This window comes from Macrosteles quadrilineatus, unplaced genomic scaffold, assembly GCF_028750875.1.
Source record: "Macrosteles quadrilineatus isolate MER2022 unplaced genomic scaffold, UCM_ALF_1.0 Scaffold_1__1_contigs__length_201487025, whole genome shotgun sequence".
Classification (NCBI taxonomy): Eukaryota; Metazoa; Arthropoda; class Insecta; order Hemiptera; family Cicadellidae; genus Macrosteles; species Macrosteles quadrilineatus.
Window position 1 is genome coordinate 186,263,908 of NW_026542594.1, and position 144,179 is coordinate 186,408,086.

At 35.1% G+C, this 144,179-nt stretch overlaps 2 protein-coding genes across 6 annotated transcripts; one reads left to right on the plus strand and one right to left on the minus strand.

Moving 5' to 3' along the window:
• Nucleotides 1-11,926: 11,926 nt before the first annotated feature.
• On the plus strand, nt 11,927-69,007 carry LOC128983336 (pituitary homeobox homolog Ptx1). 3 transcript variants are annotated; one of them, XM_054402589.1, is made up of 6 exons: nt 11,927-12,182; nt 31,983-32,087; nt 37,113-37,351; nt 61,322-61,510; nt 63,425-63,696; nt 68,575-69,007. In XM_054402589.1, the coding sequence occupies exons 1-6, from the start codon at nt 11,945-11,947 to the stop codon at nt 68,726-68,728; spliced, it is 1,197 nt and encodes a 398-aa protein (XP_054258564.1). In that variant the 5' UTR covers nt 11,927-11,944; the 3' UTR covers nt 68,729-69,007. The 3 variants fall into 3 exon arrangements, with proteins under 3 accessions (XP_054258564.1, XP_054258565.1, XP_054258566.1); XM_054402590.1 differs by having other exon boundaries at nt 11,927-12,179; XM_054402591.1 differs by having other exon boundaries at nt 63,425-63,726; nt 68,575-68,633.
• A 30,373-nt stretch (nt 69,008-99,380) lies between these two features.
• LOC128991772 (progestin and adipoQ receptor family member 3) lies at nt 99,381-137,408 on the minus strand. 3 transcript variants are annotated; one of them, XM_054414956.1, is made up of 7 exons: nt 137,171-137,408; nt 112,742-112,923; nt 111,366-111,522; nt 110,793-110,945; nt 109,552-109,740; nt 108,615-108,705; nt 99,381-101,124 (listed from the first exon to the last, which is right to left on the minus strand). In XM_054414956.1, the coding sequence occupies exons 1-7, from the start codon at nt 137,267-137,269 to the stop codon at nt 100,985-100,987; spliced, it is 1,011 nt and encodes a 336-aa protein (XP_054270931.1). In that variant the 5' UTR covers nt 137,270-137,408; the 3' UTR covers nt 99,381-100,984. The 3 variants fall into 3 exon arrangements, with proteins under 3 accessions (XP_054270931.1, XP_054270938.1, XP_054270944.1); XM_054414963.1 differs by lacking the exon at nt 137,171-137,408 and adding an exon at nt 132,825-132,914; XM_054414969.1 differs by lacking the exon at nt 137,171-137,408 and adding an exon at nt 117,302-117,477.
• Nucleotides 137,409-144,179: the final 6,771 nt, after the last annotated feature.

Genomic DNA, 144,179 nt, shown 5'->3' on the forward strand with positions numbered 1-144,179 from the left:
TTATGTACAGTATGATAATAATAATAAGAAAAATAATTTATATAGCTATAAAGTTAGTTAATAAGGAACAGTTTATAATTAAGTTACAGTTAGTTTATAAAAGGACCATGGAAACGGGGGTTTATGGGTAAACTTAGTTTTTCCTATTTTAGACCATAAAATATAAAATGTTGCAATTTATTTCCAAACCATTTTGTAGCACTTAAAAAAGAAATAATTTAGTATATTGAAGCTCTGTTGTATGCATAAAGTTTACAGAGAAAATAAAAAAATGTTAATTTGTAATGCCCATGTTATTCTTATGGAGAAAATTAAAACTGAAGTAGTTTACTTGTTTATATGTTTATAAAATTTTGCAAATTTATTTACTCCATCATATGCTAATAAAGTTTGGTCAAAAACACTTTTTACCTTCGCCGTAGCAGGAAACCAAAGCACTCGTTGAATCTAATGTTATTTAAATTGGGAATAAATATGTCTTATTGATGGATATATTTGAGTAAAAATGTAATCAGACAAGTTTAAATTCGCTAAGTCTACAGGTTTGCTGCGGCGGGGGTATTTTTTTGTATTGATGTCCCTAGATACCAAAACACTACTCATTCCAACTGTAGGCCTATATTTAATTTATTCTATTGTATATTTAATATTTATATTTTTATACTTAATCAAATCAGTGTTATTTATAATTTTTGTAAATATGTAGCAAAGTTTCGTTCCTTTTGAATCCGGTTAGTATGTGTACGTTAACCATTTTCTCTTATGGATTCACTAGTTCCTTTAGCTATGCTACGAAGGGGGATGAAGAAGCAGAAGTGTATAAAGGGCTATTGTAGGAAACATTTGCCAATTTACTATTGTAAATTTTAATACGACAGATTTATATTCTGTCATCATCAATACTTGCTTTTAAATACTTCCGAAACTGTGGACGTACACATGGCGAAGATCGAGGGGATTTCAAGGACTTGAATATACCTTGTACTGTGCTTGCACGCGAATGGGTTTCATGATTCTCTACCATTGAGTAAATGTCAGCCCTATATGTATACTCAGTAGTTTGTGAGTAAAACCGAAACTAAAAATGAACTAACATTCGTTTTATAATATGTGAAGAAAATTAATTAAAAACTGTGTTAATATCCGGCGGTTGAATGCGTTGATGTGCGCTTATACTATTTTATTTTATTTTATTTAAAACTAATTATTACAGCAAAATTTTATTTTTTTAAATCACTAATTTATCTCTAGTCTTAGTTATAACCGAATAATAAATTGGGCACACTGTCAACCCGCCCATCCGTATTCATTCAAGATGGAAGGATTTGTGATTTAATATAAAGAAGAGTGAAATAAATAAAAATGTTCATTTAAATTTAATAATTAGTATTTTTGGAACTTCAAAATTGAAATTTAAAATGTCAATAATAAATTAAAAGATATGTAACTAAGGGAGATGAAGGTAAATCATGTATGTCAAAGTTTTATTCGAAGATTTGGTCAGGTTTTCTCATATCAGCCTACACAAGATTTAAAATTAATCTAAACCAAAATGGTGGTATCCACTACTTACCAGATTTAAAAGTCATAACTTAAACGTTTCTATTAAGGCCATAAAAGTTGAATTTTGTTTCTAAAAGCGTTGGATGATGTGTAACTATTATATGCAACATATGTAAAGATTAAAATGTTTCTATTTTGTGTCCTCTTCCCGTTGCAAAGCACGGGTACAACAGCTAGTAGTAAATAAAAGCAATTTTTTATGTTTATGCGCTGTCTATGTTTTTCATTACCGAACATAAAGGTGTATCCTCATCACTACTATGATTAAATTTGCGAATACAATTAAGAACAATAAGGATTGATTTATACAATCTTTTAAAATAATTTATAACATTTTCGTGAACTCAATGTATGTATAAGGTTTATTATTTTACACAGTGATTCATATATATTCTTTATCCTAATGAGATTGCCACGCCGGAAATAAATTATACAAAGCCTCCAAAATGAATTAAAATAATATAAAACAAGGTTACATCAACACGGGTTCCGCCACCCTATGTATTGCTGGACGAGTACCTAGATTGCCTATACTCGCTCGCACGGCGCTCTCCAGAACAGTGGAGTATAAATATTCTATGAGTTCCAGATTTATGAAAATTTCACATTTTTGTCTTCTAGATAAAAACGTGTGTGATATTTGTATATAGAGCTGTTGACAATTTGTTTCCAAGGAGAAAATATTTTAATTAGTTTTTAGCATTGCGTGCTATTATTAAAGCTATATTTTCTCTTCTAGTTTTTATACTATAACTATGCTCAGATACTTAGTTAAATCAAAACCGGCTTTCTTTTTAAAATCCTATTTTTTTATTTTATGGAGGTTTTTATGGGAAATTAACATAATTTACAATAACTTTTGAACCAGAATTTTTACAGAAATGGGAGTCGTACAATTTTGTTCAGAATTTAAAGGGCTACAACATACTAAATTTTTATCAAAATCGTTAGGGCCATTTTTGAGAAAATCATATTTATCCGTTATTTTACGGGGTTTTATGGGAAATCCCCATTAAAAACAAAATTTTTAAAATTTTTTCAAAATCTCTCAAAATTTTTACCAACGTGATATACTTAGTTAAATCAAAACCGGCTTTATTTCTAAAATTCAATTTTTTTTATTTAATGGAGGTTTTTATCCCAAAATAACATAATTTACAATAACTTTTGAACCAGAATTTTTACAGAAATGGGAGTCATACCATTTTGTTCAGAATTTAAAGCGCCACAACATACTAAATTTTTATCAAAATCGTTAGGGCCATTTTCGAGAAAATCCGATATGATGGTAGCAGGACTATTTTACTTTTACTTTTAATTTACTGTCTAAATATAAACTTAAAAGTAAAATAGTCCTGCTACCATTTTAACGTTTTCGTAATAGTTTTTCATTATTTTTATTTTAAACTTGAAATGAGCCACTGACTGGGTGTTCTGTTCTAAAATAAACACTGTTTATAAACAAAAAAACTTAAAACAGCAAAAAATCTTTTAGACCATAGCATCTTTTATTATTCAATGACCTGTAGTCAGTGAATATTTAGAAAGAGCATATATCCTTGGTGTTTTATAAAATACAAAGAGTATATTTTAATTTGCTCAATGTTTCCTTAGCTGAATTTCAATGTTGGACAACTTCTAACAACTTCTTTTCAAAACAAATAAATTACATCATTAGCAATATATAATTAAATGTTAAAACCCAAGCCGCAATCCAATTTAGGGTTTATTTTTTGATTGTTTATTGTTAGTTGGCCACTGTATGATAATTTCATAATGGTTGGTTCCATTGATCCATAATTTATTGTAGTATTTATTGGTGTTTCGTTGTTCATGTAATGTTATATTTTTGCGCTATTTTGCTAAAACTATTCACAGTTTACTGATTTTATTACTAAAATTATATATTCATATTTTCACAGTTATACTCCCGAACTACAGTAAAAGCCTAGATAATTGTAACTGAAAAATTATAAATCAGTTAAAAACAAGTTTCTATTGGAAAAATAATACAAAATCCATTGTTGATTTGGGGGAAAAGCGTTCATTTGATGTCTAAGTAGAACAAATTTGACGAAAATAATTTGTAAAATAAGGTTGGAAGTGAAAATGGGATACGGTGCTGTAGGCCAGGCGACCAGGGCAATCCCAGCTCTATATGTTAAGTCCCTGGATTTGGACAGGGCAAGAAAATAAAACTGGGCCACGAGACGCTCCCTTTTAGTGACAGTGTCGGTGTAATACTATACTCCGTTATACACTTCGTAGTGTATACTACAATGTATACTTTATACACTATTCTAAACTAAAACCGTGTATAATTCATTGTGAACTATCAGTAGTACATTCCAATGCAAAATAATTGAATATTTCTTTAAACATTTCTTCTAAATGGTTTACATCTTTAATGTATGTTTACGGTGAGTTTGGTGTATTTACACCACTTTCAAGTATATGCTATGATGACTGTATTTTCATTTGTTTACGTTCCCACAATAACTAATCGTTACAGGTTTCTTGATATAACTTCTTTGTTAATGTACACAGCATACATTTTGTTTTAAGTGTATTATATGCTGGACGGTGTGTAGTTTTTGTATGCAATTTAAAATTATTATTTTAGCAATAGGCTAAGGTTTTGGTTATCATAAACGTTATATTTTTACTAGCAAAATAATAGCATCAAATACTGTAAACACATCACTACACCACTTTACCAAGCTAAATTTGCACCATAGGTAAATTGGTGAATGTAAATACTGTACAATATATTTGACCTCATTTTTAGGATTATATGAAATACATGGATAAATTATCAAACTTATTTCATACTCGACATTTTTCATAGCGCCAAAATCGTCATACAAAATAGGAAAACATAACGTCATAACAAAATATCTTATTTAGAAAATCTCATTCTGAAAATTGATTTACTCTGAAAGGTTATTCAAATGAAGAATATTCATTGCAAGGAAACCAACTACAAAACATGTTGTTTCCTGCAAGTCCATGCTTGGGAAAGAGCTCATAAACGTAAAAATGTCTCTTTTGCAACCATTTATTATTTCTATAACCATTCTCATCACCCTTCAGTCAAGTAATACATACACATCTTGAGCTAAACCTTAGTCTACTACACGGCTATGGTGAAATAGAATAACCGGTGCAAAAATTAAATTAGGTTTGTCGCACTCCGACCGAACTCTACAACTATATGTAGGCCTACTGTATTTGCTTTCCTTTGCGCAGTTATTTTGTTCTCTCTACCTACTTGTAAATGTGTACAAAATGTAAATCTTTCGAACACAGATCAAGATAAAATAAGGTTAACAAGCTTGAAGATCTTTGCGGACCAGAGTAATGTATACGTCATTTATAATTAAAATCATTAGATAGTAAACTAAACAATTACGTTAGCTTAAACAGCAATATATACACACAGGATAGAAAATACGTCTTCTAATAGTTATTGACAACGCAAAAGCCTCAAACAAATTACCATTGGTTCCATCCAACTTTCCACCATTATTGCCGCAATTCAATGGATTCACCCGGAAAGAAATTTAGTAGAAAACTTGTTCCGCAGATACACTGGCCAAATTTACAGTCGGTGAGAGATTTTACCGAGTTTAAAATCGTTCTTGAAAGGATGAGGCGGGATAAATAAGTGCAGTTGATACGGCAATAAAATAGAAGTAACATGCAGAACGGGCGCGAGTGCCTTCCACTGTGGGAGTGGTTATAGATTGGTGGGGGGAGGGCGGGGTACAGGCCTGCGCTCTAGCGGCATCCACCGTAACGCGACACAAAGCTCTAACCATCACTCCTAGCCCGAGGTCAATTTGTCCAAAGCCTTCGCGGAAAAGTGTTTCTTTTTTTATATATTATAATATCCACACCGGGTGGTCTACGGCGCGGACACACCTCCGCGACGGTTCCGACCTCGATCTCCCGGATTTTCCAAGTGCTCAGAAGCTCTGGTCGCGGTAAGTACTTGGAAACGTCTTAACACCAGTGATTTCATACTTAAGCCGCCCGGCTTAGCCTGGATTTTTTGGAGGGATTTTTCCAAAGCCCGCCTAAGCTGCCCGCTATCTCTATATTTATTATCCTTCTGAACTTTCCGCTCCTCACTTTCGAATAATTCTCGCCATGAGTCATTTTCGCTTTGACAACTCGGATTTCTGACTTGTAACTTCGTTTGCCAACACAGTTTATATCCTGACTCGACTTTTATTGGATGTGGCTTACTGTTATGTTTCAAGACGCTTTAGGGGATTTTAGACGGATTTTGTGGGTTTTAACAAAAGTGTTGATGATTTGTAATTGGTTTTAGAGACTTTGAGTTGTTAAAGTATTTTTGAATTTCAAATATTTCGTTAAAGAATGGATGAATTTAGGAAAAAATATAAAATATCGCAAAATTTTTAGGGCCCTACCTCCAAAGAACTTGTACTTTGTTTATACACTTGACATTAACTATAAGAGATTTTTATATAAATTATAACTTGACTATTTAATCGGTTTACTCGTAGGCCTAATATAAAGGTTTATTTAAAAATATTCTGTTTAAAAATACACCAAATGTACCAACACTGAACAATATAAATACCTTATTCTTCTATGTATTAAGTGTATCGTTATTCTTAAATTATACAACGTTATACATTCATAAATGTATACGAAACTGAATTAAAATAAAATTATTGGTTGCTCAAAGACCTCGTGTAAACATAATTTTATAAATGACTCGTAGATACATAGGTTTATATTTTATATTTTACTCCCTCTTTTATAGATAAACTATTAAACAAATAATTATTAATTCAATAATATTTTCTTAGAAAGCTTCCGAATATAACCCGTTATAATAACCGAATATAACCCGATATTAGTAATAAATATCTAAGAGTAGGCTTTTCTGCGAGAAGGTATTCGTTAGTTTACTCGTTTACAATATAACTCGTATAAAATATTAGCAACTAAATAAATTTTACAAACATAGATTGCAGTGTTAAATGTGAAAAATATGTTATGTAGCCCACGACGAGGTTTGGAAATCTACAAAATATTAACAAAAATCCTTTTAATGCGCATTATTAATTAAAGTGAACTCCAAAATATTAACTTAGTTTATTAAACTGTTGTATGTGGAAAGATATCATATGGATGTTTTTAGATGTATAAAAATATTATAAAGATGTTATATTTTTTATTTATTGTACAATTTATGCGTTACGGTTGTTTACGCATTTATAAGAACGGTTTAGTATAATTTAACTGAGTTTTTAGTCGTATTTTCTAATTATTTAGATTTTAAAGTAATAAAAAAACAGTTTTTATAAGAATCAACTAATATTCAGTAGGTCAAAGTAAAAATGTACCAACGGCAACATTCTGTATTTTCTCTTAGATTTCTAAGATTTATTTCAAACTAGTTTTGATATTTAGGGTAGGCCTATGTTTGATTAATATGTGTGGGGATTGGGTAAAAAAGTGTAGGTATAGATAATTCAATCCCCAATTAATTAGGTTATTTATTAAACAATGTAAAAGTTTTGGTCGTCAAACAAGTATTGGGAGATAAAAAAAACATTAATTTTATTTAAATTTAACTTGTACTACAGTGTGTCAAAATATTAGTAGGTAGTGTAATATAATGATATATATGACTATGGTGTTTTTAAATTTAGTAACACATTTATAACTTAATCATTTACGCAAAACAAAGGCTTTTAAATTTAATTACTAATATAAAATACAAGCGTAAAAAATAAACAATATATACAATTAGCGTTTTTTTACCATTGGAATTCTAAATAGTAATCTGGATATTATTATTTAATTATAGAAATTGTTCATAAATAGATAATAATATTTTGTGAAAACAAGTTATTGAAATAAGAAGGGATTAAACGTAATTATAGATTTTAATTTATAATATCATGCGGGAAATTAGAGAGAACCTTTAAGAAGCTATGGAGGTAACTGCTCCTCGAGTACTGAAACAGCATCGGGCCAGAACTACCATCTTGTGGTATACCATAAACGTAACATGCAAAAAGCGCACCTGAATTGAAAATCTCATTGATTATCATTATGGACCAGCTGAATAAAATTTTAAGGTTTGTTTCTGTTTGGGATAGAAAGCATATTGGAGTTTACTGTATATTTATTGTTTCCCGACTTTTAAAACTATTTTAGCGTGATGTATTATATATTGATGTACTATGGTTTTTAATCTGGTATCGTGACCGTAAAGTAAAGGCGCACACTGTAAATTAATTACAAAGTAAGAAATATAACATTAATTCGACATCATATTATTCAAAAGTTACTGTGAAACACGCATTAGAACTAAATTAAGATTTTACAAATTTATAAGAATTCCAGACTTTAAAAAAATGTCATTGATTTGCAAATATTCGCGATGGAATACAACAGAAAAGCATACAAAATAAAAGTGAATGTTAGTCATAGTGTACAATATAGAGAGTTGGTTTGTGTCTTGTACGGCGACGGCGGCGGTTCAATGCAAACAAACATAGATAACATCTGTTGTTATATTGTAGACAACGAACTAGCTGGCGTTCTACTGCATTGTGTACAACGGGATTCGAAACAATAATGTTGTGATAAAGTAACAACTTGCCGATCAAAATGTGCCACAACGGGTTCGGATAGAAACGTTCTAATGAAGTAACAGCTTACAGATCCAAACGTGTTACGCTGCGATTGTAACAGTAATGTTGTGATAAAGTAGCAACTTGCCGATCAAAATGTGCCACAACGGGTTCGGATGGAAACGTTCTAATGAAGTAACAGCTTACAGATCCAAACGTGTTACGCTGCGATTGTAACAGTAATGTTGTGATAAAGTAGCAACTTGCCGATCAAAATATGCCACAACGGGTTCGGATAGAAACGTTCTAATGAAGTAACCGCTTACAGATCCAAACGTGCTACGCTGCGATTGTAACAATAATGTTGTGATAAAGTAACAACTTGCCGATCAAAATATGCCACAACGGGTTCGGATAGAAACGTTCTAATGAAGTAACAGCTTACAGATCCAAATGTGCTACGCTGCGATTGTAGCAATAATGTTGTGATAATGTAACAAGTTGCCGATCTAAACATGCTACTATGGGACCCGAAACAAAAATGTTGTGATAAAGTAACAACTTGCCGATCAAAATATGCCACAACGGGTTCGGATAGAAACGTTCTAAGAAGTAACAGATTACCGATCCAAACGTGCTACATCGCGTTCGAAATCGCGTTAGAACTAGACTAATTTTGTGATAAAGTAACAACTTGTCAAACTAAAAATGCTACTATGGGACTCGAAACAAAAATGTTGTGATAAAGTAACAACTTGCCGATCAAAATATGCCACAACGGGTTCGGATGGTAACGTTTTCACAAAGTAACAGCTTATATGTCTAATATGTTACACCACAATTTTCAATTACGTTGTGATAAATTAACACATTTATTGTTATAAAGTTTGTATAACATCTTGTTATACAAGCGATTCGTATAACAATAATAATGTAAAATAGTTACAACGCATACATAGAAACATACAAGGTAGTCCGTTTAGGTTATGTTTAAGTAAATCTAATTTAACATTTAAATAATATTTTAAATAATACACGTTAAACACTTTTTTGCTTTAGTTTTAGCCAGGCTATTTTGCTTGTTCTGTATTATTTAATTGAAAACCTACAAAACAAAGCCTGCATTGTGATGTTCAATCAGTTTTAAAGAACGATAGTTTATTCATAGTCATAGTTTATTTTAGTACACTCTAAGAAAAATAACCAAACACAGGATGTTGTATTATTGTTCCAAATAAATTCATATTCACACTGAATTAAAAAATATACCCCTTCGCAGCAAACCTGCAGACTATGCAAATTTCCATTTACCTGGGTGGATTTCTACTAAAATATTCTTTGGTTAAATTGTTAAATTTAACATTAATTTTAATGTCTTCTTAGGTTTTCTGCTACAGGAAAGGTAATGTGTTTTTATTGAATCGTTGTAAGCTTAGTACGAAATAAACAAAAATTGCCATATTAGATTGAAATATTAATCAAGCAAACTACAAAAGTTTATGCATCCTCCATAAGAACACAGAAAACATACTACTATATATGAATAACATGAACATTTTAAATATGAATTTTTCTGAATTATCTTCGTAACCTGAACATACAACAACGCTTCAATATATTTATTTTTAAGCTCTACAAATTGGTTTGAAAAGAAATTGTGTTATTTCGTGTTTCTAGAGTCAAAAAATGGAAAAACACAATCTTTACCCCATAAAACTCCCAATAAACTCCCGTTCCCATAGTCCGATAATGCTGGTTCGAGAACTTGTTCTAATAAACTTAGGTTTACACAATTGTACCAAATTTAATCGAAATCGGGTCATTCATTTTTGGTAAAACAAAGGGCAAATTTTTACCGTCAAATTTACTTTTTCGAATAATTATGACTTTTACAATACTGTTGGCTAGTATTTTCTAGCAAAATATGGGGACAAGGGGGGATATCTTAAGAGAAAATTTGTTGAATTTACATCAATCCATCATATAAATAACTGTTGAGTTCAGACAAATATTCGCTAAATATTAATTATATAACTATTTTAGGTTGCGAGAATATTTGCAAATATTTTCACCACTTTAATTACGATATATTTATACAACTGATACACAGCAGTGATTAATGAACCCATTTTATTATTAACTAAGCTTAAATTCTATTTAATGAACTATCAATAAAGTATCGGTACATTGGTGTTAATTTGTAACAAGTTAGTTGGTTCTTACATACAATCGTGGTAAATAATAAAACCAAAGTTGAGTAAAATCGGTCCACTATTTTTGGTGTGTTAAGTTTGTTTTGCCTTTCAGTAACCCCTTGAAAAATATGCCACTGTAATATTACGGTGAATTAAAATAAGCTACTTGATAGTATTTTAGATATTTGATCCTATTTTTGAAAAAAGTAACGTAGTTTGTATTAAATACTATGTGTTATTTTATCGACAGCCTTATCTGTGATATAATAGTTACAGATATATACCCGATATTTTATAATTATGTGCTATCCTATTTTTGGAATCATCTTATAAACGAGTTCAAATTATATAATGGCGAGTTTTACTGAATAAGACAAAATTGAGAAAACATTGAGGATCATGTTGTCGAAGAGTAGGCTATTTTTTTAATAACAAACCCTCCATACTTCATACAGATACATTTCGTTCATACTAGCGGTTAAACAATGGTGCAATACCCTATTCGTGTATTTTCTGTTCGCCTTCATAACAGCTGTTGATGTAAAAATAAAATAGTACATTTCATTAATAGGAGCGAACAGGGCTCTTTTTAGTACACAGTCCGCCGAGTTTGGAAATATGATTAAGTACAAAAAAAGACACATTAGCACCGTTTGATGAACAACCATTTTCATCATACTGTGAAAATAATAACCTTCTACTCGTTACAAAATTAGACCACATGATTTAAGGTTATACAAAGTAGTCATCAATGACATTTCTGCCGTGTACAAACATGACATACCGTGTGATTAGCCGCATTTTCATGTGTGTTTCAAATTGTAAACAACATTTATACTGTGTCATAAACATAAACAAATTTTGAGGTTAGCAAACAGCATTTTCTGTTCCCTATTTGAAGTTACCCGAAAACGATGATTTTGCAGACGATTTATGGAACTAAAAACGTTTGTTATCCGGACAGAATTATGAAAAGAGAATTTTCATAATTTAATTTTTATTTGGTTATGTTTTTTCTGTAATTGGTTGGCTGTGTCAGACTCGTTTGTTAAATGCACAACAATTACAACTATACAAGTAAACATAGTAACAATTTGGGCACATGATACAAGTAAAATGTACATCAAATATCATGTTAAACACCTCATCCTCTATTTACTGTGATGCGGAACTTTACGTAGGATCAGCTGGTCAACATGTCTATCGATACCATCATCTAGCTAAACTGTCTAGGTACGTAATGCCCTTCTTTTGTAGTTATATGGCCCGAGTAAAAATATTCTTCGCCAAACTTATAATCCTTTTTACCACTTGGAGTAATTTTTCTGATGTCTTTGGTTAAAATGTTGGGACAATTATTGAGTGGTTTATTCCTACGTCTCTTCCAAACAGCGGATATTCCAATTTCCAGTGGAATTGTGCGATTTCTAATTTGCATAAGAAGTTTTTGCATTTAATTTCGTAGCATCCCCTTTTTCACCGAATTCCTAAAAACTTTTGTAATTTTCAAAACCAACCCTTTTGCAGGTCGCGTTATGAGTCAGTGACTTCTACAGCCGCAACATGATGGAGAGACTAGAGCCCATGTCAGACCCTGGTCTGTGTCTGCAAGACCTCGTGTCTGGTGTCGCCACTTCCTCCTCCTCCAACCACGACCTGCACCATCACAGCGGCCTCCATCACGAGAGCTCCATGCTGGGCCATCATCACCACGTTCACCATCACGAGCCCCACCATCCCGTGGCCGTCTCGTGTCCACCGACCGTGCTGCACCACGAACCACTGGAGAAACTGAAACGTGGTGAGTTGACTCCGAGCAGAAGCTTTATTGTTTACACGATAAACCACACGATTTGTCGTAAAATAATTATTTTCCTACAGTCACCCGACAAAGTTGGCTTCCTTGTACTGTTTATAGTACAGAAAGCTGCTAATTGCTGCATTTATACTTTGCCGTACGGTTTATACTTTGTCGTACGGTTTATACTTTGCCGCACATCAGGATTCCAACGAAACAACACAAAACAGCGTGGTTCTATTATGCACGTAATCAGTGTACGCTTGGAAATAGGTTGGCAACACTTAAAGATAATAATACTATGAGCAGCTGATTGACTATTATATTATATATACTATATTATATATATATTATATTATATATATATTATATTATATATTATAGTTATTGACTATTATAACTACGATTTAACCTGTCATTTCGTGTTTATAGTTTCGTTATTTCTGAACTTTCTGGACTTTTCTTTTAAACGTTTTTAAGACATTCCTACGATCTTAATAAACAAGAAAATACCTTTAAAGCATTTTTTCAGGCGCGGAAACCACTTCAAATTATAAAAACATACGGAACTATATTATCAAAACGCGGAGCACATTTCTTGCCGAGGAAAAATAGCGGAGTGATACGGACCGCGGGTACTACTTTCTCTAGGGCACCATTTGTGTTGCCAGCTGAACCTAAAAACGTGTTGTATAGTGTTTGAAAGACTGATTATTTATATGCTTTATAGTGACTGTAGGAAAAATATAATGTGTAACACGAGTGAAAAAGGCCTTTGCTGCACACGAGAGCAAGGTTTACGCACGAGCCGCAGGCAAGTGCGGAATGTTTCTCGAGTGCAGCAAAGTGTATTTTTGGTGTTGGGTTTGTGCTTTGACTATTCCAATAGTGTTGCACAACTGACTATTCCAATAGTCAATTTTTTATGTTTGAAGGGGTTATGGTAGATGTTTTCCTTAATTGTCGGTAAACAAACGTTTAAAGACCTTTAGAGATCTGGAATCTGACCCGTCTTCAAGTGGAAATAAGCTAACTTTAACTTACCTCGAGATTAGAGCACTAACCGATCAGTACTGAGGAATACGATAGCTGAAACAAGCAGTAATATTTAGAGTGGTCAAATTCTTAAAAAAATCAAATAATATTACAAATTGGAAAACAAAACAAAGACGCGAATCCGGCACTATCCACTAACCATAGATCACAGCCATAGTCAGATCGTTTGATAGCTATTTTGTTTGACGACGCTGTCAGGACTTATGTGTAACATAAACAGTGTATTGTGTTTTCATTCCATTCCCACCTGAAGAAGGAGGTCATATTACAGATCCAGACAAATCATAATTTTCTGTTGTACTGGGATTTTTTTATATGCTTTTGAAGCATCATTTGATAACCGGTTCTCTAAGCCGAAGACAAAAATACATCGTCAGACACAGATCAGAACATGGAACTTTTAATAATTTGGGCAAAACATGTTCCTAACCAGATTCACCGTACTGTGTAAAATGGCATTTAAAACATATACAAATTTGTGTATTATCTGAATTCTTTTAGTTTTGTATCCGTTTACACATAACTTAAGATCAAATAATTGAAATAGCAATACTATTAAACTACTTAAAGTTTTTGGTGAGCCACGATAGTTTTGTTTTCGGAAGCTGGTATTTCCCTATTTTTCAATTCCGTAATCTATTTTATATGTGGTATTGTCAAATAAAATGACGTAACCCCTCAGGAAAAATGCTATTTTTGTAAGTTCTTAGCTAAGTTATGAATCAGTTTACCTAATATAACTTTCATTTCTAGGATCGTGATATTCCATTGCTAAATTATGCGACGAAGGTGGGTACTTATCATACCACCTGAGGTGTAGAAAATGTTCTATAGCAAAGAAGCAATTATATCACGTCATCACTGCGAAAAGTTGACAAAACATTCGTTGTTCAAAACAAAAGCCGCGTCAAAATAACGAGAAAAGTAATGAATAATCTGTATACAAATAAAGCAATTTCAAATCTGACTTAATAGACAAAAATATTACAAATATACAAAAGATGTGTCTCTAATTACTCTAGTATTACAATGAAAACAATGCAAACCCTCAAAACAAAGAGAACGTTTACAGGATCGGTTTCCCTCCAATTCCGCTCCCCCAACACAACTCTCCCTCCAAATCGTTCCCATCAGAGCGTGATGGAGCAAACAAAAATTAGCTTGAGCAAATGGCATCGCATCGAGAACTGTTCAAATTGAATAACAAAACATCGAATCTCGATTAATTGAAATCGATTTGTCTTTCGAATCGGCGAGAACCGCGGTCACAGCCAATTTGACGACTGGGAGATTTAACCACTTGCTTTTCACTTTGCCCCGGATTTCTGGACGTTTATTCAATTTTTATTTCAGCGCCGTTAAGAAATTTGAGAACGATTTGTTTCACTTTGTTTTGTGATTGGTTATTCGTTGAATATCCAGTTTGTTTCTATATTTTATCAAATGTTTCCATTCCACCAGCTTTGTTATGAGATTTAGGAACTATTTTTTTAAACTTTGTCTGGTGGATCTGCAGTTTGTTTGTATAATGTAATTTGCATACCAGACGTTTCGGTACGATTGGTTTCACTTTATTGCCTTTTTGGCTGTTTTATCGATGGAATTGCAGTTTTAGTTCTATCATTAAGACATCCCATCTATATGGATCAGCTGTCGCCAATTTTTTACTAAAAGAGAATGTAGTTGTGTGAGCCAGTCACAGATTGTGCTAGTGTCTAAAACTCTATTTTGTACCTTATTTTTCGTTACTGACATAGTTGCTGGGTCACAACAGTTGCTATAGCTCATAATAAGTCATTCCATCAGTTTGACTTGGTAAAAACCATAATGTAATCGGCAGAAATCAGTAATTTAGATCAGCGCAATCTGTAGGTGGCTCACATCAACTAAGACAAATTTTATTAAAAACCTGGCTACAACTTTAACATGGGGATGGAATGTCTAGTTGTTGTATTGTATTGTATTGTATTAATAGTCAAAGGTTCTATCTTCCATAGTTTCCCTTCTATGATACTTATATAGAATATTTTCCCTTTATTTGTTTATTTTATCCCTTTATTTATTTGAGTTGTTTGATTTTGGTTTTATCATTGTAAACGTGCTACGGCACAACTATTCATAGTGAATCACAAAGTAATAGAAGAAAATGAAAATAATACAAAATTGAAGTTAGGAATTCAATCCTAGAAATAATTTTAGTGATTCCGTCTGATTTTTCTTTGGCGAATTTTATTCTGCTACCATAAATAAGGTCTTCCACAATGGTAAATTGACTACCGCCAGTCCGAAGTAGGCATAAATCAATAGTATACAGTACTTATATAGTATACTTATACTGTACTGTAAAATGACTAAATCCGCTGACTCTTGTACGGTTCATTATATAGTTTTATGTTGGTATTCTTGTTGATGACACGATCCATGTACATTTTGTACAAAATGAATGAAGGATGATTAGTTATGGTTGAATAGTAGATATAATAGTTTATTGTACAATTTCAACAATATTCCCCGGTTCTCTGAATTATGTCGTCTTAAAAGAAACAAAAATAATACATTTTAAACAATCACATTCTGGTTTCTCAATGTGTTCGGTTCCTTTACGAATCCGAAATGAAAATGGAACATTTCAAAGACATAATCTATCGTCTCCTTACGTTAGTGAATAAACGCTCCTCTTTCTGAACAAATAGTTTGTTGGCCTACTAAAATATTTGTAAATGTGTCATTATGTTTATCTTAAAATATTAAGCTTTGAGTACAGTATTTACTAGTATGTGTAAAATCTATTGTTATTAGCATCCTATTTCATACCAATGTGTTTTATTTCAGTTACGAGATTAGATGACCTAAATTTTCTAAAACCTAAAAACAGCAAACAAATGCCCATCCTGATACGTTCTATTGTATTTTTAAATTCAACACAAGTTTATTCTTAAGTTTTAATTTTCCTCAAACAACGTTACGGTCTCGGCATAAATGTTGGATTCATGAATCACCTTTATATTTTAGAATCAACAATGATCTATTTCTTACCAAATTCTCAATAAACATTGTTAAGCATCTATCGTTTTCGAGATTTACACATTTTCCATAACATCCCATGAAATGTCATTAGGCTCAATTAACAAGTGTAACACTTCATGACTCCTCGATCTTCAAAATCTACACCGCAAAAACAATTTCTCTTTACTCTTGGAATTTACAGTTTCCTTGGTGGAATTCAGAATCGAAAGTTTGAAGATAACACTTCGCTGACCACTTTACCGCGATTTTGTTGATGTCCAGTTTACAAACAGACTCCCCCGTTCTGGACTCTCGACCGCGCCCTGCGGCCTACACCCTCCAAGCGCACTTCGGATACCCTTCAAGTCCACCGCCACTTGACTTCCGCCCCAGTGGTCAAACAACGATCACTTGTAGCATCACTTGTGGAACGGAAGTGCTTCCATGTAGAGTTGTGTTATGATCACTTTACACACTGGATACCGATCTCGATACTTTCCGCTTCTTATTGCTACTTAACGATCTTATGATGTGATACAGGTGTAATTTATGTATAAAGTTATATCGCTAAAACTCCTTTGTAAGAAATATGAGGCTGAAACCCTTTTGAACCCCTTCTTTCGTGGTCAAGAAACGGGTTGGCGAAATTCCAACACATCCACCCCAAAAATTATCAAAATGTGCTTAAATTTTGTTTATCACTCCAAAAAACCAAGCCTAGTCAAATGTGTACGTAATTATGTGAGGTCTGAAGTAGAAACAGAACTCAAATGTGAGAAAAGAGGAATAGAGAGGAATAGGCTACATGATGTGAGTGAAACAAATAGAGGCTGCATGATAAGAAATAAAAAAAGAAGCTACATGATCTGAGGAAAACAGAGAAAGACGAAACACGGCATGGGGAAAATGTTGTGTGGTAGATCTGACTAAACTGTATATTCTACACATAACAAGTAGGCTACATGGCAAAAGAGAAATTGGGAAAGACGGGAAGGCTACATGAGATGAGATGATCAGAGAGAATCAGGCCTACAATACTTGAAACTGAGAGAGACTTAAACATTTGAGAGTCACAGAATGTTGTTTCATGACATGAGAGAGGCTGTATAGCACGAGAGGAACAGAGAGGCTACATGACATGTCTCGAGTCAGCTGATGTACTAGACGCGGCTGGTCCACATTGTTACATTAGTTAGGCTTAGTCTGACATCCACTTGGACCCACTAATGTAATCATTTCTGTCACCCTCCCCTTCTCTCCGCGCTGGAAATAAAATTACAAATTACTCACAGGCCGATTTGTTAAACAAACTGTTAAATGGCGTCCGTCGCGTCTGGGAAGAAGCCAACGCGTTCCCGACTTCACTTTATTGACTAAAGATTCGCTTGGTGGCCTCTGACCACCTGGACTGTTTGAGTGGCAAAGAAAAGAGCAAAAAAAAGTAACAATAACATGTTTACTTTATGGATTTACTATTTTTTTATATTACTGTATCTGTCAACACAAACGATTTCTGTAGCTAAATTTATAACTGAGACAAAATATTATTTGTTAAATTCAAAACCAATATTACCATTTGACCTACGTCGGTGGTTTTTGTATAATGCAAGAAGACTTGTAATTTAGTTTTTTAACAACCGAAGCATGTTTTGATAGTGTTTTCAGGTCTTCGTTTACCTACGAGTTTAACACTTAAGAAGAAAAATAGTTTGTAAATGTATATAGTTTTACTGTCAGCAAAAATATACGAGTGGTAAACAAGTGCCTACAGAACTGAATTTTTATAAATTATTATCAATTATTTTTAAGATGGGGACGCCACTATGTGCGTATTTTAACCCATATATGAATGAAGGATGAGTGTAGGATGAGTGGCGCGATCTTGTAGTCTTGTTAGTGACTAAGGCCAACATGTTCCTTAGACACAGCTGTTAATTAATAGCCCATACAGCTAAGACAACTAAGGGACCTACAGTTTATTGTGGAATCCGAACCACATTTTTTCCTCGTAATTAACGAATTGGTCTAATTATTAGGATAGTACTGCGGATAGTCGTAGTACTCACTAGTGCGGAAGTTAATCCACACCAGGGAGCATCGCATCCACAGTGCATCCCTATAAATATCCACAATTCGTGACCTCCTAGTAGCTGGATTACAGGACGACGCCACCCGTCCCAGTGAAACATAGTAAACACTGTTTTCGTTTCGTTCGTGATCCACAAGAATGAAAAATCGATAAAGCAGTTTAGTCCGCGGTTTCATACATATACCTTAAACCCACTTAAGTCGTATCGTCATTCCAATCAAGCAATCAGGCAAAGTTAAGCGCTTCCTTTCACCTCGCAGGATCATCATTGTCCTAACGACTCGGATCGTCCAGGGAAGATTCTGATCGAACCAAAACACAATTTGCCAGAGCTGCTCTAAACTGACGTCCAGGCGAAATTACACTTGACAGGGACATATGCAGCAATGAGCATTGAAATATGAGATGAAGATAAAGTGACAAAACAATTAGGGGATGCAAACACCCTGGAGGCGATTACACCCCTTGTGTAATCCCTTTTAGATTAGGCTAACTTCACACAGGGTCAGTCACATTAGGGTAGTTTGTCGGGGGGAGCGCCTGCCCCAAACTCGCAAACATTTTGATTGCCTTTGTTATTGTCCCTGATAGGGAATTTGTTCGGTTGCTGCACACTCGGCGTTTTATTCGAGTTTAATTCCTTAACCAAGCTTGGAAAGCCTTGGTTTTCTTGTAGATTATCACTACTTTTAATCAAATACCCTTACCGCAGCACACCTGCAGACTTAGGAGAATGTGTATTTATGTTGGGTTTCAACTACAATTCGTTCTTAAACATGTGAGATTTATTCTAAGTAAATCAAATCAGAAATCAGAAAATCTATATTGTTTCATATTTATTTACAAGCTCATACACAGAGTAACTTAAGAATAACTTAGATTAGCTAACTCACACACTTATTTAACTATGAAACAATTCATCCCTAGGTCAAAGACCTGTTTGGGATGTTCTATTACGTGTATACACATATAAAAACAGCTCAAAATATAAATAAGCGTTTAGGTTTGCTGCTACAGGAAATGAGAAAGGTGTTTTTATGTATAAGATAAATAAATCTGCCAAATTCGATCAAAATATTATCAGACAAGCAATCTGCAAAGTTTTTTTTTTCCACCAGAAGAATGAGTGAGAAGTTTGTACCGTTTTCTTTTGGAATTTTCTCCGTAACCTTTAATCGTGCAGCAAATCTTCAAAGTACTAAATTATTTGTTGTTTTTTTCATGATGGTTATATGAAAATTGGGCATTTTTATGGTTGAAGGTAAACATAAAAAACTCATTTTTTAGAAATGTTTAAAACCCAAAACACTTGTTCTTATGACCAAGTTTACGTCTTATGTCACCAATGGTAATAGCTGCTTCCCTATTAGGTAAATTTGCTAAAACAGCAGAACTTATCAAATTTTCCACCCAAAATAATTATTTTTCGTATTTTGTTTGATCGATAACTTGTTTATACACAGTTCATTCAGCTAAACATTACCGTGGCAACGTATGGACCGAAATCGTAGCCTTAATGCCTAGAACTGCATTGCGCAAATGCTGTCTGGCGTCAATGGTAATTTCGACGCAGAATTAGACCTCGCTCTGTACATGGTCATTTTGGGTTGCACATTAGGACCGCATCACAAAATCAAACCTCCAATTTCATCGTGTATTTAGAACTCCAAATGTACCTCCTTAATTGTGTCGAAATTCAACAATAAAATTGTTTTTATTTCAGCACCGTTGAAATTTATTTGTTTCACTATATTTGTTTTGTGATTGTGTTTACTTGTTCAATATTTAGTTTTAAAATATTTATTTTATTTTTACTATAGTTTTATTAGGAAATTTAAGTACTGGACAAGATTTAACTCGAGTAACGTAAAATAAATTAAGATTCCATGGTTGTTATACTGATGTTAAAATGGACCCCTGGTTGTTGTTAATTAAACATGTATATGACAGGGAATGTGATGTGATGAGATGGGATTGCATGCAATGTTCACACATTTCTAAAGAAAGTGAAATAGCTGCTAAGATTTTTTGCGTATTTTCGTTCGGTCTGCTGTATCGCAAAACAAATAACAGCAATTTTGCATATTGGTTATAATAACGCTATGTAAAGGTTGTATGCAATCTTTTTCAGCATTTTTTCTAAAGTAGTCAATTCTTAAAAGTAGGCTAGCCTATATAGAAATAGAACCCGAGTAGGTCTACTCGAGCAGCAGCGGAAGACGCGTGCGGTTTGTGTAACATACCATAAACTCGTCCAGGTAATCTCCAACCGTTAGTCTACAAACACACACACACACGCACACCAAAACACGACTGTCGTGCCACAGTTCCCAACTCTAATCCACGGACGGGCCAAACAGTTTGAGTAAATCCCAAACACTAACTTCGACATCGATTAGAATCGAAAATTGTCTCTAATATGGCGACGATACGGCTGTAGTACGACGGTTATATAAATAGGCCTTCCATTTATCTGGCAAAACCGTTGTACACTAAAAAAAGAGTGATTAACAAAGTTTACTATATACTACTTACTACTTACTATATGAATTTAACCTCCTATTGAAAAGTCCGAAACGTATTCGTGGTTCATGTACTGTTATGTTTGAATTCGAGTGACGATTAAATATTTACCTTTTATTTCGTGGTATATTTAACAGTGCAGGCTTTACTTTGGTAATACAGTAACACCAGAAAACAAGCTACACTCTATAAATAAAGCTTGATGTTTAATCTAGTATATGAAGTGAGTAAAATTACCTATAGCCCCTACATAAAAAACAATTCATAAACAAAAATACTTTTTAAAAATGCCACGTTTTTAAACGTACTAAAAAGTAGAAAATAATCTATAAATATGTGGAGAGAATAAATACTTGTAAGATTTTAAACGAAAAACGTGGGGCGCATGCTAATTTACAATTATCTTCACCTATTGAACTATTATTATCTATTGCATGAGCCCCACGTTAAAAAAAAAAAAAAAATTAAACTACGATGTATAAATGCATATTTGTATAAATCAATAATGTTTACACTTTATTTTGTTATACATATCCTGTATACATTTTACAACCTGCATAAAAATCCAGTACATATTTTAACCCATCACAAAAATCCCTGCCAAAAAATGTCAGATAATACTGTATTTTATAAACAAAGTTAAAGAACAACGCCGTCTTGGTGGAACTGCCCATAAATAAGGGGGAGGGTCGAAAAAACATCAATGCGGGATTAGGGCTGTCCGAGGCCGTAATTACGCTATCTTAAGGGAGCAATTTGAGAGTAACCACATGGGGTTCAAAGGGTAATTTGTTTTTGGGGGCTTAGAGGGCCCATATGCGTCGGCGCGCACCATCCCCTACAACAATCATTGTACGTTTTTATCTACTGCGTTGACTATGTTTTGTTTACTAGGATTATCAATTGTTTATCGCTATTATCGAACACTTTGGGTGCAATTCATTTGTGGTTTTATTCCGCTTGTATTTGGTTTAGAGATTTTAAGCTAGTGTTTTCCACTGTTGTAATCAAAACATTATACAGGACAGATTATTTTATACTAGGAAAATCTAGATGCTACCTGAATTCTTTCTGAATACTATTAAGTTTGGTTTTGATGTACATGTCGCAATGATTTGCGGTGATTCAATCAATATGAATAGCGTAAACTATTATAAATCAAATTAAAATAAATATAATTACAAATCTACTACAATTTTGTTAAATAATATACGTATTTTTTCATCCCAAACAAAACTAAAATAAAGAAAAAATTCTTGGTTTGTTGGGATAAGCCATCTTTCATGCCTCTTGGTTTAAGGCTTCATGCAATCAATAGTCAGAAGAAGAGCCATACTCTCTAAAAATATCGTGCATCATTAATAATCATGTACAATTTTTAATTTATTTAATTATTTCATTTCATTTCATTTCATTTCATATAACTTTATTCATTAAAGTACAATATATAGATACAGGAATGGCGTCAAGAGTAATTTAATAAAACTAACTAACTAACTAAAATACTCATCATTATCATGCATGGCATAACAACATACCATCAATATTAATAGCTTTTCAGATCAAATAAATTAAAACAAGCAGTGCAATATGAAAGTTTATACATGAAAATATCAAAATTAAAAATATAGATAAAATTATTTTAAAAACAAAAGTTTCAATTGATATGAAACAGAGCAATTAACAACTTATAGAACTAAAACTCTTCAAAGGAGTACATAGCCTTGTTGATAAGAAACTTTTTCAATTTTGATTTAAATTTATTTTTGGAAGTTTCTAATTTGATTTCTTTAGGAAGTTTATTATAAAATTTGGAACCGGCATATTTAGGTGTCTTCGTAAAAAGTTGCAGAGTATGTGAGCTTGTGGCCAGGTTTTCTCGATTTCTAGTGAAGTAATTGTGACAGTCTCCAATAAGTTGTAATTCATTAAATCTGTCTTTTACTGATAATACTGTTTCATAGACATACATTCCATAAACAGTCATAATATTCTCAGTTTTAAAATATTCTTTGACTGAAGTTCTGCGTTTTAAATTGCACAAAATTCTAATAGCTTTCTTTTGCTTTTTTAGAATTGATTTAAATTTAAATTTTTTGCTCTCTGAAACGACAAGAAGCGCAAGTATATCGTAACTTTTGGAAGTATTGTAAATAAAAAATATCTAAATATTATAGACATCCCAAGAACAAAACAACCTGCGCAGAAACGAAAAGATCACGTGGTTCGCGCAGGTAGGTGTGGCGTACCATTCAAACCTGCGCGGCTCGAAACGGCCCAGGGTTCTTTTGTTTCTGGTATTACTATAATAGGCAAACGTTTTTCTTTAAAACCATTTTTCTCAGTTTGTATCTGAGAAAATCTACGCATATTGTTAAAAAGATATTTTCCTGTAGATGTGCAGAATTCCTTTATAAACTAAAATAAGCTAAAAAATAAGCACAAAAAATGAATTTAAAATTTTAAATAAATTACATGTCCCTTATGGGTTGCCATGCTGGTAACAAAATAACGACGAAATATAAACTGAAAAATCAAAACAAATGGAAGAAATTACTGTTAAATGTTTTATTTACAGTGTGGGGTGAAAATTGAGAACTCTATACATTACATGTTTTTGGTCGATTTTTCGACCACTGGACGACCTCTATAGTTTTCATTATTATATGGGCGTAGCACCATAACACAATCCTTGACTTTAGCCCGAAGGAGCAGGTCCCATCGGTCATGCGAGGCACACATCGGCCCCTCTTTACAGGAGAAGCACTCCCGTGGTCCCTTATGTGCACCGGTTAACAATGTAGGAACACACAGTTGAAGCCGAGTTGAAGGCTTCAACTCGAACAATGAAGGGAAAGCCGAAGAGGACCAAGCTAAAGATAAGAAGAAAGCTTGGCCTCGTGGACAGTTGGGAGCATGAAGAGAAGGATCTCCCAACCCCTTAGTCGCCTCTTACAACAAGCCGGGAAAGGCTGCGGTCCTATTCTAACCCGGGAAACCACAGGGGAGACTCTGTGCATGGAGACTGGGACGGTGGCGTCGTCCTGTAATCCAGCTACTAGGAGGTCACGAATTGTGAATATTTATAGGGATGCACTGTGGATGCGATGCTCCCTGGTGTGGATTAACGTCCGCACTAGTGAGTACTACGACTATCCGCAGTACTATCCTGATAACTAGACCAATTCGTTAATTACAAGGGAAAAATGTGGTTCGGATTCCACTATAAACTGTAGGTCCTTTAGTTGCCATTAGCTGTATACATTAACAGCTGTGTCTAAGGAACATGTCGGCCTTAGTCACTAACAAGACTACAAGATCGCGCCACTCACCCTACACTCATCCTTCACTCATGGGTTAAAATACGCACATAGAGGCGTCCCCATCTTAAATAATTGATAATGTGGGAGGAAGGAAATAATGGAATATAAGCTTAAAGTGGTTGCAGTGCTCGTTTATGAGTCGGTTCGATCATAAGAAAAGATTTTTCATTATCCAAAACTTGGTCCCGGATGTACTAAATCATTTGTCATTTTAGCAATAAAAGAATAAATTATCTTCACTGAATAAGTAGCTGTAATTGTAAAGCTAGATGAATCATACTTCGTCATAGAATCATTCATCTTTAACTACAAATTATGACGCTGCCTTTATAAAAACAAAAATTTTAAATCCGAAAACTTTCGAAACATGTTTCAAACTTCCCTCCTGCTTTTCCTGCGGTAAAATCGAAGAGCGGGCTGGCTTCCCTTTACATTTTGGATTATAAATAGCCTAAAACTTGTCACAGACACGGGAAACGTCACTATATACAACGTCCGGTCTTCAATCAAAGTGAGGTTCCAGAGGACGACCCTTGTGACTGTTAGGGCGGTCCTCGTCCACCACACACACCTGTTACTAGCTGGAGATTGTCGGAAGTGGTGACCACAGCCACAGCCTCCCCACTGAGGGGGTCAAGCGACAAACTTGAGTCAATAAAATTAATCGTTTGGTATTTCTGTACATAGGGATCTGGCTTGTAACATATCTAATCAAAATTGTCTTGCAATTTCTGGAATTACGTAAATTTGTTATTGGATGGCTAGGTATCTTACAATAATGCTAAATTTAGTGGTTTGGGATTTATTAAATGTAGCTTGCTAAAATAAAGGTTTCGGCGAATTGAATTTAGCTCAAAATAAAGATAGAATTATCATATTATATAGTGTACATATTATTACACAAATATTACACTCATGGTGACAGGATTAATTAAGTATCATCATACAGTACCGATTCACATGAAGATTCATCTTCACACAAAGTATGACCTGTTCATACTATTGAATGTGTAACCCATTCCTGGTAACATCTACTGACGTGTGTCTTTTATTGAACACAGTTTTGTTTTAAGATCAATTATTAGGACAGACCCATACAAGTAAAGTCCAAAGTCATATAAACAATTTAAATTCTCATAAAATAATAAAAAAATTAAAAAATATATAAAAATATAAAATATCAAAGTGATTACGGATTGAATTTCAATGTTTCAATATAAACCAACGAACAAAAACACCATTACTACCTAAAAACCTTCCACAACTGTTGCAACTTGATGCACTCGAACTTCGCATATTATCATAGATTAAAGAATAGACATAAAGGTCTACTCTTTCACCTATGATATTATGTAATGCATACTGTGTAATCATCTGTTATTGGAATACAAAATATAAGGGATTTTTGCAGCAAACATCCCTTAGGAATCAAGTACGGTACATTGAAAATATAGTTAGAGGTCAAATTTACTTAGTATGTTTTATCTATGGTACTATAATTTCTTCAAACGTTTTTTTTATTTCAACTTTTATTGTTATTACGATTACATAACAATTTCAAGTCGGTGGGCCACGTAATTCTGTTGTCCCCCAACAAATGTATAGACCTATCTCCACTATGACACTTTGAGAGGTCCCCAACCCCCAAAGCTGTCATTTTCGACCCTATGAGTCAGTCCCCCATCGGCGTTACTCGCGCTTCGCTTACCTCTTATTAATAACTGTTTTTTCGTAACCCGTCATTCACCCCAGCAACATGTGTACTCATTTCCACAGCCCATTCCACACACTAGATTACCTTCCACCGTTCATCATCTGTGAATATTCACTGATAAACTGTGGCCAGACGATTCATTAATCATATTCAATGTTTCGGAACTCAAATTAATATTGATGGTGTTGGGGTTGGCAGGGGGTGTAGGTGATAGCTAATAAAATACAGTAGCCTAAATGAATGTTTTAAAGTAATGTAATATGTATTATGTATGTGATTAAATAAAAATATGAATATAATATGATTGTATACAAATTTAACTAAATAAGTCACGGACACGAAATAGATAGTTGTAAAAATAAGAAACCCTAATTAATTTTAAAATATTATAAAATATAAACAACTAGCTGTAACCCGCGGGCTTTGCCCCGTTTAACTTCTTAATTTTTAAGATGATCTCGTTCGCATGGCTCAATCACGTCCTGGTTGAAGTTCGTTCGCTACGCTCACTCACCTTTAGGTTGGAGCTCGTTCGCTACGCTCACTCACCTTTAGGTTGGAGCTCGTTCGCTGCGCTCACTTGCCTTCAGGTTAGCTCGTTCGCTACGCTCACTTGCCTTCAGGTTAGCTCGTTCGCTACGCTCACTCACCTTTTGGTTTTCAAATTAGCTGTTGTCATAAATGTAAAAGAAATAATAGTGCTGCACCCTGTTGGTAATCCTTGTAACTTTAATGCTATTGAACATCATAGAAAAGAACCAACTTGTTTAATTGAAACAGCTGTTAAGATTCATTAATTCCATTTCTCATAAGGTTAACATGGGAAACTCCAGAGCCACTGGGGCGGAGCCTATTGGACGGATCACGAAATTGATGGTGTATAAACCTATTCCATGAAATTCTACACGTATGTACCAAGTTTCGTGGCAATCGGTTCAGCGGTGTCTGAGTTTATCACTGCCAAACAAACAAATATATATAACCCAAAGGTGAGTGAGCGTAGCGAACGAACTTCAACCAGGACGTGATTGAGCGATGCGAACGAGATCATCTTGAAAATTAAACGTAACGGTACTTTCTTTCCATCGGTCTGTCTTAGGGGAAACCTATAACTTAGGCGATACGAAGTTCGCCGGGTCAGCTAGTATATATATACAAACATCCTCTTTTATACTTATAGATATATACAAACTTCCTCTTTTATACTTATAGATATATACAAACTTCCTCTTTTATACTTATAGATTTAATTTTTTTTACCCCTATACACAATAAAAAATCTATATCTATAAAAGAGGAACTATGTGTGTATGTATGTATGTATATACAGTATATATGTATGTACCTTGAGGACTCCGAAACCGCTCAACAGATTGTAGTGAAACTTTCAGGGATTATTTATCATTATTCAAGGATGGTTTTTTGAAGTTTTTGTGTAGATCCGTCAAAAGAGCTCCGCCCCAGAGGGTTTAAGTGGGCCAATGTCAGACTTTTTGAACTACAATGTTTACAAATAAATATAACTAAATAAAATATTTTGTCTTCTTTCGTTTAAATTAACAACTCTTGTATAATATTTAGATTCAAATACCGTTGATTTTTTAACATGGTATTTTTAATCCTAATAACCAATAGCATGGACCTACAACTATCCACCTATAGATTTCATTATTGACTTTGAATAAGGAATCTAATCTTAATAGAGAATCTGAAGCTTATTCATATTGGTGACGTTTGAGTGAGCTAGATTATTTTGATGACATTTACGATTTGCATTTTACTCTTTGATTATAATGTCACAGTGCTAAAATTATTTAAAACAAGGAAAACAGGGTAAATAACAATAAATAACATACGCTCTTTGCATACACCGTACTCTGAACTCATCTTAAAATAGTCTCCATCCGTAAGGCAGTCTAATTATATGCTATTGAAGAAAATGACGAAAACTCACTCATGATCAGTATATGTCATCAGACATAAACACACCTAAAAACCATCTACAGATCTAAACTTACATTTTAGAATAGTTGTTTAGCCTCCGGATTACTGTATTAGTACTTAAAATGGTTTACAATACCTGCATATAGTAAATCTTTGTTGGTGATTTAGGCAACTAGTTTCGGCTCTTGTTTTGAACCATCTTCAGGCCTCAAGATGTCAAGTGATCACTTCATTCGAAGGTCGTTAACAGAGTTCAATAAATAAAACATATACAAAACACGATACACGGAACGGACACACATTACAAAAAACACGAAAAACACGAAGGGACATTGACAATCGATCGTGACCGGGCTGAGGTAAAGTCTAGACCTAGAACTCTGTTAACGACCTTCGAATGAAGTGATCACTTGACACCTTGAGGCCTGAAGATGGTTCAAAACAAGAACTGAAACTAGTTGCCTAAATCAGCAACAAAGGATTACTATATGCAGGTATTGTAAACCATTTTAAGTACTAAACTTACAGATGAATATGTTTATTAGTACTGTATGTTAACATTCACCTACACCTCTATCGGACAGTTAAGTTATTCGGGGGCTGGAATCTCCTAGGCACATTCCCCATGTGATATACAGTGTGTGTAGACTGAGATAGCGGACGGTACCCGTGTACGTAGACAATATTATACCAAGATACGAGCGGTCGCAAGGCGATGTTGATGTTGATATTTGCAATAGATAACCGTTCTAAACATCCAGCCACGCGCCGCTCGCTGCAGTGTTTCGCAACATAAACTATGACCGTGTCCTTAAAAATAAGAAGAAAATAGAAACTTTTAAAAAATTTGCTTTGGTAAATGTAAAATTAAATTCACCCGATTTTGTTCGTCAAACAGCAGCGAAAACGGCCGTTTTCATTGAATGTTCTGGGGCTAAAGTTGTAATTTAATACCTAGCGTTTGAAAATAATCGGGAGCCGAGCAAGGCCCCACTAGAAAAATCGGCTTTACATTATTCCCTTTTAGTCTGACTTTGATGAAGAAAATCATCCGAGCGATAATATTATGATTTCGTTATTCAGATTAATTTGTGTTTACCATCGTGTTACACTATATATTTTACTACAAGAAGACCAATTAATAATTCAAATGATGAAGGTGTGGATTTTAGTGGAGGATGTTTTCTAACACAGAGAAAGTCCTACGTTTTAGGTGCTTATAAATTTGAGCGAATGTCAGTCGCTCTAAGAAGGTCTAGTCAAGTTTGCGATATTTTCTTTGATTGAATCAGCCTTTCATCAGAATAAATAAATACAAAAATTCGATTTAATTTGTTAGCCTTTGCGAACGACCGATCAATTCATAATCATATGGGTAAAAAGCATTGTTGTTGGCGGAACCGAACCCTTGCCACCGAATTAAATAACCGGAACCGAACCATTGGGTCAGAATGCTCCCACTACAACAACAGCCTAAATCTCAATAAGCTTACAAATTGTATGTGTAACAGTGCTTAGCTAGTGGGCCAATAATATATTATAATATATATTCTAAGAATATTGAAGAAGCCTTTTGTTTTGGACGGTTCCCCAACAAAAAACACCAAAACAGCAAACAAGAGATGGCTTTACGAAAGGGATTATTATAACGTAGATTCCGAGCAAATGCTTACTTCAATACATATTATACAATATGGAATGCTGTATAGATTCTCTATCAACCAAGTAAATTGATACATGATAATCGAGCAAGTTTACCGTTTTATCTTTAGTTTGAATCCGTGTTTCACCAATGGCCATAATGATATCATAAACCATATCACTCTCATATGCGATATCACTTGCAACGTCAATGCTGAATCACATCAATGTTGACTTTTGATGTTGTAAGTAGACTCTCATCATAGTGAAATATGAAACTTGTTTTGATGTCTGTTTATGCTCGAGTGCGATTATTCCAACTACATTTTTCTCATTGTGGGGTTTGTTTGAAACTTAAAGTGCGTGATTTAGTTTTTGACAATAAATACAAGAGTATGCTACAAAATACAGTAAAGATAAATCGTTTCGTTTGGTAAAATCGTTTAAACTGCGAATTAACTAGGATAAGTTGCTTAAACAACTAAAATATTTAGACGTTCCTTGCTCAAGGAATAAATTAAAAACTTCAGTTGTAGGTTAAAATACATTGTAACCGAAACAACAAGAAAATACCAAACACAATGAGCTCACAACAAATAATTTAGTTATTTTCGCAAACTGGGGTCACTATATTTTGTTATGATAAGAAACTAGTTAATCTACAATCGAACATAGTTGAAAGATAAACCGTAGACCTTCTTAATATGAATAACATACTAACATACACAAACCTAACTAAAAATAACGAAATAACCGATAAATTGATTCATATTCTGAGAGGTCAATTTACAACCAAAGTCTCAGTACTCTAGCAAGTAATATTATCGTTCAAATTAGTTAAAGATCACCAAAAGTTTAGGAAAGTGCGTATACCTTGAACAACATCCCAACCGTGAATGCCACTCCCCACAAATAACCCCGAAATAAAAACAAGCATACTGAAATCGTCCAACTGGATTCAAATTTACGACCGATGATTTGTTCGACGACACGCTCTATTAGTGTGGGAAGTGTTAAAGATGTTCAGGCCATTAAGACATGTAAAAACTGTCGGACGACATAAATCTGGGGACTTCCTGGGGAGCGTGGTGTCAGGTGTGGGGTAGCTACCCCTCTACACGGGACAGGGGTAGCTACTCCCACACTGATGTATTGGCTGTCAATATGTCCGTGATCACCTTCTGTCACTCTGTTAATACAGGCTCAGATTGGTGATTATGATATGGCCAGACCTCCCCTAGGTCTAAGACTTAAGACACTGTCTTGAATTGAAAGATGTCGAATTGGGAATACTTTGATGTGTGCTTTGATCGTGTGAAAATGGTATCGGACTTTGGGGATTAACATGATGAGTTGAGCTACTATTTGGGCGTGTGCTCCCGCTATCTCCGCGTTCCGCCACCTCCGAACCCAAATCTGTCCCGCCACCTCCGAATTCTTGAGTGACTCTTATAATACCGTCACTGCCTGCGTTGGTAGCTGTCATTGCATCCACGGCTGAGAAGCCCTGTGGATGGGAGATTCAATGACAATTTAACCCATGGGTTAGGTTAGGTTGGGTTAGGTTAGGTTAGATTAGGTTAGGTTAGGTTAGGTTAGGTTAGGTAAGAACGGAAAGTCTTAACGCAGGTATTAACCGAGGATTATAGGGGTCACTCTGAAATTCGGAGGTGGCGGGACACGGAGGTGGCGGGACGCGGAGATAGCGGGAGGTAACCGAGCTACTATTTGGGTTTCTGAGAGATTACAAGCTCGCCTAGTAAGCAATGTCGCAGGTTCGATCATAAGAAAAGTCAGGAGCTTTTTGGTGCTTCGAAACTGGACCCAACCTTGAGGTGTTTCAATCAATGATCCTGAATATATAAATTGATTCCAGCCTTTGAAGATATTGATTAAGCTCCTTGACTTATCTCACTTCTACAGCCTACTCCTAACTCATATTTGGCTTAACGCCAACATTTCCAACGTTGATATCCCGTCTTAAATTTACAAAGTGCATGTATCTTGTACATCCACAACCATGCTAAATGCCACTCCCCACGAATAACCCCCAAAATAAAAAACAGGAGTATGAACTACTGAAATCGTCGTATAATTATAAATAATCGCACTGAAATTTGTATGGTTAAGTTGTAAAGATGAAAGCTCTCTGAGTAGCAGAACCTTGAACAAATAAAAGTCATTTTGAGAACCTGCTGAAAACTACCCTACCTAATTAAAAAAAAAAAAAAAAAAACTATAAAACTAAGAAATTCTCGGAAATCCTTTACAAAATTTTAACTGTCACTACAAATACTTTACCACAAAATAATAATCGTTTGTTCCATTTCTCTTAAAACCTATAGAGAAACAACAAATTGATGGACTATAAACATATTTTTTTATGCTGAAGATTCACTCACAAAACTATTTCTTTGAAAAGACAAACAACACACTCGCTGTGCCGAGACATTTCTGTATGTGGCCCTGTAAAATTTGCATTGCAAGTTTGGATTTTTGACTTGCAGTGTGGGCGGAGACGGGGGACTTCAGGGACAACTCGCACCACATGACCATGGATCATTCCCAGCTCAGCTTCAGCAGTGCCCGAAGTCGCAACAGGGACAGAAAGGGTACGTGGAACAACCAATGCTAAAAACATAGAATTACGATCCTGGTATGAAAGGGGTCTTGATGGGCATTCCAAAAAGATTCGCGTCCTTAAGGTTTTTCCCTTTGAGTGATGTTTAACTCCCTTAGTTATAAGATCTGCGTCAACAATCGACCCTCCAAACTCAATAGTTTACGCCAGAATCTTCTACTGGAAGTTTCGTATATTGAAGGTTTATTCCCTGATGTTGAGTGATGTTTTACTCCCTTGGTAACTAGGGCCGCACCCCAATCAACCCTTTAAACTTAGTATATGCCATAATCTTCTACTGGAAGCATTGACTTTTTAAGGATTCATAGTCAATGCTGGAAGTTTCGTACACTGAACGTTTATTCCCTGATGTTGAGTGATGTTTTACTCCCTTGGTTACTAGGGCCGCACCCCAATCAACCCTTTAAACTTAGTATAGGCCATAATCTTCTACTGGAAGTTTCGTACACTGAAGGTTTACTATACCTGCAGCATTGGTTTTACTTGTGGTGATTTCTTTGTGATCGGCAAGGTAATTCGGACGAAACATCAAGGTTTTGTTCTTCACTCGATCACATAGCATGTCACGAGAGTTTTGATATGTTTCTAGTCGTTAGTGTCTCGAACTTCGGTATGAGAGTGACGATTTCGAACCCCCATACAATATAAATTTTTGGATACACGAATTTAAAGGGGCTTACACCATTTTTCTATGAAAGCGTTTGTCTTGTTTAATTGGCGTTTCAACTAGATAGACAAATCATTGCTAAAAAAAATTCAGCTAGATACTTGTATTTTCATTCAAGTCTCGCCCAGGATTTAACAGGTAAGTATTCAAAATTTCGCTAGAGCAGCTCTACACTCGGCAGCTAGTGGTCCAGAGCTCACTCGTTCTGTTATGCTAGTTTTGGGATTGTATTTGCCCCACAAACACAGAGTCGTAAATATGTCCCACCAGACAGGAAAGATTAGATACTCCGCCATAAACTGCTGCCTTATCTGACTCCTGCCGAACCGGCAAAAACTGACGATCTGCAGCTCTTCTGAACCTCCTGTCTTCTCAAATTCAAAAGAACTTAATAAGATGGTTCTTCTAAAACATTAAAGGGTAATTAAAAAACAACGTACTGTGAAATCGGTAAACCGTCGTTTAACGTTGTCAAAAAACTGACCGTAGTCTTTTAAAAATATATAACCCAAATTCAAGTTCAATTTTGAAACCCAACAAAACCTAACTAAAGTTTTGCTACTAAAAAAAGGAAGGGAGCCTGAACAATATTTGAGGCCTTACTACCCCCTCCCCCATCAAAATTACATTATAATAAACTGAGCCCTCCCCCTTGATAACTGAAGAGAAAACACAACGAGTAGACTTACAAGTTACAACCAAACATAGACGCACTAAACTAGTCACATCACGAACTTTAAAATCAAATACCCCCGCCGCAGCAAACCTGCCGTCTAAGCGAATTTCCATTTGGCCGAATTGATTTTCAATTGATCTATTTAAATAACATTAGGTTTAACGAGTACCTAGGTTTGCTGCTACAAGGAAACTAATAAAGTAGTGTGTTTTTAGTAAAATATTGATAGCTTACTATAAAATAAATAAATTTGCCAAGTTTGATCAAAATATATCCATAAACAAGCAAACTACAACATTTTACAATATTCTCCATAAGAATAACATGGGAATTTTAAATTTACAATTTTTTTAGTTTTATCCGTAACCAATAACCGTACAAAAACACTTTGATATACTGAATTGTTTGTTTTTTTAAGCTCTTTAAGAAGGTTTAGAGAAAAATTGGGAAATTTTGTGTTTTGAGGGTAAAAAGTGAGAAAAACCAATTTTTACCCCATAAAACCCCCCATAAAACCCTGTTCCCATGGTCCGATCATGCTGGATCGCGAACTCATTCAAGTTTATCCCGCCTTACACCTTCAAACCAAATTTCATCAAAATCGGATAAAAATTACTCAAGTTATCGTGTTCACGGACACATATATATATATATAAATCTATATATATATATATATACCTATATATATATATATACATATATAAAAATTTGAACGAATGGTGTTTTTGGCCTCTGGGGACATTAAAATGAAAAAGTAAATCGGTCCCGGGCCTAAGTCTTACCATGAGACCTACGGTAATAGCTACTTCCCTATAGGGAAATTCGCTAAAAGGTAAAATCACCAATTTCCTAGATAATACATGCACCATGAAGGTGTTGTCAGAAATGAGTCTTATTCAGCCTCATAGAGTATTATTTGGCCATGTATAATTGCACATCTTTAAGGATTTTCTACACCGAAACTTTCTATACTGACAAGACAATTGAATAGTTTCCCTTCATCATAATTACTTTCAATAACCAAATCATCATTCTCCTGGTTCACCAAATCCCTGCATAGTTTTACCAGCAAGAAAACTTGAATCCGTAGATCATGGAACATGAAGGCTGCATGTTTCTCGGCTCCACCTGGCAGTACCGTTAGTCGACAATGACCCTGTGTTATCAGCTGATAAGGGTGTCTAAGCCGCCGCCTCATCCCTCAACGTCAGCGGTTCCTTTGACATCTGTAATTACTGTTTGATAACTGATAGAGAGCCGTGTTTGACGAGACGGTAGCGACCAGCCCTATAACGGTATCCTCACTCCACACACTATTTCCAACAGAGATAATCCTGACGAATTTAAATCCGTCAACAATCCGACAGAGAAGATGACGTATGTTGGTATTTCTGTACAGTGTTTGGTGAAGACTGTAGAGGCGGGATGTGAAAGTGATTAAGTTGAAGAACATTTCTTGTTTCATACAAGTTGTCTGCCCTGTATCTCCTAGCTCGAACTTTTTAAATACACAATTTTGGAATGATAATTGTGTGTAGATTATTTTTTAATATATTTGGAATGGAGTGAGAAGACCTGTGTAGCATTGTTACTAAAACTAGTAGTTTTTTTAACCAGAACGGTCTAATGACACCCCAGTTACCAGTAGTTCTTGGTCTATTCTTGGTGTAGTTTTGATTTTTCTCGTCCACTAAGGCAAGTAGTTTCTTTGGCCAGAACCATTAATTAAAAACCCAACAATGTAGGAAAGCTAGGACCAGATTCAAACCATGAATAGGTTAATGACAGGATCGAACTGGCAAACTTGTGATAACCAGTCGAGTTAATTACAAAAGAATAAATTAAATTACTGGAATACTTTCAGGTGGTCCTGGTTTTGGTTACGCAACCAACAGTTCTAACCTATAGGTTAATTTTTAGTAGAATATCTGATTAATTAATAATAATATTTTATTCTTATATCTTCTTCGGTTGGTGAAGATACCTAATAAATCAAATACTTTTATCCATTAAAATGTTTTTACAAAAAATTTTATGAACATTCAAAACCTGTTATAACGTTGAAATTGACTTTCGATTTTGACTGTTATTATATCGGTTTGTTTGTCATAATAATAAATATTTTAAGAATACAGTACATCGATGTTTCAAGTTTATTCTGTTAAAATAGATAATTTGTAGTAAAAAACGAGTATGTGAATTGTATAATCAAATTCTAAGTAAACAATGACAATCTCTCCTTAAATAATCCGATCATTTGACCATTCAATTAATGTACAAAAATTTACATTTTAGAAAATTGCCACAATTATCCAAACCACAAAAAAGTAGAAAACATTTCAAAATATAGTACACACCGGGAACAATCATTTTTCTCTTCTAATGCGGGTTAAAGCTTATAACGACCCAAAAACTAGATAAATCCAAAATAGAATACATAATGAATTTTTAGTTTATAAATACTATTTTATTCTATTTTTATTTTCAAAGACAGTGTTTACAACTTTATCTTGAGACGTTTTCCCCAAAATGTTCGGTTAAGTCTTAAATTTAAAAGGCTTTGCGCCGGAAAGGCGACTTTGCCGCTGGCAATTTCATTACATTAAGGCGCTGAACCACATTCAAAGCAGCTCCCCTAATTTGTTTAATTTACATATTCTTTTGGTGAAATTGCTTCTTCATCTAATTTCGTTGCCGGTCGGGGCTTAGGAGGATCAGCCCAAGATCCCTGTGCAATAATTGTTGCTTTCTTATCAATCAACCCTGACAAGAAGTGTATCGCAGAGTGGGTTTCGAGGTGTGCCTTTGTTTATTTTTCTTCTCTTAAATACGATACGTGGTAATCACAGTCTGAATTGGTCGGTTCTTATTTTCCCAATCAGAAAGAGGCGTTTATTTACTGTCGGGGAAATAAATATGTGCACTCGAGTTTGAGCTTAAATATCTCTGAGATGGGTTATCTGAATTTGTTGAAACAAAAATTATACGTCTTAATCACAGTCTAAATTGGGTTGGTTCCTAGTTTTTTTTTTCAATCGGAACAAAGTATTCACTTAGTGTAGTATTTATTCAATCAATTTAATTAATTCAAGAGTAACTTAGTTGGAAGCGGAGTCAGTAGTTAAGTATAGCTATTTTGCACCTATAGAAATACTGCTATGCGGTTGCCACCCCATTATCAAGCTAAACTCGTTGCCAGAAGCCAACTTTAGTATTTAAACCCATAGACAAATTTAGCTACCTGCAGAGTATGCTGTAAAATATTTCTATCAAATACACCAACCTTTAACTTTGCATCGAGCCAAACTAAAATGATAAATTATTGTGAACTATACAATCGTATAAATCAAAATTCAGTATCACAGAAAAAACTAACAGGGACATAGACTTCTACTACTGCCACACTTCTTAAGATGATCCTTCAAGTGTTTTTTTTTTCATTTGGTCGTAAAACCCAACTTATATTGGTTAGAATATAGGTGAAACCTTCAGTATTTAATTTCAACACAAGCAGAACATAATGTATTTATTCCACTGGTAGCAAAGAAAGGCCAATGTTACTAGTGTATGTTATGCAAATAGAACATGGTGAAGAACTTGAATGAAATCCTACATTAGACTCATAGTTCTCAAATTAATTTCTTGTTCTCCAGGACGAGTGCTATCAGTAGAGCCTCTGGGAGGGATCAAGACGGAAGGGGTGGACGCCGACGACGGATCAAAAGACCAGAAAAACAACAAGAACAACAAGAGACAGCGACGGCAGAGGACGCACTTCACGTCACAGCAACTACAGGAGCTGGAGGCGACCTTCGCTAGGAACAGATATCCCGACATGAGCACCAGGGAGGAGATAGCGATGTGGACCAACTTGACGGAAGCACGAGTCAGGGTGAGTCTTTGACATTCAGTTACTTTAGAGAAGCTTCAGAAACCTTTAGCACACTAGATGGTAGGTCAAACTGTCGAATCTTCGTCTTGAACCGATAAAACATGATTTTTCAAGTTGAACTTTAACTGGAGATGGACTCCTGAGTATAAGTCGGTCTGTGGTTTTCCAAACTGCAAACTAGTAAGAGTACCACTGAACACTGATGTGTTGTCAATGATGTCATTGTCTTAACAAGTTCTACAAAGGTTAAAAAACATCTAGTAGGGTCCTTGGATTCGAAAGCCTTTATCTGGGTTTTGGTCCATTTGGAATTTGCAATGTAAAAAATATTATGATGAAGATGTTTGATCATCTCAAGCTGTGATATAATACATCGATGGTAAAGAATGGGCATGGAGGGTAGCTTCCTCTGCATTGGTTTTACCAGAAAACTTATGCAATGGTCCGTGTTGTTGTGACTAGGTTGTTTCGAACCCGCCTTAAACAGTAGATACCCTTTTCAAGAATATAAAAAATAGATATTTAGATCAATAGAACCTCCGCGAAAAGCTATGTGACGATTCATGTGTTTTATGTACTATTTTACTAAGAATTAAGTGGATGCACTGTTTTATGTCATAACTCAAACTCAACTCACTTTATTTACCTTTTTACAAACATAGAATAACAAATAAACATATGATTATAATTAATAGAAATTAACAGGTGTTATGAAATAAACTGTTCTCACAACATCCTCCCTTTTAAGTTTGAAAGTTCTTCAACCAGCTTGGTTTGTGTATATTTCTCTTTGGACGGTTGTATGGTTCTGTTTGATGTGCATTCTCAGACAAATGTTGTTCACTGTTTTCCTCTCTTAAATAAGGGGCAAGTTTGAGGTGGAATCGATTTCTTCTCACGTTCCTCTTATCAGTTTCAACAATATATGAACGAGGGCTGTCCAGGATTTTCACAATTTTGCCATGTCTTCTAAGGTCCACAATCCAAACTGGGTCTCCTATATGAAGAGGATTGAGAGTTTGCACTTTGTGCCTTCTATCATAGTTGTGTTTATACTTCTCACGATATGTTTCTTCTCTCCCCTTAAGATCCTTTAGATCTGGTTTTCCACAAAGCAAATGTCCTGTCTGAGGCAATGTGCTCCGTAATCGCCTGTTCATGAGAAGCTGAGAGGGACTGTACCCATTCCAGAGGGGTGTCGTTCGATAGGCTAGAAGTGCTAAATAAGGGTCTTCCACATTTTTCTTTAGAATCATTTTGGCGATTTTCACTGCGGCTTCGGCCTCTCCATTGCTTTGGGAAAATTTTGGGCTACTTGTTATATGCTTGAAGCCATAAACTTTGGAAAATGTCTTGAAATCTGAATGTTCAAGGACTTGAAATTGAGACCCACAGTCAGACCTAATTTCTTCTGGAATGCCATGTCGACAGAAAAAGGCTTTGCATCTCATTATTACTTCTCGTGATGTTAATGATTCTAATTCAGCTATTTCAAAATATCTGGAGTAATAATCTGTCACAGTCAAAAACCAAACGCCTTCAAGTTTGAATAAATCCATTGCAAGTGTTTTCCATGGTCTGTCAGGGAATGGTGTGGGAAGCAATGGTTCATGACTGTTCCTTGAATGTTTAATACAAGTAGGGCATGATTTCACCATACTTTCAATGGCTGAAGAAATTCCTGGCCACCAGACTGACTCTTTTGCACGTAAACGACACTTGGTAATTCCAAAATGACCTTCATGTACTCTTTGAAGTGCCCAAGACTGAAGAGCTGGTGGAATTACAAGTCTTGAACCTCGTAGTATCATCTCATTATCAACACTTAGCTCATCCTTAACTGAATTATACGGTTTTAGGTCATCTCGTAATGATGTCTTAGAAGGCCAACCTTGGATGATTATTTTTTTTAGTTCACGTAAAGTCGGATCTTTATTTTGTTCCTCCAATACTTTAGCAACTATGCAGTCGTTTATATCAATGGACGACAAAACCATTTGAACAAACGCTTGAGTTTCTTCTTCTAACTCACGGTCATCAGTACCTGAAAATGGGAGAGGTGCTCTTGAAAGAGCATCAGGAACTAGAAGCTGCTTTCCAGGAATATAGGTAATTGAAAAATCATATCTCATGAGACGCAATCGAATTCTTTGAATTCTTGGAGACAATTCATCAAGATGTTTGGATTTCAAAATTTGAAGTAGTGGTTTGTGATCTGTTTGTATTGTTATTCTCTTGCCAATAATAAATTCTTGAAACTTTTCACATGCCCAAGCAACAGCTGTAGCCTCCCTCTCGATGTTTGCATAGTTTTTTTCAGAAGGAAGAAGGCTTCGGGATGCAAATGATACTGGTCGTATGGAACCATCATCTTGAACTTGAGAAAGAGTTGATCCTAGCCCTTGAAGCGAGGCATCACAGGAGATAATTGTTTCCCGATTTACATCGTAAATGGCTAGGCAAGGAGAGTTGGTCAAAATGAGTTTTATTTCATCAAATGCCTTTGCCTGCTCTGGACCCCATATCCATGGAACGTTAGCTTGAAGTAATGAATTCATTGGGGCCAAAATCTTTGCTTTTTCAGGAATAAACTTACCAAGAAAGTTTACCATCCCATTAAACCTTTGAAGTTCTTTTACGTTTTTTGGGCAGTCCATTTTGAGAATGGCGGAAACCTTTTCCTTATCAACAGAAATTCCATCGGACGAGAGGAAATGCCCGAGGAATTTAATACTTGACTTCCCAAACTCAGTTTTGTCTTTGTTAAGTGTCATTCCTACATTTTTAAGTTTTTCAAGTACTTGCCGAACAACTGTATCATGTTCTTCTTTCGTTTTGCCCCAAATCAGAATATCGTCCATATGGACGGCGACATTTGACTGGTTGTCTAAGATTTTGTTCATGCATTTCTGAAAATGTTCAGGTGCTGATGTGATTCCAAATGGAAGTTTGAGAAATTTAAAACGTCCAAAAGGGGTAAGGAAAGTAGTTAGATCCTGGGATTTTGCATTTAAGGGGACTTGCCAAAAACCACTGTTTGCATCAAGTTTTGAAAACCATTTTGCTCCTGAGATTGAGCTGAGAGACGTTTCAATTTTGGGAATCGGATGATAAGACCGCTGGATAGATTCATTCAACTTTGTTAAGTCAACACATATGCGGACATCTCCATTAGATTTAGGCACTACTACCATTGCTGAGCACCATTCAGTAGCATGCTCAACTGGTGTGATTACATTATTTTGTACCATACTTTCTAGTTCTTTTTTTACTCGACACATTAGGGGTAAAGGTACTGTCCTAGGAGTGGTTATTGCATATGGCTTTGCGCCATCCTTAAGTGCTATTGTGTAGGGATCAGGAATGACGCCCAGACCACTAAACATTTCATGGTATTCGGTAAAAAAGTCACTGTCTACCTCTGCAACTGAATTAACAAAAGTTAAAATTTTCAAGTCCTGTATTGCTGGACGACCAAGCAAGGGTGTTATGAGTCCCTTCACGACATATACCATGTGATTTATTTTAACATCTCTGTATTGGATATTAGCTCTAACACAACCTACAGTTTCTAATTTTGTTCTACCAGCCCCATATAACTCAACTAGAGTAGGCTGGATCCTACTTGGATCAACTATGCCAGGGGGAATTACTGTTACATCTGCCCCTGAATCAATTTTAAATGATTGTGGTTTTCCCTCAAATACTAATTCTAGTTTCCAGGGCTTACATTTCGACCCATCCCCAAGTGTACCTATGAATACTTTATTATTTGAAGGTCCAAGTTCACTTACTTCATTTTCGTCAGTTACTTCCTGTGCTTCTTTAGATCTGCAGACCTTCGAAAAGTGACCAATCTTTTTGCATAAGTTACATGTTGCGCTTTTTGCTGGACATGTGCTTCTTGGATGGGACGGTTTATAACCACACCAGATGCATTGTACTGGGTATTCTCGTTTCTTTTGACGAAACCTATCTCCTTGATTTTGGTTTGAACTCGATGACGTAGTTGCTTCAATTTGAACTCTTTTCTCATCACATAAATCTGTCTTCTCTTTCTTTACGTTATCTGCATGTCGTATTACTGTAATGGCCTTGTCTAAATTCATCTCGGGATCTAGCAACAAGCGATCGCTAAGTTTCTCATCATTTAAACCCAGTATTAGTACCATCAACACCATTTCATCATTAAGTGAACCCCAGTCACAGGTCCTAGCCAAGGAATGGAGACTAACTATAAACTCTTCAACTGTTTCGTTAATTTTTTGTTGTCTCTTCAAAAACTTTGCTCTTTCGAAAATTAAGTTCCTACGTGGAATAAAATGTTTGTCAAATAAATCTAAGGCTTCTTCAAATGTTAGCGTTGATTCGGTTGCTAAATTGAAAGATGCAAAAATATCATCAGCTTTCTCACCTAATGTGTATATCAGAGTGTTGATTTGTTTGTTCTCAGACTCTTCAGATAACCCAGATGCTGAACGATATCTTTGAAATCGTGTTTTCCATCTTGGCCAATCTGCTGGTACAAAGGAGAAACTAGCTGGAGGTTGAATAACTGAATGAGTGTTTGATACAATGATTGACTTCTTAGTTGAGTTGTTGTATACATTTTCTATGCTTCTTTCATTTTGTTCTTGTTCATTTTCATTATCTTCATAGTCAGATTGTTTCCTTCTTGGATTTCTCTTCTGAGGCATAGCTCTAGACCGCTGCCACCATGTACTATTTTACTAAGAATTAAGTGGATGCACTGTTTTATGTCATAACTCAAACTCAACTCACTTTATTTACCTTTTTACAAACATAGAATAACAAATAAACATATGATTATAATTAATAGAAATTAACAGGTGTTATGAAATAAACTGTTCTCACAACATGTTTTATAATTACATTCTCCACAATACTACACTAAATATGTAGGACTTTTGGCAAACTGACAATTTAAAATAGCATTAAAATAAGTTATTATACGCATAATGCTATCGCGGCAAAACATCCTGCGCGATCGTAGTCATATCGATTGGAAGAAGAGAAAACTAGAAATTAAATCAATACAACACATTATTGATATTCGATAAACCAATATTGACACCCAAGCTTGAATCAAATACGAAACAGAAAAGTTTTTAAGACGAGGCCGCGTTAGTGGTTTAATTGTTTCAACTGTAGAGTGATAATAGCCTTGGTTACCGTTATCAAATGATAAGCGGCGTGTTGACTCTGATAAGACACTGCACCACGTCCGCCACAAGATGGGCCTTATCTACAGGTGAACTGAGATAGTGATAGCTTGTAGCCAGTCTACTGTCTCTGTCCATGTATAACTAGAGGGTAGCTAAGTCTGTGATAAGACACTGCACCACGTCCGCCACAAGATGGGCCTTATCTACAGGTGAACTGCGATAGTGATAGCTTGTAGCCAGTCTACTGTCTCTGTCCATGTAACACTATAGGGTAGCTAAGTCTGTGATAAGACACTGCACCACGTCCACCACAAGATGGGCCTTATCTACAGGTGAACTGCGATAGTGATAGCTTGTAGCCAGTCTACTGTCTCTGTCCATGTAACACTATAGGGTAGCTAAGTCTGTGATAAGACACTGCACCACGTCCGCCACAAGATGGGCCTTATCTACAGGTGAACTGCGATAGTGTTAGCTTGTATCCAGTCTACTGTCTCTGTCCATGTACAGGGTAGCTAAGTCTGTGATAAGACACTGCACCACGTCCGCCACAAGATGGGCCTTATCTACAGGTGAACTGCGATAGTGATAGCTTGTAGCCAGTCTACTGTCTCTGTCCATGTACCACTATAGGGTAGCTAAGTCTGTGATAAGACACTGCACCACGTACGCCACAAGATGGGCCTTATCTACAGATGAACTGCGATAGTGATAGCTTGTAGCCAGTCCACTGTCTCTGTCCATGTACCACTATAGGGTAGCTGTGTCTGAGATAAGACACTGCACCACGTCCGCCTCAAGATGGGCCTTATCTACAGGTGAACTGCGATAGTGTTAGCTTGTAGTCAGTCTACTGTCTCTGTCCATGTACAACTATTATTTCTATTTTTGTGAATCTTAAATTTGCATTAGCGTTTTTTTACATTGGTTTATGATTTGGGCATAACATAAATCCCAACTGACCGAATCGCCATTGGATGGGTAGATCTTCTACATGAAAAGGTTAACTGAAAACTTTGCACCATAATACATTCCAATGATGTGCAACATAGCAATAATATACAACACACCCAAACTCTAGTAATTCAAAATAGTGTATGGCAAAACAATTGGTACACACATGATGGCGTGTTTTAGTTTTAAGAAAGTGCAAGAGAGGAAAAACAATTCTCAATTGGATGGAAACTACTCGTAAAATGAAATAAACAACGCAATCCTGTTATTCAGAAACTACTTACATCTCGAACCACGAACAAACAAACCTCACGAACAAAAGAAATTCCGATTGGAATCGTCGAGTAAACAAAGCTCAAAGTTAAATCAAATTTCTACCCAATAGAATCTCCTTTTGAGAGTGTTTTGTCAAGGGTGTAGGTTTGTTCAGTGGAGTAGTGTGTAGTGTGCAGCGCTGGGGGTGGGCGGGGGATGATGTTTAGAGAAGCAGCCATTGAGCGGCGGTCCGACGTACATCTTGAGCCTGGATTAGGGATGCAGCTGTGGGGATAAATCCCTTCCTCCCTCGCCCTCCTCCCTTACACTCCAGACATTATTATCCTTGGTCCCTCCCGGTGTCGTACACAGGTCGTGACGTCACCGTAGCGTCTACCGCTCCTGATGATTTTATAGTTAATGAATTGGGTTGTACAAGTGTAATTAATATAACAATTAGTTAAACATAATTTTGAAGTGAATTGCTTCTTAACATTTTTGTATACCGTAAGGAGAAAATAACATATAAGGCTTATAAGTTTATTTTTTTCCAACTAGTGACACAGAAGATTCTTTAAGTAACTTTCTTTTCCTAAGAAGAAAATTATATTTCGGTTGACCTATCAGCCAAAAAATGTATTTTATGTACGGTGTATTGATTTTAATTACTCCATTAAGGGTAATATTATTTGGTTTATATTTATGACAGAGTTTTTCATGAAGCTGAAACAGTTCATTATTTACGTAATGAGAAAAGGGTTATACCTATGATTATGTATAGAGTAAATGTTTGGAATAATATAGTATTTGTAACTATTTTTAATTAAAAATCATGGAATTTGACATAGCCTAAATATAATTTATTTATTTCCGGACTTATTCGTCTATTAAGTAGTTACAAAATCGGTAGCTTTTTAGCATTAATTAATTTTTCTCTTGTGCTAAATAAACACACATAACAAAAATTTAAATAACGTTATTCTATCCTTGCAAAACAAAATTTGAACTCCTGGATTCAAGTTTAGCATCAGCAGGAATATATTTTATTAAATCGTAAGAAAATTTAAAATTTTCTCCAAAAATTTAAGATTTTTTATAAATTTAAAAAATGTGACGTCACCATCACATATTCAATTGTTGCTCTTTTACTGGTAATTTTACAGTTTTGACTATTAGAAGTAATCGTTGAAATTTAATTTACTGGACCAATTTGTAGGTGTGTTTGTTCTTATAATGGATAAGTCACTTGTAATGTCTCTAAAGAGTCCTCCACGAATGTATCTATTTGCCTAATTAAGATAGCTATATATCTAGCGTCGTTAAACAATAACCTTTTACTCATGGGTTGATCTTATAAATGTGATAGAATTTTCGCTGTCGTGATTTTTTTATAAAACTGTGTGGTTCAAATTCGATCACATTCCACAAATTTTACTCGTGCAAAACCAACCAAAGATCAATAACACAACTATATTTAGCACGTATTACAAGTTACCTAATGGATATTAAAATGAATACATCGTAAGTAAAATATATTTAAAGAATACTTTAAACCATACTTTAATTTAGAGTTATCATTCAGTTTGTACTTTAAAAATGATTCAGGCTGTTAAAATATTGAGTTTAAATATATTATGTTTTAATGTTAAATCTAAACATACTGTAGTTGTAAACGGGAGTTTCAATTGCCCATTAAATAAATAAATAAAAATAAGCCAACAATATATAGTTATTGATAATAATAGTTAAGACCGAAACGAAACCAACGGAATATTATCCGATTACAAAACTGATCAATTAAACCTCCTCTTTAGCCACTTTAAATCTCTAATAGAAGCTTTGACTTTCGACTACTGACACAACGACTGGTATGGGGTGTTTTATTATGAAGCTGGTTAGCAGACGACACATTCTATTGACAGACAGGCGTGTTGTGAGTGATATAACAACAGCTGTTCTGGCGAGTCGACTACGTCTGACACCAACTAATAAATTGGCATTTTTACACGCTGCCGACGATGCTTCCCTTCCTCCTCCCGACAAATCTTTATTCCACACCCTACATTCTAGGCTGGAAATATCCTATCCCTTAAATATGGTTAAGATAACTCTCCTTGTGAAGCTAATAAAACTCTGTTTATTGTTATTGCCTTCAATGTGTCAAAGCAGCAAGCTTATAATGTTTTTATATCACAACAAATTTAAAAATTCTTGTATGAAAATATTGTATTTGATTAGTTAGTTAAAATAGTAAGGTGAGTATTTTTTTATCATTTCGACCCGACTGAATTTATTCTATACCTGGTTTAAAAAATCGTTAACATAGTTTCATGTTATATTAAACATGCACGTACTTTTCAACATGTCCACTACTGAAGTATATTTTATAAGATACTACTGTTTTATAAGATAATTTTATAGACAACGCAATTAATTGCATTCCTTTAAATACGGTAAAAGAAAACTCTCGAGCAACTGAACAAGCGTCGATTATGAAATTGTTTCGTCTAATATTGGCGTCAACTAGTATGGGGAGAAGTTAGGTGGTTTTATTTTTATTTTAACAAAACAAATCATTTTAATTTTTTTTAAGCTGATGTTTAACAAATAATGAAAGTTTAACTTGCAATAGCCAAAGTCAATGTTAGTACAGTAGAACCTCGATAGTAGACACTTTGTGGACTTTGGTGTCAAACTATCGAAATGTCGAACTATACGGAGTAAATGGAGTTTAATATACAGGAAAGTTAAAACAGAAGTCACACAAATAGAAATCACACAACTTTATTAAATACTAAAAAGCTTATTAATTTCACTGTTGATTATTTAAGTCTCAAGTCAACAATAAATGACAAATTAATGTTCAATTTAGCTTACATCACAATACAGTAGTAACCATTAAAAATCACTTGACAAAATAGTTCAGCCCGTGTCGAACTACAAGGAGTGTTGAACTATCGAATGTTTACTGTACAATATACTCAGACTACTGTAATAATAATAAGCAGTACTTGTAACAATAATAAGTTCACTTTGTTCGATACGATACGATTTAGCCGAATATTCCTTCACAGTCACGACTATTAGAACACACAGCTAAATGCAGATGATATTTACGAAAACACGAATTAAAACACAACGCAAACAATTTTGATCCAACATATACATACACACCAAAGAACTGTAGGAACATCTGTTTGAATTGACAGTGAATACCATCTGTTGGTTAGTGAATATATTTGAAATGGAACGATTGATGATTTATGATGTGTTTTCCCCTACTTGATTGACAAAGAATGTATTTTCAACTAGGGCAACAGTTAAAAAGGTTTCACCAAACTGTGTTTTTTTCAGCACCAATTGAAAAAAATATATGAAATACCAATTAGCGTTAAACTTAGGAGCGAATTCACACTCTCCGTTCAAAAATGATTAGGTATACAATTAAAAATTAAATTATTTTTTTATTTATCCAAGTGCATACATATTTTTATACCACAGATATGGGGAGATGCTACGTTCCCATAGCCCGTTCAATTTTGTAGACTTCTTTATGGAAGGCGAGGTCGTCTTGGGGCGGTGCCAACACTGTCCAAATCAATTTGGAGAATTAACTTGATAAACTGTTATTATTCCACTAATTTCTTTTAAGACTCTTGACGAATTAATTTTCTCTTAATTGTTTGACAAAAAAGGGAACGTTTTACTTTTGTCTTTGTTATTAGCCGAGCAGGATGAAAACCATTTTTGTGATTCATTTATAAATATGTAAACAATATATGTAAAATTTACGGTTCTTTAAAATTAAGAATGGTTAGTGTTCACTCTTAGATTAATGGTGCAGTTTGACGAAAACAATGATTAATCTCACGGGAAAAACGCATTTTAACAATTTTTTGAGCTGCTGAAATATTTAATTTGATTATATGTGTAAATGTTTTAAAATATAGTTAGTTGTAAAATAGAGTTTTAACAAACCATAAAATAAGAAAATTATATACAAGCCTACAACATATCAACGTATGTTTTAGTAATTTTAGATCTTTTTCACGATTTACAACAATTTCGGTTTGTGTTCTAATCTGTGAACATTAACCACCTAGTTTGTTGGTTAGTAAGTTAATAAGTACGAAGGTTTACTCTGCGGAAAAAAAATTACGACAACCAATAATACGAAGAAATATGTATTCATCCTCTTTAACCTAATCTGTAATAATAGTACAATAAATTACTAATCAAAGTCCTAAACAATTGAGAAAGTTAAACTAAGATCATTATAATTATTAAGACTAAATACTACCATTGAGTCAATGATACTACTCAAAAGTACACGTGGTGACTTATCAGCTGTTCATGGTGTAATCTAAGATGGCGGCGATCACATGACGTCAGTTAATCAGCTGTTTATATGTATCGTTATCACTATCAGCTGTTAGCACTATCAAGTTGGCTGTGATTGGTCGAGTGAGCCGATCCGCCATTGGACCGCACCATGTGCAACTTATCATTGAGTAAATATCAGGATCAGAAATTTCGGAACTGCCATGGAGGTTCTATGATAAAACACGTCTACAATATCAAAATCGGTTCTAACAAAACGTCAGCATTTTTTGTACAGTTTTTCTAAAATGGCGATACAGGTTTGGTAACAGTATTGTGAACACTATTTATTTGTCTCTTCTAAAAATAGTGTATACCGAATGAGTATTTAAACACTTACAACCGTTTATAGGAATTAATAGAAGAAAACAAATTAAAATCAGTGGAAAAACATATTTCAAACAATCAGTGTTTTAGACGACCGCCCACATAGCCCTTTCGTTAAGTCCGCATATTATTTCCAATCGAGTAAATTACGAATGCAATAAACTTCGCGATAACTCCACGGCCACAAATCTGGCGGTGAAATTAAAAACTAAAACCTATAATTATAAAAATGCGCAAAAGTTAATCCGCCGGGTATTATAAGCAATTTAGGCGGATTTGAAACAGCGGCGGCCGTATTTATTACAATAAACGAAACAATTTTTATCGGAGTAAAGATGGCAATATCGATAAATCAAAAAATATTGGAGAATAATCCGGCGGGGTTAATAAACAAGCGGTCAAATCCGCTGATGACGTAAAAATCTACCTGTGAAAGAGAGACAAAAAAACCGGGTAGTTGTCACATTATAAAACTGCACGATTCTCGCCGGCACAATTACGTTCGCCGTTCATCCGGTATTAAATCATTTTTCGTCCGATAATAAAGGTGAACCCGGCTTACCGGATGATTAATTTGTCACCGGATCGTGTTCGTCGACACGTCACAATGTCGGATAACTGTTTCAATTTTACTAACGCCAAGATCCGCCGACGGGTTTACCGTACTCGCGATTCAAATTAGATTCCGCATTGTAATTATGGTGTTAGCGGCATCGCCGGATTATATCGATTAGTCGATATTATTGGTTCGATACGTGACGTAAGACTTGCGATTATCGTTTTTAAGTCGCAATGCGCAATGTGATTTGGTATGTCCAAACGGGCTGATTATGGGATCTTCGGATGAAAATGTGTGTTGGTTAGATAAAGCAAAACGTAATCGTATAATCGTTTAGGACCTATGATGAATATTGTTATACTTTCATTTTATAAAAAGTTTGACTAGTTGAATAGTCTCATAAAGTCATGGAAATATTATGGTCGTCTTTTACGAATGCAAACAAATTTAGAAGGCCTAGTGAGAATTAATCTGCTATAGAATCCACCGTTGCCGGAAAGACGTTTTCTACGAGTCTGGGTCAAATACTTTTTATAACCTTAGTGTCTTAATAATAAATTTGCCTTCACTAAACAAAGAACAAGAACCTAAGGTCGATCGATAAGGTCGTACGTGGTCGTTGCATACCCTTGAGGGCGTCCAAAAGTTGAAGTTTACCAATGAATTAGATAGAGAATCTTTCTCTAGACGACACATGACCTCTGCAGTCCTGCATGCAGTGGATGGATTGAGAGGGTGTGAACAGAATTGAATCAAAACTTATCTTCCAAAATACAATTAATAAATTCTCAGATCCATAAGAACTGTTAAAAAAACATGAGAAGGATTCAAATGTATTCTTTATCCAAAATTATACTCTAACCATTTTCATTCCTTGTTAAAAGATCACTGTTATGGTAATATTGTATGGTTTTCAATAATCGCTTAGAAAATTTTCCATATATAATTAGTTTAAAAACTAATTTAAAAGGCGAACAATTATTGTAAAACAGCAAACAGAATGATAAACACAGTTTACTCAACACTCAATTAATCACAACCATACAATAATTTAGAATTATATATTTTTTGTAAAATATTAAATTATCTACTTCAATAAGGTTTGAAAATTACGCTTATGTTTCATTGTGTATGAAGCTTTTTTTGTATGACCTTAAGTGTCTAATTAAAGCTTGAGTTTTGGTGAAAGTCTTTTCCTACACAAATTTCTGTGATTCCCTTAGAAACGATTTATGATCATCACACCAATTGAAATGCACCTAAATATTTACATCAGCAAGTTTTTTCGTCGAATGAGGTATTATTTTTCCACCACTTAAACCCCCACCTTTTTAATTCACACACATTACCTTTAACTGTTAAAAGTTAAGTCATAGTTATATCTGAAAGTACCTCTATGATACATTTAGTGCCGTCGGGAGGATAGTTTTTGATGTGTATTAAAACATAATGATTTAATACGTCATAGTTGCTGTTAAATGTTTTAATTATCAAATTGGATTATTTACTTTCAACTAATGAAACGCATTTTTTGCAATGAGCTATTTAGTAATAGATTTTACATTTCTTCATCGTTGGGAAATTTCTTCCAAACGGTTTGCACTCAATCATATTTTTGCATAAACCATAGATAATTTAAACCCGCTTTCCATCATAACAAGACTGTCATTAGCTGTGATTTTCCTCAGATAACTAAGAACGAAGTCATGAAACACCTGCAGAGATGCCTACTTGATAGTGCTATAAAGCAGGCTCACGCTTATAACATGCAGCCTCGTGGTGACGGAAGCTTTAGGCGTATTGTTATTATTCTGGCGTTATTTAAGAGCCCATAAACTGGTAAATCGGCGAGGAGTTTTACGTTGTCGAGGAAATCGACGCGAGACCGTTACCCTACCCATAAACCCGCCTCATCATGACGCCGTCAGTTGTAAACTACCTGCGAAATTAACTATTCTCTTTTTACCGGGCGTAAAGTTTAAGAGATGGGTCGAAATTTGCTCTCTTTACGTTCATAGCTAATTCATTATTGTGTGTTTTACTTGGAAACTTTGTTTATCATTTGGTAACATTGAGACGAAATAATTATACATTAAATTAATGTACATTTGTTTCATAACTTGTTATATTTACACTAGAACTGTAAACTTTTAAGAGCAGTAGATTTGTATAAAATGTTGCTACATTGGTGATCGATTTTGAACAGTCATTAGGTCCAAATAGAGACTTATTATTTTTTCATGGAGCATGTAGGTATTTTAATTGAAGAACTTTTAACGAAATAGAATTACAATGAGCAAGCATCAAGAGGTAAAAAGTTATTGACAGTAAACTATTATTTTGTTTATTATATGGTGTGAAATCCGAGCATAAAACGTGTACACATATATTTTTCAGTTTTTATATTAATACAGAACGTACTATTAAACTATAATATTAGTGTTACATATTTTACTAGTTTTGACAAATATACAATACACTTACTGTAATTTATAATGTGAACTTGTTATAATCGGTATGGTTTTTATTATAATTACTCTTATTAAATCAATTAATCAATTAATCAATAAATCAATTAAATCAATATATTAATGATTATGAACCAATTACATTTACCGAAACATACATAGATTATGTTTAACATTCAAACGAGTTTTAAACCTAAACACTATAAAACAAATATAAGGTTTACTTCAATAAATATTGAATGAATAACGAATATTGAATAAATATTTAAGTTTTCCCATTATTAAACTATTCATTTTCCTTGAGTATATCACGTGGGTGTGTCCGTTACCACTAGGCCCTATAACTCGAGTAAAAATCGTCCGATTTTTATTAAATGTTTTGGTACAAACATGAGATCATGCAGTTATTCGAACGTGTAAGAGAATCAGTACGATCGGATTGTGTGGTAATAATGGAGTTTTCCCATTTTTCACACTTAGGCTATAACATAAAATCTTACAATTTCTTTCCAAACTATTTTGTAGAATATATAAAAAAATCCACTGAAGCGTTGTTGTACGTTGGATGTTGAAGGAAAATATCTATTAATTTGAAATGATCATGTTATTCTTAATGGAGGTCTAGCGGATGTGTACTAGAAAAATTATTTAATCTGGTAAAAAAGACTAATTTATTTACACAGAATTAAAAATGTGTTTCTAAAAACAGCACTGTAGCCTAGTGCTGCTAGGGACTACTAACAAATAAACAAACAGTTAATCTTCATAAAACAAAAACACAATAAGTTTTAAAATATCTCTGACTGGATAGTGGCACCACAAAGGATAAGTAAACTGTTTTAGTTCCTTTGTTTTATGGATATATTGTGATACAATTTTGCAAATTTATTAATTTAACCCCTACATATAAACATTTGACCATAAATAATTTTCCCCTTCCCCTTATCGGCAAATTTAAGTACTAATTAAATCTTATTTCATACTTAGATATTAACATTTTGCCTGACATGTTTAAGGAATTATTTTGGTTTAAATCCATTTAATGTAATGGAAATTCACTTAGTCAGCAGGTTTAATGTGGCAGGGGTATTGTTATTAATATAATAGTTTTCAACAACTCAGTATTTTAACCATAAAAACAAATTCAATTGCCAACTCAGAGTCCTCCCAAAGTACATAAAGTCCACATTTCAAATTAACCAATAATTAATTCCACCACATAAAAATCTAAATTCACAAAATGACACAATTTGCTCGCATGCAACCTAAACTAACAAATATTAGGTATTGATATTTTAAATCCGCAATAATCACCTGGCCTTTGTCCCTGAATTGTTAGCTAGGTAATTACATTAGTGGTAATTAGATATATTAATTAACCGTCTGTGCAGGAGCAGGTCGGTGCGGTTGAGATGTTAGTAATTGATCTGAAACTGATTTGATCGTCAACTTAGATTGGTTCAGATTGATCTTGTGGTACCAAGTACAGTCGGTAGAAGTAACAATAGGTCCAGATTGATCTTGTGGTACCAAGTACAGTCGGTAGAAGTAACAATAGGTCCAGATTGATCTTGTGTTATCAAGTACAGTCGGTAGAAGTAACAATAGGTCCAGATTGATCTTGTGGTACCAAGTACAGTCGGTAGAAGTAACAATAGGTCCAGATTGATCTTGTGGTACCAAGTACAGTCGGTAGAAGTAACAATAGGTCCAGGCGTAAGGGTAAAATAACAGTAAAGTAATACAGGTGGGAAGCTTTTTAGTATTTTAACTTTATTTTGCATAATGAAACACATAATGAAAGTACTTAGGTTGTAATTTATCTAATGAAAATTTAGTTTCCTCGCGTCAATAAAAATGAAGGATTATATGACGTCAGTAAAAAATAGTAAATTCAGTTTTCGGTGCTTCATTTTAATGAATATAATGGATATAATGTATAATGTGAATATTACAGTATTTCTGTAATTGCTGCATCGATATTGTACTACACAATACTAAAATAACCCGGTATTTGAACGAAAATAGTTTATTTATTCAGTCAAAGTTTACAGTATTGCTTTATAGGATATTAGCACATTAGTGTATAAGGTAGACCTCTATTGTGTATTTGTCTATAGTGTATTGTAGAATTTCGTATGTGGTACTGTATAGGCAATCGTTGTGTTGGATGAGTGATAAATGTAGAACCTTGATAACAAGACTCTCATGGGGATTGTAAAATAAGACTTGTTATCAAGGTTGACTTCTTATCAAGGTTTGTAATAACATGTGATTAGGGGTAAAATAATTTTTAAGGGGATTTAAAATGACACTTGTTATCAAAGGCAACTTGTTATCGAGGGTCTTCTTATCAAGGTTCCACTGTAATTGTTATATAGGAGTATTTGTGTAAAGTGCATCGATACAAAGAATATTTTCGTGAAGTCATCTCTGAAGAAAATATTCATATATAGTGTATTGTTGTGTAAATGATCGTTTTGTTCGATATTGTTTTGTACAGTATTATTTTGTATTGGCATGTTTACGATATTGTTGTCAAGGAAAATTCAATTTAATATAACGATGTTTAGGACATTGTTGCATATTTCACGAACATCGTGTTGTTCAATTTTCCTCTTCCGATCAAAGCAAACAGATTCCAGCTAAATTATTCACGTGCACGGTTGCTCCTAATCCTGTAATGGCTAGGTCAATAATTGCTAATAGTCCTCTGTCTATAGCAGGGGTGCAGACAGCCACAGTGTTGCCAAAATCACAACAATGCAAAAAAAGATGACATAGCAAGGCTCTCTATAATCGGCGCATAAGGACGATAATGGGGGCCATATTCGAGTACAGTCTCGTCCAAGAGGGATCGATAGTACAGTCTGGTACAATCACTTCTCCCTTGCGTAATCCATTGGTGCTTGCAAAGGAATTCGTTCAAAAACATACAATATACGACTTAAAACCGACAATTGCACATTGTTATATGGATATAATTCTTATATATAATGTACTTTTGAAGAGGATATTTTTAATTTGAACATTTATGGTACAAAATATCAATAAAAAATCCCTAAGCACACAAATTAAATCAAATATTTTAAATCTTTGCCTCTTTGCAAAATCCATAAGTCGTGTCTTTCATAGCCAAACATAAAATATTTAGAGCTATATGAAAAAATATATATTTTAAACCTTCCTTGTATGTGTATTGAACGTCATATACTCTATTACAGTTATAATATGTAGGCCTATAGTTATTATGTGGTTATATTTTAAAATATGAGTGACTAGCTGTAACCCGCGGGCTTTGCCCCGTTTAACTTCTTAATTTTCAAGATTATCTCGTTCGCATGGCTCAATCACGTCCTGGTTGAAGTTTGTTCGCTACGCTCACTCACCTTTAGGTTGGAGCTCGTTCGCTACGCTAACTCGCCTCCAGGTTGAAGTTCGTTCGCTACGCTCACTCACCTTTTGGTTGCAAATTAGCTGTTGTCATAAATGTAAAAGAAATAATAGTCCTGCACCCTGTTGGTAATCCTTGTAACTTTAATGCTATTGAACATCATAGAACAGAACCAACTTGTTTAATTGAAACAGCTGTTAAGATTCAATAATTCCATTTCTCATAAGGTTAACATGGGAAACTCCAGAGCCACTGGGGCGGAGCCCGAAAGGATTTTTGAAATAAGAATATGCCTATATGTTAATCGGGAATGTGAGCTATCATCATGCCAAATTTCAGCCCAATCCGACCAGTATTTTTCGCGTTCACTTGTCACAAACATACATCCATACATCCAAACTTTCTCATTTATAATATTAGTAGGATTAGTAGGATTACAGTCTACTCCTAAAAATATGAGGGTTGCCAAATCGATATTGAGAAAAGTCAGTCGTGTTTATGAGGTACAAGTAAACACAGCTGGAATGACTATCTTTGGACTTTTAATAATGTAATTGTTCTGATTGAAAAAAAAAACTGGTTTTTTTAGTCAGAAACAATAGTTTCTAACACAAGGCTTATTAATCACCATCCATTCATATTTTGCTTAAAATACTCCGGATAGTTGTTGCGTCCCATCAATAGTTTAAACCTAATTAAATAGTACAAGCAGTATAAGTTAACTAATAAGTATTAATTTTTTTATAAATTTTGTAAAATTACATTGTTAAAATCAAGACTTTTATTGGTTTATATACAACAAAAACATTTACATCAGGTTCAACCGTTTAGGTTATTTAAAAAAACTTACACAATCCTATCTACTTAAATTAGCAATCAAACCGATATCCTCGCCATTTAAAACTATAAGCCCACTATTCCCACAGCCGACGGGCTTATTACTAATGCCGCCGAATAATTAACAACTACAATCCATGTCGAACAAATCGTCTTTTAATCTGGCGAACTGCGAAAAAATGAAATGCTAGAGCGTCATATCAATCATTGGATTTAAAAGCGCGGACACGGTGTCAGGTAAGGGTCGTCCTAGTAATCCATCCGCAATTCATTGATTACAGCTAGAGCGGACCCCGCTAAGCCGATAGTCCGCCGCTAATCAGCATGTGCCTCTCTAATTACATATGCACACCGAATTTTCTAGTAACTAATCATCAAAGCTGTGGCTTACAGCGTCATTGGGGACGGGATCACACGCCGAAAAACGGGGATATTGTAATGGCTGTGGTAAATAGTGGTATTGGTATGTATATCGTAGTGGCGGTGGTTAAAATAGTAGTGTTGAATAAGATATTGTAGAGGCTGTGATGAAATAGGAGTGTATAGGAAAGTATATTATAGTGGTACAAAATAGTGGTGTGTTGGATAAAATACTGTATTAGTTTTGTTATAAAATATTGTTGTGTTGGATGAAGTACTATGGGGAATAGTGATGCATAGAAAGGATACTGTAGTGGCTGTGGTGGCACGGTGTATTGAAGATTGTATTTGATTGAAAATGGTAAAGTCTACTGATGTGTTTGGATATTAGTGTTATATTGTTGTGGGAAAAGACGATAGTGAAGTGGCAGTTTCGTAGTGAACTAGTTGAGAATTTATAGTGACTAGTATTTTGATTTATAAGAAATTATAGTGGCAGTGGTGTATATGCGTTTCTACGTTCTTATGTATTTGGATAAGGATATAGCAGTAGTGGTAGTCGAGTGTACTGTCTTAGGATTTATATTACGTATTATATTGGGTATAATAAAGCCTCCTTGCCTTCTTGTGTATTTGGATATCGGAATTTTGTGCTTTAGTATAGTATATTGAGGTGGCAGTATATGTTAGTATTCATTTATTCTGCTATTGATATGGTAGGGGTTGTGTGAAACAATAGTATAGTGGCGCTGAAGTGCACAATAATTATTAATGAATTGAAGCACAGAACTGCCTAAGCATTCGTTGAATTTAAGCAAAGATTAAAGAGACTGTCGAAGAATATAATGTATGCATATTTCCAATCTATTTACCACTATATAACAAAACCTAATAAAGTTGAATTCAAAAGTAACCTAAAGAAAAGAAAAGCTCTCACCCCAAAGCCCAAAGTGAGGTAGCGAGGGGCTATTTCCGTATCCTGACGGTAACTTTGCCAATGGGACGCGCGGCTGTACCCCGACCCCAATTTATTGGAATGGTTCTTGGAACTCTGCCTTATTGAATTGAACTTTCAACCAGCTGCACCCATTTAACAATTAGTTTAACAGATTATTAGTTTTGCGTTGGATTCACGATAAAATAAAGCTTTAAGTTGCATTATAGGTTGTGTATCATAATCGTAAACAGCATCTGTAAAATCTCATTTCTAAAATAGAAGGGAGTTGACCAAATTTAAGAAATTAAGAATATTGGAAGATTTATGTAACGTAATGAATAATTAATGTTCCATTATGCTCAGAGTGAATGAAAAAATAAACTATTATGTAAGCATCTTTTCAAAAATGTTGATATGAAAACTTTTTTGAAATTAAATGGAAGAATATTAAGTCATATCATCGCCTATACCAAACGTAACATTACATACATTAAATACTTAATGTAGGCTATATGAAATGTAGAACTTTGCAGGGCTACCAGTTGTTTAATTTATAATTCAAAATCATGCGTGATTGTTACAACAAAACATTTGACAAAACGAAAATGCGCTTCATTTAGCTTAACAATATCTACAGGACTATTGCAGTTTCGGAAGTGCACCTTAATCAGATCTTATTCAAGAGAGAATGTCTCTTATATATGTATATTGTCGCAAACATATTCATAAAAACATTTACGCACAAATGACAAATATAAATATTTGAAGAGCTCAAGGAACGTGTACCGACCGATAGGTAAAAACCTATGTGGTTGCAAATTTTTCAAACTTGTCAATGGGCAAATCAAGTGTTCCTCCTTTTTGAATCAGTAGAAACTATCTAACAGTTCGAAGATCGTCGAAACTTTTCCAAATCACACATTAATCCCGGCTAAATATACCCACATAAATCAGAATTTCATTTCCAAAACCCCACACCCCCTCAGTTGAACAGTCAAATGCCGCTGGTGGACCAATGATATCGATATTCAGTGTGGGGGCGCTGGCAATAAAGAACCCCAATGGTTTATGCATTGTTGCAATAACGGCTGGTAAGCCCTGGGTGAGATATTAAACAGCAAATCAAGTTGTACCACGATGTCAGTTCAGAGCGGGGGTTGGTTTGTCACCAGAGGGGTCGCTAGATTACTTTACTCATATGTTTCATTTCACGCTCGCCCTAATCAATCTTGCACATTGATTCACCGTCGCGGACTCATGCGATCTTGATGATGTTCGGTCGTTTGATTCGCCGTCAACTTTGCAGCGATTTATAGATTGTTTTCATATGAAGATCGACTCGTTCACTAATCCTACATAATTTGATTTGCAGTCTCGCCAATTATTTTTGTACACCACAAAGTCTCGGCGATTAATTTAATATATTTCTACGGTGTCGATTCTCTTCACACTTCATTTAATTGGTAATTAAAATTTCAATTGTTGTTGTATATTTTTGTTCATGTACATAATTTGTTTGGACGTTACTTTTAGTGACATGAGTTAATCTGAGAAGCACTCGAGAATAAAGGCATTTTGATTTGATTTGTTTTGAATTATGTTCATTTCGCCATTTGATCCACCAAACCGCCGATTTGGTTACCAAAGATTCGTCAACTTGACGTTTTATTTGTTAAATATGGAAATTTAACGACTGATCCACTCTCACCGATGTATTAAATTATTCAATTTACAATTTCGCAGTGCACTTTGAGGACTCTTTTTATCTCCTTGATGTTCGTTTTATCGTTTGATTCACAGTTTAGTCTCCAATTTCGCGGTGACTCATTTGATCATGTTGCTTTCAACACTGACATTGGTTCGCAATCTTACAGTTAACTTGAGAAGATAATTTGACTTTATGGTTGGTGTACTATGGTTCATTTGTTGACTGATATTTTATGATTTGATTAAAAATTATTATTTCCGTCCTCAAATATGCAGCTCTTTGTTTTATCTACGATAATCATGTATTATAACTTAACCATCGAAAATTGACGCATTACTATCATTGTTTTGTTCATTTAGTTCACCGTTTTGCCGGTGAAGTAGGTTTTATTTTTGTCCTTAGTATTAATGTTCATTAGTACAGGCTGAACTTAACCACTCTACATTCTTTTCATTCTAAACGTCAGAATTAGTCTGAGTAATTTTCTTTCTCAAACTGGAGAACAAATTTTACATTCCCACTTAGTACACAAACAGTTAATTACTTCAGTATTTGATCTGGTTTCAATATTTACCATAGTAAGTTAGTAAGTTATAGTAGTAGTTGATATTAAGTAGAATTCATCAATCCATCATTTGATTCAAACATTATTCACGTTTTATATTTAATTTTCGATACAAACATTCCTTATAATATAAATTTACGGAATCGAACAACGCGACGTAGTTTGGTTTTAATGTACAGTACTAGCCTATTTGTATATTTTTCCAACTATGGTACCCAGAGAGCACAGAATAGAAATGAATTTCTATTCTTATTTTATAAGTGGTCAACTCGATGTGTTTTCCTACCACAAACGCACAAATCTTACACACCAAAATTTTGTAACAATTAGATTAATTGATTCACTCATGACTTTTGTCCCTTTTCCCTTCTAAAATTCAGATCCACAGATTGAGATTTTAAATCTATTTCCTGAAAATAGAAATTTACGAACCGGAATGTAGCCTAATGCAGTTTCCACCACGTCGCCCCCGTACATGTTTCCCTACAGGGGGAAGCAATGAGCCTCATCCCCCGGAGCCAACGACTCGTTTAATTGGCCTCAGATTAACGAGGGTGGATCTCCAGGGCGACACTTCGCCCAATAAAACAACCGTTCCGCTTCCGCTGGCGCAGTAATAGACCGTCCCATTCCGGGACTGCGATGGTTTCCGCGTGAAGGGGTCCGTCCCTGAAGGGTATTTTGGGGTGTAGTTTGTTTTGTAACTCGTTTTCCTAAACGTGTTCCTTTTTTGGAGAAGGGCTCTGTTTGGTCTAAAGCAGCCAGGCGAGGAACCAGACGCTAACATTGGGCAAAAGCTCCTGCACCTAGTCAAGGACACAGGCATAGGCTTACCCAGTTAGTGGCAAGTGATATGACAATAAGCTTCGGTTGACGTGCTTGGACCATGAGTCCACCCTCTTACAATCAATCAATCAATCAACTCGTTTTCCAGTGTGTTAGATGGGTGAGATAGAAATGTAATGATTAGGTTGTTCGGTAATTTGTAGAATTTTATTGCTACAAACAGTCCAAACAAACCAATAATTTACAATTTTGACACTGCAGTATCCAATAGTTCATGCTATGACTAAGGGTCAAGACAAACAACGAAACTTTATCTTAATTAATTAATGAGGAATAAATTGATAACAAACTTAAATCTGTGTGAATGTAAGACTAACAATAGGTAAATCATTTAGGTAAATACATGTTATATCAATGTTGCTATTAGATGAGGGAGTGTTTTTCTAAAATTTTTCTAAAACTCGTGGTACAATTATATGACCGTAGTATGATGGTTATTTTATATAATGTAATACTATATTTCATAACAAGAGTAGAAAGTGAGTCTTTACATATTTGAGACCATGTTTGAAGTGCGATATTTATCGAGGAAATGGTCGAGAATATGTATAGACCCACTTTCACTCGTGTTTTGAACTACTTACTACTAAACTACAAAGACTAATTACTTTCTTTGGGATCTTTTTGTAATTTCAACGGGTTGAGTTATTCGGAGATGATAGTGCAAATCTGGACCTGGAGCTCGTGGGACGCAGAGGTAATTGGAGTACACGTTTCAACGACCTTTTGATTTGCGTTTTGCTGCATCAATCCAATTTTTCTACGTTATTAGGAACGTGTGCTCCCGCTATCTCCGCGTTCCGCCACCCCCGAACCCAAATCTGTCCCGCCACCTCCGAATTCTTGAGTGACCCTTATAATCCCGTCACTGCCTGCGTTGTTAGCTGTCATTGAATCCACGGCTGCGAAGCCCCGTGGATGGAAGATTTAATGAAAATTTAACCCGTGGGTTAGGTAAGGTTAGGTTAGGTTAAGTTAGGTTAGGTTAGGTTAGGTTAGGTTAGGTTAGGACGAAAAGTCTTAACGCATGTAGTAACCGAGGATTATAGGGGTCACTCTGAAATTCGGAGGTGGCGGGACGCGGAGATAGCGGGAGGTAACCATTAGGAAGGAACGGACTAAAACATGGTCTTGTTACAAACTAACGAATATAGAACGATTAAAAGCAACTATATTGCATCGAGATTGTTTCAGGTATGGTTTAAGAACAGACGGGCCAAATGGCGCAAGAGAGAACGCAACGCTATGAACGCTGCTGCAGCCGCCGCTGCTGACTTCAAGAACGGCTTCAGCTCACAGTTCAACGGGCTGATGCAGCCTTTCACGGACACAGACTCGCTGTACTCCTCGGCGTACTCTTCCTACAACAACTGGGCCACCAAGGTAGGACCATGTTCAACACTTTACATTAAATCTCATCTCAATTTTGCTATCGAATAGTCCTACTTTTGACAGAGTGATGTTTGCAAATAAGGCCCCGGGTACGATACGAGCGGCGAGCGGCGAGCGGCTTGAGCGGCGCCGCTCTGACATCGGGTCTCATTTAGTTGCGTGTAAATTTGTTGAGGGTGGCCACGATACGTCTGAGCGGCGAGCGGTGGTGAGCGGCACCGCTCAGCGCCGCTCATGGTTCCAAGTCAAAACCGATTTTCGCGAAAACGCCGCTCGCCGCTCGCCGCTCAGGTGAGTCATGCTTCAGCTCGGCCTAAAATTACAGGGAAACATCAGCAAACATGCGATACGGGTCAATACGTGAGGTGCAGTCCAGGTAATGTTTGTGGAATGACCAGCAAGGATATTTTAAAACACTTCAGTCACCAGAAAAGTATGGGAAAAAATTAGGGTTAAGGTTTTTCTAAAAACTAAGTTTTTCTTTAAAGGCAAACAATTGTCAGATAGCTACAAAAGGTGCAATACGTCTTGCAGGTAAGCATAGTTTACCATTTTATACTAAACTAACTCATAAAACTTGGAAAACTTGATGAGCGTTATAAATGTGCCGCTTGTATCGTAGCCACCACCGCCGCTTACGTGCCGCTCAGGTTGCCGCTCGCCGCTTGCCGCTCACCGCTCACCGCTCGTATCGTACCCGAGGCCTAAGAATGTGACATGGTTACCTGTACTCGGGCCAAATTTGAACTTATCCTAATTGCAATATCCAACCAGAAAGTTCAGATACTTAGAACAATCATTACTCGATATATAGCTTAGTCCCAGCTAAAGTACGATTTCAACCCAATTGGTCTTATGTATCGCTTGGCCGATCAATGGATGACTGGTCTACGCTAAAAGACCAGAGTGAGACCATTACGGGTACATCAAGAAATATACTGCAATATCACAATAGACCCCAAACACCTCAGTTCCTGATGAAGAAACGACTCCTTGTCTTCAAGCATAAAGGTAGTTCATCGCCCTCTAAGCCTAGCCTGAAGTAATGTGAAAAATGATTTCGGGCTCTAACATAAGTCTTAAGGCGGGGACACACTTGTCATACACTCTTCCGATCCTACTACGATCCGATTTGCGGGATCCCAGAAGGATCGGTGCGGGATCGGAGGGGGTGAACACACATGTCATACACGATTCCGACCCATCTCAGATTTCCTCCACCGGTCGATCAACACTTGCCAGTCTGATTTGTAAACTACGTGCAGAAGGTGGTAAACATGTTCAAAAACTTTGGTTTTCGGGATTCAGCCATGATGGTCGTTTGTCTAGATAAAGAGGAAGAAAGTCAGACATCTCTGAAGGGCAGTGGAAAACGAAGAAATTGGGTTCATTCTGTATGGAAAGAAATTTAGGTGGTTTACTTAAGTGCACATCTTATATATTAAGCACATTGGGTTTTCTCTCTCGAAGTCGATTAACTCTTCTACCCGTCCGATTTTCATGATCGAGGTCTCAAATTGAAGAAGGTATGCACGCACAGATTTCACATAAAGCATCGGCATATATTTATCTTAAACCATTATTCTTAAATCTTAAGATTAAGGTGATTTTTAAGAAACGACCCGTCCTGCATCCGACAAACGAATAGACTGCAGTGTCGGTGCGTGATCGGAACCAAAATCGGAGTAGGATCGGAGTATGACATGACGCGTGTCGGAGAGGTGTGAACAACCGCGTTCAATGTTATGTACCATTCCCCTCTCCGACAGTCGTACCGCAGTATGATCGGAGTCGGATCGGAAGGGTGTATGACAAGTGTGTCCCCGCCTTTAGGATGTGAAGGTGGGAAATAAAAAAGTTGTCTTAGATTCGTAAACAAGTGGTCATAAATATGTTTGTTTGCAGGTGCCGAGCCCGCTGGGTACCAAGACATTCCCGTGGTCCGTCAACCCGCTCACTTCCGTCAACCACCACCAAAGCTCCGTCAACTGTTTCAACGCCGCCGCCACCTCCGCAGCACTATCGTCCTCCTCGGGTGCCGGGTCCATGCTGCCCCCCACCCCTCTGTCGGCGGCGTCCGCCCCCGGCTCTGCCTGTCCATACGCTCCCCCCACAACCCCCTACTCCATGTACCATCACCGCGCCGCCGCCGAACCCTGCAACGTCATGTCCTCCAGGTAGAGATGCACTTGGTCGATGGAAGTACAGTAGGTAACCCTCTACCATTCATTTGCACTTTTGGGCTGGGACATAACCTCTGCTTTACGGAGTAGCCATGGGTCGGATAGGGTCCGATAATAGTATATTACGTTACTAGTCCTGAAAATAAATGTTTACCGGACGAGTGTGGTCGTTCCCGTGCGAGACGAAGTCGAGTACGGGATTACCATACGAGTCCGGTACACACATTTTGGACGAGTTACGTACGATAGTTTACGCCATACTACTCAATTCGTACAAATCCTTATATATTTCCAACAACTAAAGGACTAAAAATCACCAGTCTGTTTTTGTTTATAACCAATCATTGCCACGCAAATGCAGTATAATCAGCTGATTGGTGTCCGGTAAAACTCATTGCAGAACAGTATTACGCAATGAAACCCCATTTGAATAAGCTGGCGGCAAACAGCTGTTTTCTGGACTAAATCCTTGCGTGGGAAGTTCGTCAAAATAATGTAGTGTGGCGTAAAGAGGTTTACGGGAACTCTAGCTACCTGTGAGCATCTGCAGTATTTGTAGCTACTCGTAGTGAAAAGGTATCGTGCATGTTATCTTATATAGGTGATAGGAACCGGTAGAATAATTTTAAAATATATATCCTTTGGCGTCATCATTTTCCTGATCAAATAATTTTATTGAGCTGAAGTTGACAATACATTGCATTAGCTAAAGCATAAAAAAATAAACCAGTTTTCTTCTGGTTTTAGGCTAAAATAGGTATTTACAACAATTGCTACTAAAGTTTACATCGTCTTAACCAATATTACACGCCAGGGTTTACAACGGCCCCGTTGCTGCGGCCCAAAAAAAGAGATTTTAAGTATTTGTTTTGAGGCATTTTTATTTTAATAGCGGGATCCTTTAAGTTACAACAGTTCGTTCTATAAGTAAAGGAGTTGATATTCAGGTGAACTAAACCTTCAAAAGAGCATACATAAAGACATACAGTCTTCCTAGAACATTTCCAACAAGTTTAATTAGTAACACTCGGATGGAGTTTAGGTAACATTCGTTCGTGGATGGATTTAATTGTTCACTGGTAATACTAAACAGTTTGGACCTATAGTTTGCGTTATTATTCTTTTAAACAGTTAAGTTGTTTGCGCGAAACTAATTTTCGTAGATCCCATTGGCTACTCTGTATGTTTGTGCTGCTTCCTGGTGTTATTTTAAGTTAGTTAGCCCACAGATAAGTAATATAAATAATTTATATTACTAATATAACATTATAATATAATATTATAATATATTATATTATAATATATTATATTATAATATATTATATTATAATATATCTATATAAATAAAATTAGAGTTTTGTCTGTACATTGCTCAGAATCATACATTTTTAGGTTATTTTTACGTTTTATACATTAAAGAAGCCGAAACAATTCTCATCTAAATTTCTGTCTGTCTGTCTGTCTGTCTGTCTGTCTGTCTGTCTGACACACTCAAGATGGCATTTTACGCAATCTTCTCCAGGAAAACGAGAGTACCTATCAAGACCCAAGTCATTTTAATGTATTCACTGGATTGGCGAGAGTGTCTTTAGCCATTAAAATATGGTCTCACTACTTTGTAATTAAAATTACGGCCGTTCAAAAATGCAGTTTTGTGCGATTTTTGTCAAGTTTTCTTCCAATTTGTATCACATAATCATCTATGAAACAACGAACAGCTGTTCGGATCAAGATTATTTTTTCTAGCTGTCACTGAAATGTTTACAAATGTTGTTTACAAACACCACAACCATTTCCGATCACGTTTTGAAGGCAAATCCCATCCAAGTGAGATTAAAAACGTTTTTATTACATAAAGGATTTAATTAATCGCAAGTGGAATAATATAGTGTAACCGTAAATTAAATAACTAGGCATCATCCAGGTCAGGAACCAGAAATATGTGTATAAAATTGTTTTGGAGTTTTGATAACCAGAAAGAAGACATTGAATCAATATTGAATCAGTGTTGTATACGGCTGGGAAACTTAAATTTACTAATGACCGTCGCCAATAGCTTAGAAACAATGTTCTACTCATTGACGGCTCTTCAATGGCGGTTGTGTAAAGTGTAAAGCAAAATATTACAACTGCAGTGGGTGATTGTAACAGAGGTTTACGGATGATGCTGAACTCGATTTTCCAATGTGTCACTTTCTGTTCCTACCATTGACTATATAAAGTCAATAGTTCCTACTCACCGTGTGATGCAATCGCTGGACCATACAGCCAATAGGCTCATAGCCCTTCTCTTGGGTACGTGTGGTACGTATGCTTACCCAATTATTTATAACAACCCTTTCGACAACGATCCTTGATACCGGTACTTTTCCATAGAATACACGGCCTACCTAGGTACTTAAGAAATAAAATTATAAACGTCCAAAAACCCAACGTTGTGTGATTTTTGTCACATTTCCTTATAATGTTAATATATATACCAGCAACCATTGTTTAGAGAATACGTAATCTATTAAATAACAGAAAGTTATGTTGTATAAGGTTTTTTTTCAAACTGACACCGATAGAGTTGTGTACAAATAAAGCAATTAATGGGAAATAACTTTGATTGCCGATAACTTTTTACGAGAAAATCCAAAACCAAGAGATCAATAACCTTGATTAACGCATATAATTGGTCGGCTGTACTACAGTTCTTAACTGTAAACGTTGGTTTTTGGTACGGTACTGGTTCTTTTCCTTTTAACCTTTAGTAGCAGCAAGAATCATTTTTACGTACCAACACATCACAGTAATTTACAAATTAGTATCGTTGGTGTTGCACCTTATTTATTACAGGCGTAGGCCTATTCAATTTAATTGATGTGTTCAGATAGCATTTCCACAGAATTTCGAGTCATCTCCGGTCCAAGCAAATATAAATTGTTATGATCAAATTTTATGTCATTAACAAAGATTTCAAGTACTAATTTTATATGTACCTTTTTATGCTTAAAGCGTAGCAGATTCCCTAATTAAGTTCGGTATTTTTGTGTGTATGTATGATGGTAACGCATTAATGTCCTTGTTTCTCAATGTTTCACGGAAAGGACAAGAGCGCCTTGATAATGAAAATGTCAACCCGAATAAAGTGTTAAATTAAGAGGTTGAGGTAGTACCTTAAATACTTTTAACCATTATGTTATAGTCCTTTAAATTCTGAACAAAATTGTACAAATCCCATTTCCGTATATTTACTCTCACCGCTTACACATGATAAAGGTTGTTGACAAACTTATGGGAGAAAGTATGTGTCAGAATGCTGAACCCGTTTATTTAGTTTAATCATTGGATATAACATATGGACCAACAAGATCCGGGTGACATTTAATTGCGAAGCATTAGTTTTGGCTTGAAACTTTCAGATACTGTATTTGCGAAGGAATAGTTTTGTCAGCATATCTGAAAGTATGCAAACCAACTGCTGTGCTTTATATATGAAGGTTTTAACTGACTATGATAAGATCCCCGTGCGTAGAACGGGCACACAGCTAGTTATATTATAATAATATAATATTAATTTATATTATTAATAATTTATATTACTTCTCTGTGGTTAGCCTAAACAAACCTCAATAGAGAGACTGTCGAGGGATGATAATCATTATTTGAGAAATTAGCAAGGAGGTGGTCCCCTTTTCGAGGTGCTAGGAGAAAATTCCATTGGGTTTCAAATACTATTTTTACAAACTTATGATTCTAGAGAAAACTTTAGCTATCGAGGTTCTACTGCACCCAAAGATATATGTATGTACATTAGCCAAGTCTTGCAAAAATATCTTCACAGAAGTGGTATCATATTTTATTATTAAAAATCAAGTAAAAGTTGTGTTTATATTTCCACCATATTTTTATCTACCTACAATTATAAAACTAAATGGTGATTAAGTTTTTCTTTTGTATAAAAATGGATTTTCTAGAAAAAAACATTTTTAGGATTTAAAAAATATATACTTTCCTTGTACCCCTCTTAAATACTGTGGTATGATCCATAAAGAGGATGCGTGGTTAGCATAAATTCATTTCGAACTGTGGCTAAATGTATTGTACGTGCAGAACTGGCTTGACAAAACCGTTGAAAAAGTAATTTTAAATCGTATTCTTTTGAAGATTATCAAATTTGAACATAAGTTAGTACCTAGGTTAATTTTAAAGGGAAATAACTATTGTGGATTATTTTTTTGAAATTAAGAAAAGCAGGCAATCCATCCTAGCAGAACTACAAAGTACGGGGGAAACAGCAGAAAATGTTAACCTAGCTGCTGTACACCTTTGGCAATTTAGGGTTTACATTTTTGTTTTAAACCTGGTGATGCATTGCCTAGTAGATGAAGACTGATTATGTTGAGTTTTTCGTCTTCATCTCTGGTACCGAACCTAACATGAGAAACCCTATATGTAACTCTTATTACTCCCTTATTATTACATCCTCTTCTACCTAACATAACCTAAACTAATCCGACAAACGTAAAATCTAACCTCATAACGAACCCCTACCTCTTATACCTAATAACATAGCCTGTGTCTTGTACTACAGTAATTTGTGTCCGACATAACCTATCCTAGGCATTATGACCTATGACATATCCTAGGCATTTTCCTCTTATCGCAGTTGTACCTAACATAAAATAACCTAATCCAACATAACCTAACCCTTACCTAACATAACGTAACCCTACACCTATACATAATCCAATACCTCGTCCAACTTAACACCCTAGCATACCCCAACTCCTTTATTACTCGTGTTCCCAACATATTCAACCCCAATCCGAACTAACCTAAAACGAACAAACCTAACCTCAATTTCTACAACCGCCATGTTGTGTCCAGTATTGCCAGTCTTCGGCTGAAGGCAAAGCAGCACTCGTCCGGCTTCTCCTACTCGCCGGCGACTCCCGCCTCCACGTCGTCGGCCCGAGTAGCGTCGCTGTCAGCATGCCAGTACGCCACGGCGGGAAGTGGAAGTGACCGCGGGGGCGTCTGACGGTACTCTGTCCAGCACCTCATAGAGGACAGGGATCTGCCCGCCATAAAGACAGAGACCGACGAAAAGTCGTGTGCCATCGACAACCAGGATTTTTGAAAGTTCCAAAACTTCATGAGTGATATCGACTTTGACATTTTGTAACGATTTTTTACCGAACGATGCCAAAGATTGTGTATATGTTTCTTCAGCGGCTGCGGTCGAATCAGTCACACCATTTACGGTTGGTTTGTGGTAGATGAATTTAATTTGATGGATAGCGTATAAACTAAAGTGAGTTGGAATAGATACAATTTATTTTAGATAATTATGTTGACAGTAGTGCTGTTAGGCTCATTGCCAGTTTTATAATGTTCCACAATGCAAATATCGATCTTAAAAGGAACTTTTAATTGAAAAAAGAATGTTGGGTCTACTTCCTTTCATTGTGAAGCTGTTTAATTTTTGTTGTACTCCACAATAAATAAACATAATTCAATTGCCTATTACAGTACGAGAACTGTGATTGAATTATTTTACAATTTTTTCTTGTTCAACTTGAAGTAAAGAAATTCAGCCAAGTCAACCACTTTGATACTACCCCATTTTTTATGATTTTCACGTGTGTAAATGGAGTGACTTTTTTGGCCGCCGGCGTTTTAACTATTCAGGCAGGGATCTAGGTCTCATTTTTATGGCTGAACCTATCTTTACGTCCACAAAAATTAGCTAAAATAGTACAAACAATTTTATAATTATTTTCCAAACATTTTCACCAACCCACGAAAGCAATAGAATGTTTAGTAAACAATCATGTTTTTCTGTTAGACATTTAATTTTGAATGGATATAAAGAAAGGTTTTATGCCATGCCTTCTTGTATATATTCTTGCTCTAAGCTAAGCTAACTTGTTGTAATATATAAAGCAATATACAGTACCTGACCGGACTGGTGTATACAATGCAGCTCTGTATATTGTATACTGCATACTGACTGTACCTCCTACAAATCATAGTATACAATGTTGTATACTGAGTGCACATTTGTATAATATGTCTGATTGTGTCATGTTTTATATTGTTTATACGATTCGGCCAGCCATTTAACATTTTGAAAACATTTGGTGGAACGTTTTGTGGAATAATCTTATCATATGTTGAATTAAATAAAGAATTCTAATAGATTAGGTGATTTTAAGATGCATTCCAACCTAGCCTAACGGAAAAACCTTCACAAGTTTCAAATAAAGTCATACCGTATCGACTTTTACTAGGTTTGGTTGGGTTAGGCTAGGATAAGTTGGGTCCCGAGTCTACACAACCTGAACTGAAAACGTCCACCTTTTAAAAACTTATATACAGTATGTTTAAGTAGACCGTACGTAATGTCCATAAAAGGAAAAACAGTGGTAAATTGTATGTAGTGGTCTCATTTTCAACAGAAATATTCGAAATTAGTTATTTAATATTCATAAAATTATCTGTAATCTTTCTAATTTGGACTTTCATGTTTATTAAGGACCTTAATAAATGAATATATATTTCTCAGCAGTAATATAAATATATACTTGAATTTTGAACTGTCGTGTACCCAAAACATTATACTGTAGTATATATTTTCCCATTTTAATATATATAAATTTTGTTCTATTAATTCCTGATTACAAAACTATTAATTCTTCACAACAAAACAACTAATTATGAAAGTGGAAATGCAAGCAGTAAACAGTTTTGTTTGTAATGTTCTACACAAGCAACTACATAAAAAACCATATAACAACAAATGGAGTTTTACATACAGGATTTGTATAACGAACGAAGCAAGTGACATTTTGTAACAAAATAAATAAGCCATTCTTGGATTTCAGACAAATATCCATACATATCATTTATAGTTGAGTTTTCACTCTCAAAATGACAAGTGATAAGCATTATCACGACTAATTAGTTAATTTCCAACATTACTAAACGTTATCACACACTTATCACCTTCAATGTACCACTTGTAAAATGAAGATATAACTTTAGAGCGGGGTGCAAAATATAACACGATTTACGAAATTGGCAAAACGTGCAAGTAATATGTCTACTACGATCTTTGTATCCCATTGTGTTTAACTGAAAATAAAACATATTTTCATTAACAATAACATTATTAATTTTTTCCTATTAGCGAATTTCCCACAACAATTTGATCAAATTTGGAAAATGCATTCATTTTATACTAAACTACTAACATTTTACAAAAAAACACCTTTTTACCCTCCCTGTTGTAGCAAACCTAAGTACTCGTTAAACTAATGTTATTTAAATAGGGAATAAATGTGATATTTTTAAGGAGACATGTTAGTGTAAATCCAATCAGGCAAATGGAAATTTGCTTAGTCTGCAGGTTTGCTGCGGCGGGGGTATTTGTATTTGCAGGTGATTAATGAAAATTTGCTATTTTTGTGTTTTAAATCGAATGATGTTTTTTAAGGCTTATTAAAAATTCAGAAATGTTTTTTTATGTTTGCCTATAATTATTATTACAATAACTTGTAAAATGAAGATATAACTTTAGAGCGGGGTTCAAAATGTAACACGATTTACGAAATACGACTTACGAAATACTACGATCTTTGTATCCCAATATGTTTAAACTGAAATCATTAACAATAAAATTATTAATTTTTGCCATTGGTATTTGCAGCTTAATAGAGAAAATTTGCTATTTTTGCAATGTTCTGTATATTTACCGGCTTGTGAGTACCATTATAAGCGTAAATATATGTTTTAAGTGTTATAAGACGTTTCTTTCATTTACTTTCCGTACATTTAATAACACGTACAATGCTGATCAAGAAGTTATTTATTAAAAATACAAAAATGTTTTCGAAATATATTTACCTGTAAATTACCACAGCGTATACTTTAATGTAATCGAGTACATGTAAATAATTAATCCATAACGTTACCAAATGTTTTCAAAATGGCGGTTGGCAAAGCGAGTCACTCGCTGTGGTCTTTGTACAATGTGTAAACTTCTGTGTGTATGTAGCCAAAATGGATGTACAAATGAGTGAATAAATAGGTTTTGTTAATTTACATTGTTACAACCCCTGTGTTTTATTCGACCTTTGTGTTAAACAGTGACTGATAATTAGGGGTTTGTGATGAATAAAATCACATAAATCACTAGGATCTAATGTGTCTCTGAAAAATAGAAAAATCACATTTTCACAACACCTCGAACAGTTTTGATTCAAACTAGTATGCTTTCCTTTAAACTCTAAATGCTACTAGTCTAATTTCGGTTAAACTACTGTTCAAAATTTATTGCAATCTTTGCAGTTTTAATCATAACGTATTATAGTTACTCCCACCCATTATGGGTAGTTGACAAGCTAATGGGAGAACGTGAGTGTCAGTTCGATGATACTGTACCATTTATTTTCCAAGTTACCAAAACAGGTAAAAATGTTCAATAAATCGGTAAAACACCCCACCTCATATTATCAGCTTATTTGTTATTTGTGTACATATAAAAAGACAGCACGACAATTAGGAGGTAACTTATACAAAATTAGCCGCGATAACCGTGCTTCGCAACGGGAAGAAACACTCAAGAGAACAAGGATGTTCTATAGATCTCCTGTATAAAACAGTGAACTCATAAATAAACACCTACAATTTTGTTAAAGCACAGAAAAAATCATTTTCATACACGTGGTTTATTAATTTTGCAATTTTAATATTAGGTGTATTCATAAGAATAACATAAAACCCTTGCAAGCCGTCAGGACAGAGCCCTAGGAGAGTATTAAAATAATAATAAAATGACTGTGTCCATTAAGCCAGTGGTATATTGGCTCTATTCGTGGAAAATATAAGCTCAATTGGTCAAGATAAGAGGTGTGCACGTTATTGACATACTCCAAACTTTCACATAATGTTCCGGCTTGTAGATCAGTTAGCAGAATGGTGAGGCGAGAAAATATAAGTCCCATAGAGGCTGCGTTAAGTGTAGTTTTAATCATTATTTTAACGCAGTTATATGGCGAATTACTTAAGTGGTTTTAGCGAATATGTGTCCATTAACGCGATAACTCCAGCAAAAATGATCCGATTTTGATGAAATTTGGTACAAACGTGTAAACCTACGTTTATTCTAACGAGTTCGCGAACCAGCATAATCAGACTATGGTTACGGGGGTTTATGGGGGGTTTTATGGGGTAAAAATTAGGTTTTCCCATTTTTGACCCTAAAAACACAAAATTTCATTATTTCTCTCCAAACCATTTTGTAGAGCTTAAAAAACAAATAATTTAGTAGGCCTATATTGAAGCGTTATTATGCGCCTAATGGTTACGGAGAAAATTCCAAAAAACTGTAAATTTACAATTCCCATGTTATTCTTATGGAGAATAAGTAAACTGGTGTAGTTTGCTTGTTTATGATCATATTTTGATCAAATTTGGTAATTTAATAATTTTTTATATTGAAGCGTTGTTGTATGCCCAACGGTTACGGGGATAATAAAAAAATGAAAATAAAAAAATAGCATTTTTTATAAAGAATAAATACAATGTTGTAGTATGCTTGTTTATGGGTATATTTAAACCGAATTTGGAAATTTTGTTTATTTAACACGAAGCTATCGACAATAAAAACACCTCAATATCTCTACTGTAGCAGCAAGCCTAAATACTTTTTAAAATTAATGATATTTAAATAGGAAATAAATCTGACAATTTCTAGGAAATATTTTAGTAGAAATCCAGCCAGGTAAATGGAAATTCGCTTAGTCTGCAGGTTTGCTGCGGTGGGGGTATTTAGTTGTACAATAGATTGAACATTTAAGTATCTATAGATTTATCATCATTTTGAAGCCGCCTAAAATAATCCCATGTAAATCTCAAGTAGTACATTTCTTTTAACGCTTGCGATTAAGCGATTTAGTAGACCAAAGCGGACCAAAACTTTCAAATTTGTGTGTGTAAACGAACTCACCCCTCCTCCATAGGGGTTCATTATGCTAGCAACACATGTAGACAATATTCATACAAACAAGAATCTTCTCAAATAAATGTATAATAAGGCTTTGTACTCTTGGCAAGAATTATAAACATTTCAAAAAGAAGATCCAAGTTTATGTAGGGGAATTTATCTTCCATGAATACAACACAGTCAAAAGCCAGAAGAATGGAGCTAAGCGTGCAACAAATTACTTGACAACTCTACATCTTAGAGCAATGTTTCTTCATATTTTGTGACCAAACCGCGCTCTGGTACCATCCCCAGGTTCTATGGTTCAAATCCCTTCTGTCTGGTACATATAAAGTTAATAACGCCGGGGTCTTAAGACCACATTAGGACGACATTGAAAGTACAAAAAGATATGAGAATGTATTGAGAAGGGCTTTTTGTATGTTAAAAATCTCCCTCTAAGAAAAAAGCTGTGATATTATTTGTCGTATTTTGTAACAAATGTCAATGGAGTGACTTCATTTCATAAAATATTCAGACATGAGTTGCCAACTTATATGGTTAATTAACCATATATGGTTAACCATATATTATATGGTTAATTATGGTTATGGTTGTATTGTACACAACATGTTGGGTTGTAATATGTAATTAGTCACGTGGTAAAAAAAACGCATTGTAAAAGGAGTGCTAGATAATTTAATACGATTATAAAATTTGCGTATGCCGTTTATCAGGTTTTATAAAACGCTGGTATCAGAAACATATTTACCAGGTAAATTCAGTTGTTATATAATTATAAATTGGAATGAAAGGGAATCGAAATTTATCGTTTGGAAGCTATTTTTTTATTTCGATCTGTATAATGACTGGGACGGGTGGCGTCGTGTAATCCAGCTACTAGGAGGTCACGAATTGTGGATACTGTATTTATAGGCATGCGCTGTGGATGCGATACTCTCTGGTGTGGATTAACGTCAGCACGAGTGAGTACTACGACTATCCGCAGTACTATCCTGATAATTAGACCAATTCGTATATACCAAGGCGAAAATGTGGTTCGGATTCCACTATAAACTGTAGGTCCCTTAGTTGCCATTAGCTGTATGGGCTATTAATTAACAGTTGTGTCTAAGGGACATGTCGGCCTTAGTCACTAACAAGACTACAAGATCGTGCCACTCATCCTACACTCATCTCCATTCATACTTGGCTTAAAATACCTACTTTGTATGGTCGTCATTTCATCGAAAAGTATTAAAAATATTAAGTATATGTGACATTAACCTTTGATTATTTAAATTTATATACATATATATATATATATATATATATCATTATTCGTAGAACTGTACGGTAATGTCATTTCCAACCCCATAAAATTAAAAAACCATGAATGCAGTGAATTTTTTATCCATGTACTAAAACTAAAACTAGCAGTATCCAATATATATGACTTTTTAGCACCATCCCAACCATACAATCCACAAAAATAAGAATAGAAAAACTCTATAAAAGTGTGGCTCTTGATTGGGAAGGTTTACAAGATAACCTACAGAGATCGATGTTTAAGACAAGTGGCTATTTAATTTTCTCACCCAATTGATTGCACTTATATCAATTTCAAATTTGACAGCTTGAGGCTTTTTAATAATACATAAATGGAAAGTAACCCTAGGCCTATAACGACTCTTAAAATAATGGTTGGGGTGTAAAAATACACTAACTGAGCCATTAGTGGAGACGATTAAAGAAACGGCGCACACCGCCATTAACATTAGCCATTAGACGGGACGTTCATTAAGGAGATTACACCAGTCATAAATATTCAGGGGAATCAATTAAACCAGAGAAAACTGAGATGGGCTCTTTAGGGTGGCCAGGGGATGGGGAGGGGGGAGGGTTTGTTCATTGCGATAAAACGGCAAACGTGTTAATTGTGAATTGAAACATCCAAACGCCATTTGTTGCATTGAATGTTATTGAACTCGTATTTCTTCATTGGTGTTTCGATATTTCTTATTCGATTCATACGGTCTATTTGAATATATAGATTGTACGGAGGTATGTTTTTGATTCGGAAAGAAAGTGAAGAAAGTTCTTCAATATTTAGAAGATACTCTTCACCTAAGTCATTTGTTTGTTGTGTTTTTCTAAACCTCCATGTTACGGCATTATCAGATATTTAGCCATTTATTATTAGCGAGGTTGGGACCCTGGATTTCATTCCAATAGTCTTGGGTTTAACCTTCCGATCAGTCATTGGTCGTATATTTGTCAGGTAGATTTAGAATGTAATTATCTAAGCTGGCTCACTCGATACGTGTAATTCGGGTATTATTTTTGAGTATTTTAAAACGAAATGTAAATACAATTGGCTACAACTGTCTAAAAGTCTTTGCTTATACCTTTGACTATTAATATCCAATAGTCTTTGCTTATACGCACCACGAGTATACGTTTAATTCCTAAGGTAGTGGCTGTCACCTACACGTTTTTAGGCCTATGTCCCTAATTCCAAAATTTAGTAAAAATCCTTACGCTGGAGTTTGAGATTTAAATTACAGACAGACAAACATACTTCGTATTATAGTGTAGGATATTTCCCTTTGATTTGATTTTCAATCGTTTCAGAATGTAGCAATAGTAAATATTAAATAAATACTGAGTTTTATTTCATCAATATTTTAACCAATTATTCATTAAATTTTGTAATTGTTTTATTTTAAACACTGATAAAATTTAGTACCTATTTTCATACACGGTATGGAGTTATTTCATAACAGTCATATTTTATTTGTTTATTTAATAGCTATACTATGTAAATTATTCACTAGCACCGAAGTACCCCTGAATTTACTTAAACATTCAGTTCGCCCTAAGTAAGACACATGCCCATGAGTAAGGGGTGGCCCGTTGTAAGTTGTAACCCCTCCCTGTGGTCAAGCCAAGATATTTATTTCTCGGAGGGAGTTCTGTCTTTGTTTTCATTTCAACTGCAATTTCCCGGGAAATCCCTCACTTCCCTCCAATTTCCCGCTAATCAACTCTCCTGTCTGGTTTCTTATTGAAGATAAATTGCTTTCTTATAAATGTATTTCCTAGAATGTCTGTCAGTATTTTTTTTGCAAAAAGGATTCATAAATATTTGTGCAGCAATTTTCTTTGTAATAACGTTTTGATAAGCTTTGTTTGTTAGTGTCAGATATATTGTACGAATATAGAAAAACACCACTTCAATCACTATTACATAGAATTACAATTTACATTACAACTATAAATAAATCGAAAGTAATCTTCAGACGTATTTTATTAAAAACTTTTTATTAATACACGTATATTTTTTATTTAACTAAATTATATTTTCTCATACTTTGTGGCCTCGTAGTTCAATTATACCTACTTTTCTTTTGTCAAGAATAATTTTAGCTTAGTTATAAAATATGCGCAATAGTGTTGAATTATTTTATGTATTGGTCCAAAATATGCCATAGCCGTTTCGAAAAGAAATATATGAAACCCATAGCTTGTTTCTTCATGTTGACTTTTTTATTCTTAAAAATTATAATTACTGACTTCGATAGGAAAATATAATTTGGTACATTTTCCACCTTTAAGATTTGCAAAATTTAAAAATTACTATTACCATACTTAGCTTGTTGTCCATACAGACTACATTAAAATATTATTCAAATTTTCTACCAAAAAATCTTTTCTGGTTATGAACGTTTTTTTATATAAAATCGGATTTTGATACAAAGTAACCACGTTAATCTTCTTTATTAGTATCATTACAAAAATAATATTGAAAATTGATATAAAATTTATTAACTTTAATACTGTGTTAGTAAACAATAAGGTTTGCTATTTCAAATTAAATAGTTGATGCGTAGGAACATAATTATAGCAACAATAATGAATAATACTGTATGTACAGAAATAGTTATCTAAAATTTGAAATTCTTCCATTAATTTTATTCCCTTCCCAACTATTTGCCATACAGGTTACATCGTTTTTACGCTGAAGGCGAATAAAAAATTAAATATTCATACACTAAAACCTTGCAAACCCATTCCAATAATCTGATATTTTAAGTAAAAAAAACTAAAAAAAGCAAACCCTTACAATCTAATGTAAAAAAAGTCAGTGTTACAAATAAAACTTTGAACACACTACGCAATATCATCTAAAGATTGTAATGTATGTTCTCGAGTGCAAAGGAAAATAGGTTGGTAGTAAATAAAAGTGGGAAGGTGGTACACCTGGGGTGTTTCCTTGGCAACAGACTCAAGTCTGCCACTGCCTTCTACATCGGAAATGAACTTTACAGAGGGGATGTAAATAAAACATCACTCTTCGCCTCTGGTATTTATACAATAGAAGCAGAAATTACAATTTTGATAAATGTCTCGGCCTTTAGATTATGTTGCGTTGGTATAATTGTTTGATTCTTGGAAATAATTAATTTAATTGAAATTGCATTAGCATACCAAAACTATGTAAGATTAACAAATGGTAATAGGAGTACAGTATTTGAAATAAATCTAACCAACATAAAAATTAGTGTATCCTATCTAAGCTTTTAAAACAAAGTTTTACATGGGAAATATTACATCTTTCTCGTTGAAAGTAATGGAATTTAAAAAAATATAGTAATAATATACGACTACTTTTATTTATTATTTTAGAATGATCTAAAACATTAAAATATTTAGAAGAACATGTCAAATAACAAAAGTAACTTTAATATTGTATGGACCTAGTTTTTCTATCAATTATTTGTAAAACAAATATTAAAATTGCTTTTAGCTGAAAACTATATGATATTTTAGCAATATTAAACAGTGCATATTATCTAAAATAATACAAAATACATTAAAATAATAAATTAAATAAATTAAGTATGAAAGTAATATTTACAACAAAAAGAGTAAATATAAAATTTGTATAGAGAGTTTTCACGCTCTCGTGTAGTAAAATTATCAAACGTTTTTTTCTAGCAAACACATGTGAGTATTCGCAGATGAGGTTGTATATTGTCATTCAAACACTTTACTTTGTATAGTATATTTACTATTTTATTTTCTGTAATATGTTCATTTTATCAATTTTTGTTCATTACCTAAGTGTACTACTAGTGTACGAATCTCGCCACAGTTATAACACGTTTCATACACTTATGTAAGCGAAAATAAATTGGACATTAAATGGAGGGTGACGAAATACCCAACCGTGTACCTATGGTACATAATGTCAATTTATAAATCACATGTAGTGATTCCTCTTTGACTGTTCTTCCTATTTGGTTGTCCGTTTTCAAAGTATACACATAGAATAAGTAGGAAAACATAAACTTCAACTGCTTAGTGGATGGAATTTAAATTTGCGAAGGTAATATATTTTGTTTGTTTTTATATTTCAGTTAATTGCAGTACTAAAACTTATCATTATATATAAAGAAGTGACACAACAAACTCCTCTCTAACAGCCAAAAAACTGTGGTTTGTACTAATACGATGAATTATAAATAAACAAAACAAAATTTTACTATCAGCCCGAGAACGTTGACTAAAAACTATTGAAATAACAATGAGTTTCAATAAATTAACGGTTATCGTAGGAAGGGGGGGGGGGTTGAGAAGGTTGTGACGGGTTAAGCCTTCAGCTAAACTCGCTGATCCGTTTAAGAAAATTTGCTCCGCGCTGGGATTTGAGGGCTCAAGTGGCTTCTTTGAGAAAGAGAATTTATAATTTGTTTTGTGATGATTAAAATTTATTCCCACCAAATGTTCTTGGCAAAATGATTGTGTTTGGTGGAAAATGTGTTAACCTGTGGCGATGAATTTGTAAACAAATTAAAAAAGGATTGTGCGGGTTTTGAGTAAGGTTCATATAAGCATATGAGGTAATATTAGTTTTGGTTTTAAAAGCAGTTTGATTTATTTTAACGACGTAAATAATTATTTATTTGTCATTATACTTCACTGTTTTTTTTTATATTTAAAGCTGATAATGTATTTCAATATTTTTATGAATATTATAATATATTATTATGGGTTTTGTACTTTTAATTTATTTGGGTAAAATTAATATTTTTTGTGCAACTTCACAAAACGAACTCTTGTGCAACCCTTACATGACACATAAAACATTTATGTGACCGAACACGACACATTACGAACACCTCACGACACAAAAACATTCGTGTAATTGAACAAGAATCATTATGAACTCCCGTGAAACGAAACTCGCACATTAACACTTGTGACTCATAAAAAGCAGTGGAAGTATAGATATTTATGGTTAACCTGTTTTTGTTTGATACAAGAAACAAATCTATTCGACTCTATTTTTATCTCCTTCAATATTGTTTCATTTATTTTAAACACAGTTTACGAAATAAAAGTACGTGTTAGGCTACAGGTAAAAAAAATGAAAGGTTGGTACATACAACTATAAGAAGGCCTAATTAGCAGTGTGAATTTATAGTCCATAAACAGCTGCTGTAACTTTTTATCGACATTGCCCCATCATGGATGATGGCACAGTGTACTTTCAGACAACGGCATCATTTGCTTCAAAAACCAATATCGTTTGGAACGTCCAAGATTTTTAAAACCGTTGCATTTTTATGGGAATAACGTCAAGGCTGTGAGATGTTTGAAAGAAAAGCTGTTGCATTGATTTTAGATACAGTAAGTAAACTTGTCTGTCTCTGTCATATTTGAAGTTGGAACGTTTTCGATTGACCCCAAAACTCAAATATAAATTGATAAAGTCCACTACAAAATACGACCGCTCTCGTTTTCGAGAAAACATACCTCTAATTTTAAAAGAGTCGGGACTTTTAACATTGCAAAAAATATACTTATTTACCTTTGCCAATTTAGAAACAAGAAACATATATGCACTTTTGAATTACCGTACTGATTTTATTTTGTTTTAGGATAATTAGTTTAATCCTATGTTTATTATTATAGGATTTTAAGCCTTTGAGGAACCGTTAAACCAGTATAGTATTTCCTAAGGACTGTTTTGTATTTGGAATAAACCTTTATCATGCATGGGTAAGCGATGAGGGTAACTATAATATTTAATATTTAAGTAAAATCACAAAAAGTTGCATTGACTTTTGAACAGTAATTTCTACAGCAATGAGAGTTGTACCATTTTAGTCATAATTTTAAGGGCTACAACATACTACATTATTTTTTAAATCTATAGATTCGATTTTCCGTTATTTTATGGGTTTTATGAGAAAATCACAATTAAAAATTAAAATTTTAAAAATGTCTTAGTAGGGCCTACTGTAATTAAATTAATTCACCTCAAGCCTACCCTTTAGGCTTGGCTTTCAATCCCTGTGCTGTTATGTTATCTAATTTTTAATGAATATTAAACAGTCGATACAAAAGTAAATGGATTGTATGTAGAATTATAAAGCGAATCAAATAACTAAGAAAAAATCAATATTGAATTAAAATGTATCATGATTGTAAACACTACAAAAGTTGGCGGAAACAAAGGTGATAGCTGTTGCCACGATATATTCGGGTATTGTTTCAAAGGACGGCATGACATATGATTCACCAGCCAGTAATACCAACTGAAATGGAGGGATTTTTATTAATCCCGGCCGGGACACAGTTATGACATCGACGGCAGTAATCTAGGAAGCAATTTATATAACTTTGTGTTGTTGCATACGTAACTAACCGGGCTTGGGGGCTATTGTTATGTAAAACCCGGCTTACGCTTGTGGTACAGTCGCGGGATCGCCATGGTACAGTCTGGTCTGGTAATAATGTGTTTTGATGACGTATATATGGTTACGTACTTGCACGAATGAATGTAATAGAATTTATTTTTTTGTACAATAATAAAAAGGCAAGCTGGTTTTTCGAAGTGTAAGCTATTGTCAAATACCACTTCTTTCTCCATTTATATACCTCCCAGTGTAAGTCTTTGAAAAAAAAAAATCTGCAAAACTATACTTGGTAAACCAGCAAATAAAACTAACTTCCTTAAAAATTTAACAAAGTAAAGAATAAATAGTCCATTTCTTGATTCACAAATAAAAGTTAGATAAACATAATAATGAGGAAACAAACAAAACCAACAAAACAAACATACAAAATGTATCATAACATTGAGGAATTCGTTTATTCAACACCACCGTAAAACATTGGGCTGCAGATAAAATAGGACGAGAAGTGTATTTCGTATTTGTACGATTAAAAAGTCGATCCAGTGACCAAAAATGTGACAACCTGTGCATAGTGCAAAAAATGCCCAACAAATAACTGTTCGGTTGTGTACATATATTTTCACTTAAAATATAATCGGTATAAACAAATGTATGATTTTTCATCCATTAATTTAGTTTGTTAAAACTAGTGTTATCCAGCGCGCGTTGCGGCGCTTAACAATCGTTTTGGTAATCTGTCGTTTACGATTCAACATGGAGAGTATGTTTTATCTATGCTTTCCGTGTATAAGTTTAGGTTGGGAAATTCTACGTAGCTATTCTAGAAATAGTGAGTATATATATACTTTTAGCTAGGGTTTTCTTAATAGTAATTTGTTATGGTTTTGACTGTTCTGTGGTCGCTTAGTAGGTGTGTACTTTTAATACAAAAAGTATATGTCTTCGATGTGTGTACAAAGATTATTTTTCTCCAAAAAAAAACACCCTTTATCAAAAGCACAACGATAATTTTGTTTTTTCCTCCCTAAAATATTGCTTAGCTGAACTGTCAACAAGTTTTAAATTGTATCAATGTAAAATTTGTTTTAAAATCGCCAATGGTGCTGAAGGGGTCACATTTAACGCTTGTCATAATAATGCAACTATTAAACACATTATTTGCGCTAAGGATAGATTAAAGGACATATATTATGACAAAATAGATTCATGCACAATGGCAATTTTCTTACCCGTGGTACATGAAGACTAGTTTGAGCCATATTAAAATGGATTCGTGGTATTGTGAGAGGAGCGCGTGTTGATACATTCAGATTTGGATTTGAATAAATCAATGGCCACTTTGGGCCTCGCTTACATGCATTTATGGATGCGCTCGTGACAACGGCGGCGACTGTGGAACCGTGGAAACGAAACAACTGGAAATATTGGAAATGTGGAATCGGAAAATATAGTTAAACAAAACCCAATCATCCCTTTGTTTTATAAAAGTGACAATGGCTCAATCCAATAGGTTCTGTAGCTGGATAAAATTAACAGCGAAGTTTAACGTACAAAAAGTAAATGTAAATACATTAGTACGTATTAGCCCAGGCAAATTAGACATATGCTCCCCAAAAAATCGTCTAAAGCTGGAAAGTGTTTTAATACCTTTTGGGGGTCCCAAATAAGAGTCATATGAGTTTGCGACGGATTCTGACGTCTGCTTAAGTTTTGGGAGTCGAAAAACTATGAAAATTTTGCACTTTTTTCAGTTTTTCACTTATAACTCCCAAATAACGAATCCTACGGAAAATGTTGTTCAAAGGTCTCTTTTGGTGCATTAAATTCTGCGTCGATTGGTGTTAAATACGTTAAAATCGGCCGAGCCGTTTAGCCGCAGTAGCTTTCTAAAGTTGGGTCATTTTCATCAACATGAACAAAAAGTTGATTACAGTATTTGACCAGTTTTCGGCTTTCAACTCCTAAATCGACACTTGCTATACAAAAATGCACCTGTAGTTAGTTTGGAAAACACAAAATTCTGCGTAATATGTTTTTTTTTACCAATCAATAATGGTAATTGATTGCTACCTACTTTGTATAGTCGCCATTTAATTGAAAAAAATATTAAAGTTAAAGTTGGAAAATTTAACTAAAATTAATATTTAATATTAATATTTTTTCAATGAAATGGCGACCATACAAAGTAGGTAGCAATCAATTGCCATTATTGATTAGTAAAAAAACATATTACGCAGAATTTTGTGTTTTCCAAACTAACTACAGGTGCATTTTTGTATAGCAAGTGTCGATTAGGAGTTGTAAGCCGAAAACTGGTCAAATACTGTAATCAACTTTTTGTTCATGTTGATGAAAATGACCCAACTTTAGAAAGCTACTGCGGCTAAACGGCTCGGCCGATTTTAACGTATTTAACACCAATCGACGTAGAATCTAATGCACTAAAAGAGACCTTTGAACAACATTTTCCGTAGGATTCGTTATTTAGGAGTTATAAGTGAACAACTGAAAAAGTGCAAAATTTTCATAGTTTTTCGACTCCCAAAACTTAAGCAGACGTCAGAATCCGTCGCAAACTCACAGGACTCTTATTTGGGACCCCCAAAAGGTATTAAAACACTTTCCAGCTTTAGACGATTTTTTGGGGAGCACTCCGTATATTTGATCTAATTTGCCTGGACTATATGTAAATATTGAGCTTTTACTTTTAGTTTCCATGAGGTCCATACATTATACATATATATATAAATTCAAATATAACTTCCAGTGTTGAATGGTGTCGAATCTCGAAAGAGCTTTTAAGCTAAGATATATTTTCTAATTAAGTGATAAACACATAGTTTCTAGATACGTGATAGAAGTTAAATTTTAGAAAATAAAAAATCACCAGTTGAGAAAAAACTGTTTAATTATATAACTGATGGAGTCTGAGAAATGTTTAACAAAAACTAAATCCAATTAAATTTGAATTTTACAGATTTGTGACTAAATACACAAATTGGAAACGTAACATAAATTATAAGTATAATATTTGTTTATCACTTAATAGTTCATTGATCAGTATTTTCAGACCTACCTATATAGGACCCAATTAAGGTGAAAATGGAGGAAAAAATTTTTAAAATATGTTGTAGCCGTAGTTAAATGTTTGTAAAGATTTTTTTTTGTAATAAATTTAGCACAGTAAGCCTGCCAGGTCGGTGCGGAGGTAGTAAAACTACTTGAGGATGATTCGGCAATAAAAGTATCCTGTCTGCTCCTGCAGCCGGGACCTTTATTGCCCAAGGAGAAACGGGGGCTTTCGCGTAACAGGACTAAGGTAATCCTCTAACTTAAACGTCAATGAAAATTTAGCAAATTCCGATAGAAAAGTATTGTGTCCATCTTGTAAAATTGATCTTTCTCTGTACTTCCCCACTTCTTCTATGTACTGTAGAAAGATGTTCCGTAAACGTTTAGTACAAATCATATCAATAGTTTGTTTAGTTAAATGTTACGAAACGTAAAGCATTGGCCATAAAGGAAGTATTTTCTTTTGTGGTCAATGCATGTAAGTTGACGAAAATAAGTATTATAATTTCATTATTAACGTTTTAAAGTTTTGGAATAGAAACGCTCGTAGGCCTTGTTGAATTCAGTCCAGCGCTGATGTTAATTACTCATTTCTAAAATACATTCCCCAAATCCTCTAGAGGAATTTGTTCTATCATTTTGACTCTAAAAACAACGCCCTTGTGATTTTACATGGCTTATACCATAGAGTATACACGTATAAAATCGCTCTTTTAAAATTGAAAACCACCACTACCAACATTGACAAATAGCGTTAATAGTGTCTTTTTAACCATTTTACTTAACACTCGGCCAACAAAACATATCAATCAATGCGCACATTAACGGGTTGGCGGTAGCAGGTCGTGACAGCATAAGCTGCGTCTAAACTCGCTGATCCTTTTAAGGAAATTTGCTCCGCACCGGGATTTTGAGCTCAAGAGCTCCTCAGAAGGATCAATTATAATTTGTAATGTTGCATCGGAATGGAATGAATAATTTGAAGTAAACTATAAAAAATCTGATGCAGTTAAATTAAAAGCGAACAGAGTTTCCAAATCGACGTTATTTAGTAGTTCATGGTGAAATTAAAGTAACAATTACGTGAATATATACGTAAATATGAATGACAGTGAGTACTTTTAAGGTTTGTTAGGAGGGATACATTTTTAAATACATTGAAGTTTACAATGAAACAAACACATTTTCAAAATGATTTGTATTTTTTTATTAATAAACAAGTTACATTATAAACATCAAAACCAAAACTAACTACATACACCTAACTGTGGCTATAGGCCTATTTTTATTTGGCGTTTTTTCAGAGATCTTTCTATGTTCGAGACTTCTCTAAAACTTTAGTAACTTTCTTGATTTTGGAAATCAGTCAGTTTAGCTAAATAGCTAAGCGCATGTTACTTTTTTTTTATCACTAAGCATTCTTTTAGGCTTGAGTTTTAGCCTATCGTACTGTCTGGAGGCGTCATCAAAGCTTCCTTATTAAGGTGCGAGTCTTTGGAGGGGCTTGTTTTCTTGGGCTAAGACATGCTCCCATTTTGAAGAGGGGACGACTCCCACTTTTGGCTCTAGAGATGGTTTGACATTGGAGATGCCCAAATTTTCCAGAGGTGCCCAATATTGTGATTTTTCTTCAAGTTTCTGTGTATCTGCAAAAAGTGTCATGATTAGCAAGGAGTTATAGTTCACTTGAGTGTAGCCCAGCATGCCCGAGTACCCCTATTTACCTGTTGTTACTGTGAGTAATCCCTGTTTCCCTGGCTCCATACCCACCATTGTTTAGGGTCCTGTGGCACTTACCTCCATGACATCAACACCTCAGGGGTTTGCTGAAACAAAGAAGCAAACGGAAGAGGAAAACTAAAGAGGAAGAATTGATAGGAAAGAGAAGAGTGTTGATCAGCAAACAGCGGAAATATGCTGATCACAGAACCCAGGTCAGAAGAGAAGGTACCTGGGGTTCGGCTAGGGTACCTCGGGGTCGCCAGCCCTTAGGGCCTCCCGTGTGGTTGATAGCCAGGTTACCTCCCGCTATCTCCGCGTCCCGCCACCTTCGTGTACCGCTATCTCCGAATTTCAGAGTGACACCTATAATCCTCGCTTACTTCCTGCGTTAAGACATTCCGTCCAAACCTAACCTAACCTAACCTAACCTAACCTAACCTAACCTGACCTAACCTAACCTAACCCACGGGTTAAATTTTCATTAAATCTTCCATCCACGGGGCTTCGCAGCCGTGGATGCAATGACAGCTAACAACGCAGGCAGTGACGGGATTATAAGGGTCACTCAAGAATTCGGAGGTGGCGGGACAGATTTGGGTTCGGAGATGGCGGAACGCGGAGATAGCGGGAGCACACGGATAGCCAACCACCCCTGAGAGATGAAGTTCAAAGTTGTTTCTATTTCTATTTTACTACATTTTAAATATTGAAATTCTTGTAAGCCTAAAGCTTCGGCTATAGAACTAAAGATCCTACGTTAAAATTTTATGATAGTTTTAAAATGTAAGGGAACACATTTAAATTGAGTCACTGACAGCCTACGCTGATGTACATAGCTAATTTCTTTTTGACACTCCAGCTTTTGTTCACTCGTCACTTAGATGACAATTTATCACAAACTATAGCATCTTGTTTCCAAAAGTTCCATGCTAATGAATTAAATTAATACATTATTACATTGTATAGACGTATGCTTACTAATGCTCGTTCACTAGTAACACAAACCATTGATTTCTTTAAATAGTTTTTATAGTACGTAATCCTTTTAAGACATGAATCGATAGTTCTAAAACATCAAATTAACTAATTAACAATTACGAATTACTTAGAAAAAAAGTGTAGCCATACATTAACAAGTAAAAGACGAAAGTATTTTGGTGTGATCTATTACAATGTAAAATGTGTCTTATCAGTAGGAAGTAAGAAGTTTTGTAAACAAGTGCGCAACAATATTACTCGTCTAGTCATCAAAGCCTGAGCTGACTAGACTGTAATGTGCGTATATAAACTACTCGCTGAACATTAGTTACAGAAAGATACTTCGTACTTCAAGGTAAGTTTTAGCATTTACAGTGGCATACAGGAGGGTACAGTAGTTTCTGTCTATATGGAAGGAACAGTGTAGTACTAAGTTGTATTCAAATAATACACTAGTTGAATATGTCTCTTAACAGAGTGTGTTCCTCTCGCCATTCTAGTTCACCATTTGTTCTAATTCTACGATACGTTAAAGAAGAAAATTCAGAGGGTGCTAGGGAACGGAGAAAGTTGTGGATACGGCAGGAAAAAGATCATTGTTACAAAAATAACTTGTAAAACTTGTAGTTTTAGTAATGTTTGGTATTTAAGTAGTTTGCAAAATTTCTGTATTGTAACTATCTAATTTGTATTACATACTACAGTAGTTGATATAACCACACTTTGCAACGGTGTTAAAGGATTTACGATTCTTTTAGCAGGTGGTATTTTTTAAACCACTTTGGTTTTAACCAAAGTACTATAACTTCAACTCAGAGTGAGTTTAACATACTTTGTAGCGATGAAAAACTATGCTCAAGGGGATTGTATCTAAAATGAAGTACCGATTTTTAGTTTTAAAAATGAATATTTATTATATTACCAAATTACATTGTGGCTCAATTGGGTGTATCAAAACCCTAAAATCGGTGAAGGATTGTAGAAAGTAGTGAAGTTTGTATCTTGAGTAGGATGGTAACTAAGACCGGTAACTTTAGACATGACAATTTTAAAAGAAAGATGGTTAAGAATAGCCAAGCCCAGTTTCGAACAGTTATAAATCCAAAACCATTAACATTCTAATTACTACATATGATTTCCAGCCATGGTTCGAGAGAGTGGTCGTCAAGGCCTGAGGAGGGTTCGTCAGATCCACACCGCGCCCATCGGATATCCTCCCTTCTACCCTCGGCGGATGTCCATCCTCAGGACCTCCGTGTCCAAGAGACCATCCTGGGGTCCATCCAGGCCCAAGGTCAAGACAGAGTGGCCAATCCTGCCGGCGTTTAAACCCAACACGTTCGCTAAACACTACAAATATCTGGGCCTGTAATGTATTGTCGATTGTATACTGTCACAAGGTGGAATATGTCCGCATTAATCTGAGGTAATGTGTATGAAAAGTAGTCATGTTAACGAGCTTTGGGTAAAATCTTATAAATTATAGCACCTCAAATTGTTATTATACTTTCCAATTACACCTCCTGCTTTATTGTTTCGTCAATTTTTTTAACTTTTAAGAAAACAAATTAAATTATCAATCTTTTTGTTTTATTTCCTATTTTTTCATCCCAATGAAAAGTTTATGAACCTTGTAGGTTTACAACTACGTAGACCAACTATTTTGAAATCAAATTTAAATTATAAACTTTTATAGTTCAGATACAAAAAAAAAGACTTTTGTAATTCACCGCCATGTCAATATTTTGACAATGCAACTTCCAATAATTAAAAAGACTACACCCTTGAAAGCAAGAAGCCTTTGGACTATAGGTAATACGAAACATTCCGAAACTACATACACACTAAACGTTGTATTTACGTCCATCTGATACAAATAAATTTTGAAAACATGTTCGTTAAAACATTGAAATATAATATACTGTACTTTAATTAAACTATAAATCTCAGTACCACCATCAAAACACATTATTACCAGACCAGACTGTACCATGGCGATCCCGCGACTGTACCACAAGCGTAAGCCGGGTTTTACATAACAATAGCCCCAAGCCCGGTTAGTTACGTATGCAACAACACAAAGTTATATAAATTGCTTCCTAGATTACTGCCGTCGATGTCATAACTGTGTCCCGGCCGGGATTAATAAAAATCCCTCCATTTCAGTTGGTATTACTGACTGGTGAACCATACGTCATGCCGTCCATTGAACAATGGACGAGCTAAGGACTTCGCGTTCATTAATTGTCCTCGTTTAATTTGCTGGTTTTGAGATTTTGTTGATGAATTACTCAAGCATTTTATCATTGTTGATTGTTTTCATAAATACAACAATAATACATTCTAACTTAATTGCATAGCTCTTTTTGGTCGGAAAGAGATAATAAAAATATTTTTTTGAACGATTGATCAATAAATAGAATTTAACTAAATCTTGATCATATTTGAACTCCCTAGTTTTTAGCACTCAAACTTCTAAGTAAAACTTTCGTAAATACACATATATACACATACATAAAGCCTTATTTTGTTGTTTATTTATTACTTTTCATTACAACAGATTAAAACTATTCTTTAATTCGATACAATCTATGGATATTGTTGTATTTTTGTTGAGTAAAAGTTCCCACTCAAATAAGAGCAAAACGTGTCTTCACCATTAGCATAATCTCATCTTGGCTTTAAGCATCACAACAAGCTCTTCACATTCCACAATAGAATGTCTACTTGCAACATCCAAAAAGTCAAAACAAAACACCTAGTAAATAGTTGAAAGTCATAATTAATTCGCAGATCTTTTCGAAAAGCCTCTTGAGCCCTCAAATCCAGCGCGAGGCAAATTTTCTTACACGGATCAGCGAGTTTAGCCCAGCTTAGTCTGTCACCCCCTCCCGCGCCGCCAACCACTTCGGAACTGTTCCAAACCGATCACTTAGTCACTTACTGCATTGACAGCTATGGAACGTCCTGGGGAAACTACGTAAATGATTCGTTCTTTGTGAACCGTTCTAGACAATTGTTCCTAACAACTCATCTTAGTCTGTCACCCCCTCCCGCACCGCCAACCACTTCGGAACTGTTCCAAACCTTCGATCACTTAGTCACTTACTGCATTGACAACTGTGGAACGTCCTTGGGAAGCTCCGTAAATGATTCGTTCTTTGTGAACCGTTCTAGACAATTGTTCCTAACAACTCATCTTAGTCTGTCACCCCCTTCCGCGCCGCCAACCACTTCGGAACTGTTCCAAAGCGATCACTTAGTCACTTACTGCATTGACAACTGTGGAACGTCCTTGGGAAACTCCGTAAATGATTCGTTCTTTGTGAACCGTTCTAGACAATTGTTCCTAACAACTCATCTTAGTCTGTCACCCCCTCCCGCGCCGCCAACCACTTCGGAACTGTTCCAAACCGATCACTTAGTCCCTTACTGCATTGACAACTGTGGAACGTCCTTGGGAAGCTCCGTAAATGATTCGTTCTTTGTGAACCGTTCTAGACAATTGTTCCTAACAACTCATCTTAGTCTGTCACCCCCTCCCGCACCGCCAACCGGAACTGTTCCAAACCTTCGATCACTTTAGTCACTTACTGCATTGACAACTGTGGAACGTCCTTGGAACATCCGTAAATGATTCGTTCTTTGTAGACCGCTCTAGACAATTGTTCCTAACGACTCATCTTAGTCTGTCACCCCCTCCCTCGCCACCAACCACTTCGGAACTGTTCCAAACCTTCGATCACTTAGTCACTTACAGCATTGACAACAGTGGAACGTCCTTGGGAGCTCCGTAAATGATTCGTTCTGTGTAGACCGATCTAGAAAACAGTTCCTAACAACTCATCTTAGTCTTACACCCCCTCCCTCCCTCGCCGCCAACCACTTCGGAACTGTTCCAAACCGATCACTTAGTCACTTACTGCATTGACAACTGTGGAACGTCCTGGTGAAGCTCCGTAAATGATTCGTTCTTTGTGAACCGATCTAGACAATTGTTCTTAACAACTCATCTTAGTCTGTCACCCCCTCCCGCGCCGCCAACCACTTCGGAACTGTTCCAAACCGATCACTTAGTCACTTACTGCATTGACAACTGTGGAACGTCCTTGGGAAGCTCCGTAAATGATTCGTTCTTTGTTAACCGTTCTAGACAATTGTTCCTAACAACTCATCTTAGTCTGTCACCCCCTCCCGCGCCGCCAACCACTTCGGAACTGTTCCAAACCGATCACTTAGTCACTTACTGCATTGACAACTGTGGAACGTCCTTGGGAAACTCCGTAAATGATTCGTTCTTTGTGAACCGTTCTAGACAATTGTTCCTAACAACTCATCTTAGTCTGTCACCCCCTCCCTCGCCGCCAACCACTTCGGAACTGTTCCAAACCTTCGTTCACTTAGTCACTTACTGCATTGACAACTGTGGAACGTCCTTGGGAAGCTCCGTAAATGATTCGTTCTTTGTAGACCGATCTAGACAATCGTTCCTAACAACTCATCTTAGTCTGTCACCCCCACCCTCGCCGCCAACCACTTCGGAACTGTTCCAAACCTTCGATCACTTAGTCACTTACTGCATTGACAACTGTTGAACGTCCTTGGGAAGCTCCGTAAATGATTCGTTCTTTGTGAACCGTTCTAGACAATTGTTCCTAACAACTCATCTTAGTCTGTCACCCCCTCCCGCGCCGCCAACCACTTCGGAACTGTTCCAAACCTTGGATCACTTAGTCACTTACTGCATTGACAACTATGGAACGTCCTGGGGAAGCGCCGTAAATGATTCGTTCTTTGTGGACCGATCTAGAAACCAACTCTTCGGCGAGACGTGGTGAAGTTAACAAAAGATAGGTTAAAGAAAACTACGATTTTGGATGTCACCTTTATGAAACAGATATCGAACGAGCAAGATTTTTGGTATATGTTGAACAGATTCTACTTACAATATTAACTCCAATGACAAGGACAGCAAAAACTATTAAGCCTAGGTCTATCGAAAATGTGACTGAAATTGAACGGTTGCAAATCAACCATGAGTACAATAACATTCAATTCAATACAGCAACAATCAAACGGTGAGTTCAAATTCACGATTAAACACATCCCCTCTCTCTGTCCAGTTTCATCCAAATGTCCAAATACTGTAACGCCAACCCCCACTCCTACCCCATCATATCCCATCTCTCTTTAGCACCAACACTTGGTACTCTGCTTTAATTGATTCCATTGAATATTTATGGATTTTAATTTCCCTAAAATTGCCGTTCATCTGAGAAGTTAATTATAATTAAAATCCTCATCCAATAACTAATGTAGCATGAACAATTGGAATTTGTAATTAACGCATTCTTAATATACAGTAATTTAAACATTGTTATTTAATGTGTTGAATAATTACTATTCCTGTAATCACAGAAAGGGACGTACAAAACAGCTCACTAATCAGAGTCCAAACATGTCTTAACCCAGACTAATTGACATTCATAAATATTTTATTTTTGAGTTGGTATATTGTAGAAATTAAAAGAATTAAAGCCAAACAAAAAACAATACAAACTTTAGCAGTTTACAATTTGGAGGATAGACTAATATTGTTAACATTCTACAAATACTGTATTATAATGTTTAGCGTTTTAGAAAAACCGTACAGTAATTGCTTTCGTTCACGTTACATAAAAAACTGGGACATGAAATGAGAACACAAGTATTTATTTTTTAACATCTTGTCTTTTGTATGTATTTTTCTGATTTAGTTCATCTTTGTTCTTCTAATGCTTACAGTTTAGTTCAAAAACTATTTGTGTATAAAGAGTAATAAATTTTAATAATTATTTTTTCATCTCTGTAGAGTTAATGGGTATAACAATTTTCTTCATTTAGCGTCTTTGTTAAAATCATGCCAAGTATGACATAATTTTTGTATTCTTAGTCTGTATTCGTGTTTTGAGATCGAATATTTTTTGGATTTTTTGCTGGTACGTTTTTTTCACCTACATTTTCATCAATTTATTATATTTAGTTCATTTTGAAGCCTCGTGTGAATTAAACAGGAAGTGAGGAGAAGAGACGCTGGATAAATTATCAGGCAAGGGCCTGACAGGGGAATCCGCATAAGTCTTTGATCCGTTTAAGAAAATTTGCCCTCACCTCCGGCTCAGCTGTGAGTTACACCGCACTTCGCCAGTATACAATCATACAGCTGACACCGGGTCTTCACTGTCTTACTCTATTTTCCAAGGGATGGTGGTTCGATTTGTAGCTTAGATAAAATAGTGTGAAATAATTTATTGGTCTGAGGACTATGTTCTTTATTTTCCCTAAAAATAAAATTTGATCTTTTTCAGTTTAGTGTTGGACAATATTTTGTTTAGAATGTCCTCTAACGAAAGAAACACGTAAAAATATAGTTCTGGTATGGGATTTTATATAAGCTAGAGGCTGGAGGAGGAGCCTTGTTTTGGTAACAAGCTTGAGGATTATCAATTAAATGCAGCTAAACTTAAACATATTCATCATTATTATGAATAAGCTATCCTAACGTAAGTTTTTGTTCGGAGACCGGTAGTTGCTGCGCGTCTTTTATTAATCATATTGTTTGTTTTATTAATTAACTAACATTTATACTACCACAAAACGACTTGATCAATATCACTTCTCTGTATACAACCAAAGAGTAAGGCACCACTGTAAAAAACTGCCATAAATAAGAGAAACATTTAACTTTCACGATCAAGCGTTACCGATCATCACCATGAACAAGTTTCAGAATTTACAAAATGATAAGTTTACTTGCAGTATTAAGTCAGCGATCTGTGTTTTTATTGACTGTGTTCATAAACGTCATTGGCAGGTCACTGGTCAGTACAGTGCCTTAATTTTAAGATAATACCAAATTGTGTTACTCGTTACTGTTATATTTTTTTCTTGTTAATTATGGATCATATCTACGCCTACCGAAAGAAATAATTGGTACTTTTGTTCATATAATTACAAAAAAATGTGTGTTCAGCATGATTTTTACAACGCTTCGGTAACCGTTGCAGAGAAACACGCTATAAAGCTATTAGAAATCTGAGATTACGTTTTGGAAAAATTGACGTCACAACAACTTAATCATCGATTTTCAATTATAACTGCTACATTCCTATTTAACTATCCAAACGATTGTACTTTCATTGACCTGTACCTAAATGTCACTTGTATTACAATTTACAAAGAAAATACGTTCTAAGGTAAAAGTGACGGAGATTTGCATATCAGTGGATCACTCCAGGAAGCAAACCGCGGGAATTAAAACCACTCCAAATAAGAGGCTTTGTAATTAGGGCGGGTGAAGATTTCGGGCAGTAATTTAGTCGTTGTATCTCGGTTCCTTAGCAACGCCCCCTCCACGGCCATTTTGTGCTGTATTTTGTCTCCACTCCCGCCATCGCGGTTTATATGGATCTTGAATTTATAATCGCAACCTCTCCAGTCTCCACCTCGCCGTCCAAACAGACTCAACTTACAAGTCTATAGTCTCAACAAATTCCAAAATAAGTCAAAAATCTGTAAAGTCTATCTAGACTCGTCACAGACAACAGAAACCATTAAAAGTATTGTATTATCGAAAACATTAAAGTATTAAATTGTCTGTGCTATAGTCCTTGCCGTACAGAACGGGGTTTTATGGGGAATAATTGGTTTTTCTAATTTTTGACTCTCAAATCATAAAATATCCCAATTTCTCTCTAGACCTTCTTTAAGAGCTTAAAAAACTAATAATTCAGTATATTAAAGTGTTTTTGTACGGCTATTGGTTACAGAGAAAACTCAAAAAATTGTAATATTAAAATTTCCATGTTATTCTTATAGGGAATATTGTAAAATATTGTAGTTTGCTTGTTTATGGATATATTTTGATCAGACTTGGCAAATTTATAGATTTTATACTAAGCTATAATTATTTTACTTAAAATTTACTTTATTAGTTTTCTTGTAGCAGTAAAAAACCTAGGTACCCGTTAAACCTAATGTTATTTAAATAGAGTAATTGAAAAATCATTTCAGGCAAATGGAAATTCGCTTAGTCGGCAGGTTACTGCGGCGGGGGTATTTTAAATGATAAACTGAAGAGTTCAGAATATATACTTCTTAACTACAAATTGTACAAACTATAAACATTAAAACTGGACAGTTAGGGTATAATAATCTTAACTTTTGAGACTACTGAGTTAAAAGTAAAGAATGTACTATAACCCTTCAATTTTCAACTGCTCTGAACCATAAGAAAAGTTTTACGATTTGACTTTATCTGCTACTTTGTATTAATTTCAACATGGAATAATTCAATTTAAAAGTTTGAAAATATTATTGATAATTAATCAGCTTATACGATGTGTGACAAGTTGTTACCTTAAGCTCGGTTACTTTTCTAGAAAGGTTTCCTTAAGACAGGCTTCTCCATTAACAAGCTAGCTGTTTACTCAAGGACTTAACAAAGTATTGAAAACGTTTACAACACAACCCTTCCTGTTAACAACCCTTCTTAAAGGATTTACAGGGAAAAGGTTTTTGATCATGAATTTAACAGCATTAATAATATAACTAATTTAAACATAAGTTACTCCAAGTTTCATGTAATTTAGACAACAGATTATTATTTAATGTTCAAAATTTAGGGAGCCTCCCTGTAGGGTGCCCTTGGTCAAATAAATTGTTTTGGCCAAAACTTCACAAACCACATTTAAAAGTACACAAAGATTACATCCCAAGTTTCTTGGCCACCCTCGGGAATCGTACACTTTGGCTTGTTTAAATAATTGGATTAGACAAAAATTGAGCCATAATGTACTTTGTCCTAGGGACTCAATAAACTAGTAGGGGGGAGGTACTAGTAAGTACCTCATACGACAAAATGAGTTGACAATTAGTAGTAGGTGTCTTAATTTGTCATTTTGTGGCAATAGCTTTAACTATGTGTGATGTGAGTTCCAGGAGGTGGAATTGTAGAATTGTATTTTAAAAAAAGCTATGCTTAACCCTAGAACCAGCCACACTCAAATTTCTTTCCCGAAATGCTCAGGAGCTGTTTAAATCTCCAGGGGTCGATACAAAAGATGGACCAGTGGACCACGTTTTAACTATCTTTAAGCTCACGGTTTGCATGCGCTACGGGCCCGAGAGATGATAGCGTCTCCCTCCACCTACTTTGTGGGGAATTTTTCTCGTCCTTGCGTCCCCAACAAATCTAAACCCTCTTGCGCCCCTGGGCCCGGGCCCATTTATAAAAACGGCCCTGTTTATTTTTATTGAAGGTTCAGAGCTCTAGAAGCGCACAGGAAATACTGTAGATGCTCAGGTGGAGCTATATCATCCTCACCTTCGTGGAGAATTTTGTCCAAATTTTAAGAGAATTTTGCCCAATTTTTAGGATGACTCCGTAGGTCTGACAAGTATTCTATCCTGGCCGATTCAATAAACTACTGATGTTTATGTTTGATCCTGAGCTTAAACTATGGCTAATACCATAGATAAAACATACTCCCTTAGTAGATTTCTCATCCTTATGGAACAGCTGAAGACAATTTTATTGGTAGTTCTGTACGGTTTATGTAGAGGTCGTGTTTTGTTTACAATTTGTTTCCCGTTATTACAGCCATTTAAAACCTCGTTTAACCAAATAATACAATCTAATCATAAACAATAACTTGTCCCCTAGTTATATAACCAAACAGTAAAGCACAAATCAAGAAATTAACCCTAAAATAATAGAAACAAAGTTTCGTCGACACTAGCGCCTTTGTGACACGTACATGAACTAGACATGAAAAACGTGCTTCAAAATTTACAATGGGATGAGAAGTCTACTTGTGTTGGTTAGTCTATGCTAATACTTAGACCCAGGTGTAGAGGCTACTGTGAATGTGAATGGGTAAGTATTGGTGTTTAATTGTTAGCTCATGGTACATTTTTACCCCCTTATAGTTTGGTACCTCAAATATGGTGTGATGTCAAAATCCAGTTATAGCAAGAAAATTAACATAGTTCCATTGAGTCCCAAAGAGTGTTGCTGAAATATTACTTTTTAGTTTATATAAGATACACAAATATTTTGGTAAAGCCACACAAAAAGTATACATGTAAACAAAATACATTTAATCCATTCTATATATGTATTTTATAAGGAAAAATATAATTTTAATAGTATCACACTATTTGAAAGACTTTTCATTTAAGATGTTTCACTTTCACTAGCTACAAGTGCAGCACATATATAGGTTTTCTGTTCCTGTATACTAACTTCAATAGTGACCTTAAAAATAAGATTTGAAAAGCAAAAAGATGATTATAAGTAACTTAATAGACATTTTTTACCCATCTAGATATGGATTGCTTCAGATTTAGCAACTGCTAAATCCTTTCTTTTTGGAAATACTTGCACTAATTGGAAGTACCTTAAAACACATTTTTACTCAAACAAACAACGATGTGTTTACTCAAATGCCACCAACTCGACCATATAATTTTGAAAATATTTACAAATCAAGGTATCTTAGATAGTTGGGTAGAGTTGCCAAAGTTTCTGTGACAAACTGGACAAGTTTCCAAGTCAATTAATCATCAAGGGAGGGAGTGGAGGCAGTAATTACTCATAACTCAATTAAACTTATAACCCTCGGGAGAAACTCTCACAACAACTAATCCTTCTATTTGCATAAAACATTCTCTAGAACTTGAGTAGAGCCAATCTTCGACTCCCAAGCAATAAAGAGACAGAGTTAAGTATACTAATTAGAATTTGTGTTTTCACTTTTTTAAATTACTCCCAATCACATAGTGTTTTAAGATAAGATTTTTAAGTTACTGTCATAACGATTTATTTTTCCAATTGAGATGAGGCACCAGGTAGTTTTCGACCCATACATCCCATACATATATGAAGAACCAATGTAGAATGTGATTATATACAAGCTAAAAGCATATCCGTTTAAATTTATCAGTTGAACAGATACGATGACGTTTTTCATCTTGTACTATTTTACTCAAATTTTAGAACTATTGACCATATCTTCTTTACTGACTTTACACTGAAAATACAAACTTTCTTTTAAACCCTACTTAATGAGTTAAACAAATTAAATGTTTTAGGGTCTATGTACATTTTGTATGGCCTTTATATCCAGTCACTTTAGATCGAATTGAAAGCTGAATAAAGTTTATGGAATTAAAACCAATAATGGCTATCTATTTAACTCATTAACTCCGGAACTTCCACCCCAGGCAAACACCATTTATTTAAGTTAGCCCTCCGCATCTAAGTCACACATTGCTAAGCTTAATACGGATTGCACACATACAAGAATCAAACTCACGCACACAGTGAGACCTTAGAGCTGCACTCTTTAGTGCAATGTGTTATAGTTCGGCCGCTTAGAAAGCGACCTCCTCTAGCATTGTTTAGCATTAGTGTGCAGGTCACTTTCTAAGCAGTCGAACTATAGTAAACTCAGCTACCATGTGATCGTCAGGCGATCAGGACGAGTGGACTAAAGACTGAATGCAATACTAGCGCTCATAGGTGAGATTTAACGACTACGCCAGTGGGTCCATATTCCGTGATGAGCTACATCCGTAACCAGGGTTGTCATCTTTGGTTAGGGAAAAATCGGGATGTCTCTACCCCGGGATTAACACGGACAAAAGGGACTGAAGTCGGGACTGTCCTGACAGAATCAACAAGGGTGGCAACCCTGCCCGTAACAGGGTTAAACTTTCAATAACAATATCAACACAGGTTATTTGTAAATTAAGTTTCCCAATAAGTCGTAGCAAATCGCAGCCAAGCGTATCAGTTTAATTATGACTTCAGTAGGCCTAAGGTTTTCTTTACTTCCTCGACTAATATTCTAGCCGTTCCCCACCCTTATGTGACGATTACACTTTTCTTGCGACAATTTAGTCAGTTAGTGACAAAGATGCTAAGGAAAACAAAGGATCCCACTAAATGAATCACGTTCTATGAAAATGTTTCGGTGTGAAGAGGACCAACCACCATCAGAAACCAACTGGAAAAGTCCTTAGATTCTGAATTCTGATGGTTCATTCTACCTACTTCTGCACTTTGGTCAGATATCAAGCAGCTAATTTAACCTTGAAAAGAATCTTATGAAAACCGTTAATAAAAGCACTCCATTGTACCAGAAATTCCCTAGAGGAATACAACAAAGAATAAAACACACTGTAATTTCATACGTTGTATTAAAATTGTTAACAAAAATTCCATATCACAGTAAATGCTTATCGACCAGTTTCTAAAAACCGTTCCAACAGCCAATGTTTCTTGTATTGCATCAATTTGTGTTCTGGAAAACAAATAATTTGCGACCTGTCTAACTCCACAACACCTTACATCACATTGTTTGACACACCTATAAAAAGGGTGACAATGAAGAAAAGCGGGCAAAGATTGATCTTTTTGTGGAATGTCACTGAGCTTAGATGCATTGAATGATCTCAAAAACTATTTTTTGTAAATTTTACATTGATGTAGGTACCTTATTAAGGAACTTTAAAAACAAAATGTATAAATACTTCACAATAATGACTAATAAGTCAAAAGGTTATTAATTAAAGTCAGACAGATATAAACGCATAATTCAAAGTCTCTAAATGTGATAAAATAATAAAATAGGATAATTGTTGTTTCCCAAACAGGTCAGACACATTAAAAAGTTTTAAAAGAAACATCACCAGTTTACAGATTTCATTAAACCTCGTCCTGCTCAGTAAACACCCAGAGTTAAAGCTACTATTAAGATTGGTGACTACAAATTATTCTTGAAAAACTACAAATACAAGATAGGCACTATGATTTCTTACTCTACAGTTAAAGGCACAAAAAAGTTATATGGAAAAGAGCAAAGGCCGCATCACAATATATTCCCCGAGAACTCATAATAATGTCAACTCGCACAAGCATCATACTGCTTTTTCACAACCTCTACACTTTACACAGCCACAAACTCCAACTTGAAAAAAATAAAAAAATAAACTACATGAGCAAATAACACACCTGAATCTGTATAGCGTCCACTGTATACCGGTACCCTTCAACAGCTGACAGAAATGAACTCTGATAACTATTAATATACTGACCTATATTGTAAACAAATAATTTAATGAAGGAATCTAGTAATACTACATGTAGGTAGATGGAAGGTATATTCTAAGTTACAAATTACTTAAGTAAGATCTCTGTAGGCAGAATTGTTCAAAACTCTATCAAAGCATGTTCTTTTCGACACTTACACTAAATAAAGAAAAACCTATTTGTTCTTCTACGAGTGATTGATATGTGTTCCTAAAACTAATATAACGTAAGGGATAATAGGTACTTAACGAAGATCTATTGTGGAAATTTGCACAACTGGGTGTTTACAAAACCTTTAAAATTATTCTTAAATGAAAAATATAATTCAACATACACTACAAATACATACGTGGCGGTCAAATTATTTTCTACAACAATAAAGTTGTTCGTAAATACCACAAAATACTTAAGTGTCTAGAGCAGTTTCAACACGTAACATAATACTTTGAAAAATAGAAAAACAGATTTACATTATTCCCTAGCTCATGTGATGAACATAAAAATATAGCTGAAAATATTCAAACTATAAAATTAAAAAATCTACGTTTGTAAACACCCTGAGCAATCGCCAAATCTGAATATCAAATCTAAAGCGAAAGCGGATAATAAATACAATTTCGGCCCAAATATTGGGCGCTTCCCGTCTCAGCGAATCGAGGAAACCGTCGGTTATCGCTACAACGCTACGTTCCATCATGACGCAAAGTCGTACGCACATCCGTGGTTCATACGGTACTCTATGTACTTGATGCCAGTGTTGTGCCAATAGTACAGTGCTACCACTACGAAGAAGTGCCACCACTGATGAGACGAACCTATGTAGTCCACCTTACCTGAAACACAAACGGACCATTCAGTAATAATAGAATATATTTGGTTAAGAGAAAGATGTATGGAGTAGAAGAAAACATTTTGAGTACATTGAGAGTACTTATACTACATAGTACTTAAACTACATCTTAAGAGTTACACTAGAGTGACACTTATTGGATAAAAGTTGGTTGATTTCTGTTGATTCAATTAATGTTATTTACTACCATTTGGCAAGTCAGTAAGCGTGTAAGTTCCATAGATCATCGTTCAAAAACATCGAACACTCATAAACATTTCCAGCGATCATGTATGTGTCCATGATGATTTTCCACAATCGCAGTCACATTCGAGGCAACACCTGCGATCAGCTGACTACGCCTGAACCATGGATGGATAAGCATAATCTATATAAATAAAATTAGAGTTTTGTAATATCATAAAAACAATAGGATGAAATGTTGCATATACTAACTGACTAATATAACCCAATACAGATACAAATTGTCTTCATGTGATTTATCCGGATGATAAAATCTATACGTTTACATTTGACTATTGATAGAACCAGACAATCCATCCCCATGTCGAAGTTTTCGCCCAAGTCAAAATGGACTTAGTTAAAGTGAGTCACAAACAGAGTTTGTTGACATAAATTACTGATTTGTGGCTAATATTCACATATTTTGACAAAGTCAAAGGCTGTAGCATATTGGCACAATCTGTGTCTGGTTCACAGAACTGTTTTTTTTTTTTTTTTTATTGGGCGATAGTTACATATTGGATGTCTATTTCTGGATCCAAAAGTCAATGGTTCAAGTAAACTTGTAAATATTTAACTATATATTACCTAATGCAGGCTATAAGAAATAACTGCTTTCAGTTTAATTAATCATACAGCGGTGTATTAATACACCACTAGGATTATAGTACAAATCCTACAGTAATGTTTTTATAATCAATTCAACACGTTCAACTGAAAATATACAACTAATTTCGGTGACTAAAAAACCTAAAATAACTAACCGTCGCATTAATCACCATTTTATTATCGCGCAAATACTACCAATTATAAGTAAATTAGCATATTTTCGGCAGTTTTTAATCCAGGGTCGAATAGAAAACCAATAAATGAAACTAACCCGGTGCTAAATTAATGTAGAGATTTAAATGACATCAGTTAGTTAATCTGCATGCAATGGTAATCATAGGAATTTGGCCGATTGATAGAATAAGCTGACCAAGAAGGGATGAATGTGTGATTGAAAACTTTTACAAACTAGGCTTCATGTAATGCCCTTTATCAGGTGGAATTACCCACTGTAATGGCAATCCAGTACGGTTATTAAATGGAAAATACCTCTGCAATTCAACAGTAATCTAAGAAATCCCCATAGCTTTTTTAAAACTGTTATAGTTATATTTTAATTTATTTCAAAAATATTTTGGATATTTTGTACCTTTCCTACCTTTCCCAAAAAAACTCCTGTCTTTGTCACCTAAAAAATTTAAGCAGATCCAAAATCAGGACAATTTCTGTGTTTTTAAAATACTAAATGAAACAAATGATCACCGCTTTACATCTATTATAAATATATTAACAGGTCATATAAAATATATTTAACATATTTACACATTAAAGACCAAAAAGTTGAAAATAATTTATAAATAAAAAACTTTTTTAAAACAAAAAGTTTTTAAATGCACTAAAAAGTAAAAAATAATTTATAAATACAGTATGTGGAGAGTATAAATACTTGTAAGATTTAAAACGAAAAACGTGGGGTGCATGCAATAGATAATTTACAATTATCTTCACCTATTGAACTAATGTATTATTATCAATTGCATGCACCCCACGTTTTTCGTTTTAAATCTTACAAGTATTTATACTCTCCACATATTTATAAATTATTTTTCACTTTTTAGTGCATTTAAAAACGTTTTGTTTTAAAAAAGATTTTTATTTATAAATTATTTTCTACTTTTTAGTTTTTAATGTGTGTGGATGTTAAATCTATTTCATGCATCTATATCAGATTAAGACAGATGCATGTGGGAAATCTAAGGTTTATTTGAGTTTCTTTTCATATAATTATGTATTTGAATGTATGGCCTACCTACTAACTATAAATACATCAATCTATTTAATTTATTGTTTACTTTATAGAATACTAAATAAATAACAAATGACATTATTAACAAACACCTTTATTATCTGCAATCAGATTGTTTATCTTTATTTTGAAATGTTTGTTTGTATAAAGAATCTCTTGGTAGCAGAACCTGTACCTCTTAACCTCTTAACTCTCTTTTTGAACTGTCAAATTTAAGTATTTACAGCTGACTTTAATTAATTGATATGTTTACATTCTTTCAAAATGTAAACATGGAAAATTTGAAAGCCAGTGGGGCATAGCCCAAGGGAAATATGAAAATTAAATGCTATAATATTGCATTGTCATCCACTTGTGAGCTATGTTTCAAATTTCAAGTCTCTAGCTCATCGGGAACTTAGTTTAAAATTGATATCAAAATTTGTAGGAAAGTGAGCTAATAAAAACAAGCCCATGGGGCGTAGCCCAAGGGAAATATGAAAATTAAATGATATAATATTGTATTGTTATTAATTTGTAAGCTATGTTTCAAGTTTCAAGTCTCTAGCTCATCGGGAAGTATCAAAATTTTCAAGAAAGCGAGTAAATAAAAACAAGTCCGTAGGGCGTAGCCCAAGGGAAATATGAAAATTAAATCATACAATATTGCATTGTCTTCCATTTGTGAGCTATGTTTCAAGTTTCAAGTCTCTAGCTCATCGGGAAGTTAGTATAAAATTGATTGCAAAATATGTACCGGACAAGAAAGCGAGCTAATAAAAACGTTTTAATAAAATAGCTGCAATTTTTTGTATGACCTCGCAGGGGGGGGATGTAACTGTTAGGCCTATACCTTATTGAGTTATATTCATTGCTGGTTCATTGTGCAATATCTGGCTTGTTCCATATTTTTACTGACGTATCGTATAGGGGAAAGCTTTTATCTGAATATTTTATCTCAAGTACTGTATTCTTTTCGTCAGGCTGTCAAATCAAATCAAATCAAATCATATTATTTAGCTAAAATTAACAATACATATTGCATTAGCTAAGTCATGGTACAAATGTACATTATTAAAATTATAAAGTTTTCCTTATAAAACTATTTACAGTAAGGTATTTACAATCTGTAAATAATTTATGTAAGGTATTTTATCTGTGTATTGTTTGTATTTTTCATCACATGTAAAGAGGAAGCCTAATAATCAGATAAATCCAAACAGAAATACTAGCTAAGTGTAAACTCTGTGTGAGAAAGAACAAAATGTGCGACTTTGCAGAGGTCCTTTTCCCCCTCCTAAAGTCCATGTCACGAATCCCCTCAAACTTTTATCTTTACCCATGCTAACCCCCCCAGTTAGAATTCAGGTACCCCAAAGATTTTGCCTGTGTAAATAAATGATTTTTCATTTCATTTCATTTTTTCAGATTTTCAAAATTATGCAGCAAAACTGTGGGATTTTAAACTTTGGAAGAACTTGTAACCTATTTTAAGTGGAAAATGTTTCTGTGACAAATGCTAACTAGATGAAAACAACTAACTATTGGTGGGTTAAAAAAAATTTGTCTAGCTATAAAGTGAACTCTTTATAAAAATGTATGGGATCCTTTTAATTTTGTGAAACATACTAGGCCTATTAAAAAGAAAAATGGGAGAGTAGCAGACTTTTTAGTCAAGTTTAGGATGTGATAGATCGAGTATCGAGTTAAGCTGAGTAGCAATTTAAATCATTGTTGGTCTATTTATTCAAATAAGTCAAATTTTCTACCTTTTTTATGTTATTACTAATAAAAGTAAACAACAACTTGTGATTCTTCTACAGTGGGAATAAATTGAACTTTATAACAGTAGTGTCATTTGGTGTCTGGATTATTCTTAGAATTTGTAAATTAAGTTTACCTTTAAATAATTGTTTAAAAACTTTTTAGTTTTATAATCATTATAATTTTATTTTTATTTTATTTTACATTTTGGCTATCCAATTACCACTTTTTTTGTAGACAATTTATTGTGAACAAAATGGTGTAAGAATTATTAATTTATTACTTAAGGTTTTCTTTCTATAACAATTATTGAAGTAAAAGTCTACAAATTTGGTAAAATTAATTGCCGACAGAGGGCACTGCAGACAGAGCATTAATTCCTTCCTTCCCCAATGGGTTAAAGGCATCAAAGACACTATTAGTAGAATAAACTGTTTCATTCACGAACTTAATGAGAAAACTAAAGTAAAGTAAACAATAAACATGTACAAGTCGAGCCTGGAAAATTACATTCCAAAAGACATTTCTGGCCATTGCAATAAACAATATATTTGTATACTACACGATTAGTTTCAGCTAACTTAGTCACAGACAATAATTTCATATGTTACGAACGACTTAATTTTCTAAGGCCGTCAGTTGTCATTTCTTTTCAATTTAAAAATTATTCTCTTCATTTTTATCAGTTTTAAGTTTGTTTATTATTTAGCACAACATATTAAAATCAGTAAAGGATCAACTAGGTACAGTGAAAGAGCTTGAACTCTCATCATTACAAGAGCACCCCTAACTCCCAAACTATTGAATAAACAAATTAAAAAAAAAACTGTTTAATGGATAAATTGAATATTAAATGTCACTTAGAGGGATCACTGTACCTTCTTGACAAGAATAATTAAACATTATAATTTTGTACATTGTAATAAAATCAATCCTAGTCCCAAACAGGATGACAGTGTTCACGAACTGACGAAATAAAACTACATTTTTAAGTCGGTTTAACGACTGAGACTCGACTTTCTTCCAAACCCTCGAGGTAAACAAATCTTAGGTAAATATCAGAGCGGAGAGGCTAGCGTATCGCTGCAGGTACCAAGTACGCTCCACTATGTTTTGGTGCCCCTACGTACGTATATTATTTAAAAACCGCTCAACTACTCTCTCCGCTAACAAAGAAAAATAATGAACAGAGGATACATTCAATGAAAGTGGTGTCTAGCACCAGTCGCTGGTGTTGAGAGCGAATTCTATTCGTCGTCCCCTTCCCCTCTCCATCACATATTACAGCGCTCAAGCGGTAGGAAGGCCCTGTACGCTACAACTGTTGTACAAATATGCTATGCGGTGATCGCCGTTCGGGCTCTTCTTTTCTGAATACTAGTACATTTCCTTCCCAGCATACTGGAGCTATAGGCCCACGGTTGTCCATTAAGCTGTATCCTCTGTATTGTTTAACGTCCACACTAGTGAGTAGGCCTACTACGACTATCCGCAGTACTATCCTGGTAATTATACCAATTCGTTAATACCAAGGCAAAAATGTGGTTCGTATTCCACTATAAACTGTAGGTTCCCCAGTTGGCATTAGCTGTATGGGCTATTAATTAACAGCTGTGTCCAAGGAATATGTCGGCCTTAGTCACTAACAAGACTAAAGGATCACGCCACTCCTCCTACACTCATCTTCATTCATACTTGGCTTAAAATACCTAAACTATGTATGGTCGCCATTTCAATGAAAATATTTAAGTATAAAAAAAGTATCTTCCTCAGCCAAGGCAATGGCACAGCGTGAGTGTGAAAGGTAAAATCTTTACGCGAACCCTGGAAGGCCAACCCAAATCTCTGTACTGAGGCCTATCCAGAAACTAAGCGCTGCATAGCGGGTGGTACTTGAATTTGGCATATAAACCGATGTCTTATGTTACAGTGTGGAAAAGTACTTTACAACTTCTCTGTGCTACTAAACTCCAGCCTCGTTGTTCCACACTTTTCTCCCCTAGTCTGTTGGTGATTTTAACAAGAGATGTAGGCCTATTGTTCTGGTTCCAATCATACAAATATGATTATTAACTCAGTCCTGATACAACAGTATTGATTACTCAGAGTAACAGCATTGAATACAGAAAATGATTGTGTAAACTGTTGTTAGGGTTAGGGTTAAGGGGGGGGGAAGCTGGGTTTTCGTAGGTGCGGACGCAGAGTGCGGAGAAGTGATTTCGGTCTGTTCCGCTTCTAGGAAAACAGTACATTAAATTGTCTAAGACAAGAGGAGATAGGACTAAGCTCTCCACTTTCCGTGACTAGTAAAACACAGATTTACCATTACCAAAGTACAAACCTCACTTCAAACTGTACACAGCACCATGGATTAAACATCCCTCCATGTATTTATCATGCCATATAAATCAGGGTAAAAACAATTTAAGGTTCGTTGTTGCCTGGTATGTGTAGACTGCATTAAAAAAAAACTGTAAAACGTCAATGGTCATATAGCACAAGTAATCAGTAGTTAACCTATTGCTGAGTCAATTGGTAACATGTATAGACCTACACTGTGAAATAAATGGTCTACGTGTTTGAGCTATGTGCAAAGAAACGTTGGCTAAAACACAATGAAGTATAAACAAATGGTAAACAAACACTCGCACAATGAATATATTTATAATAACATAAATAACACTTAAAAACCATCCATATTACGCTGTACTTTGATAGGATCAACACCACCATTTTACCACTCAAAATGTTTGCTGCGGCTGCGTGATAGCCGGCCACTGCTGGAAGCGCGGACAGTTAATGTGCTGCGTGGATGACTGGATGTTTGAATTTAGTTTTATCATTGGAAAAAACTGGAAAACAAGGGAGGAGATATTATGGTATGTATTACGTCCCAGTCGTAGTGGACGTAGTTGTGCAAGAACCCAATAGATAACAGCACTAAACAAAACTGCAAGCCGGCCCTCAGTATTGCCAAATAAAGGGAAAAAGCAGGGGCAAAGCACTCGGACACACCATAAAAAATACCCCAAGAAAGGGGTCAAGCACATTTTTGAGGTTAGGTTCCTTCCACAATGCTACAGTATATCCATTATCGTTATTCTATTCCATGTCATTAAATCCATGCCTAAACCTAAAACTACAATAAATTTGTAACAGTCCCTAACACTGATAAAATAGTCGGATCTAAAAACAAATTTTACCAGATTGAAGTGTAAAAGCCTAAACCTCACCATAACCTTCTAAACCTTACCACAATACGTGGCAAGCAAATGAACGTCTCACGGCCGTGGCTAACCTTACAATGGAACAATAGTTAATAAATGGCACTTTCACAAGTATACTCGTCGCACGGTACTGGAAGTCATGCGCAGTGAACGTGTTAATGCTTAACATCGAGACTGACATAACCCTAAAACTATTAAACTAGTGTTACTGGTAGTTAATGGATGACGACTAAACCAACAGACAATTTTTTTACGATTGTTTGCTGTTACGTTAATTTGGCACAAGGAGCGCAAGCATCAGTTTGCTGGAGAACATGAAAGATAAAATAATTTGTTTGTATGCCGTTAACGAGTAAACATCGCATCTACGCCACTACGCAACCTGCACGCCGATCGTCAATTTCGCCTCTGGAACACAGGACTTACCAGTAAAGAACCTCTCTGGTATCCTTGTGATGTAGATGAAGAAAGCTAATCCGATAATGCCATACATCATGACCACCCTGGGCAGCAACAGCTGTAACAAACATACAGGTCAGTGGATTAACCTCATGAATTCTGGCTTTTGCACAATCATTTGTAAGCCCTATGCCTTACAAATGTTAAGGCAGACCATTGAAAAAATAGCTCACTAACAAAATATAAAGTGTCGTAAATATACTAATATCCATAGACCTACTTTTTATGTTCAGAAAACATTCTAGAATCTAACAATAGCACCCACGTATTATATTTTAAGATCAATTTAATTACTAAGTAGATAATAAGATAAACAATTTTTGTACATACAGTAGACTCCCTCTCATCTGGACTCCTCGGGACCGAGGCCAGTCCGGATAACGGTTTTTCTGATTAAACCGAAATCTCCAAAAACTCGTTAAAACGGACTGTTTAAATGCATACTGTACACAGTATTTAACCTAAATTTAGGAGAGCATTGACTTTAGACACGTGATCACTGGTCTCAAATCTTTCTCACGAGAACAGTCGTTTCAGTACTGCTCACTTCCTGCCAATCTAGTCCGGTTAAACTGATGTGCTGATTAAAATTGTCCGGTTAAAGAGATGTTATTTCCACCTAGTGTGGACCGGTTAATCCGATGTCCGGTTAAAAGGTGTGACTATTTTGTGTATCTATAGCCACTAGATTCTTTTTTTCCAAATAAGCTAGCTGAACTTAACCCTTTAACAGTAAAACTATTATTTCTCTGGAACTAAAGTTATGATGGATCGGCCATTTTGCGCCATTCGGCGTTTTGTGACCAATGTCACAACAGAAACGGCCTTGATTGGCCATAAAATGACCGACAGTTAGATTTTAGTATATTAAAGTGCGCCGAGTATGTAGGACTGTGCAACTTACAGCGACGATGGGGTTTTCCAGTCCTCCCATCATGACGGTCCAGTGAGCCGTGGGTACGATCCCGTACGCGGCCCACAACACGAACATGAGCATCTTGACGTTGTCATCCACCTTGAGCCACGGGAGCTGCAGCAGCATGGCAATCACAAAGAAGGCGCAAACCGTCGTCAGGTAGAATGTCTGCCACGTCTGTACAATCATACATAGAGCAAATAAAATAAAGTCTTAATTGGCACTCAGCATTACAATAAAGCAATAGACAAGGTCAACAATAAACAATAGGTTAGTCAGTAACCACAGTCAAAACAAACATGTTGACTTAGTAGCTAGAGTTTGAAAGCAAGTAGTCCATACTTTTTCAATTGGAATGCCTAGACAGTCAAAATAATCTTGAGTGTTGAAAAATGGATTTTCAAGCAACAGTTAAACAATTTGACTTTAAATTCTGGTAAAACCTAAATCAGAAGTATGAAACTGTTGCATTTTAGCAACAGTTTTATACTTGCTGAGGAATGGTTCACATTACATTTACTTAGTCTATGCTGAGGCATTTTAAGCAATGAGTTGTGTCTTTTGGAATAAGAATGCAAATCCTTCTTTACAGTACAATATCACTAGGCTAATCCCTTTCTTTAAAGACTGGGACTATGGTCAGGACATTGAAAAGGTTGTATTATCCGAGGATCATATTAGATTACCAAATAAATTGCTTAACTGACATTTTATTGACCATCGAAGACGATGATAATGTACCCATGTCCGTGGGAGACGTTCAATATTTTGCCAAAATCGCAAGGAATGAAGATAAATGTTTCAGTGTTCGTGAACGTTGCCGTGATTGCGGGAGACAGTAATAACCTCCATACAACCAAGGCAGATAGTATTGATAATACCACAATAGCATTGTCAACCATTGACGATGGCACAGTCGGATTAATCGAGGAATCGGACTGGCTGAGGTCGGATTAGCGAGGTTATACTGCACTACTAAATTGCAAATTAGATTTTACATTTGCTTAACATATATACAACACAGATAGGTTTATAACCTTCAACTTCCTAGAACTACAAAAGCCAGCAAAAAGCTTTAAGATGATTTACTAACCATAAGTATGTCTTTTTCTTTGAATTAACAAGACATCCTTAATAATAATTCTCTTCTCTTAACACATAGACCACACAAGGCACGAGCCCCGTGAAACTAGTAGAAATAAAAAAGACAAAGATAGATATTGACCTACCTTGTTGCACCAATAAGCGTAGTACACTCCAGTCATGTAGATACCTAACATGCTGAGAGCTATCCCCAGAAGGTCAAACGACAAGAAGTAGTTGAACGTGTGCTCCGACCGACAGGAGAATATGTGATACAGCGACGACATCACCATACACACCTGTAAAACACCAGATAGTACAACATACACTATCAACATCTGAAAACACCAGAACCTACAAACTTGCTAAACCTATAAATACACCAGTAAAAAAAACAGATGACAAGCATATCTCTAAAACCCACAGATGTTACAACTTATGCCATAACGGTACATGTGCCATACCTCATAGGTTATTACAATGCCCGTAAAGAGTAATCGTTTTACATGTCTCGGCAAGATGCCATTGTCAAACACTTCAGTCCAAGGAATACATTAAATCCTCTGGATTAGGCCTAGCTTCATTGATTGTTAAAATACTGACACACATTCAACATACGAATACGGCACAGAAATGATCACTTTTGTAAAAAGATAGGCCTATCACATAAGGAACCCCAGAGTCATTAAAAAAGTCAGTCTACGACTACAAGAACTTACCTGGAAGCACGCAAGCAGCATGCCGACGATAAACTTGTCCGTGAAGGAGGCGTGAATGTTGAGAAGAAACAGGTCGTAGAGGGTGAGTCCCAGAAACAACATCCATCCGAACACATGACTCCAGATGTTGATTGTCTCATTGGTCATCCAAAACATGCTGGGACAAAACATACATTATTATTGGGTGCAATATATTAGAGTAGGCTTAAGGCCTTTTAACACTGGCGTACTAGACGTCCCAAACGCCCAGTACGTGGCTCTTCCACAACGTACCAAACGTCCATTTGTTCACTCGGAGTCAGAAGAGCACAACACCCTTCACTTAGTGTATTTGTTTTATCTGTGCAAATATGTCTTACCATGTTATGGAGAGTACCATTACTCGACTCGAATGCATGATCTGGAGCTGGATGAAGATAGATTTAGAACTTTTTTATTTAAATTATTTTAGACCAGTTTGAAGAAGCATTGTCAATGAGCGATGTCGATATCAGAAAACTTGACACTATAACTATAGAGAGAATAGAGAAAACTATAGAGTAGACTTCTTTTTTCAAATGAAAGTCACTCGGAGCAAGTTATGGATTGTAGGGTGGGCCTAGTTCCCATTTTGACGTCTGGACTGTCACTAATGACGTGAATCTGCCTGTACTAGAAATTGTGTGATCAGCGTGTGTCTATCAGTGTCAGACGGGGACGTTCCTTACATTCTGAAGAGCCCTCGATTAATCACAAGGTGCTATAACACTTGGTTAAGCATCAAGTGTTGGGAAAACTAAGTAAGTATATTTTATCAACTTAAATACCTTTAAAAAAAGTACCTACGGTAGGGAAAATTTTAAAGAATAGTCTCTAATCAATGTAGTTGGTTTTGTTTAGGCAAATACATTTAGGCCTAAATAATTAACTTACTGATCCTTGTTTAACAGGAAATAGTGCAGATGGAAACTGAGCTGTTGATAAACTAAATTATACAATGGTAAAATCCTTTAAGTAGCCTAATTTGTTCAAGAATTAATTGTCACTGTAAGTAGTAGGTTTATTAAGTTTAACTTTAAATGACAAGAATGACTGGAGATAAACAATGACCAACTAAATATCAGTCAAATAAAAACACAAGCATAATGTCATGGCTAAATGAGTCAGCCTTCTTTTAGTTATTCACATATTTATTTAAGAAACATTGGGCTTACTCACCGATTACCTCATGAAGAAATACATGACTAATTTATGTAACAACTTCATGTTTCATATATATTTCAACATTATTCTTAATCGTTAAGCTTAAACACGAAAAGGTCTAAAGGAACAGAAAGTCAATACCCGTTTAGAATAGAAGGTTAAAGTTTTCAAGCAAATTCAAAATGAAGCCTCACCTCTCAAAACACATCTTTGTAGAGAGGTAGCCTCTGTAGCCTGTGAGAATGTAAGGATTGAACTGCAAGTACGAAGGTGCCTCATGATAGGTCAGTAGTGTCATACAGTCTAACGTGGTGGACAGCTTGCCTTCATCCTTGGAAATTAGCGAATCTGACGTTTCAGAGTTCTGTTCCTTGTCCTGAAACATAAAAATTGAATTTGTTACACTATATTAGACAAATCAATAAGACTACAAATTGCTTACTTTGGTCAGGACGATTCACTTGAAGAGGTACACTGTACCTAATTAAATGGATGATGCATAAGTTACATTGTATCATAAGCCAACTTGCTAATCTAGAGCAGAGCGTGTTTGTAGGTTTGAGCCAAAATATTATGAGGTTTCACCATTGACTACACCGAGTCAATGTATACTCTGTGTAGGCTAAAGTCAATGGTTTACCTGGTTTAAGAGGAAACGTATGCACACCTATGCAGTAGCACACTCAATAATAGTGCAGAGGTTGTATATAATTTGGGCTGATTAGTTACGTGGGCTTTGAATGCTGTGATCAAACATTACTACATTTGTCATTTCACTTTATAATAGCCTGTGATCAATCAAATTTTCCAATTCTGTTAGCAACTCAACCTTTTGCAAAGTAAAACATTTAGGGGTTTTTCGTAAAGTCATGAATTCTTTTATTAACTTTTTCTTACAAGTTGAATTAGCTGTGTCACGGTAGAAAAGTAGGATTTTAAAGGTTTTATATTCCTCAATGTTGTATGGCTGTAGCTCCTACAAACAACAAATTCATTAACTGAATGGCTCCGCCGTACAACGTTGTAACTTACAAAATCGAAATTTTACAGGAACAAAAAAAACTTTTTGTATGATATATTTATGGGCTTTTTAATATTTCTATTTAGACTAATCTAGGTTTTGTACCTGATTAATATATATTTATGTACATAACCTTGTTTGGGCACTTCACAAAAGAGTAATGACCTTTTTAACCTCAAAATCACACGGAACAACGTAGTAACTGACGTTAGTTACAACGTTGTTCTACGGACTCCGTAGTAACAGACGTCAGTTACAACGTTGTTCTACGGACAATTTATATTAAACATAAACAGGCTGAAGAAAAACACAACATCGTAGTTTCTTAAAAATATATTTTTACAGGATACATATTGTAAAAAAGGTGAATTGTTGGTTCTAAGATATAAAAGATATTATCAACAATATAAAAGATACATAAAGTTATAAAATATTGTAATAATATTACAATGTAATCTATATAAAAATCCTGGTAATAGAAAGCCAAAGTTTAGGTAAAGTATTCTAAAAGTGCAGATATAAGCCCTGGCTAAAAACACTTTTGAAATACTTAGGTATTTTGTTCGTTTTCAACTTTAATATTTTCATAAAACGGTACATACTCTTGAGGTATGTATTGACACATATCCAATAGGTCCTTTTTCTTGTCAGCCTTTATCGGCAATGGTCCTTCATACAACCGCGGGAAGTTCTCTATTCTTACAGGGGGATATATTCTCGTTTCCTTCTTGGATCTCTTCTTTGAAATCTTCTTTGTAGATGTAGATGCATCACAATTCTTCGTTGCAGATGTAGATGCAGTGTCTTTTGGTTCCTTGATAACCTTAGCCAAAATGTGGCTGTTCCACGGCTGAAGGACATTGTGGGATGTTCTGCCTCTCAGAGTAGTTGGATCGTCTGCAGTTATTTGATACCAAACATTGTTTGTGATGTTAAAATTTTTAGTTGACAAACTTTTTGTCGCAATATCAGTGTTTCTAAAATCCTCAGTTTTCATAACACAAACTTTGAAAGGATGCTTTGAGTTTGCGTTTGCTATTACCTCGACCCAGTGAAAAGGTACATACACTCTTTTGCCTTTTTTTGCCTTTTCAATGAGGGCAAAATCCCTATCGCATGGCAAAAAGCTGTGCCCCGTAGTCATAAACTTTTGTTCTACTACTGTGAAGTATCCATTTACTACGAGATGCTGCAGCACACTTATCATTCTCCAGTTATTATTTTGGCCAATGCAACGATCTGACCAAAGCTTTAGTGTGCGGGTTTGACCTGGTGTCATTTTCGGAACATGAAGCTCAACATACTTTAAAAGACATGATGCAATTTCCGCTGATCCACGTTTGCCTACCGTCTCGTTCCAGAAAAACATATATGCTTCATTGTTTCCCATGTTATGTATAGCTAGATTATAGCATGAAAGCTGGCGTTGGTAAAACACATTGTTATGTGTGAGATTGGGGCAAAATAATACCTGTTCGAGATCTACACAGAGTACTAAATCATTTGAGTTTACCTCTGCATCTAATTTGTCACGCTCCAGGGCTTTATAGGCCGCATCTGCTTTAAAATGATGTAGCTTACTTTCGGTCTCTATTATTTTTCTTTCATCTTCGGTTTTACAATCAATTAACTTAATAAAGAAGCGGTCACATGTGGCACACGTATCGGACCTGGGCAAACCAAATCTTAAGTTAAAATCAGCATTAAAAATATCTCGGTACAGGTGGAGTTTTACATTGGCTTCCGGGTGTGCAGTTCGAAAAAGTTCATACATTTTTGAAATGCTCAAATTGGGATCTAAACACTTGGACTGGCTGTCCCTGCGTGAATAATGATTTTCCTGACTAGGAAATGAACGGATATGATGTCTAATTAAATCTCTGATTTCTTCAGGGACCTTCTCATGTTTACCATGGGCCCCACGACAGTCATTCAAGGGCTTATTAAATTTGATTTTTTCAACAAGCATCTGGATTCTACGAGGAGTAATTTGAAAAATATGACAAATTCCTTTCTGACAAACACGAACGTTAGTGTCTCTTCTTGGAATATAGTATTCCACTGTACAGTGTCTCCTAGAAATATCCACACTCACCGTAGGGCGATGGATGTCTACTACCTTGATGCAAGCATTGGCGAGGAAGGCAGTTTGCTTATTGTAGTCCAATCCATAAAAATCTTTGAAGTGGCGTAGTATTTCTTCATGAGAAAGTTGCTTACAATGGAACTTGCAATGACACTGGACGATCTGTAAAAATTGAAATTGTGATAATTTGTCAGTCTTAAAAGGTTTTAGTGCACATTTTAATTTTACTTTAAGTTACTGTAGGCCTAATTACTTTAATTTTAATTTTACTTTAAATTTTTACTTTCACTTTTTACGTTTAAACATGTTCATTTTGTTTAACTTTTAGAACTACACAAACGATTTGAGTGAATGACATTTTTTATTCGACATGAAAAATTATATAAATCAAAAAAGATAAAACTAAACCAAGGGATCTTTTTGGTTATATATCCCTGATTTAATTTCGGTTTTGGGCTTTACGGGTGTTTGGTTACATAGGCTACATTACCCTTTTAATTTGTAAAAAAAAAAAATAGTCTTAGATCACAACCTAACGGTGGGAAAGCTTATAAATGGATTTAGAGTTACTGTACTGATATGCGTATTACCAGAAACCCCCAACTTAGGTATAGTATAAACTATGTCGGTTGCAATGTTTAATGGGCGTAGATACAGCGTTGTTCCGTGGTTTTAGATACAACGTTGTTCTGCTTACCGTTTGTGGTGGCAATTTTCCAGGCACTGGCTTCTTCCTCTTCGAAATATAGGGATTTCCACTATCCCTACATGCCTTGCGGTGCTTATCCTTCCACTCCTGTGGTCGAATCTTCCTTTTTTTCCCATTATTAAGCCGTTTTTGGTCCCCCGGTGACAGAACAAGGCTTCCGCCGGCAGACATGTTTGCAGGTTACAACGTTGTGCTGGCGCTTGAGGCCCGATTCCCGCCACTTTGATCAGCTGTGCAGGGCTGCCAACATCAGTTTTAGCGAGAAATAGATTTACCACACGGCACAGACTAACGAATACAACGTTGTTCTGCAGTTAAGCCAGTTTTGAAAATATTGTCAGTTACAACGTTGTACGGCGGAGCCATTCAACTTATTCAGACTCACTGAATTGAACAGCCTTTTCCATGGGTTGTTACATAAAGGTGTTTAAGTAATTGACGAATGTGTAATTATTTAGGCTAAAGCGATTAACAGGAAATTAGATTAATCTATATTGAGTCTGATTATATGTGTGTACTGTACTGTAATAGCAGAAAAGTGTTTTTTGTGTTTGTTCATCTAAATATTCAAATATTCATCCTGTAACTTGCACTCATGTCAGTTAATTTATTGTAAAAATGGTGTTTACCGAGTGAATAAATAAATATATAAATCTATATAAAATCTGTGCAGGTAGGCCTAATGTCTAAATAATTTAAGTTAAATTTACTTTAAGAATTCACAAAATTGAAAAAATCTATTGAGGATAAATTTAAGATACTGTAATAAACATTAAAACTTAACTAGGGACAGACTTATCATAGGTCAGTGGTCGTAGTTTGAAGATTAAATAAAAAACAAAGATACAATAAATCCTAAAAACATTAGTTTTTGCAACTAATATTTACTTTGTGTACAAATATTGGATTTCCATACAAAACCATACGAAATAACTTACATCGGATTCCTTGAGATTGTGTCGAAGTCTGATTTCAGAAGTTGTATCCATTGTAGACTACTGGTTGTTTTCTAGACGTGAATATTGTAATAATAACGTGGGTGTCAGAATAAATCACTGATAGGAATCACAAAGAAACTGTAAAACGTTCACAACTCCTAACCCTTCATGAGACGAACCTCCCTGCTTCAGGGTTAGGAGGCGAAGAAGGCTCAATGCCATTCAACAAAACAAGAAGACGAAGAGAAGACAGTGCTGCAGACAGAAGTTTTCCAGGACGCCATATTGGAGATACGAATCGATAGCCGGTGTTTTCGAAATATCGATGGTTACGTCATCGAGATATCGATGTTTTTCCCCAACTGAACAGTAATTAATTAGTAACAGTATTGTATGTATTTATATTTGAGAATGTTAATGTTGTTCTGATCTGAACGAGACATTTAATTTCGTAATTACTGACAACATTAAATATCGAATAAAATATTATCGGTGAACTAATAAAGGCTATTTTTTGCTCTTGCTTGGTTGAGGCAGAAAGCAGCGGACGAAAAGCAGAACGAAGTAACATCGGTTGTCGATGTTTTTGCGACGATGTTATCGGATGCACATCGATATAGTCAATGGTTGAACTTTCGATGTTCGTCCCTTGTTGGTAACATGTTGTGTGATAACAGGCTTGCCAACCAACTCTCTTATCAATGTCGGCATATCTCTCGACTTTTTCTTATACTAATTTAGTTATCGTAAAAACTGTCAATTAAGTTAAACGTTATTTGGGCCATGACAATCCGTTTTTGGGTATAGAAGGGGAATTGCAATTATGGTCTATTTACAGTATTTTATGCGAACTTCTAAATTTACAGCTTCATTTTAAAAATAATAATCTAAACAGTTTGAAGAGGCCAGTTTTCTAATAATATTTGTAAGGTTTATTAAATTCATCACTTTTAATATCCAGATACAATACAAATAGTATATTTTAACTTAACAAAACTGAAACCGATATAATAAGAGTAAAATAAAATGTCTTATGATACTGTACCTCAAAAACTATTGAAAATGGAAATTACATAGTATATTAAATATTTTATTCTGCTTTCAGGGCTCTAACAATTTAAAGTAAAATTTCAATTGAAAACCAAGCTAAAAATGTATTTTCCAACTATTTCTACAGCCATACTGTACGTGATCCCTAAATTATCGGCACGGTATTTGTATATAAGTAGTTTATGGGTATTTTCATGATTCAAACCGGATAATAGGGTTGTTATCCCAAAACAAGCTCATCACATGACAAGAGATAAATTTTAATTGCTAGACAAACTGTATGCCCGTATCCGTACGAGGTCAAAATGATTTCGCACTAAAAACGGGGTCAGGTCCTTCGCGCGGTGCAGTCGCTATCGCTATGAGTCCTAGCGAACCACACGTCTGGCAAAACTTTCTACTAACCAGCTGTTCTGTTTGTAAAATTTCAAGTAGAGTTCTAGTGTAGAGGTGTACTGAAATTACTTCAAATGAAGTATCAGCCTAGATTAAACATACTCCACGCCTTTATCAGTTAATAAACCTTCAACGAAAACACTAAAAACGTTCAGTTTCTCCCAAATTGTCGTGCAGAAAAAGACGACGTTTTTGAGACAGGACGCTACGGACGCTCAAGGCAATGCCAAAAACCCGATTGAAATATATATCTCTTTTAAATTCAAATTTAGAATACTTTTAAGAGGGAAAATCGCAGAATAATTCGTTAATCTGAGGTACTGTAATGTACAGCAACTTTCAAATTCGCAGCCTCTTAATAGTTAATAGTTCTGGGGGGTTCTAGAGGTGTTGCAAAATAGACGTTGCCTCTGGTTTATGATACAGTATTAGATAAATATCTCGCAGAGTGCATCTATTACCCTGAGTCACCTAATAATACACGTAGACCTACAGATAGTAGTTAAGTTAGTTGTGTTCTTGGTTCTTACTTCAGCGGAGGCCGGGAGGCGTAGTGTGACTACAGTGGTAAAATCAAACTATGTCTTTTTACAATGAACACAACCTTTCAAGGTTTGCATTAATTGCTCTTTGTACAGTCACGTGGTAAACCGTAACTTTATGACTGGTCACGTGGCCAAACAGCTGTACAGCAGACAGCTGCGCTCAATCGCCAATCGTGCTTTGACTTGCTAATTGACCGCCAACTCTGCTTCTGCGCTTCGATCATTATTTCCTTTTTTTATCAGTCATCTGTAAAAAAAGTTGTTGTGGTCTCAGAAGTAAAATAGGTTCTACCGATTCGTAAAATATTGTTGGCAATGAAGTGTTCTGAGTATATCAATATCATTGACTTATAACAAAATTAGGGCATACTTTTCATCTTGATGTAAAAATTTGATGTTTTATGTTGGTAACTGTTGATTGCTCGACTGTATCTGTTAGCGAATTCCTCATATGGAATAAGATATTACCGTAGGTCTCATGGTAAGAACTGCACCCGGGACCGATTTACTTTTTCGTTTTGAGGTCCCCAGAGGTCAAAAACGCCATCCGTTCAAATTTATATACCGTATATATATTTATATATGTGTCTGTTACCGTTAGCACGATAACTCGAGCAAAAATTATCCGAGTATGATGAAATTTGGTATAAACGTGCACATTTATACGAACGAGTTAACGAAACAGCATGATCGGGCTATGGGAATAGGGGTTTAGGGCGGTTTTATGGGGTAAAAAAGGGGTTTTCTCATTTTCACCATGTAAACATCAAATTTTGCAATTACTTTCCAAACCTTTTTGTAGAGCTCAAAAAACAAATAATTTAGTAGGGATATTGAAGCATTGTTGTATGCCTAACGGTTACGGAAAAATTCCCAAAAAAGTGTAAATTTAAAATTACTATGTTATTCTTATGGAGGATAAATAAACTGTTGTAGCTTGCTTGTCTATGGACATATTTTAATGGAATTTTGAAATTTTGTTTACTAAGCTATAGCGACATTTCAATGAAACCCCTATTTTCTTCCCCGTAGCAGCAAACCTAAGTATTCATTGAAATTAATAATATTTAAAAAGGAAATAAATCTGGAGATTTTTAAGGGAATAGTTTTGTGGAATTCCACTCGGGTAGATGACATTCGCTTAGTCTGCAGGTTTGCTGCGGCAGTGGTATTTTTATTTTGGTATGGATTTTACAATTGCTTTACTTTTTGACTGTAGATGTCATAGTGAAGCAATAATTTACAAAATTATTACTTATAATTTAATTTGTTTGAACAAGGATCTAATGATAATCCGCAAAACATCTTCTACATGAACCCACCAGGAACATAGGTACCGGTACCACTGCTAATACAGTAATTAAAACGAAAGCATGGCAAACCTAAAGGGAACCGTTTTACATGTTCAACTGTCTTAACTGCTCGTTGTTGAACAGACTCTACTCTTGTTATTTAATCGTAATCCCACCTGATGTTTGCTGTTTGCTCAGCGCAGATGTGTGGTATTGCGCTGATAACGATGAACTCAGTGTCAACGTCTTGTTATCTTATCTACTCTTGACTAGACGAAGACGTGTATTACAAGCAATGTACTACAAAGTAATGCCAATTCAACTGGAAACCACAATCTTCTCAGTGTCCTTTTACGATTAGCTGGCATTTCAGTATATCGACCAAAGGTAATGCCCGATAGTACAATCTCTTTCATCTAATAAACTGTATATTATTTAAAATAGTAATTGCTATTATTCCTGTTAGTTTACTAACTACAAAGTAATGTCAACTAAAGTTCAAACCACAATCTGCTTTCTAAACTTTGTATGTTTGTAACAATGTAGACTTTGTATTTTACTGCAATCACTGTAATCTATGGCTTAGTAATAAAATATTTGAGCGTTTAAAACAGGGCCCAGCTGTCCTTGGGCTTAGGGCCTGGTTAAAGAAACAGCTGATTTAGTCAGCAAAAAAAGTTGCACATGTCATCTTATCCCATTCTTCACTAAGGTAGACTTCCGTATCTGTTGGCACAAACAACCGAATGAAAATATGGATGGATATTTCGATTATTCGATCTATCGTTTGGTTAATTAGGTAAGGTTAACCTAACCTAACTAACCAAACGATATATCGAATGAAACAATCGAATAATCTATATTTTCATTCGGTTGTTTGTGCCAACAGATTCCGAAGTCTACCCCTTCACGATACCAGCTTTCATACAACTTCAAAAGCAGTGAAATGCGCGTCGCTAAAATTTTAATTTTATACAATTGAAACTTTACACTGCATCTCCTACTCAATTGGATATGACTAATATATCATTCAAATATCTACAAAATGGCGAGACTATAGGGTGAATTAACACCAGTAATTATCGTGTGCCGACACTAAAGTAAAACTATTTCAACAGTACCAGCACATACAACCAACGCCGACCTTCTTACAATTTCTAGTTTTCACTACCAAGAGAAAATGTGCAAACGTTTACTGCCTTATCTGAAGGTCGCTTATACTCTACATGTAACCTTGAACGGAAAATATGTAGTAAAAATAGTTTTTGTATACGCAACAGGTTGAAGACGCAAAAGATAATGGTGTGAACGGTTTTTGTTATCCCAAGATCAAGACCTTTGATTATGATATCAAAATTGAGCTGTGCTGTAGGAAGACGAGAAAGTTCAGATTCACTATTTGTCATCGCTTCTGATTGTATCTTGTTTGTTCAATGATTTGACAGGAAATATTTGAACTGCGTTGCACTGATTTTATAACTGATAAATATCTCTACATTGTTATCATTGAATAACTTATCTAACCCACAAAATCGTCAGGAACATAAAGTCGTGTAACACAAAGTAGTGTAGAATCGATGAAGTGATATCTTGAAGTAAACGTCGTTTGTTAGCTGTAAACAATTTTTAATTTTGAAATTCTTTATTCGTATTTCAATTTTTTTCCTCATTGAGCGACATACTGATATTACCTTTTTGGTTACCATTCGTAACTCTGCAAGATCATAAGCTTTAAAACTACACCTAACCTAACTCGTAGAGAGGGTGAAAAAGGATGTAACAGAGATATCCCTTATTGTTTAGTGAATATTCAGCTATAATTTTACAATTATATTGGTCAAATGAAACAAATAAATTAGCCGGTCAGAATTAACCATAAAACTCTCTTCAGCCGATCTATAAAGATAATAAAGCTATTGGCATACTGTCCCTTGTTTTTAAAGATATATTCTCCTAAAGATTCATTTGACCTCCAGTTGACCTCTTCACGAGGCTACGACACTGGACATGAGACAGACCTTGGAATCTGCAAGTCCCCGTCATTGAGGAGGTGCAACTACCCTACAACCTAGAAAACTTATTGACTGTTATTCAAGGTCACTCACAAATCACCTCATACGTTTACATAGATTAGCATAATGCGTGCTATAGGGATTGTAAATAAATGAAGATAGATTAACATGTGGTACTACATTCGTGACGTAAAAATGGGGTGGATGGTAAAATTCCCGCACTTAATCCCTACCATCTGACATAGTCAAAATGCCACGATAATAAGTAAGAAGTATAAACATAGTTTCAAGAAGCAGACAGGAGGTATGGGTTGAGCGCTCTTTATGGTATAAGCATAGATAAAAGGAGTAGACATATGTCTATACTCCTTTTATCTATGGTATAAGGGACAAAGAATGTGTAGAAATAATGAATAGCCACAGGGCACAGCGGTTCAGCCAGGTTGACGGGAAAATAGGAAACTTAATTCCCAGTTCTTTCTTAACATTTTACGGTAGTATCTTAATATTTTTTTCTAATTTACGTACAACGATTGTCACAGTTAATATATGCGTGTGGGAAGTTAAACAGCATTGCAGTGTGAAATGAGGAGGTCTATGTTATTCACCCAAACTCTCCTAGAAGGAATCGGTGGTTGATAATTTTCACAGGGATATTTCACGCGCATATGATTTTTTTTCGACTGGTAACACTGCAGTTATATAACCTGTTACCGGATACACCGGTTAGTTGTGTCACGTCAATTGACCCAATCGTCGACTATTATCGTATTATCGAATAACCCCAGTTGCGCTGCGCCGTATGTATATTATATTGTGTGAACCGACCGTTGATGCACCGTCAATTTTTAATGACTATTGGCTTGAGCATCGGCTTCAACTTGAATATTTCAAAGGCCAGTAAAGACTAGTTCAAGTCGAGTTTTCATACAGTTTAAAAAATTAAGCCTGTTTTATGTGTTTCATTAAGGTTACGCGTGAGTGCTTTGATTTCTGCGTGGATTCCATTAGCTGTAGTTTATTAATTTTTCGTTAATTTTTCGGCTAACAGCAAATAAGAGAAAACGCAATAATTTAAACAAATGAAAGAACGGTCTCCCCATAAACCGAACTGAAACATACCAATTATCAATTACATAAGATGGGAACGCCACTATGTGCGTATTTTAACCCAAATATGAGTGAAGGATGAGTGTAGGATGAGTGGCGCGCCAATTATCTTGTAAAAATCCCTTCAGTTTGTTTTCAGTTGATCCATAAATATGATAAATATCTAAAGGTATGTTTAATTTAATCAATTATCCTAATAAATCTACTCCTTGGCATTCCTGCGGTATTTCTGGCCAAAGATTGCTTAATTTTACGCTAAACAACAATTATTTTTTGTTTCAAAACATCATAAAGCACGTGCGTTGTCAACCGGTTAAACCGCTCCAAGACCATCTGCAAAAAATTACACGGAAGCAGGATTGCCAAAATTATTTTTGCTCTTGAAGATTTGCCAAGGTAGAAAATAAAAACGTCGACTCGAAGTGTTTGGCAACGGCAAAATAATCGCAAAGGGTCAATTGAATGAAATATGCCACGGTGATATTGTCAGAGTAGCTCTATTAGTTCTTAATTGATTATTTTTATTTACTTGACCAGGTAAGTATAGTTTTCGAAAGTTGATGGGGATGGACCAACGGTCACAGATATAATGGTTGGGATAAAAATATTATCACGATCACTATTGTGTGTTACATGTAAATAGGTGTAGAGCAGATTCTAAAACGACGGAGCACTCAGTGAATATATAGACGTTTAATAGATAATTAGCGAAATTAAAAATCAATTGCACTTAAACCACGATCTGTATTTATCAAAATGGTATGATTATCAAGAATAATTTGTGTAACAATTTTACAGGTGCAACCAACAGTGCTATGTTGATATTGAACCAGTGTTGAAATAGAAGATTAACAGCCCAAACAGCTGCTAAACAGCCCAAACAGCTGCTAACAATTTACATTATTGTTCTTTTTCTTTATCTTTCGTTATTATAGCATAATCTTTTCTCTGAATTAAACCATAAGGATTATTTTATTCTTTGTTAATTTTCCATGACTGACCTCCGTTGAAAGGAAGCTCCCATTAAAATGTATAAATATACCAAACCACCAAGCGTGTCCTAGTACATACTTAGTATAGTTCGAACATAGTTGTTTGGTTGCACAAACAGAAGCTATTAGGTTAGGTCCAGTTTCATACAGAACAGGAAGTGACACCAATGTTACAGCATAACTATGACGTCATAAAGCGTGAAGAGCAACGGATGTCGGTTAATTAGTGACCGTGTGAATGACTTTGAGGAAGGTTTGGCAGGCTTTCGTCAAGATGATCTGTACAGTGTACAGTGTAAAGTGTAACTACAATGAATGGGTTTGGAATGGTAACTAGTCTACTATATTTCTGTATATTTTTCTTTATATATATTTTTTCTTTCTATATATCTCCTAACTTTTGCCTGTATAGATAAATAATATTTCATTTCATTTCATTTCATTGTATTCTTATAATTATTGGTACTATAACTGTGCAAACATTTAAAATCAGACCACGAAGAAGAGGTTATTTACCGATTGCCAACACCCACATAACTGACTGCTACCACAGAAAACATACTACGCTTACTTACGAACCAAAATAACAAACGCTGGTAAACAAATCTGTTATAACCTTCAAAGTAAACCACAATAAAAGGATTTTACACTTCAGGGAAACAGGATACACGCCGAGCTCTGCAAATAAACAACACTGTCCTCGAAGGACAACTTCCGTAGTACATCCTTATTGTGCCATTAGCACTTTTCAGGATACGTCATTGAACTGTGTAATGGGTAAACCCAGAGTAAACGTGGAAGGAAGACTTCGTAGGTCGTGTTTTATTATAGTTATTAATTTAATTATAATTTATTATAGTTTCAAAATAGGAAGTTTTTGAATGGAAATGAACATCATTAGAGAATTATCAGTCCTGTCTAACGATCGAATTTGATAAGATTATGTTACGATGACCTCGGACGGGTTGATTGGTTTTTAAATCAAAACAGAATTTTCCCAATTTAGCGGTGGACATTGACATTACCCCGGTCGCAGCAAACCTACTTAATTTTGTGTTGTGTGATTTTACTTTGCAGACCTGACATATTTATGGTGAATATTTAGACTTAAGTTTTGCATGATGGCATTATGTAAAGATGGTTTCAACCCAAAAACCAAGAAGAGGAAAATCACGTATCTTTAAAAAAAAACTTCAAACAAAAACAGTCCACCTGGATAAAGTTGTAAACAATTGTGCCCCGGGGTACGTTTAACACATTTTAGAAATACTGTAGAGAAAAGAAATTAGAAACCAGTATACGTGAAGAAAGTTAACGGCACAATATCATAGTTATGTAAAAGTCTACTATGCAAAACGCCGTTTGAAAAGGAGATGATTTGTCGACACGTATTAGGCCAAGCAAACGCCAAGCAAATCAGTCTGTGCACAATTAGGACCTAGAAAATACATGAACAAGAAGTGCAGTGCTAAGTTCTACGAAGGCAACTTTCAAAAGATATTTTGCAACACTTATCTGACCGTGTAAAGCAAAAATTGATAAGGGTTATCATCAAGTGTTATCTTAGACCCTGATGAACTCAGAGAAGTCGTTAGTTATCACTCACAAAAACCAACTTTAGTAAGCCAACAATGGAAGTTACGTATTGATTTTGATTATAAGTTACAATGTTTGGCTTTCAACTTTTGAGAGATCGAGAGGTCAAATCCAAAGCTAGCAGTTTGGATAGAAACACCCAAAGGTTTCAAACCATCCAAAAAAATAGTGCTGAAAATATAAACCTCCAACTAAGCACCGATTGTTCTAAAGATCTTGGAAGAATAAAGGAACATTCAAATTTATGGATGACAAACCAACGCGAATCTGCTTTTAAGCAGTTTGAATGAGGAAAATCCGCTGTTATAACCGTGCCCAACAAAAAGTAGTGCCAAAATGTAGACACAAGTGTTGGCTGGCTTTGATGACTGACCACGGTTGCCAACTGTTCTGGACCGCCACAACGCGTAACACATTGCCGCGAGACCCTAATTTGCTTTATTGAGCACGACTATTTTCAGCGGCCAGGTTGGCGACACTAGTTATACATTTATTTTATTATTGTAACTAACTGCTAGTCTGCTACTAGCCCTACTGTAGTAGGTTGATGCAGGTTCCGCTGATTGACAAACACTTCTTCCAGTGGCGCTCCCAGGGGGGGGGGGGGTGGTGGTATATATACCCCCCCCCCCGCGAAATATTTTATATTTTATTAGCTAACATAAATACTACGTATATTTTAAAGCTGAAATTACGGCTTTAAATTCCACTTTTTGTTCGGGGCCCAAAAACCCCTTTTTGTGGGGGATATTACATACCCCCCGTACATGGTGGTCATCCCCCTCGAAATGAAATCCTGGGACCGCCCCTGACTTCTTCTATTGTCTGTTACAAAGGGTACATACAGAAAGAGCGCGCCGCGGTCAAAAATCTGTCGAAAAACTGGCAGACCGGTAGCGCACCTGATTAAATTTTAGTATTTCCGATTTGATTAATACGATAACAAATGTTTGATATGTTTTTCAGGTTACAACAATAACATAAATGCAATATATCCGAGAGTATTTCCAAATTGGTCTTATTGAAAACTGTGCGACATTCCTACACTCTACGAAAAGAGTGTGTTTGAAGTTTGAACTCTGTTGAGTACGTTTTGAGGTTTACATAGTATAGTTAAAACAGGACCGGTGCATACTCTCCTTGAGAATCAAAATAATAAACTACAATTATAAATATCATTCATTGTTTTACGTGATAATATAACAGGTTTCAAGTTCAAGTTACACACATGAAAGCGTATCAGAGAATTATACAAACTAGTGTACATGTTGCTCGAAATCGAGCAATTGCAAAGAAGTACAGGAGTTACATATAAACAAATGACTTGTTAAAAAACTAATAACAGTCATAATTTCCGATGATTTTAAAAGAGTCAACTAAAAGATTATTAACTAATGGAAATACTCACAATTTACATAACAGTCCTATTCCAGTTTAAAGGGTTATTTTTTAACTATCAAACTGCCCATGGACGGGAAATGGTAAGCTTACAATTTAAGTCAAAATAAAAAGTCTGTCAGCTTTTATAATGTACTGTACCTAAGTTATTTAGCCAATTTGTAGACAATAAGGTGTAGGCTACAAACTCTACAGAACTCTCATGCTTCCATGGGGAGCAACTAATTATTAATACTAGTGGTCGTCCTGTGGTCGAAACTCGACCAAAAATAATTAATGTACAGACTTCTCTATTTTCTCCCCACACTGTAAATAAAACATGTGATTGGGATTTCTTCCATTTGTTTTGATATTCTGTTTACATTTTGTTGTTATTTCGTCACCATCATGGCAACCCAGTTAGTCCATGTTGATTTTTTGAAGTTTTCAAATTCGTTTTTTGTGCTTATATTTTAGCCTATTTTAATTTATAAAGGGATTCTGCACATCTACAGGCAAATATCTTTCTAACAGTATGCGTAGATTTTCCCTGCGATGTACACGAGCTGAGAAAAAAGGTTTTAAAGAAACATGCTTGCCTATTAATATATAGATAGATTAAATTCCTGACAACAGCTGGAGTTTCAAAACAATGTTTGTTTCCCGTGTTAATCTTATGGAGAAATACGAAACTTTAAAGGGTCCCAGGGCCTCACTCTCTAATTATTTACCTAAAAAGAAAGTTTCCTGCACAACTTCACGTTACGCTCTTTCCAATGACACCAAAAACATGTCAATCGGTTCAGTAGTTTCGGAGGAATAATTGTCACAAAAATCCTGCTTGCGTATTAAATAATAGATAAATTATTGACACGTATTAAAATCTGTTACAAAGTAATGAATTAGGGCACCAAAAATACTTGTTAGTGGGTTGACAACTAACCCATATACATACACATTCCGACGGTAATTCTGATGAATAGTCAATTCCGCCACTTGTATGATAATGGCTACTGAGTTCCCAGCGATCAATTACTTAATTACCTGGCGAGGTAATTGCTAGATGAAGTACTTACTTCGGTCTCAAGGCCAATAAGCGAATTACTGTCTTTCTCTAGCACAAAGACAACACTCATATTCCGTTATTTATGTGACATAGGTCCAAAACCACTTTTTATTCCCGTTTTGTTTCTGACAAGGACGACGACAACGTTGAAGGTCAAGACTTTACGAAGATCGACGTAATACGTTATGTAAAATCTCTATTTACATATTCACAAAGAGTTTTAATCTGTCCAACGTACAATCCTAATCTAATTGTGAATAATAAGTTTTTTGCTGTTTTTTATTGGGATATACACCAGTTGTTACGCCACCGTTTTCCTTCAGCTTCAACAAAGCCTAAACATGTCTCACCACGGATCTACGAGGGTTTCGTGTAAATTTAAAAAAATGGGATTAAATTGACAAGAATATTTTTTTGTATTTTGACGTTTATCTATTCAATTAATCATTTATGTACACTTTCAAATATAATAGCAATTTTATATGACCTGTTTTATAGCGATTGTGAATTGATTAAATTGGCGTATAGTGCAAACTTCAATTAAATATTAGAATTCTCTATTTTGCAAGAAATTCTTTTAGGATGTGGTGTTTTCATTCGTCCTTATTCTTAGTCTATTTTCAATAATTACGTACAGATTATGACTTCATTTTATTAAGTCTGTAGTTAGTAGTAAAAATTAATTGTTTCCTAGTCGACGTGTTGTACAAAAACGAAGTGTTGAATGCCAAACTGCAGTTAAATTTCCATTCGCGGAAAAGACTACAATTCAGACTACACAATAATGGTATAACACAACTCCGGAGAGAAAGTTAACATGTAATAGCCATGAACAAATTACGGGTTTCTCCAAAATATCGTGGCGTCGAGCAGCTGTGTTGCCATAATGTGTTAATCAGATTATGGCAAAGATTGACAATTGCGTGAAAACTCATTACAGCTCATGGTTTTCGTTATCTTTTTGTCCTTATTTGGGGTCTTTCTCCACAAGAGCCATAACTAAATAATTACTCTGTGTTTATATGTTCATCGTTCTCAATTTAAGTTACTAAGAAACATATTTTACACAAAATCACCGAAGACCGTAGTGTAAACCGTAGAATAAAATGTGAGGCAATCTTTATTTTGTGGCAATTTTCTTAGAAAATACCGAGAACGACGGATTTCAGCTGTAACATTAACACTGTAGTAGCATAGTAGCAATCCAAAACTTAACACGTGATAACGATAAACAGCTGACAAATCCAAGATGGCGACGAGGTCATGACACCGAACAATCACATTTTCACACTTGAATTAATGGGTTCAGTTAGACCTACACTGCTGTGAAGGCAGTACTTTCATTCATTTAAAAATGTAAGACATTAAATAAAAACAACTCAGTTCAATTGTGTTTACTTGAAGTCAACGAAACATCTATGTTTTGGGATGTATTAACGTTTTCTGTGGTATTAGCTACTAAAGTAGTTGTACACATGCTTCGCAACAGGGTACTAATCCTGGGTTTGAAGGTCCAAGAAAGCAGCTTTAAATCGCTTCAACTACAGATTATATCGTTCAATCATTCAAAGAAAAACGTCCTCGACATTATTTCAAAGAATGAGAAATAGTGTTTTAAACCAAATTTAAACAAAACTGTTTGAGCTACCGCATATAGGGACATCGATCAATATGAAACATTCAGATGTATACACCATTATCCAACCCCGCTAAAATTCTACAAACCCCTCCGCAAAAACATTTCTAAACGTGCACTTTTCACTACTTTCTCAATGTCAAGGCGAAAGAACTGCACATGACTGGCAGGTTCACATTGCTGAATGCTGAGTACTACACCAGGTCGACCTTGCTGACGCAGCTGGCCACAGAAACAAACACCACGTGACTTATTCCAACTTCAGATCATTCCAGGGTCATCTGGCGGCGCGGCGTGGCTGTAGGAGGTTTGGAATCTTCCTGGTTTCGTCGTCTTTCGTATTCGGCCTTGCGAGACTTTTCAAACGAGTTCGGAATTTCAAGACTCTTCACTGTGTTTCACAGCTGATTGTTTTGATTGTGAGGTAGACGCTGTATTTGTGAATTCAGATCTTTGTGAATTCGTCCTTGACTGGGTTTAGTGTTTGTCTGTTTTGTTTTTGTAGTCGTAAATGCCAAAGCTTTGCAAAAGGTTGTCATTAACGTCACCTAAATGTGTATTGCAAAAATCATTTCTTAGTATGAAAAAAAAACGGGGACGAATACTTTCTACTGGGTGAAATCTTCGGCCTTCTTCGCCAACCTTTCTCTGAGGATGACAGAGCAAATTTTGATGGGCCTCTGACTTCACTGATAGCACGACATTTATCAGGTCTACCAGGAGGTTAGATAAGGTGTCGGCCTAAACAGCTGATAACAGACGAAAACATCTGGATCAGCTGCTGAAACCGGCGGGAAAGCCGCACAACAATGTGATTCGCTCTATTGTACCTGTCAACAACGCTTTCACCGACATACTTCGCTTTTTATTGCCAAATAGAACTTGGTTGAGAAGTTGGCAATAGTGTGGTTTGGCTCAAATGTTTTGCGGTTAAGTATTTTCTAAAAGTGTATGAGTACAATTGAATACAGAAGAAAGCATAAGTACCAGTGAATATATGTATGATACACACTTATACAGAGTGTATCACAAAATTTGAACAGTATCTGAACTGAACCGATGATTGTGTTATTTTACAACGGCGGGTCGAATTTTGACCGGACCCCAGCAAAACAAATCGTGGCCAGCTACTATTAGTGTGATTTTATTTCGTGATTAATCTCTTTAGGATTAGGACTAAGCGAATGTATTGAGCAAAGTAATGTTGTACACGGTTTAGCAGCATCAAACAAACAGTGACATAGTTGAAGTGATGCATGTATTAAGTAATAAGTTAATGGATATGTATTAACAGACAAAAGGGGCAACTAAATACAAGCGTGGAAATTTAAGCACAGTGCAAATCGTAGACAGGCTCTTGCAAGTTTAGTTCTGAGCGAATAGTACCGAATAATAGCTTTTACTCTTCAATATTCTGTGTATAGACATTTGCAGCTCAAGTTCCAAACGAAGTAGTGAGTGCAAGTGAAACTGCTGTTTTGCCATGTCAAAATCAGCTGATTTCACAGTGTTAGTTTTGCTGAATTGCATTTTACCGCCCTTGCCCTTGATGCTTGATCGTCGATCCATAGCCTTACAAACAAGACCTTGAATTGACTACAGAGTTAACATGCAGCCTTTATCTGACCGCCGGCGTGAACAACAGTTACCACTTGGACACTGACGATGCGTTAATAATAAACACATCGAATCCTGTATCAATCGGATAGTGTATTGTACCTTTCCTGCAGAAAACTAAAAACATTCCGTGCAACATTTCAGTGTTTTCTTAAAACAAAGTCTTGAAAGATAAATTTTTAATGCAGTGTGTAGCCAGGAAATGCAACAAACTTGGCTCCATTGCATTTTAATCTCAGAGAAAGGGTTTGAATGGTAACACGAATTAAAAAAAAACCTTAACAAAAGGTAACACAAAGCATTTTGTTTGATTAGTTGAAATTGTAAACACGTTGAAATTAAGAATGGGCTGAATACGATTTATAATTCCTGAGATTGGAATACGAAAACTAATAATGAGCACTTATGAGATAGGTTGCGCCTTAAATCATTTAAGTATTTAGACTGCAGTTCCAAATATCTGGCCTCAATCAAGCTCAAAATATAATATGTGTATTTATACACAAATAACTTCATGATTCAATAACGATCAGTCAAGTACAAAATGAATATTTCAAAAGCTCAGAGATGTGTGAAATATTTGTTTGAATTCATACTTTTCGTCCTGACTTAATACGTTTGTGAAGGGCAAAAGGACTTTGCTTTGCATACCCGATCAAACCCCCCCCCCCCCCATAGTAGCACCCTAGGTCATTGCCACCCTGATTACGTCACTGCTACTGATCTACATAAGGTACTTTTTAATTTCATGACGTAAATAGAAAAATACGATTCAAAGTCCGCATTACGATAAAACTATGGATCAAGTTGAAAATAAACAGAAAATACACTCACTTTGGTCGGAAGTTTGCCGGTCATGCCGGTATCTACAGCCACTGCTACCTCGACCTGTTCGGCATGAGGACTCATATCGGCACTGCAATACAGCAGGCGGTGGCAGTGGACGATTTGTTGTTACAACACCTGTTTGTCAGCATTTGTCTATTTCCGGGTGACCGAACTAGATCTCCCGCCATGGCGCAGGACGAGATTAGCTCGAACCGAAGAACCGATCAAGGCTACGAGCTACGACCGATCGACCAACTCTCTAATACAGATCATTATATCAACAAGGCATACGATGACTTTTACAAGTTACCAGAATTTTCTAATGATACAGGGGGCTAATTTAACGAGAGGAAAACTGAAATGGACACTTCGATGGTGTAAAAAGAGATGAGAAGGGGGTTTTAAGTGACGGCGTAACAAAGGGAGCTCATGTGTTGTTAACTTTGTTTGTTTGGAGGCAGGAAGATTCCTACACAGTTTCTACACGAAGGTAAATGGAAAATCACACATAGTTGTATAAATAACGAATGGATTTTCCAATGTCCTAATCCAACTTGCCTTTAAAAAACCAAAATGACAGAGGGCAGACACTAAAAGAAGAGAATATATGTCGGCAATTTGCTTCGTGAGCTCTTTAAGGTACAGGTAGATTGTAAGTTAAAAACGTCTTTTATCCATTTAGGGGGAAAACTTCAAGTATGCAATAACAATAAAAAAAATATTGTCAGTGTTAAAATATACCTCTGTCAGCTATTGACATACAGCAGTGATATAATACACTACATGTACTTACAAAGACTGTGTATAAGTTTGTTGCGGGTGATGGGAATTTTTAATTACCCCCATGGAAACGGGAAAAACTTAAATGATTATATATTTTATTCTTACGCATTTCCTTTGTTTATATTTCGATGAAGAGATGTATTTATTCTGCCACACATCTAATTGAATTGAACACCAACGAGAATTTCAGAAAAACCAAGTTCTAATTGAGTTTTGATTCTTTAAAACATGTGGGCAAGTACCTGTTTTGTACAGTAACAACACTACTACGTCATCACGCTCACCGTTATGAGTAAAACAACTAGTTTCTTGTGTACCAATAATAAAAAATATTTTTAACCAGAAAATCTTATCTTGGGATAAGAAAATCTCTTTTAAGGAACTGAAGAGACAAAGATAAGACTTTGGTTGGTTTTGGACCGCTTACAACTCTAGGAACCGGTTTGTGTGATTTTGTTGATGTACCAACAACCGCCAGCGACCTACATTTTGAGGAGTTCCTGCTTTGCCTTTGCCTCACCATTGCGTCGCAGCGTTCAATGATCCTCAGGCCAAATAGTTTGGATTTCCAAATTGGTTTTAAATCGTATTATTTTCTTTTGAGTATTGAAATTTATTGTTTAACCATAAGTTATGATTGTTTCCAAATCTTAGTATAGGTACTGTACTATCTCTTCAGTTTCAGTTTACATACACTTAAACTTTCATTTTAAATCCCTTACAAAAAACAAAGTTTTAAAGAGTATTTTAATCCGATGCTAATGCTGAATTTACGTTTAAATCTACTAAGATTTAAATCGTAAAACGTATTGCAATTTAACTTGAGAACAATCTATCTAAATGGGTTCACATCAAAATTGTACCAGTAGAAACGTCAAACAAATAAATAAATACAGATTATTTCTTGAATTTTCTTTACAAGAAAAGAATAATACGTAAATAAAAAGAAAAGAACTATTATGTATACGGGGCTACTTTTTCGCAATATAGTATTTAGCCACTATCTCAGACAATCATATATTATCTCTTTGAAAATTCGTTTTTTATTGCAGTCTAATTTTACAATTCTGCCAAGGCGTGCTTGTTTGTTCCCAAGATCATCCTAATAATAATAAGATATTAAAAAATAATACACTTTTATATTCTCAACAGAGACAAAGTAGTTGAAGTTACTTGAAGAGCCAATGTAGACAAAATTGACTTTGTTTCTTTTGACAAGCGACCAAAGATGTTATCATCTGGTTGTGCCAATATTAACTTTGCTCCTACAAATACTCATCATGAGAGTAAGTGCTTATATTTTTATTCACACAGCATCAGTTGTATCAATGACTTGTTATTGTTTAAAATAAATTTAATGTTTGTTATAACGGAGTCAACAATTTCAACTTTTACTCTAATCGTTTTACTAAACCTTTTGAGCTAGTAAGAAACATGGTTGAGCAGTTGTCAAATGACAAGCAATGTCAAATTCCTTTGTATTGGAGTTCAAGGACTTGTAATAATTAAGTTTGTCAAGCAATAGTGCATGCAGACTTATCTTCTGCAAGTCTTCTTTATTGTGCCATTGCTTTTATTACAACTCTATATAATTTAGTTATTTACAAATTTTCTAAAAAAATATGTTCATATTGTGCACACTAGTTTCTGCTGTTTATTCCAATCAGAGTAGCAAGTGGAATTTTGTGTTGTAGTTTTTATTTTAGTATAAACTCGCATCGAAGTTTCCTAGTTTACTTAGGCTACGTAGTATTTTTTCAAGCATACTTAAAAATAAAAAAAAAACTTTTCCCATTACCTTTTATGTACGCAAAACGAGTACAAGGTGAAATGTTAATCGTCAAGTTGTTGACATCAACAAGCCTACTTTTGTTTTTGCCAAATTTCGACACTTGAGAGTTTGCGCTTGAGATTGTACGCGTTAAAAACATCGCCTGAGCCAAAACACCCACTTTGTGATAGTAAACAATGCGCAGCAGTCGTACCAACCTCGAAGGTTAATCACTAACAAACAACCCAGTGTTACCACCACTCTAAGCTTTAGCATGTTGTGGAAACTATCGCGAAAAAACATACTTTCATTTTCATTATTGTAATCACAATTCTCATAATCCACAATCGTCGCTTGAAGTAGTTGAATTCACACTTAGCTAAAAATTTATTTATCTCTATCTTGATTACAACAAACTCCCTACCGTATATTTTCCCCCCACTTAAAATTATGTTTAACGCTTTGTTACCGGTACATACTTTAAGCTCATTTCACCCCACTCTTTTCAGTCTTTAGCAACCCAATTAATTTAAAAGCTTCTTCCCTAAGCCTCTTCTGGAAACCCTGTGCTCTTTTGGAAAAACAGGGCTGCGTGGAAACTGTATTTTACATTTACCGCTCATTCCCACACGTGTTACTTTTGATTTCATGTGTCCCCACGATTTCTAACCTAAAATCAAACTTTAGCTACTCGATACAGCATTTCACTCTCCACATTTCCACACACATTGCTAAATGAAAATGTCTCTATCTGACTCTTCTACTTGATAAATTTCATTATAACTCACTACTACACTTTTCCATTTTCAATACTTTTTCTTCGCACGGCTACAACTTGACTTCCCAAGTTGATAACATTTCCGATGTATTTTCGTACCGTATATCGGCGTCATTATGTTGTTCATTTTTAAAAAGGAAAAGAACGGTAAGAAACCAGTAAAATGATGATATAATTAGGGCCTACTATAAAGCACTTTACGAGCTTTTTATAACAAATAAAATAAAGTTCGCAACTAAACTAACAAAAACACTAATTCCAAACTTTAAACATATCTTTAAGTCGTAAAACTGTCAAGTTATTGAACAGAACGCTCATAAAGTGATGATATTCGAATTTCTGAATGAAATTGTCAAGGTTGAATTTAATGGCATGTTAATGAAATGTACTATCATTATATTTTGCGTGACTTTTCTGACTTCCGAATATCAACGAGGCCAGGCGGTTGTGGTCAAATTATATATATTTTTTTAAACTTTATCAAAGGCATAAGTGATTAGAACATTCAAAATACAAATTATCAGAAGGGGAACATTTTAAAAGTTTTTTTCCAAATAATAAATGCGTTTATCAGCCTTCCAACATAGCTACTGAATAAATATGCAGCAAATAGAATAATAATAATAGGTCTAACACTGCACGGATTTAGAAGATTAGTCTAAAATAACACTCTCTATGTAGATTCACACTTTTTTACATTTGTAAAGTAATTTGCGATTAAAATTTTATTACCTATGTTTTTTACAAATGGGGAAAAATGTAATTACTACATTACAGTACAAATAAATTTATTCATTTAAAAATTTAAGTTGCATGTATAAATCTATGATTTATAAAATTGACCATAAGATTTTAACTCGTTTATAAGATTAATTGAGGATATTGCAAAATCAATTCATAGTTTTGCATTCTAAACATTTGTGTTGTGCAAACCCGATCGCTTGAGATAACCCGGGCCTAACACAAGATAACTTGTTAACCCTACACAAAGTTCGAGTTTACTATATCTCATGTCTTTACCTTAGTCTTAGTCCTATGGCTGCAATACGAACTGTCCATGGGGTCTTCGTTCAGTTCCGTTTCCGACATCTTCTCGTTATTGTTGGTAGTGATTTTCATTGTCGAATAAAATCGCGCACTTCCCCTGCTAAAGTTCTCTAATCAGCTGGTCCACTGATAAAAGAAGCGTTGAGCACAATGCACTATGAATGTTGCTCAACAGCTGTCTGTGTTCAACAGAGAGCTGTGTCCGACTAACAAAGCATCAGCTGAGAACAGACCAGCTGTTGCGGCGGAGGTTGGTAGTGTGGCCTTCAGCCTCCCAGGTGCGCAGTTGGTAACATTGGTGGATAAAAAGGAAAGTTAAAGATTCAAAGACTGTGTTGTGTTAGTGCTTGATAAAAAGTACGTTGGAATATTGTTTGTAACCTGAAAATAAAATAGTTTAAAATTTCTAGAATGCGTTTACAAGTCAAGATACAGTACTGGAGCACTTTATAACTACTTATCCACATTTATTGGCTCCAAAAATATAATTATCTAAGAAGTACCCGAGTTTTGCGTTTGATATGAGTCTAAAACAACAATAGGTACTTAAAGCTTTTAGGATGTTGTACGATTAAAGACGAATTTCCTAATAATGATATATCGCCGTTTAACTAATTTTCAAACAGTTCTTGGTAGTTAAAGACAAATAAATACATTCTTGGCAGTAAAAGCGTGTAGACATTTAAATTAATTGCGTTAATACATTGCAATTATTGCCTTCCATTACCAAGGCAGTAAACAATTAAGTACGTAGTTCTCTTAATGTCAACGTGGTTCACGGGGGCCTCGAGACGATCGTATTGAATGAAGGACATACATTAAATTTTAAATAGTTTAACATAACATAAATATATTCCTGGGAAATTATCAAACAATCACTGGATTGTTATATGATACCTCTATGACTTTTTTCAATTCTAGTAGAAGTAGGTACAGTAGTCGATATCGTGCCTGTCCGCGGAACAGCGTCATATGGTCATGAATTTTCGATAGTGTTCGACTACACATAGCCAGGCAATTCGTAAAAATGTCAATTCAGCATACTTCAGTTTACTTAGGAGTTTGGCCAACGTTTATGCTTTTTACCATCCCGATACTCCGATGTCCCAAATTTTATTTTCGCATAGTGTTACGTATTACGTCTTGAAGTGAAGTAATTACCAATTCCTCAACCGTTAAAAAATGCAGAACTTTTAAATAAAACCAATCAAAAACACGACCTAAATCAAAGGTTAAGTTTGAACTTTTTCTTTGCAATTTTCATTAACAAACAACTACAGAAACAATTTTTTTTAGTTTTGACTTTGAACCATAGGTTGCTTAATGGTTTAGTTACAATACCAATACCAATTACTGATATTTACTGATGGAAGCCTTGAGCTAGTAATGTAAGTAGCGTAGTAAAGCAAAGCTGCCTCATAAAAGATGTTTTTTGTTTGTCGACATTTGACTGAGTTCCACAAACTCTACTTTGTCTCGTTTTTCGTGATCAAGTCTAGTCTCGTATTTAAAGATAATTTGTTCAATACTACATCACGAACACACAAATTTGTAGCAGTCAAATTTTAAATTAAGGTCTGTGAAAGTTGCTAATATCTTAAACCTAGGTGTTAAGCAGAAGAGAACTGACCGATTGACCCCCGAGACTTGATCAGATTTTGTGTCATCAACCTCAACATTGGGTAATTGACAGGTCATTCCCATGAACTGATGAACTACAACAAGTCATTCCCCTAGAGATGTAGCGACTGGCGTATGGGTGGAATATTTCTATAACTGGGGATTTTAGTAACTGCAGTGTTAGTTTATGTGTGTTAGTATAGGATTGTGGACTGGCATTTATAAAATCAAACAATATCTAAACAATGGGGCGTTTTCAAAAACAGTTGGACATGAATCAAAAGTGAAGTCTTTCTAAGTATGTATCTCTAAAGAACTGGTGAAGAAGTTTTATTTTGTAAACAATATTTATTATTGTTTGTATTTAGGAACTAAATCGAAGTCGCACCCGCCCTTTCAAAGATACGAATTGGATGCCTGCGTATTGCCAATGCTATTATTCTAAAACGCCTTCAAATTTCCAATACCACAACGTGTACTGTGGTGTATGGAATTGGAATGTTAAATAGTGAGGAAAGTCTACAACTTGAACACGAACTAATTTCTTTCCTGCCAACAGATAATTAATTACTTTAAAAATTTATTAGTTAATAAATCATTAATCTCTTGATTCCGGTGGCAAGTTGTTAACAAGAACAAATTAGATATGCATCGATTTGTGGCTCTCATTTCGGAGGTACTGAGATCGAGATCTTATTGTAATCTACTGGGATAGAATATGTGAAAAATGAAGGCAAATCGCAGAAACATTAAAATCAAAAATTGATCTAATGCATAAGTTGACTTTTCGAGCAATTATTTTTATTTTACTTGATATTAAAAAAAAAAACAAAGGTCAACTGAATTCACTAGTATTGTTATGGTTGCAAAATTGATTGAATTTAAATTCAACACTCTCTGAACTCAGTGGTTAGCCTGTATAAAAATGGTAAAACGTTTTACATGGAAGTGCAAAAGCAATGTTTTAAGTTCTATGGTTCTTTCTACAGTCAGAATCAAAACTTGTAGTTAGAACTTAATTTATATCATTTGAATGCAACACCATTAAGGGGTTTTTAAGATTTGTTTTAGGCTACATATTATAGATATGTCTGGGATTCACACCAAAAAATAGTTCCCACTAATTAAGCACCATCAAAACAAGAAAGGGGAAATGATTACTATTTGGAATCAATTCTTGAAGATAATTTTGATAAAACAGTGTAATATTATTATGAGGTTAGGTTTGCCTAACTAGTAACTACTGTACCAGTAAATCTTCAGAACTATTGAATTTCCAATCACTTTATTGGAATTTTACTAGAACATCTACTTAAAATTAATAAATAGAATTATTTGTTTTAGTAGCTCCACAAAACTGTTTAAAAAGAATGGTGTAATTTAATGTTTTTAACACAACTTTATTGGCGGTTCACCACCTTACCTTGCCACCTTAATGGTATAGCTATACGGTATGATTAATAGGTACGGTATAGCTTATAAGTAAAATGTGCTATAACAGGGCAATAAAAACTATCAAGAAGTAATTAAAGAGCTTATGATATATACAATTCAAAAATATAGTGTGCTAGAAAAATATCATTTACAGTATACTGTACCGACTTTTTACCAGATAAACTTATTTAATTGATTACACAGAAAGTAGTTGTTGGGATTTATGGCACTGTATGACATTAGACCTACATTCCTTAAGCAATAAATTAGGCCTATAAAAAATGTTGTCCAAGGTAGTAGTAAAAAGGTATGATTACTGATTTATAATAAGCAATACACAACATGGGTGAGAACATATCAGTGAGAGTTTGCAGGAATAATCTTTCTCTAAAGAGCTGATTGTATGTGATTGATCAGATATGAGAAGTAAAACACAAAAGAAAAAGTGAACAACCAAGTTTATTATTTTAATTACAAATAAAAGTTACAGGAACTGATGTATACACTATGTCCAAAATCAACTGTGTCATGAATAGAGCATCCTCTCCAGTCGTACAATTTGAAGAAATCCAGCATCTGACAATAACAAGTGAATATTACTAATTGCTACCAGGTAAAGCGCCAGACTCCTGACTCTCTTATGGCCGTCTGCCTCATAATCTGCTGACATATGCTTAATGGTTTCTTCCCCTTATTGGCAGAATCGACAATCATCAAATTGTACAGTGAAAACCTCTCCTTCAGTCAGTTCCTCATTGCTCGACCTTTTAAAAATATTCTTTAGCGAGCTTGGCAAGGACATTTTTACCATCTGCTCTATTTGAGATGGAGTTTTCTTATGTTTTCCCTGTTTGCCTTGCTTGAGGCTTGAGGCTGGGTTGTTGTGTCCCTGCTTTCCAGCTTTTATTTTCATAAACTTCCTTTCTAGCCCCATCTGGTTCCACGCCCTGTTCCTGGAAGCGTAGGTACCTCCCCAACTGATCCCTACTCTAAGTGTGTCATCCTTCCCTCAGGTTCTCCTGGCTGAGGACATCATTAACAATCGGGAAGTCGACACGGTTTTAGCTTCGCTCGCCTGGGTAAGGCTGCTTTGTATAAGGCCGCATTGTATCCTGCAGAAAATGTTTGAGACACTCAAAAGTCCTCCTGGTGGCACAGTCTACATGACACCTTGGGTTGGCCTGTAACAGAATTAGAGAAATCAGCACGTTCATTACTTGGAACTGATGTTGAAACTGAGTTGTATTGATTTAAATTTTGTGTGGAATTTAAGTTTCCAGCTATCAAGTAAAATTTCAAAGCTATAGTCCGGCCGCTTAGAAAACGACCTGCGCGCTAATGCTAAACCAATGCTGGAGGAGGTCGCTTTCTAAGCGGCCGGACTATAGTTATCTATCTAAGTCCGTTCTTAACTTAATCTATATTGTCAGCGGTCTAGTGTTGTTTTAAAGGTATAGCGACTGGTGAGGTGGAGGAGATGGAATCACTTCCCCTCAACCCGCCTAAACTTTGTGAAAGGAGTATAGTTAAGAAGTGAAAATGCAAAAGTGAAAGCTTGTGAAAATGCAAACAGTGCTGAATATTCCCGTAAGTACTGTCTAAAAATAACTATACCTATCAAAAGAAAAAAATAACAGCTGTACAGCAAAACTACACAAAGAAACCTACCCATTGAACCCATTTCATACCGATATTACACAACTTAAAATTCATAAATTGTGCCTACCTTATCTGATCATAAATGAACCAACAGCATACTCCTAACGCTGTGTTAAATGTAGGTGCTTCAGTTGGATTTGTACCAATTGTTAGGCCAGGTGTATACCAAGACACATGCAACTGTGAGGCGTGTAAGCTAGGGGCATGCATGTATGTGTCTGGCACATATGGACCAGCAGGCAGCATGTCACAGTTTGTGGGGTGGACACAGATTACTCCACACTACTCGGGTGAAAGATGGCAACAGAAGAGCCTGATTGGTGCCTCAATCAGCTGAGCTGTATGATGGTAAAGATGAGAAATGTAACAATGACTCAATTGAAATAGGGTTTTTATGGAGGATTTTGCAATTTGAAGATGTGTTCTACAGTTTTGACCCTAAGACTTGAACCAGTCCATGGATTATGGATGGAGTTCATACTGTTAAGTTACCCTTTCTTGCTAAAAAAAAGGCGAAATTAAATAAACAGGTATCAGCTATTCCAACACATTCTTTCTCCCATTAGGTTGTCAAAAACCTTTACCAGGGTAACCATTGGGAGTAACTATATTTTATGAGAAAAATTACAGCTTCCAATCACGGTTTTGTTTGGATTTTGTTTAAGTTGAGCTCCGAATCACTGATCAATACATGTACTGGTGAAATTACCTGCTGTCAACCTTGTGACCTTGATAGGCGACCGGTTCCAATCCTCTTGGGATAATCTTCAGGCGGACGTCGTCACAGTCTTTTTGTTCGTGCGAACACGACGTTTTTTAAAAAACATTGAGCTTTACAGTTTTACAACACTTAACGAAAAATGGCCAACAACTATATGGTACCGATCGGTCGAGCGGCGGGCGACACGGAAGTTGAGTCTTTTTTGTTAAGTGTTGTAAAACTGTAAAGCTGTGTTAAAAAAACTACGTGTTCGCAAGAACGAAAAGACGATGACGACGCCTGAAGATGATCCCGTGAGGATCGAAACCGGTCGCCTATCAAGGTCATAAGGATCTCTTGACAGCAGGTAATTTCACCAGTACACATACTAAATTTAATTTAAACTGGTCCCCTCTTTTTTTCAGAAATCCAATTTTCCCCTTATTTTATGGGAAAATCACATAAATAATTACTTGAACCGTAATTTTTACAGCAATGGGGTTTGTACCGTCTTAGAATTGTAAGGACTATAACATAATAAATCAGAGTGTCCTCAGACAATTTTTAATTAATTTCCATGACCATTTACCATTGATTTCCATGACTCACGAGCTTTATTAAAAAAATTATAATACAACATACACACACGAATAATACTGCCTATAAAAGTTATTTCACAGAAAATACTGAAATATGTATTGACAGATAACAATGCAGTACAATGTACTAATACAAACCCAAAACTCATAGACTGTGTCGTAGGTACATTAATTTGTGAAAAATACTACAATAGAATAGGTTACGGCCGACTAGAGCATTGAAAAGTCCCCTCAAATCATTGGGGATTTCCATGACTTTTTGCCTATTTCTATGACTTTCAATGACAAGAATTTTTTCCATGACTTTCCAGTATGTGGACGTAAATTAAAATCAATATCGTTCTTGCTGTTTTTTTTTTTTAATTCAACTTTCTCTTTTATAGTGATTTTCCCATAAAATAATGGAAAAATCTGACAAACAGTCTTATGACTCCAGACGTCACCGTTTTTCACACAGTGTTTACTAATATGGCACAAGTTATGAACGATGGAAATTAAACTTGTACTTAGGACGAAATCCACTTCTTTTGTATTTATTAAGTAAAATGGAATAATCTATATCTTACCTCAATGTTATTGTCAGATGCTCTTAAGCACCAATTGAATTTCTCAAGACAGTATTTCCTTGTTTGTGGTCAAAGCAATTCAAGTAGCTCGTCAAACGATTATATGTACATAAAATCGGAATAACAATAAAACTCTAAACTATGGTTTGCATGAGCATGTAAAAGATTTTAAACACAAAGGGGTCTATCTGTTATGAAGGGGTGGACAGTGATTTCTGTTAACCTTCGGTTCCAGCTCACACAAGCCTCTAACGTACAAACTAACATCAGTGTTTCGTCTATTACCACTGTGAGGGGAATGAACCTCGTTTTACCATGGATAACGTAGGCCAGAAAACCCAAAAAGGAAGCGGTTCAACTGCGCCGTGTGTGCCGACACTGACTGCACAGCTTAAATTCCTACG

Coding starts and splice junctions, on each gene's coding strand:
- LOC128983336 (XM_054402589.1), top strand. CDS start 11,945: ATGATGGAGAGACTAGAGCCCATGTCAGACCCTGGTCTGTGTCTGCAA. Junction 32,088..37,112: donor TCGCAACAGGGACAGAAAGG/GTACGTGGAACA, acceptor CTTGTTCTCCAG/GACGAGTGCTATCAGTAGAG. Junction 37,352..61,321: donor TGACGGAAGCACGAGTCAGG/GTGAGTCTTTGA, acceptor AGATTGTTTCAG/GTATGGTTTAAGAACAGACG.
- LOC128991772 (XM_054414956.1), bottom strand. CDS start 137,269: ATGAAAATCACTACCAACAATAACGAGAAGATGTCGGAAACGGAACTG. Junction 110,946..111,365: donor TGCTGCTTGCGTGCTTCCAG/GTAAGTTCTTGT, acceptor GGTGTTTTACAG/GTGTGTATGGTGATGTCGTC. Junction 109,741..110,792: donor ACGCTTATTGGTGCAACAAG/GTAGGTCAATAT, acceptor ATGATTGTACAG/ACGTGGCAGACATTCTACCT.